At 38.4% G+C, this 113035-nt stretch overlaps 1 protein-coding gene and 1 long non-coding RNA gene across 2 annotated transcripts; both read left to right on the top strand.

The window, feature by feature from the left end:
* The first annotated feature begins 7105 nt into the window (after nt 1–7105).
* Nucleotides 7106–108379, top strand: spegb (striated muscle enriched protein kinase b). The gene is made up of 41 exons (XM_053496561.1): nt 7106–7529; nt 58698–58796; nt 64770–64881; nt 68073–69664; nt 70973–71116; nt 71406–71588; nt 76338–76519; nt 76609–76697; nt 77759–77934; nt 81003–81263; nt 81576–81734; nt 81824–82013; nt 83007–83236; nt 83496–83615; nt 84487–84591; nt 85401–85607; nt 85686–85809; nt 87045–87217; nt 87362–87474; nt 88842–89010; nt 90221–90320; nt 92849–93049; nt 93821–93878; nt 94032–94109; nt 94600–94772; nt 94856–94882; nt 95111–95263; nt 95377–95419; nt 96206–96274; nt 96363–98988; nt 99232–99381; nt 99636–99752; nt 100863–101030; nt 102033–102155; nt 102602–102766; nt 103118–104051; nt 104164–104403; nt 104817–105040; nt 105362–105437; nt 105672–105821; nt 105935–108379. The coding sequence occupies exons 1-41, from the start codon at nt 7106–7108 to the stop codon at nt 106173–106175; spliced, it is 10968 nt and encodes a 3655-aa protein (XP_053352536.1). The 3' UTR covers nt 106176–108379.
* LOC128524164 (uncharacterized) lies at nt 49341–57154 on the top strand. The gene is made up of 3 exons (XR_008360497.1): nt 49341–49717; nt 56549–56591; nt 56963–57154. It is a non-coding gene; the product is annotated as an uncharacterized LOC128524164 (long non-coding RNA).
* Nucleotides 108380–113035: the final 4656 nt, after the last annotated feature.

Here is a 113035-nt window from a genome sequence, read left to right as displayed (position 1 = left end):
TATATTTTTTCCCATACAATTTCCAATTTATTTCCATCATTTTTTTTATTCTGTAAAGCTGCTTTGCAACAATGGCATTTATTAAAAGCACTATGCGAAAATGAAAAAATGCATCTAAATAAATAATCATTACCATTGTGTTATTAGAAAAGGTTCCCAATATTGCAGTGCACGTGATTTATTTTTCCAGCTTAAACCCAAGACCACAGCAGGTCTGAGTTTGTTCTTTATTTACAATATAATGCAAAAAATTGTTGCACATCCACAGATTCCTTGAATCATGCTTGTCACATTGAGATATTTTTAGGGTAAAGAAAATAATTGACCAGCAGAAGACATTTCTCTTCCCTCCCACACGTGTTCAAGCTGCAGCATCCTCGTTCTCGGCCTTTCGATTAAACTTGGCTTTTATCTTGAAATGCCAGTGAAACTTTAAAGATTGTATCAACTTCACAGAAGAAAATCCCTCACCAAGAAACCAGACACACTATTATATAATTTATAACATGTACAGAGTGCAGTTCTTCATCAGGCTTCATCAAGTATGGATAGGTCCTGGCATGCCTGACCCAGGATAAATAATTCATCTGAAACTATTCAGGCCCTTTCCGTGGCCTTAATTAAAACTGAAATTGTCCAGCCATGGATAGGATTTTAATTGAATAACATAGGCTTGGACAGTATATACACTGATCATCCATAACATTAAAACCACCTAGGTTCTCCTTGTGCTACCAAAACACCTTTGAAGTCGGAACATCAATGCTTCTGAACACCTCAAAAGGTGAACCATGGTACAGTATCTGGCACCAAGACATCAGCAGCCATGGGGCATCCATGGATCAGACTTGTTTTTCCAGCACTTCCAGGAGATGTTTAAATCGATAAGGGCAAGTCACCTCTTTGAACTCTTTGTCATGTTCCTCAAACCAAATGCAAGTTTGCAGTCTAGCCGGGATGCATAATCTTGCTGAAAGAGGCTAATACTGTACCAAAAGGGAATACTGTTGCCATGAAGGTGTATACTTGGTCTACAGCAACACTTGGGCAGGTGGTATGTGTCAAAATAACATCCATATATAATAAATGCTAGGACTCCGAGCAGAACATTATCCGGAGCATTGCACTGCCTCCACCACCTTTACTTCTTTCCATAGGGCATCCTGGTGCCATCTCTTCCCCAGGTCCACATGATGTAAAAGAAATTTGGGATTCATCAGACAAAGCAATCTTCTCCAAGTCAGTTCTGATGCTGACCTGCCCACTGTAGGCACTTTTTGCGGTGCACACAGGTCTCCATGTGACTGGTATGCAGCTATTCAGCCCCATCCGCCACAAATTGCACATCCACTGTCTTTTGACATCTTAAACTTTTTTCAGCAATTTGTGCTGCAGTAGTTATTCTGTGGGATCGGACTAGACGATCTCCACATACATCTTGGAGACTTGGCTGTCCATGACCCTGTTTTTCGGTTCACCAATTGTCCTTTCTTGGACCACTTTCAAGAGGTCTTTTTCATCCCAGTTATATATTCATCACAATGTGACAATATATTGTCAAAGTCACATAGATCTTTATGTGATGCATAACCATTTATCCTGTGCCTTTAGAGAACTGAGTGTTCACATGCTGCCTAATGTGTCCCACCCCTTAAGTATTGACTGCTGTAACACTGTAATCAGATAATCAGTAGCATTCAAGTCCCCAATCAGTAGTTTAATGTTATTGCTGTTCCCTGTGTGTCATAAATCTATTAAAAAATATATAAATATAGCCCATAATATTAAAGTTGGAGGAGAAGGAGGATAAAAAATTATTTAAAAATTTTTTTACAAAGATTTCCTGTTGTTGATATTGAACTTTAAGTTACTCTTATTTAAAGAATTCAAATGTAATTTATTCATAGAAAATACAATAATTTTCTAAATAGCTGAATTTGTGGCTTTGAGTTAATTGTTTTATTTTAGTCCCTAAAGAAATATATAATTGGGACTAGACACTCATTCACACACCACAGGCAATTTGAGAAATCCAGATAGCCTAATCTGCATGTCTTTGGACTGTTGGATGAAACCCACCAAGCATTCGAAGAACATGCAAACTCCATGCACACATTCCTGAAGCGGGAAGCCCGATCTTGGAGGTGCAAGCCGACAATGCTAACCACTAAGCCACCTTGCCGCCCCTTTGTTTACTCACTCACTCATCATCTATATTGCTTTATTTTGTGTAAGGGGTCACGGAGCCCTGGCGCTTATGGCAAGAAACTTAGGGCATGAGACAGGCAGGCAGGGTACACTTTGGATGGGGGGGGCAATCCATCGCACACACACCTATTACACTCTACGGGCAATTTGGAAAACCCAATTACCCTATTCTGAATGTCTTTGGACTGTGGGAGGAAACCCACCAACTCAATCAAGAAGTGGGAATCGCCTTCTTTGTTTACTATGTTTTTTACATTTTTAATTCAGATAGTTATGGCTGGCAAAAAGATCTTAATTTAAATTACAGATTATAACTCTATTAGAAGTCTAATCAGACTCATTTTTTTTTTTTGTTTTGTTTTTTGCAATTCTGCGCTGTTATACGAATTACCATAACTTTTGCATTGGATTTTTAGTGTGCAATAGTCTGAGAAATAAGACTAACACACACTGTATATTATAAAGTCCCAGTTTGGTCCACGTGGCTTTAACACTTGCTTTGCTCAAGGAGTATTTGTTGGAGGCGTTTACCCCCTAACCTGATAAGCAAATACTTCATATTCATCAATCATATGTTGCCATGGCTAGTAGTGACTTAGAAAAAGCTGGTCACCCCCCTTACCATGGGTATACTGCATATGGTGATGGCTTTTCAGAGATCCTGGTAATAATCCTGTGGCATATTGTGCTCATTATTGAAAAGGGATATTTCCCAAACACATAGTAGAACTACTTTATAAACATTTTTTAACTTAGCTTAGCTTACAAAAAAAGGAAGAAATGTTCAAGTTGTATTCCTTTCTACTATATTAGAGCATATCCAGAGTTTGAGGATCATGTGTTTGTGTGGGTTTGTAGAGAAGTCGCCTTGTTTGTTTAAAAATAGCCCAATTATTTGAGGCTCTAGTCCAATCTGGCAGCACTGCTGTGACTGCATATAGTTATTACTTGAGAATCCCATCCTATACGTACTGTATAATGTTCATTTCTGCCTGATGCCTTGCGGAACTTGGTCCAGCAGAGGGCAGCATCCTGACATTTTGCACCCGCTGCAGCAGCACCCACTCAGAGCCTTCCTGTGCACCCTAAGACGTAAGTGCGATTGATTACCATCATCGGCGTTGTTTCTCCCATTCTTCTCACGCTTCTTGTTGAGCAACATGTCCATGTTGTCACTTCATCGTTTATTTATTTATTTTATTTTTTTGATGTGTGGGTACTCTTTGTGGCTCGGTGTTTTGATGTTGGATATCTTTCCCACCCTGCATGAGCTGATGTGTTTTGTGAAGTCTTGTAGTTTCTCTCTTGATCTCCTCCTACTCTCTTTCTCTCTATCTCTGTCAGGTCTGAAAGCCATCCTCATATCTTTCATTCTTGGCCTGAGAATAATACTGTTTCTATGACAACAGGCCCTACTTGCATCCCAGCTTGGGTATCAGCAAAAGCTCGGGGGTGGGGGACTCCGAGATGGCATGACATTTGTATTGCAATGCATCCATATCGGATTAAAAGAAAAACGTCTTTGTTTTATTTTCTCAGTTAATCCTATTTCCTTAGCATATGGGCATAGAAAATTAGGAACCTAAGTGCGTTATATGTATGTAGCATATACACTTTCACAGCACTTTATTAGAAGCACCTGTACACCTGCTCATTCCTTCAATTATCTAATCAGCCAATCATGTGGCAGGAGTGTAATGCATGAAATCGTGCAGATGCAGGCCAAGAGCTTTGGGTGATGCCATCCCGGGTAATGCCACATCCCAGGCCCTATCCAGTATTTGTATAGTGGTTGTGAAAATATTTACAGTGAGTGTACATATAAACATGTACTGTAGATACCAATGGAATCAATCCTACCACATCACCTGCTTTATACCCACCTGGGCTTACCATAGGTTATAGTTTCACATGGGTGGGTTTTTTTGTCACCTCTTGATCTGTACAATACAAGGCAGCATCATAACTACAGCAGCTAGGAGGACAGACCTCAGTAGTTTCAGGTGGGGTTTTTTTCGCCTACAGTTGCGAAATTAAATAAGGTGTATATAAACATAATGCGGTGATGATGTGGCAGATATTAGCCTACTGTACATAAAAAAAAACTTCATACATACAAATATTGTATGTGTAATATGCTCATAAAGACAATAAACACTTAAAGCTTGACTTGAAATATTCACCCATTACAAGATACTACGCTAATAGACTTTCATCTCATGGTAAGAAATTAAGACTGCTACATACTTTACATCTAACACAGATATGTTGTTGTAACTAAAATGTTGATCCTGGTTGCAACCCTGAACAGGAATACACCCTGGTTGGGATGACGGTGCATCACATGGCAGAATGCATGCACTTTTAGACTCACTTCGGGGCAGTTTATTTTTAGAGGAGCCACTCTGCTTACCGGCAGGTTATAGTGAGGTGGGAGGAAACCAGAAAATCAAGAGGGCACAGATACCATGTATCACGTACTGTAAATCCCTTAATAAGATCCTGGATTAATAACTTTTGCCACTGAAATACAGGCATCAGGGTTCCTGAACAGAACACAGTTCGAGAATTATACCTCCCTTAATTTCTCTATATAATTTCCTGCTACACTAATGCACTTATCCCAGTGTTTTACTAGTGCTTCTATACCATCAAGGTAGAAAGTTTTATCAGTTCCCCGGAGCCATGATCGGACTGCCTTCTTATTGTCTGAAATGCTGGCCTCCCAGGAACTCCTTTAATAGTCCAAACCTGTGAAAATGTAAATACAGGATATACAGGATTCTTTAAAATGTTATATACTTATATACTTAAATGTTTTACTGCGGTTAAGAGTCTCATCATGGTACTGTGCTTAAAGTCTTCTGTAGATGTCAATCGGTTTTACGCCTTCATTCACAAGTCCTAGTTTGACTTGAATGCAAGATAGTTATAGTAGGATAGCACTTTGTCATGATTGTTAAAAGTGTTTTATTTTAGAAGATTGATCTTTGTATCTCTTAGTTACTTTTTTGGTATGAATCGTTAAGGCACTTGGGTTTTACATGTCTGTATTATTTACCTACTAGATCTGGAAGTACTGCAACTTTACAATTCTTTGTTTTAACACCTTTCTATGATCTAATTGAAACCTTGGGAATGAGCTGAGACATGGCCTTCACTGTGTTAAATGATATAGAAAGCTAAAGTCCATGGTCTTGGTGCTGTGCTATTTGCCTTCAGCATTACACATTATACATTTGTATAGGTTCTTCTAGTATTTTGTACCATCACATGCTTTTGTAAATTGCCCTACATTAAAATCAAATGTGTCAGACGTTATTTCACAGGAGTGTGATTCATCATTTTAGCAAAGATCTAATAACAAGATTACTTTTTTTTCCTACTGTAAAGCCCTGATTTGCCAAAATATAAATGCACTGAAGCATGCTTTATTATGATTATGTGGTTTGATGCATTGTAATGCATTGTATGTGTTAATAGTCCTGAAACATATGGCTCTCTGAGGAAGCAGCTCAAGTGTTTTCTCAGAATATGAGAGGCAGGATTAATGCCGGCATTCTGTGCAGTAGCTGTTCAGCATTTAAGGTCTTGAGCTAGTGATCAGGAGATTGAGTTCAAATCCAAGGATCAGAGGATAACCAGAGCACCACTGTTGGGACTGTTGGAGCAAAGCCCTTAACCCTCATCTGCTCAGTTGTGTGTTGAAACTTGCATTAAGTGGCACAATCCAGCAGATGGCAGTCTGTGTTATGCAAGAACAGGTATATATATATATAGTTATTCTTAGCCATTTTTGTTCCTTTAGTTTCATCCTGTTATGATACCATGGACTAAATTTTGTATCTTGAATTTTAAGCATCACTACAGGCAAGCTTTTTCTTTTCACACAGCCATATAGGTTTGAAAGTTACTTTGCTACCAGTCTTCAATACCACTTACAATACTATTAAAACATTGGGTTGAAGCTATCTTTGACATGAATCAGGACGCTTTCCTTACCCCCTCCTCCTTTTAGGCACTGTGTCACACACTCCGGGATTGCGATTGGCCACTAGTGCCGAAGGACAGCCCAGGTGCAAAAGAAGCTGGGTTGAAATGTCTGGACTGTCTAAAAATTGTAACCTATCAGAGTGCAGCTGTCAGAGGGGCTGCTTTGTCACCCCGGCATGGGGCCTTACTGCTGAGAGGGAGCTCTGCGAGAGAGAGCCTAGCTCCTAGGGTAAAGGAGGGTATAAAGTGGGCTGTGGACTCGGTAGAACTAGCTGCCTTTAGACTGAGAACCCAGAACATCACCAGAAGGCCACTGCAAGGAACCAAGCAACCACTTTCATCGCTATGACCTGAAGGGAGTCCAAACTTCCAAAAAAGTATTCTGGAAACTGCTAAAGCAACGTGATCCTGTTGGACGCTTCTAAAAATACCCACTGTCGGGAACACATGGACTTGGTCTGACTGTCTAATTGGCTAAAGATTAAGCTTTTTTTCTGCTTCTTTAATTGGACTTGTTTAAGGATGCACAAAACATATTCCAGAAGTTGCAATCTGAAGGTAATTCCTGAATTCATTAACTAACCTTCACTTGCCTGAGGGCTTCCTAGAAAATGTTTCTATGTTTAACATGCTTGGCAGTTCCACATGCTGCTCAAGGTTCTTTGAATATCTGAGGAGACATTTTGAGTCTCAGAGTTGCTGTCAACAAGCTGGCATTGGCAAAGCCTTAATTGGACTTCCAGTGATGTCCTTCTGGAATGCATTTTCAAGTTATGAAATGGATGAGTAAAACTTCTCAGGTGGATCAGTCCTAGAAATTGTCAAAACAAACTGTTAATCCAATTAAATCTTATATAAGTAATTTACGAAACCAAACAAAAAATCGGTACCTCTCTGCTGAGTCATGCGAAAGGCCGAGGTGCAAATGACCCTGAAGAAGGGTGCGGAAGCTGGGTCTGGCGGAATTGCACCTCCAAGCCCACGGATACCCTCCAAACGGGCTAAAGTCAACCCTGATCAGTTGGTACCTGACCCAAGCTCCGTCTATCCCACTCCAACACCACCCGTGTTCATCCGAAAAATGAGGAATGCTGCCGTAGGTACGGGTTGTGACATCCGTCTGAAAGTAGCCGTGGCAGGAGATCCACAGCCCTCGCTCTACTGGTACCACAACGATGACCTTCTTAGCATGGATAACCAGGAGTATGGAGGACTATGGATACGTGACTGCAAGCCCACTGATGCGGGCCTTTACACCTGTATTGCTACGAACTACTTGGGAGAAGCCAGGAGCAGTGCCGTCCTTGCCGTCTTGGATCTGGGAGAAGGTAACTACTATAGGAATAAACATCAAGACATACCTGCCAACCTTATAATCTAATACAGATGCAACCTGCATCCCCTGCCAGACATTGTGTATCTCTTAGGCTTGATGGTCATTTCAAAGGTGTAATTAATTTCCCCTCCTTAAGTTCATTCCGCTAATCCAATTTTATTACAGAACCTAATAATCTTGCAAGAAATGTCCCCTGCAGGACGTCTAATGAGCCTGATGCTGTTTAATTGTCACATATTGAGCTGGGTAAGGGGAAGGAGGAAGGTTTGCATTCTCATTACAATAGCCAAATTACTTGTGATTTGTTGCAAATAAGATAATTAGCCTAATGGATGACTAGTCCCCTTACATGTGTCTTTTACAAAATGGTGGATCAACGGTGAAGTAAAATGGAGTATGGTCGGGTTCTGTTCATCATAAGTCTGTAAGCAGTTATCTTCTTTGGGGGTGGTTTGGTGATAGTGTGGGGCAGGGAGAGTGATGGTGGCAGCTGAGGAGGTGACTTAACTGCTCCCTGTCCCAAAGTGGATCTGTGAAATTACAATATGTTACATATTCAAGAGTAGGTCCACTACACATACTGGAAGGTTGAAATAATCAGAGAGATAATGCTGAAAAACACTCATGCATATTTATTGCTGGTCACCATGGATGGGTGAATGCACACAAATGCTGGTTCTACATGTAAATCAATAATCCGTGCTGCAGGGACTCCTAAGCAGATCTAAAGTGCAGGACAATGGGTAACTGTTTCCTAAGGACGTACAGCAGCACGGCTATTAAAGGTCATTGTGTTGTTTAGTTGAAAACAGCTTTCAGCAGCGACTTCCTTATAGTCTCTTGATTATTTATTATTCGTGAATGTTGTTCCGAGCGAATTGCCTCTGTACTTGTTGCTTGTCCTTGTTGGCTGGAGTGCTGTACCTTTGGCTGTTCCACTCCTCGCTGGCAGAGTTACTATATCAGTGTTACTCTTATCTTCACTGTCGAGCTGTCAAAAGAGGAGCCATGATTAACAGCTTGCTTCAGGCTGGGGTTTATCAGTTCCAGTCCCAGACGAGAACATGTCCGTGGTTTGCCTTTAATTTTGCTTTGGGTAAACTTTCCCTTTTTTTTTTTTTTTCCTCGAGTTTATCAAGGATTTTTTTCATTCTATCATTAAAAAACAACTACAAGAGCTTATAAACGCATATTGCTTAAGATACAGTACCAGAAAGGGAGACTAAGCTATCTGTCCCTTTCTGGTATGAAATGCTATTGTAAGGTACGTTTAGAAGAATGTTTTGTAATGTAGGTCATGCTGCACTCTTTTTTTTTTTCCACTTACAAATTAATCTTTCATCTGCAAATAAACACTTTCATTTCTATTCCAAGGCTGTGGCCAATGCTTAGTGAACCAAAAGAATTATTTAGTTTATTCAGTGGCAAGGAAAAACTCCCTGGGATGGTAATAGGAAGAAACCTTGAGAGGAACCAGACTCAACAGGGAACCCATCCTCATCTGGGTGAAACTGAGAGCAGGAATTGATCTGCATTTATACAGTGTGTTAGGTGGCAGGCAGTTCAGTATAACAGTTGATGTTAATTGATGTTAATATGGAGTCCAGGTAGTTATTGGAAACTCGGGTAGACTTGTAGGAAGTTCCAGTCCTGAACTATCGAACTGTCAGGTCCTCAGAGAAACAGCTGCTAACACCAGTCGAGGCCAGAACCATCTTCTAGGTAGAGAGAAACCGTCCCCAGACACCAGACGCATCCCTAAGAGACACACGGGCCATCCAATAAATGACCTTATATTTACAAAAGTTTTATAAATAAAATTGCACCTCTAAGCCCACGGATACCCTCCAAACGGGCTAAAGTCAACCCTAGTGTACCAGGTAAAGTAGCAAACTCTCTCAATAAAAGCTCATTTTAGTTGAATTACAGTTGGGTCTGTAACTCTCACTCTAACTGCCTGATCAAACAGCAGTGCCGATGCATCACTGATGCTGTGGTCTTCCTATTCAGAATAATAAACAGTACATAGCCAACACACACGGGGAAAAAAGATAAAGTCTGGTTGAATGGAGGAAAAGGTTTGTCTCCTGTAATCTCACAGTGTCATGCACAGGACCCGACTATGGTTTAAATGCAAAAGCTTTTCCTCAAAGGGATGTGAATATGCCTGGGACTGATAACAGGGGAAAAAAATCTAAAATATCATGTAGATAACGAAACTGTTATGTCTGTTTATTCCCGATTCTTTTTTTAAACCTAATCTGTGTTTAGTTTATTATCTTATCTGTGTACTTTGCTGTCATGCCTGTGAAAAACATTTAGCACAGTACTAGCACGCCTGGAGCCTGTTCCAGGAGACTTAGGGAATAAGTCGGGGTACTAATCCATTGCAGGGCACATGCACACATACACACACACACACACACACTTATTTAAACACTACGGGCAATTTGGCAATACCAGTTAGACACTGTCCATCCACTATAACAGAGTTTAAAATATGAAACATACAGTACTTACTCATCACCTACTGTTGCTACCAAGAGCAATCTACACTGGGGCCTAGTGGTAGCTCAGTGGTTAAGGTGTTGAACTATTGATCAGGAGGTCCCAGGTTCAAACCCCACCGCCACCAAGTTGCCACCATTGGGCCTTCGAGCAAGGCCCCTAACCCTCAATTGCTTAGATGTATAATAAAGCTTAAAATGCATGCCACTCTAGATAAGGTGTCTGCCAAATATTGTAAATCTTTCACCAGCTTCCCAACAAATCAGGAAGCAAATGAATAGGTTGCTAGTCAATGAAAGGCTAAAAATGACTCCTGTATATTTTCTCTTCTCCATTTGCTGTATCGTTCATGCCTAAATTTGAAGCATTCATATTTGAGACCGGTACTATATGTGTAATCAGGCTGGTTAACCATCTAAGTAACTAACTAAACTGCTAATATTGCAAGCTATAGCTGGGTTAGGTTTATGTCAACATAGTGGCAAAAAACTGACCAAGGACAGAATTTGATGAAGATACAGGAGCAGACGACCCACAACAGACCTTTCCCCATAGCCTGTATAAAAACCTGCTAAATTATAGTTTTTACACACCATCACACTCTTTCCTGATTTTACATTCAGAAATATATCTCGCTTTTAAAATTAAGTGTTTTCTGCAAGTGCATACACATCCAAAGGGTCAGTTATAGTCTGAGATGAAGATTATGGCCAGAAAAGTTTACAGAAAATAGTAGATGCTTCATATCTTATGGGAGGAACCTCTGAAGCTTAAATTTTTTTTTTATCATCTCCTTTGGAACGGTGTACAGACTGGATCAGAAGAATACAACATACACCATATGGATCATAACCATCTTTCTGCCACCCTAGAATACCTCAGTGTTTTCTTCATAGCTGGATGAGATCAGTCGCATTGTTTTGCATTACATTGCTTTGCATTGCACTGTACTGTAGTTCTCTATGGATCAAAGGAAGTCGAATTACAGTATGTGACTGGCCTACTGAGATACAGATGGTCAGGGGGGATTGTTTGAGAGCCTCCTCTGCAGTTTGAGAGTTAGTGCTAAAAGCCAGGGCTACTTGCGTCAGTATTCACCAGCCTCATCATCACACACCTGTTCTGTCACTCACGGTTTTAACTTCTCTCTTTCTCTCTTTCTATATAGTCTTGTCTATTCTTCAGGCATTTATTTCAATATTTCCATATTTTCTTTCCTATTCCCTGTCTCAATATCTCTCACTCTCTCTCTCTGTATCTTTTCATACATTTCATCTTATATTGCACACATCACTCTTTTCGTGCTCCGTTTCCCCCACCGTCTCTGACCCTTCAACAGGTTATTTCTGTCCATGGAATGTGCCAGGTCTCACATTTTCGTGATGTTAATAGGCCACTGACTCTCCAGTTGCACAGAAAGACATCACACCTATATATAGTACTTTGGTGTGGAGGTCTGACAAGACCTTCTCCATGTATGCCCGGTCCAATAAATAGGTGAATAGTGGAAGGATTTGAGTGTGTATCCTGATTAATGTCAATACATGTTATCTGGCATGTTTCGGAATAGAGCTGTTGGAGAAGCTTCGCAGATTTAAGTGTTTATATAAGGTGGATGCATATTGATACTGGATGGGAATTGACTCTTTGGCGTTTCAGAAAAAAACCTCATGGCATTTCAGACTTTTAAAAGTGAACCTTTTTCGGACATGTAAGCTAGCTATGCTTTCCCTGTTTTACTGTATGATGGCAGCACAGGACTTGTGTAGCGATGTCATACACACCGAATGGCAGCCATTTTTCCCCTGTCATACTACAGTGTATTAGTCTTGCAAGGAGTACTTGCTGTGCTGACTTTTTCTTAAGTTAAGTGTAGCTGCACTAATAAATTATTCAACATATGTATTTTCAATCACTATGATTGTACTCTTGTTGGCATATAACTGTGTGTTATGTCATGTTTTATTGTATGCCATGTTTTATGTTTTGTGTTGTGTTTTATGTTGTGTTACCGTATATGTTATGTTGTGTGTTATGTGTTGTTTTATATTGTCTTATATGTTATGTTTTATGTTATGTTAATTTATGTTACTGTATGTTATGCTGTGTTGTGTTATATGTTATGTTATGCTAAGTGTTATATGTTAAGTGTTATGTTGTGTTACTATTATGTTATGTTGTGTTGTGTTATATGTTATGTTGTGTTACAAACTACAGTGCACTTTGTAGCAGAAGTCAACATAAGGCAAAAGGCTAATAAGTGATGGCATTAGATGTGAGGCTAAAATCTAATATCTCAATAGTTTGACTCTAAAATGTTTAGAATTGAATGACACATTTATCAAGAGATCTTATAAGAAGAACGCTGTGTGGTAAACCACTACAGAACTTAAATACAGAACTAAACTTTGTTCTCAGGCAAAATATGGTGTGAACCTATTTGACCTTTGACACACAAGATATAAAGGAGGTGTATTCATGATTTCCTTTATATCTTGTGTGTCAAAGGTCAAATAGGTTCACACCATATTTTGCCTGAGAACAAAGTTTAGTAAACTGAAAACTTAAATGCTTTCATTGACACCAAATGACATTAAACTTACAGTTGTGTGGTTTTAACTCAAGGGGAGTTCATGTCAAACCCGGGACTTTTGATTGTGCAGAATAACAGAATACAGTTATAAGAGAAAAAAAAACCCTTTATTTGTCAGTGCCACCTCAGGCAGGATGGATGTCTGACCTTCTTTAAAATGTTTGCACCATTCTGTGGCTATGAGTCTCATCTCTGTGAAATTGTTTTTATGCCTTTATTCACAAGATATTTCCCGGATTGACTTGTACAAAACAGTCCATGTACAATTCGTGCCTGGTCTGTGTTTAATTTCTCCTCCCAAGCCATTTATTTGGGGAACAAAAAGGACAAAAAACTACAATAGCTAGTTCATGTTCTTTACACTTCTGACTGTATTTCACATGCACAGTGCTCCAGTGTCACCGCCGACATCGTTTGATGGATGTGTCAAATGAGACAAAGACAAAAAAAACAAATGCAGATCAAATCTACGGGGGTGTTTCTCTCGGTGTGATCACTTGCATTTTGTCACTTTGTATTTTTGAGGCTAAAAAATATATATATATATATGTGTATATATATATATATATATATATCAACCATGAGTCACTTCTTCATGACTTTCTGTTGTATGCATTGCTTCTAATCATTTGTGGTGTTGTACTTGCCTCCCTGAAAGCCCAAAATAATCCGGTTGTTAGAATATAATTTGATGTGGATGCCAAAAATGAATACTGATGTTTTTATACGAATGAAATGTGGTTAGCGCTCTTTCGCCCAGTTTAGCTTGGTTTAGCCCTAATGTTTTTTAATACATTTATACCAGACATTCATACAGTACCGTAGCTCACAGTGTCAGTATGAATAAAAGAAGGTTTTTTCTCTACATTGGTCAGAACTCGCTCTTTTAGTTATATCTTTGTAGATTGGAGGACCTGAAATCAGTCTCAGAAAATAATTGGTGTAAGTAACTATTTTATATTTAGAACGATAAACTAGTATTTATATATTTCACCATAAGAAATATAGAACTTATAAAACATCAAGAAAAAAAAGTTTTCTGCTGCTTCAATACAATTCTTTTTAGTCAGATGCCATTCTTATGATAATTCCACTCAATCAGAAGAAAACTGTTTCCATGAAAGCAAAAAGATATCATGTGGAGCCGCGGATGATTGAATTTTTGTTTTGCCTGGTAATTTTAACTCCAGGATATTCTACCTCCATAGCAAGAACTTACAGTACTCACTTTGGCTCTTTGTAAGAGCTACGATTATTGTCTCTACCAAGGAGGATAATAGCAGAATTTTTTGGGGGGGTAAAATATGTATTTTGAGGCATAAAGACATTTCATTGGCAGTAAACAAGACAGTTTGTGTTCTTACAGTATACCTTGTCTTGTCACACTGTTTCTTTCGTTTTTAGACAAACATCTCCTTGTCTGTACTTTGTCTAAATGCCACAGGTCTTTACCAAACACAGGCATTTCTGTTCTTTGTTTATCAGCTCTCTGTTTGATGATATGATATCGGCTCGGCTCACAGCTGTGCCAAAGGAAGGTTTTATAAGGTGATAAGTGTGAATTCCGTATATGTGTTGCTGTTTTTATGGTCCACTTCTAACATTGTTTAAAGATCATGTTAGTTATTTATAATTCTTTCTACATATATTTAAGACTTCTTTACTTTAAGGCCCTTTTCTCTTGGACCCTTTGTATGGGGATAATGTTTACGGAACTACCAGGAGATACTGATTGCCTTTTGTGGGTCAAACACATGGCGTGAGGACTGGAATTGACCCGGGAAAGGATCTAATCTGTTGTGTTTGAATTGTAATCTCTTAGTGAACTGGAATTTCATTTAAAAGATTCCTCTTTGTTCCACTAGGGGTCAGAATAGAGCAGAAATCAGGTACTATAAACATGACTATTGACAAAATGTGCTAATGAAATATAAATTTTGTTTCAAATATGAAGCTATAACCACGTCCTTTGTGCTAAAGAATTGTGATGCTAAAGTCCTGTTCTACGGTTTGTTATGCTATAGATGACATATTTTTTGTTAAAGAAATCTAAGAAAACTGGTATAATATTGCAGATGCAAATCTGTCACTCTGTTCCTTTTCTTATGCATGGGATTGTTTGACAATCACCTGCCAAGAACATCAGCTCAGCAGGGATCACTTAAGGAGAAACATTTGAGATGACATGCCTTTTTCTCTGAATGTAGTCCTTAAATCCCTAAATGTTTAAAAAATTTTTTTTTTTTGCATTAATATATTTTAAAGAATTTATAGAGTGCCATCCTTTATTTTTCAGCACAACCTAGGCAATATGATGAAATAAATTCTATTTCATTTTCATTCATTTTGAGCCATAGACACATACGATCACATGTGTTTTATGCTTGCTGCCAATTGTTTGACCATGACTGAGAAATACATACTGTATATACAGTATAAGCAATTTGAGTGTGTGATAGCGGTACTCATTTTAAAAATTAATGATAAACTTGATTCGGCATTTTTATCAATTGGTTGTTTTTCCATCCGATTGAGTTTAAAGGTTAATAAGACATATAAGTGATGAGAAATGATACAGTATAACTGTAATTAACAAATGCACAAAGTCTATAAGATAATAGCTTCCAAATGTATGTACTGGGCGGCACGGTGGTGTAGTGGTTAGCACTGTCGCCTTGCACCTCCAGGTTCTGGGTTCGATTTTTAGCCAGGCTCGATTCCCGTTTCTGTGTAGATGGTTTGCATGTTCTCCCCGTGCTTGGTGGGTTTCCTCCGGATACTCCAGTTTCCTCCCACAGTCCAAAGATATAAAGGTTAGACTAATTGATGTTCCCAAATTGCCTGTAGTGTGTGAATGGGTGTGTAAGTGTGTGTATGTGTGTGCCCTGCAATGGATTGGCACCCTGTCCAGGGTGTACCCTGCCTCGTGCCCTAAGTCTCCTGGGATAAGCTCCAGGTCTCTGCGACCCTGAAAACAGGATAAAGCGGTATAGAAGATGAGTGAGTGAGTGTATGTACTGTATTGAGGGAGCAGTTCACAATCAGTCATTCTATTAATCAATATTTGACTTCTGCAGATAACTACTATGCTGTTTTACACGTAAAGTTAATTTATACTGCCAGAGTCGCATTTATTTCTTTTTAAGATTTTGTATTGTTGCTGGAAGAGTCAGATCACTGTGTAAGGGCTTCTCAGGCGATTTAGCACAACCCAAAGATTCTCAATGGGGTTAGGGTCTGGACCCTGAACCACTCTTTCACAATTTGAGCCTGCTGAATCTTTATTATCTTGGAATATGCTTGTGCATCAGTGAGGGGAAAAAAAAACAACTATTGTTGGAAAAAGCTGGTCTCTCTTCTTGCCCTGATGCACCCATTGCTCTGGAGCCGGGACAATCTGGACTCATTAGACCACTCGATCTTTTTCCATTGCCTCACAGTCCATTCTTTATGCTCCCTAGCGAATTGAAGTTGTCCTACCATTGCTTTTTCTTTTTTCTTTTTAACAGTTTGATTTCACCAAATGTTAAGTGATCTCCCATCACATTTTTTTTCAAAAACATTTCTTACTCGAAGATAATGGTTCAGCACTATAGTACTTCTTAGTACTTTTAAGTGAAGTAACTTCTCAATTTGAGTAGTCTCAGCAATCTCCCTACTTTTTTTTCCCTTAATGCAGGCCAATAGTTTGATCTTTCTGAAACAGAGTAACATCTTTGCCTCAGTGCAGGATATGTCTTCCGACATGCTTGTTTAAGAAATACAGTAAGAAGCTACTCACTAATTAAATATTTTGGTGCCAGCTGAAAGACATTAATCACAGCAGTAATTATCCAATGGAAGGATCGTAACTATTTGCTTAGTTAAATCCGGGTGGTAACACTCTTTTTTTTTTTTTCTTTTGGGCTGGGCAGTGTAATTAATAATAAAAAGAACTAGTGCTTTAAATTCAAATAAAAGAAATGAAAAAAGAAGTAGAATTTGTTTACATTCTGTACTATTTGATAAGCGATTTGGATGTTTTAGACTCAGCTCTTTGTCGTATTTCCTGTACACCGCTTACGTACTGTACTTTATCACTGTACAATAAATTTTACTTCCTGGAATTGCTTATAGTAGCACTTTAATTATGATTCGCTCAGAGTGTAATTTCCTTAAAAGCAACTTGTTTACTGCATGTTTCAGCTGTGCTCAACTGGCATTTTACATGTGGACCAAACAAGCAATTGATGAGCACTTAACTGTGCTTAACTGAAAGGTGTCTAGGAGTCTAGGAGTCTGGAAGCTCTCTCTCTCTCTCTCTCTCTCTCTCTCTCTCTCTCTCTCTTTAGTTTAGAGAGAGAGATAAAATAACAACTGCATGCTGTTTAGGAGGTGAGGTGATACTTCACCAATTTCCTCCACATTACCAAATTTGTTAAGTGTTGTCCTTGTTAACACATTTCTGTGTCCTGTTTAAAATGCATATAAAATGACACCGAATGAAAGTGACATTTGCAAGATCCTTGCTTCTATGGTTTCTGTGCTAAAACAAAACACAAAATATACTTTAATAAGCAAAATTATATATACAAGGTTTTCCAAAAGAAGTTTGTCCAGAGCATCACACTACAGTACCTCCTCCAGCTTGCCTTATTCCCCTAATACATCCTGGTGCCATGTTTTTCCAGGTAAGCAACTAACACACATCAAGTAGTCCACACGGTGTTCAAAAAACGTGATCCGTCAGAGGATCAGGACATCTTCTTTCATTTGCTCCATGGTCCTGTTCTGGTCTTTTTGTGCGATTGGACCAGACAAGATTGCATTTGCTCCCCAGATGGTCCAGTAAGCAATGGGCATCCATGACCCTGTCACTGGTTTATTGGTTGTTATTCATCATTTGATAGGCGCTTATCACTGTCTACTGGGAATCCCTTTCAACTCCCTTTGGCCGTTGTCAAAAATGGCTCAGATTCTTTTGCTTGGCCATTATTCCTGCTTCCAACACATCAACTTTGATAACTGACTTCACTTTTATAATTTAATTCAAAAGATGAAGCTCTAAGTTCTACATTCATTACATATAAAGTGAAACATTTTAAACATTTTTGTTTTAATTTGGATGATTGACGCTTACATCTTGTGGACAAAAAAATATTGATATATTAGGACATTGTATTTTGAGTTTGAGTAAAAGTCTCTAGTTCAGTACATGCAACCACAATTGTGGATAAGACTGCTGACTTGACAGTTGTCCAAAAGATGATTATTGACACACACCACACAGAGAGGAAACCACAGAAGGTCACAGCTAAAAAAGCTGCATAGAATAGCACATTCATGGGAAGTTGACTCGATGCTGAAGGTGTGGCAGGAAAAGGAGGACAAGAAACAGGTATGAGCACATCCTTAAGAAGATCGTCGAGCAAAGCCGATTTAAGAATTTCAGAGCGCTTCACAAGAAGTGGAATAATGCATCAAGAGCCATCACGTGCAGACATCTTTAGAAAATGTACTACAACCAGTTACAAATTTGTAAATTTTGCATTTTATTTGGAAATCCAAACTCCAAGAGTTTGGAGGAAGAGTGAAGAGGCACAGAATCTAAGTTGCTGGAAGTCTAAAGTTTCCATGATCAGTGAGGGTTTGGATCCACTGCTGGTGTTGGTCCACTGTGTTCCATCAAGTCCGAAGTCAATGCAGCTACCTACCAAGAGATGCACTTCTGTCTGCTGATAAGCTTCTTGGAGATGCTGATGGTTTTCTTTTCCAGCAGGACTTAGCACCTGCCCACCGTTGAGTTCTGGAATATGGCTGTGTAATCAGGGAAGAAAAATGCACTGATGGGATAACCTGGTCATTCAGAAACCCAGATTGTAGCACTGCCTCCAGAGGCTTGTACAGTGGGAACTCTCCATGATGGGTACATCGTTTCATGCACTTTCCTTCCTACCCTAACACGGCCATCACTCTGGAACATAGTCTGTCTGGACCCATCAGACCACATGACCTTTTTCAACTGCTCCAAAGTCTATTCTTTTATTTTTATTTTTTAATGTTTAAGTGATCTATAGTTACTGTCACTGATAAATGCCAATGCCAATAAGTGGTTCAAGAAATGAGAAGCCACTCACTGCATCAGTTAGGATAAGAGATTTGACTCTGTACACCACCACAAGGAGCTGCAAAAAAATGCAGTAACTTTTAGGAATTACAGCCTTTTTAAAAGGAAAAAAAAAAAAACAAAGTTAAAAGTTATTTTTCCTCAAAAGTAAATAGACAACACACTGATAAAAAGTTTGATAACTAGTTATGGCCAGATTCTTCGTTATATTAAGATAAACTGATAAAATAAATAAAAAGTCTGGCATTGATGCAAGTTGCCATGGAATCCAGCTAAAGTGGATGTTCACAGAATTATTTGGTGGGGAAAAACTGCTTCACAATATCTAGCAAAGTCAGGGACACACTGGAGAAGGTACAATAATTATCAAAGTCCACGATCAAGAAACACCTTAAGATGGAAAACCCCTGGAAACACTCAAGAACAAAGGCCAGATTAGATTTTACAATTAACATGTACTAAATGATTGGAAAAGAAGAGTATGGAGAAGGAAAGGAAGGACTCATGTTATAAGCAAACCATGTTGGAGACAGTGGTAAATAGGCAGTTGTAATAAGAATAGTAATAGTAATAGTAATAATAATAATAAAACCTTTAAGCACACTCACCTAAAAGATTATTAGGAACACCATACTAATACAGTGTTTGACCCCCTTAGCCTTCAGAACTGCCTTAATTCCTCGTTGGCATTGATTCAACAAGGTGCTGAAAGCATTCTTTAGACAGTTGGCCTATATTGATAGGATAGCATCTTGCAGTTGATGGAGATTTGTGGGATGCACATCCAGGGCACGAAGCTCCCTTTCCACTACATCCCAAAGATACTCTATTGGGTTGAGATCTGGTGACTGTGGGGGCCATTTTAGTACAGTGAACTCATTGTCATGTTCAAGAAACCAATTTAAAATGATTCGAGCTTTGTGACATGGTGCATTATCCTGCTGGAAGTAGCCATCAGAGGATGAGTACATGGTGGTCATAAAGGGATGGACATGGTCAGAAACAATGCTCAGGTAGCCCGTGGCATTTAAACGATGCCCAATTAGCACTAAGGGGCATAAAGTGTGCCAAGAAAACATCCCCTACACCATTACACCACCACCACCAGTGGTACTGTAACAAGGCATGATGGATCCATGTTCTCATTCTGTTTACGCCAAATTCTGACTCTACCATTTGAATGTCTCAACAGAAATCGAGACTCACCAGTGCAGGCAACATATTACCAGTCTTCAACTGTCCAATTTTGGGGAGCTTGTGCAAATTGTAGCCTCTTTTTCCAATTTGTAGTGGAGATGAGTGGTACCCGGTGGGGTCTTCTGCTGATGTAGCCCATCCGCCTCAAGGTTGTGCGTGTTGTGGCTTTACAAATGCTTTGCTGCATACCTCAGTTGTAACGAGTGGTTATTTCAGTCAAAGTTGCTCTTCTATCAGCTTGAATCAGTCGGCCCATTCTCCTCTGACCTCTAACATCAACAAGGCATTTTCGCCCACAGTCCTGCCGCATACTGGATGTTTTTCCTTTTTCACACCATTCTTTGTAAACCCTAGAAATAGTTGTGCATAAAAATCCCAGTAACTGAACAGATTGTGAAATACTCAGACCGGCCCGTCTGGCACTAATAACCATGCCACGCTCAAAATTGCTTAAATCACCTTTCTTTCCCATTCTGACATTCAGTTTGGAGTTCAGGAGATCAGGACCACACTCCTAAATGCATTGAAGCAACTGCCATGTGATTGGTTGATTAGATAATTGCATTAATGAGAAATTGAACAGGTGTTCCTAATAATCTTTTAGGTGAGTGTATGTCTCTTTGGGTATCCAGCTACGTGAATGATTAGGTAAGATTTATGTATAAAATTTGTAACTGTAATATCAGAGTTATGATGATGGTATTTGATTTATTTCGTATAAACTGAGAAACTTTTGCAAAACATAACGCATTTTATATTATTTATTGCTATTGCTTTGTTCTTTTGTCCTAAGGGTTAGAACACTTAGCAGGCAGCTGTGAAGTTCTCCTAGCATATCATGCACAAACCAATATGATGCAACAAAGAAAAAAAAAATGGCAGCTCAGATTGTCTAAAAGTATTAGTGCCTTGCATAATTACCTAAAACGCTGTAACTCTTTTACGCTAACAAATAAAATAATCCTCTGTGTTGTAATACTGCAGCTCCTGAGCGCTTTAAGGCAAAAATGTGTGCTAGTGTTTCGAGCGTGTATGAACGTGGCCCCAGAAATAGATCATTTGACTCACTTATGTTCTGCTGTGAGATCACGAGAGCGTGGGGGCTTTGGAACTGCAGGAACACTGCCGAGGGACTGAGATGCAAGAAAACCAAGACATAAAGAGATTTTAGGAATTTAAGATTTATTGTTAGCTTATAGTTACATGGCTTAAGAGCAGTGAATGCAGAAGTGTGCTGTGTTCTGCTGTGCTCTGTCCTGAAATCTTAGCTGAAATACAGTAGGAGCTAAATGACGCAAAGAGGCCTTTTAAAGACTTCAGAAGTGATTGTGTGTGTTTTTTTTATCCTATTTTGAACCATGGAAAGGTAGGCCTTGTTCAATATTTACTCTCTCTCTTTCTGAACTCGTCTGTCGTTTCGCTCTAATACTCATTCACACACTTGGGATCTTTGACTCGAATGTCATTAGGCTTCAATAATTGTGATTCTGATTGTGCATGTGCAGTGATGTAGTCAAGGTTAATTTATAGGTTTAGCATGCTTCCTTGTAGATTTTGAATATTGAAAAGCTACCAGAGTCGCATTATTGGAATTATAAAAGTAATATTAATAATTCAGATATTATGCTCATAGACTTGCATTACTTGGAGCAAAATGTAAATATTTGATGTATGGACTGATAATGGGAACATCTGGAACACCTTCGCATACCAAAACCTGAATAATGAGGTGTTTCAAACTTGGGTCCCTGATGAGTCACTAACTAGACTTCTTTTTATTTTTCTTTGATTTTTGTTTTTGTTGTGCTTTTAGTCTTGTGCTTTAAGTAAATTTCAGAGTTTATACGTTTTGACTTTAACTTATATCAAGAATGTGAAGCTATCAATTTTTACCTAAAAGATTTCTTTGGACTAATTCGCTTTTTATTTAAGTAAAAAAAAAAAAAAATAGCACTGCTGAAACTTTGATTTGGAGAATCTCTCTCTCTCTCTCTCTCTCTCTCTATTTCTGAAGCCCTGTTTCTTTTATATACAGTATATAAAGAAACCAGAGCTTTCATATATATATATATATATTTTTTAGAGAGAGAGAGAGAGCAGCAGCTTTAATTTATTTAGTAGTGTATGCACAAATTGTTGCTGTTTGATTCCTCAGCATGGCAGTGAGTGTCGCTTGCATTTCTTCGCCGGGACTTTGAACGTATCTAAAAATCACAAAGTCGCAAACAGCAATTGTCACATTGTCACATCAGCAAGACAACATCATAACTCAAATGTAGAGAGTTTTCAGCTAAAATATAATGTTATATTCAAAGCACTTTCTCAAACTTTTCCCCTTACATCCAGAGACGGCAACTTGTTCAAATATTCACGTCAATTATCCTGTTTGACTGCCATTGTTCGTTCGCTAGTATCATCCGAGTCTTATCTTCTTTCGCGTTTTCAACATTACATATATCTATTTTTATGCTAGCAAGAAACAGATCGCTGTGTGCACAGTAAAATGTGAGGGGTGAAAAGGGAAAGGGTTATAGCATTAAAAATAAGTGAATAGAAAACAAAAAGTCAAGGTTAGGTTTCAGTGGTAGGTTCCAGTAGGAGTAAGATTAAGGAGGGTTAAACAGGGTTCAGACCACATATGTAATAATATACTGCCGTGTTATGCAACAAAGACGACAAAAATAGTGTTTGTCTAAGTTTCAACCATGAATAGCTCTCCAAATTCATGCCCTTTCCATTTATTATTGCCAACATACACTTGCTGAGCTTGTCGGCTATCCCATGATGCAGCGGTCTTGCCTGGACTAAAGCTGTCAGTTTGCTTTCTGTCAGTCAAAGTGTTGTCTCTAAAATGGACAAACTGGATTCGGGTCGGTGGTGTGGCCTAAAATTTTCAAAGAAAAATTTGTATTTATTAAACGTGATACAAATGATCCAGTAAGAATTATTTGTATGAAATTAAAACATTAAACAATTAAACACATTAAAATAAGTGTGTCAATATAACCTTGTGATTCTTCTTGCATTCAGTGTTAAATATAATAAATATTCTATATCTAATAATTTTTTTCTCATTTACTTACTCAGTCACTGTTTATACCACTTTATACCGTATACTGTACATTTTCGCAGGGGGCCCGGAGCCTATTCCCAAGATACTTAGAGTGAAAGGCAGGGCACACCATGGACAGGGTGACAATCGATTGGCGGGCACACACATACACACTCACACAGTCATTCACACACTACGGGCAATTTGGGAACACCACTCAGCCTAATCTGCACGTGTTTGGACTGTGGGAGGAAACCGGCGCACCCAGAGAAAACCTGCCAAGCCCAGGGAGAACACAGAAACTCCATGCACACAGACACGAGGCAGAAATCGAACCTAGAAACTGGCTTCTTATTAAATCTTTAATGAGTTCCTCTGCCAACCTATCATTTGGAGTTTACATAAAGTGATCAAGCTAATGTTCACTTTGGCCACCTCAGTGCGGCCTTCGCGCTTCTCAGGAAAGCTTCTTGCTGAGAATTTGTAAATCTGAAACACTATCAGTACAGCAGGAGTGGATGAGAAGAGGAGGAGGCTGATGTGAGTAATGGCTAATGAATGGATTTAATATAGAGATGGATATGCAAATAGGCTGTAGGTGCTGATACAACATCAAGGCTATATCAATGTCAGATGAGAACCCTGCTCAGGAAATATTGCAACGAGCTGGTTGTGTAGTGACTTATGGTGAAGCTGCCGCATGGCGTGGCTATGATGTCTGTGCAATGGCATCATATCCATCCATCCATCAGACTAGAACTCTCTTGATACAGTCATAGTTTCCATGCACCATTTGAACTGTAAGGATTCATACCATGCCGTATGTGTGTGTGTGTGGGCTGACATGGAGAGCGGGACTTCCCCTAACCAAGCTGCAGTTGCTGCTGCCGTTCAGAGGACGGTAAACAGGCTGTCCAAGGCGATGTGTGTGTGTGTGTGTGTGCACATATGTGCGGGCACAGTGCAGAGATCTGTGAGACACCAATGAAGTCAAGTGCTGCAGATGATTCCTAATTTAAGCTAGTGTGAAGAATACACAACCACACACATGCACACGGTCTGCAAAAGAACCGTCATCCTCCCACATAAAGCTATGTTCATCTGCGAGTGTTTTTACATGATTGCATTTAAATAACATTAAGCTTCTTGATTATTTTTTTTACTTTAGTATTTTATTTTAATATAGACATCTTCTCCATGTGTATGTTTACATTCAACATTTTTAATTCAATTCCATTTTATTTACTAAGCACTTTTAACAATGGTCATTGTTGCAAAGTAGTTTTACAGAATCAAAACATTATGGTAATGAGTTTAGAAAGTGTGAAGACATATGCATAAATTATAATTATCAGTTTGTCCCTGATGAGCAAGCCTGGGGCGATGGTGGCAAGAAAAACTCCCTTAGATGACAAAAGGAAGAAACGTTCAGAGGAAGCGGACTCAACAGGGAACCCATCCTCATTTGGGTGATAGCAGTATAAAGGGCGTGTAAAGTTAAACTGGGACTGACGGTGACATTTCTTGTGAAAGAAAGCATAGAAACCGATTGACTTTTACAGAAGACTTCGAGCTCAGTACGATGGTGAGACTTTTAGCCGCAGTAAAACATTTGAATGGTGCAACTGTTTTACACAAGGCTGTACATCCCTGAATGACAATTCTCAGGGGCATGAACATTCTGCGGGTGGAAGTTTCTGTAGGAAGATGCACGTGTCATACTGGCCACTGCACCACTTGCACAGTACAGAAACTCAGCTCAGAGTTCTTGCCACATTCGTCATTCAGCCCTGACCTCACTCCAAGCCATTTTCACATATTTGGGTTATTAAGGGAGTTCCTGGAAGGCCAGCATTTTAGACATGACGCAGGCAATTTGATCATGGCCAGGAAAAAGTTCCACCTTGGCGGTATCCAAGTACTAATGAAACACTGGCATACGTGCTTTAGTGAAGCAGGGGATTATAGAGGTTTTTACTCTTTTAAGTGTGTTCTGGCATTCTGCACAAGCCAAAGTCCTTGAACACTCCTCGTTCATTATACTTTACCTTGAAGGCAGCACTCGTAAGATCAAAATGTTCATGGTGAATGTTTATTCTTGTTTATGGATTAGTTTAAGTCACACTGTGTCCTAAACTACAGCAGCAAATGTGTGATGACAAGTGGACAACTGAATGTGGTTTGAATTATATAGTGTTGAAAAAGATTTTGTGAGCTCCCTTGTAAAAACATGGAGCTTCTTGCATTTTTACATAGAATTTACATCAGAATAGGTATGAGCTGCTGACGTCTGCCGACTGCGTGAAGATGGATTCCTAATCATGTAAAATGATTTTTGATGGTTTAATGGTAATTAAACCATAATTTGTTGATTTTCACTTGTGCTGTATAATTGTAGAGGAATTCCTTGGAACAAAATGTACCTTTTGAACATAATCAACAAGAATATAACACCCTACATTATTTTGGGGGGTAATCCGGACCCCTAACTTAACAAGCCATCTTTCCATCACTTTTCCTTACAGAAGCATGAAGTCCAAACATGGTACTTCAGAAGGTGCTGATGAATTCCTGGCGTCTCTCCCTCCTAGTTTTGGGGATACATTTGCAGCAATGTGCTATGCTCATTTCAATTTCACCACACTTTGATTGGATCTTACGTTGCTAAGGCAACATACACACACCCACTGTTGGGATTGATCTCCAGGTCATGCTTTTTTAATGAAAAACATTTATCAATGACACTTGCTCTTGGTAACTGAGACAAATATTATAGATTGAAATGTGTTTTTGTTATTTTTATACCTGTACATACACTGGGATCGAAAACATTTGTTTTAACAAAGACTTACATACATTATTATTTTTACCCTCACTGCTCGAGCACACTCTGTGCACTATCTATACCTGTGTTTATGTTTTTCTTATAATTGGTTGCACCTGCTTCTTGTTTCCTACTTTCCATATTTGGTCAAAGCTTCCTGTTTTTGTCCCTTCTGCCTCTTTCTAATGCTTTGTTCTCTCTGTGCACCGTTTAAATATTTTACTGGGGCTGAGACCCATTACAGTACTGTGCTTGAAGTCTTCTTTAAAAGTCAATGAGCTTTACATCTTCATTCATGGGAAATATTATCACAACCTGCTGTTCTATGCTTAAATTGCACCCCATTTTGCTTAACACATGATTCATGGGGCTTGACACAAAATCGCCACCATGCGGCAAAGGGAGTATGGGAATGTGTCATCTACCAGCATGATTAACGGATGCACTCGGAACTTTTGAGGCGCTCATGAAGCACCAAATCACAGTTTGCCAAAACGCAAAATATATATTAGTGCTGTCAATCGATTAAAACATTTATCTAGGTAATCATAATCTGTGCAAATCAAACCCAGGACCTTGAAGTTCAAGGCGACAGTGCTAAGCACTAAGCCACCGTTTCCCCAAACACATACACATGCACAATAGCCAAATGTTTTACTATTTCTGTGAGCAAGCATCAACAGGGTCCGGGTTCAATTCCCATCTCTGTTTGCATAGAGTTTGCATTTTCCTTGTGCTTGGTGGGTTTCCTCCCACAGTCCAAAGACATGCAGATTAGGCTAATTGGCGTTCCCAAATTGCCCATAGTGTGTGAGTGTATGTTCCAGGTCCTCCGCGACCCTAAATACAGGACAATGAGTGAATGAGTATGAGCAAGCAATTAATACAAACCCAAGGTACAAATAAAACTGGGTTTATTATTAAAATCAAAAACACTTTAAAGTTCTATTTGGCTTATCTTTTTTATCCTTAAATATTTTCATACTTACTTGTAATAAGACACATAAAATAGATGTTGCATGACAAACAGCATTTGCACACAATCAGATTTACTGCTGAAGATTATCTTTATGCGTAAAAATCATGTGATTCCCATCTTTTAAACTGTTATCTCTTGAGAACACTACTTTAATTTAAAAAACGTTAGGTGTCATTTTACATCTCTTCTTTGCAGAATCTCTGTGTCTGACTTTTTTTCTCAAATATTATAAAGATCCCTAATCACATGAGTGAGTAAACCTCTTCAAGGGCTCAATTAGAAAATTTGCATATTAAAATTATTTAATTTTTTTATTTTGTAACATTGTTACTTTGAGAGAGTTGTCATGTTACGCAAATAAGCAAATAAAAAAAACTATTACTATTCTAATTATCTTTTAAACATTAAAATGGTTTACTCACTCACTCACTCACTCATCTTATATACCACCTTATCCTGTATTCAGGGTCGCGGGGACCTGGAGCCTATCCCAGGAGACTTAGGGCATGAGGCAGGGTACACCCTGGACAGTGTGCCAAACCATCGCAAGGCACACACACATACACACACTATGGGCAATCTGGGAACGCCAATTAGCCTAATCTGCATATCTTTGGACGATGAGAGGAAACCGGAGAACACGGAGGAAACCCACCAAGCACAGGGAGAACATGCAAACTCCATGCACACAGAGACGAAAATCGAGCCTGGCCATGAAACAAACCCGGACCCTAGAGGTGCAAGGCGATGGGGCTTAAAATGGTTTATACTGATTGAAATATACTGTATGATTCAATAATGATTGATTTAATATTGTAATTCTTTTAGGTAAAATATAAGCCAAATTCATCAAATGAAACAGCTTCAAGTAAATGATATCATGTCTCCTGCTGTTATTGTTAATAATAATGTAGTCTCCTGCTACATTACTTTTGTTAATATTTGTATTATTAGTTAACAAAATAATTCAATGCTATTTTGTATGTGTTATCTGAAAATGAATATTCATTATAAGGGTTTAAATTTGGGAGAGCCGTCTTTAGATTATTTAAACAGGAGCAGGACCGTAAATGTAAGTCACATATGATCCAAAAGGTGATAATAAAAAAGACACAGGTGCAGGTACATACTGCTGATGGATAACTGTTTTATTTTTATATTTTAAAGTATATTACTGCAGTGTAACTAAATTTATATAAATTTTATGATATTTTTAAGGACAAATCCAAAAAGCAAGGCATAATAAATGCTTAATGTCTGAAAATACAAGCACAGTAGTTTATTAAACACCGTGGGATAAAATAAATAAATAAAAATAAAATAATATTTTAATCCCATTTTTTAAAATGGCATATGTTGAATTTTGTTTATACAGTATATTGTTGACTTGTGAAAGTTGTCAGCCATCAATACTGCTGAACTTCATTTAACCACTGTCCATAACACATTGTTGAACAGCAGTGACACTCCTGGACTATTGTCCTAGTATTACATATATATATATATATATATATATATATATATTTATTTATTATTCATGGAACTTATTTAAGAAGAAATAAACATGTCATATCATTTTGAGATATGTGTGCCACAAATCCAGTCACTTTCGCAGTACGTCCTCCCTCAGACGCCTTAAAACCTGGCAGTAGAATTCGCTATGGAGGGGCTGGACCCTAGGGATGAATTCTCTATGCATAACGCCGTGAATGTCTGGAAAGAAAGACGACAAGCATGCACATGGTCGAGCTGCAGCCCTGCCTCGCATTTTTCGCCTGTTGCTAAGGGTCGTACCCTTACAATCAAGTTTCGTCACCGGTAATGATCATCGACATGAAGGACAGGTCACCCACGGCACGCTGATAGAGTTCTTGGCAGACTTCGACGTGATGTTTCTTCCACTTCGGGTCAGCAGCCTCGGGACGAACTTGGCAGCAATACGGCGCAAGCTCTGGTCTCAGCTCATTGAAGGTCTTCCTGATCTCTCGTCGTCTTCCAGTGATGTTCTTCCACTCTTAATGTGCGTGTGCCGCTCAAAACACCTTGAACAACTCATTGCAGCATCGCCATAAGCTTGTTAAACGTCACTGTGGCAGATTTGCCCAGTTTCACAAAGAATTTAACATTTACTCTTGCTGTCCATGATGACATAACAGATGTTATAGCGCATGTGGTCAGAATAGCACCAGTTGTACAGGTCCCAATGTACACAGGATGATGTCTTTTGGCACACTGACTTATGAAGGTCGGTGCTCCCTGTGACTGTGCGGGCAGACTTGTGCTGCCATCTGCTGGTGTGTTACAAAACTAGTCTCAAAATTATTTGATACTACCTGAAACTGCTGTAAAAGTTGATTATTTCATATCAATTTCATATCCATGACTTCCTTCCTACTTTAATCATAGGCAATACACACCCATCGTTTTGTTAGGACATCTAGGGAGACTATCATACACTCCCTCCAAGACGTGACACCAGCGGACTGCAGCTTTTTAAATCGTAGCCAATGCTGAAAAAAAATGGCAAATGCGACAACATAAATAAATCCTGGAGATAGAAAAAATCCCTATGGAGACTGGAAACAGACTATATAGGTCATTATAGAATTATAATCCATATTCATGGTCAGATTATAAACAGACATGAAATTACAGGAAAAACAAAAACCAAAAAAAAAAACCAGGTCACAACTCACCATCTAAGAAGACATCAGTAACAGCTTCTTGAGTAAATTAGAGAAAGAAATTGCTTTATACAGTAGCTCATCTGATTCATAAAGTCAATTCAGTATTTGCACAGACTCTGTTGAGCCTTAATAGGGCAAAAGAAACAGTCCGGATTAAAACAAGAATGACTCAGTGCTAGGACAGCAGACAGTTATGAACCAGACTTTAACATGGCTGTAATCTCTCCACAAAATTTCATTCCCACTACCCTATTTGTCCTCAGGCATGCCAAAGAGCTGACACAATGTGTACCAATTATTCCAACCTTTTGTTGTATTTTTTTAAATAAAGTATTTGATTATATCTTTTGAAGCTATTTTTAGTTTCGCATTGTGGAATGAGCAGAATGGAAGTTATTCCCTGGTGTTATGTACAGTATAGCTAATAGCAGCTATAAACAGGCATTCCCTTACAAGTCCCCTTTCAGACGTGAGAAGAGTAATATTGCTGGCTTCATCAATGCATAAAAGCTATTCTTTTTTCCCTCTTACATTTTTCCCTAATATAGTCATGGCCAGTTCCAACTTATCTCTCTGTTAGGGCACTCTCCCATCAGGGTGACAACTACCAACCAGGGACAGCAAAGACTTTCACATGCCTCCTCTGAGACACGTAACAGCCAAGACAACCACAAGACGTAGGCATCCCCTTTCGCTTGCATGAACTCACAGACACCCATGTTTGACTAGTTTTGCCATAATTGATGAGAGTGTGGGGATACCATACTGTACCTACCCAACTGCTCTCTAGACTGCTGGCTATGGATTGCTGCTTTACATAAATGTTTCACATGGCTTTATTCAGACACACCCAAGAATATGTGGAGAGAGCCACAGTACTGTACAATCTTTGCCATTATCACAAAATTCTACATTACTGTACATATCAAGTGGCGTATGATATAACCAAGGGTTGCCAGATCACCCAGAAAAAATGTGCCTAGGCAGTGCTGAAAATCCACTCACTCCAATAATAGGACCGAAAAATGCAGCTTGCTACAGTATGTTGCTGAGAAACTGTAAAGCACAAAATCCTGTGTCCTTAAAAACTTCCCATCAGGTAAAACTTGGCATGGTTGTTTGTGCCAGATGGGCTGCTTTGAGTATTTCAGAATTTGCTGACCTTTCGGGGGTTTATGCTCAACAGTCTCCAGAGTGTACACTGAATGGTGAGGGAAAAAAAAATTAATAATACAGTGGGTGACAAAACTGTCTTGTTCACAAGAGAGGTCAGATGAGATTGGGCAGCCTTGTGTGAGTTGACTGGAAGCCTGCGGTAACTCAAAGAAACACTCTTCATACAGTAAATGTGGTGAACAGAAAAGCATCTCACATTGTACAAGGTGCTAAGAAATGGGAAATGGAATGCAACAACAGAACCATATCATAAAACAGGCATTATTGATCATTATAGAATCATAGTCTATACAAATGGTCAGTTTACAGACGTTTGCATGGAAATTAATCTATGATTAATTAAAAACACATACAGAGGTCAGAACTCACCGTCTACGCAGTCATCCGTACAAATACTGTAGTTCATCTAAATTCAGTTTCGTAGGCACTATTACGCCTTAAACAGACCTGATTAAAACACGAACGAATGAACGAGACTTCAAAATGGCTGTAATCTCTCTACAAAATTTCATTATCACTACTCTATTTTGTCATCTGGCATGCCAAGGATCTGACACGATGTGCTGTTGAAAGTGTTGAGTTGTGGCTAGCTGCTCTCGCAGCACAGAAGAAGGCTTTTAAAAGCTCACTTACACTGCATTAAGGCGTCACAGAGTCCCAGCCAAGCCCATGCAGTTCTCAGTCGTCATGTTTCACATCAAGGCTGCTGAGAAAGTCATGGAAATGCAAGAACATGCCAACTGAAAAGAACAGAATCGCACTGTTTTCAACAACTTTATATTATTAATTATAGATACTAACTATAACGATAATAACTTTGACCTAACATTTTTTATTTAATTCTGGTTACCATAGATTGTGGAAAAGATGGTTGGTAATAGCAGTATTGTAGTCAAGTACAGCACAATCTAAATGACATTTTATGGCATCTAATTAATTAAATGTATTAGTGTGTATTTAAAGCACTTTCTGCTAGTGTTCGGGTGATCCTGAGGATCTTCCTTTGCACATAAGTTTGATTGTCCACTTGGTGTAAAAAAAAGGACAATTTGAGTTTCCTGGTGCTGAAAGTGTAATTATATTGTCTTGCTATTTAGCATGGGTAGATAATGTCCTTCCAAAGCAGTATCTGTGACAGTTGGCACAGCATTAAACAAATTGTCCCCACTAGGATAGCAGGACTCTGACAGCACAGCCAGACGTGTGTCTCTGTGTTGTGATAGTGGCAAAAAAAAAAAAAACTAAAGGAGAAGATGACTTTTAAATGGTTGAGTATGGATAATAAAAAAAAAGAGCAAAAAGCAATTGAAACCCGTTGAGTAAAAAGGAAAGAAAGAGCAGAAAATAAAAAAAATGGAATGTAAGGAGAGGGTAAGCTCAGTGTGAGACAGGTACGCAGGGAAAAAAGTATGTCTGGATATGAGAAAAAAAAATCTGATGCTTCACACCATGAGTAATAGTTTGATGCTGAATTAAGTACAGTAGGTAGAGGTGCTAACACCTGCAATTTTTCACATTTCTTTCAAGCTAAAGAAATGAAGAAAAACATTATCTAGAGGAAAAACTGTGTGCAGGATGAAAAACATTGGCATTCACACTTGGTAGTGATTTCTTTCATCTCCCTGGTCAACTTTGACCTGTGGATGCACAAACCCCTTGCTGGTGAGCGACTATGAACCAAGAATGCAGTGACTGGGCTTCTCTGGTTAATAAAAAATGCAAGAACTGCTTATTATTATGAGTATCAGTCACACCACACTTTTGCCTTGCTGTTTCGTTGCACATCTGAGAAAATGAGCCAAATCATGCCTTGGCACACACTTGGATTTTCGTCTTTCTTTGGTTTACTTTCTCTGTCGTTTTGTCCCTGGTTAAATGTATTTGTTAGCTATGTTCTTATAGGAAAATTATGAACATTGGATTCTTGGTAAAAATACATTAATATAAACAAACAAACAAACAAACAAACAAACAAATAAATAAATAATAAATAAATAATTTTGTTGTTGGGCGGCACAGTGTCTTAGTGGTTGGCACAGTTGTCTTGCACCTCTGGGGTCCAGGTTCAATAGGTGCTTTGTGGTCTGTGTGCATGCAGTTTTATACATTCTTTCTGTGCTCAGAGTGTTTCCTCCCGTTTCCTCCCCAGTCCAAAGACTTGCAGATTAGGCTAATTGGCATTCCCAAATTGCCCATAGTGTGTGAACACGAGTGTAACAGTGTATGTATGTATGTATGTATGTATGTGTGCGTGCCCTGTGATGGAATGACATCCCATCCAGCATGTACCCGCCTCATGCCCCAAGTCTCCTAGAATACAGTAGGCTCCAGGCTCCCCACAACCCTGCATGCAGGATAAGCAGTATAGATGATGAGTGATGAGTTTGATGTAAATGTAAATCAGTTTTGTTACAAAGCCAAAATCAGGACCTGCTGGGGAAAAGAAAAAAATAAGGTGTTTCAAATTTGTCTAATAGTTTTAACAAAGAATGCTACATACAGAGGATAGTCAAGAGGATAATCATTTCCAATTTAGCTCCAGATCCAGAATTACTTGTGGTGAGTGTGCAATTGCATATATAGACTGAGTCAGAGTCACTTTATGCTTTTCTTTTTATAATTACTACAGTAGTATTCGCACTGTTGTCACTTTAAATACAATTGCACATCCAGTGTTGCACTGCATTTCACTTCATGTCACTTTTGAGTATTAATTATATAGTATGTATATATATATTATAATTATACATATAGATGTATAATTTCCATAAATGATTTATGATCCTTCTCGTCTCTGTGTGCATGGAGTTTGCATGTTCTTCCCGCTCTTGGTGGGTTTCGTCCCACAGTTCAAGGACCTGCCTGTAGTGTGTGAATGAGTGTGTGTGCCCTACGATGGATTGGCATCCTGTCCACCCTGCCTTGTGCCCTAAGTCTCTTGGGATAAGCTCCAGGCCACCCGCGACCCTGAATACAGAAAAAATTGTATAGTACACCAGACTGTTCATATTTATCTCATTTTGGTCTGCCCTGATAAAGAAAAAAGTCAGTGCCATCAAATCGGGTTAACCCAGTGTAAAGTCTGACAAAGTTTAACGTTTAACCTTAAACTGATTGTAGTTAATAGTTTTGTATTTCTATTTAAATGGTGAACTAGTACTATAGCTTTTGGGTTCCCCTTGTGCCACCGGGGCAGTTGGCCCCTTGGGGTGTATCTCTGCAGCACTTATAGGGGTGTGCTGTGGTGTCTACCACTAGAACATTGGCAGCTGATCCTTTGGGTGCTGTGGGTTGGGTGGTGAGGCCAAGTCACATACATCAGACTTGTTTATACAGTGCATTCCATGGCTGATCGATTGGTTTGGGATCTGGGGAATTTGGAGGGCTTGTTTTTGGCCTGGGCTCTTTGCCTTCTGGGCCCAGTGCTCAGCAGGCTGTGGTGTACTGGGTCTGGTGTCTTTCTATCCTGACCACTATTGACTTTTTCAGCCATTCGTGCTGTATTGGCTTTTTTGTTGGATCGGACCAGACTGGCTGGCTTTTGGTCCCTGCAAGCATGGCTGAGCCTTGGGTGCCATGCTTCAGCAACCGTCATCAGTTTGGTGTTGGTGATCAGTGTAGTCCAGTCCACCTGTCAGTGGTCATAATATTATCAAAACCAACAAAAAAATAATATAAACAGCTTTTCTAACAGCCTAACCCCTCTGATGCATAGACCTCAGTAATGAAAAACAATATTCTCCATTAAGCTGGTTCCAACCTTTTCAAATAACAATTGACAGATCAGCTAAGAAAGATGAAGCCTTGACATGGAACAATTGCTTTTCTTTTTATTTCCACAATAAAATTTAAATTGGATTGCGTCTGGGGTTATATTCCATGTCATTGAGTTGATTTGCCCTTCATGTAGAAAATCTTTAACACTCTTTGAAAAATGCATTATCATCCTGAAAAATGGCATCATCACCAAACATATTTCTTATAAATGGATTGAGAAAAGTGTCTAAAATTTTAATGCACTGATTACGGTAATGATTGCCATTTCACACAGTTCTTTTACCTAAAATGCATCTCGTTTTCTTCAGGTAGTTCTCTTTATTTGTTATATTAAAACAAATCCAGACAAAAGCTCTCCTTGGCCAATGAAGAGTTGTGATTCACCACTGAAAATCACTTTCATCTCATCATCCACACTCCATGATTGCTACTCTTATCTCTCTGTATCCTTGTTTTAGGCTTTAGTGCTGTTTATTGTTTGGCGTTTTTATATAAAAGATTTAATTGCAAAATGAGGTCTGTTCTTGCAAAAAGTTTTGAAAAAAGAAGTAAGTATTACACCCTGATAGAGAATATTTTTTGCATGTTTTCTTTGAGTCAGAATTGTGTTAAAAACAAGAAGAGCAAAATATTTTGATGAAATTGTTTGATTATATCAATGTGAGTTTGTATGATTTTGCAAAACACAATAAATCCACCCCACAGTGGGTGAATCAGCCTGCAGTTGTGTTTGTGACAATATAAATATGCAAGTTAGTTTATTGGGTGGATTTACATAAAATATATAGGAAACTCATGCATTGGATTATGTGTTTGTTACGAGTTGTCATGGGCAGCAAATTGGAACAAAGAAAAGAATATTTTTAATGATAAAGAGAAAAAAACACAGTCCAAAAATGTAGATAAACAGCATCATCAGTTTCTTCCTCCACCCATGACTGCTGGGGTAACTTAAATATACGATAAACATCCCTTTTCTTGACAACATTCGCCAAGAGTCCATCCAATGTATTTATTTTATACTTGGCAGCCTCTAATGTGCCCATCCAGTAGTTTCACATCTCTAGTCATGTGACAGAAAGAGAATGTGGATTTTTTGGATCTATGGATGTGTTGCATTTTGCCACGAAATGTGTTTGGTCAGTGTTGTGGCTTGCCAAAAATATGTCCATTTAAAGTTTCTAAAATAAAGGACATTTGAAAAACTTTGTGCAAAAAAATTGTCAGAAAGAGTAAAATATTTTGCAGTAAAGCACTTTACATGTACAGTATATCCCATTTTATTCAGCTGAATTCTCCCAGTTCGGTCGCAAACAGTAACTCTTGTTTCTGTCCATTTGTTTTATATTTGTTTTGTTGTGCATTTTCATTTGTACATCTGGTGATGAGATTCTTAGCCGAAGTAAAATATTTTAAAGGGTGCAAACATTTTAAAGATATATATATGTTTGTAAATTACGATCCCAGCTGATGTGGATTCATTCCCATTAACTTTCAACAAGTGGAACGTATGATCCATGAAAACAGAAGAGATGCTTCTGTCTGTGGGAACTGTACACACAATCATTCAGTAACACCAATTGCGCATTACAGAAACCCGTCTGGGAGTTATTACCTCACTCTTGGTCATTTTCATGTTTGGCCCAATAAAGGAGTTCCTGAGAGGCTAGTGTTTCGGATGTGAAGCAGGTAGTCCGGCATACTGAGAAGATTTGTTTTGTTGTGCATTTTGTACTGTATTTTTACTAACATATTACTTTCCTATGGCACCTTTCTTAGTCTATATGTGCATTTTCTATTTCTATATGTCTTCTAATAGTTCATTAATTTGCATATTACACTTGATGGTATTTGTTCTAGAAGTTTAAATTACATGGTGATTCCATAATTTTGCAAAAATCCTTTAAATGCAGTTTATCCAAAAGTGTTTAAAATCATGGATTTAATTAAAATAGTAATATCTAAACAAATACTAATGTGGTGTGCCTTGTAATTTCTCCTCACTGTTTATTAGCACCTGATAACTATTGAGCTTCTCTTAATTTGAGGACACTGTGAAAGAGGTTAACTATTGGCAGAAGGGAACCTGCTTATTAAGATCAGACAGTTATTGTTAAAATAATAATGTAAATATTCTAATCGTTTCTTTTTTTTAAAAACTTTGATGCCTACCTTTAAAGCAAAACACACACACACACACTGATCTCTGATCCATTAAGTATAGCTTTACTTACTGGTCATATCGACACAGTGCTTTTGCACCATTAGTTCCCAGCCTCTCTTAGTGTAAAGTGTACCAAGCCCTGGTAGGGCCAGGGGTAGCTCAGTGGTTAAGGCATTGGACTACAGTTCGGAAGATCCCAGGTTCAAACCCCACAACCACCAAGTTGCCACTGTTGGGCCCTTGAGCAAGGCCCTTAACCCTTAACTGCTCAGATGTGTAATGAGATAAAAATGTAAGTCGCTCTGGATAAGAGCGTCTGCCAAATGCCTAAATGTAAATGTAAAGAATGATTAAGCAGCACTTTTTTGTGTGTCAGAATATATCTAGTGATAAAGAGGTTAATATGGGATGCATGGCAGAATGCGAGCTGTGTGCTAACAAGAGTGCAGCAGTACAGTCTGGATTGGTATTGGTAGTTCTCCTTGAGAATGTTCGCCCTATTAGTATCAGCATCTACCGACTCACTGGAAGTTCCCTCTGTGCACTTTTAGTTATCTACCTATCTCAAAACTGTGAAAGCAAGGACAGTATGTCAATAAAATATTCCCATTTCAATATTTGAAGGGAAGGTTTTACACAGTGACTTTCTAGTGCATGTTGAGCTATAGCACAAAAATGATGCTAATCAAAATACAAAATGATCCTTACCTTGGCTGGATCCCTATATCCATTTCTCTTCACTGACAAAATCCAGCTAGCTTCTGCTATAACACAGGCCAAGCTGGACAAGCTGGTAAACCATCTGCGCCAGCTGGATATTTTCCAGCTTCCTAATTACTTGTCTAAATTGATCAATACTTTTTTTTTTTTTCAGATTTTTCTAATTGCCTTCCTGTTCTTAAACAAAAACACCTTGTCCATGATGTTACATTAGTAGCAATTATTTAGAAATGCTTCCTATCTACTAGCTTGACTAGCTCAACCTGTGCGTTCGAGCTGGTAGCTAGATTTTTCAGCAAGGCCATGATAAAATAGTAAATGATTTTCTGGAGGTAGTCGGAAGTGGTGGCGATGGCATACCTGTCCATGACCATGCATTTAGTTTTAGAGACCTTATTGTGCACTTTTCACTTTTAAAGCTTCTATGCTGTTTAAAACACTTACATGTGACATTATATTCCCAAGTGCTATGAAACCAAACTAAAGGGCTTTTCTTTCCAATAGGGTTTTAAGTAAAGACTTTTTAAGAATCAAAATGCTGCTTAACTTTCCTTCTTCTTCTATACTATCTTATACTTCTACTGGGAACTTGGAAACCGGTGCAAAAATCACCTTTCATCTTACAGTAAGTGAATATCTTGAATTTGTTTAATTTCATTGATTACCACCAACCAAATATAAAAAAAATAAACCAATTTCAAGTCTTCATTACTCAAATTAAGCTTTACATTTTTTCATTCTATTGGCAGATCATTTTGATTCTTGCCAAAAATAAATGCTTGAAATTAATGAGCTTATTTGCCATAAGATATCTTATACAGGTATATGGTTTATGGTCAATTTATGAGCGTACTAGATTTCTTTGACTATATTTAAGATATTTTCACTTGCAAATATGTATTTTTGTTGCAGTGAATACAGAAAAAGAATACAAAATATCTTAAAAATAGGCAATGAATTTAGGACTAGTAGTCGTAAAAATAAGTGTCAAAGTCAAACCAGGACTTGTGATGAGGTTTCTCATGAATAAAGGAGTAAAACTGATTGACCTTTAGAGAAGGTGTAATGAGAATCTTATCTGAAGTTAAATATTTTAGAAGGTGCAAATATTTTAAAGAAGGCCATATGTTTGTGAATGACAACCCTAAGTGGCTCGGAGCCCCCTGCAGTTGTTCCCACCAACTTTTAACATGTGGAACATGTGATCCTTAAAAAAAGTAAGATGCGTCTGTCTGTGAAAATTGTACACACAAATATTCACAAACACCAGTTGCTCATTAAATAACTCGTCAGGGAGTAATAACCTCATTCCAAGCAACTTCCACATGTTTGGGCCATTAAAGAAGTTCCTGGGAGGCTAGTGTTTTGCATGTGAAGCAGGGGGTCCAGCATACAGATAAGAAGTTCTACCTTGATGGTATCCAAACATTAGTGAAACGCTGGGACAAATGCATTAGTGTAGCAGGGGATTATATAGAGAAATAAAGGAAGATTTTACTCATAACTGTGCTCCTTGAACACCTCTAATCTTAGAAACCCACAGAACATTACTGTTGCTATATAATGCTGAGACTATAAAAGCTAAAAAAAAAAAATCTATTGGCTTTAAACACTTGCCACATTTTTTATGAATGATGTCCTATAATTGGAATGACACATTATACCCACAGGCAGAAACACACTACATGAAATGTGAAATAGTTTACTTGCAATTTACTTACAGTAATTTCTCTTCCAAAGACTTTGTGTAGACCTTGTTCAAGTTTACACATTAATACGACAGAATTTTGAAGATGTGTCAGTGAAACTGAAGCTTACTGTACATAAATTAGCCCCAATGCATGCTACTTTTACTGAGTGTAATCACGTGATATGATTTACAAGTTTACATGGACAATATTTGTTCAATCTGCTAAAAATCATTTTGATTAGAGTTTCCAGCTGCACTGCTTACTTGGGTACATATTTGAAAATATGCATTTACATGCTCAAAGCATTTAATCAAAATATTATTTGACATGCAAATAGTGGTTCTGCCTGCTTGGAAGCATTTATTCTGCCAGAAATATAACAGAAATGTTTTGGTTTTTGAGATTAGGTTAAGCTTCCAATCTTTTCTAACAAATCCTTCTCCTACTTTATTTAACTCAATTAAACTGAGTTTTATTTATATAGCACTTTTAACAATGGCTATTGTCATAAAGCAGCAAATTATGGAAATGAGTTTAAAAAGTTGAAGGAAACGTGTATAAATCATAATTATTACATTGAAGCCAAGGATGATGGTGGCAAGTAAAAAAAAAAACCTGAGAATGACAATAGGAAGGAACCTTTAGGGGAACAAGACTCAACAGGGAACCTATCCTCATTTGGGTGAAAAGGTTATCTATGATTTGTTGGATGCCTTACTATATGAAAAGGCGGGCTAATTAGTTTCCCTTCTTCAGTCACAGACTTAGTGGATGAGTAAATCAAATCAAATTCATTCACACAGTCATACACAGTACGATATACAGTGAAATGCTTTAGACAACTGCCCGTGACCTTAAAATAAAAGACTATAAAATAGAAAAATAAATATGAAAAGGAAAACAGAAGGTAAATTTAATTAAGAAAGAATAAAATTCAATATAAAATTAAAATAAAATAACAACATAACTGTACAGTAATAGATTGAGTATAAATAGAAATGTCACGGATTTAAAGTATTTAAGGACTAATGAATGTGAAGTGAACGTTGCCTAGGGGTCCTACCACAATCATAAAAAATGGAAATAAATACAATGGCTAAAAAGATTCATGGCTAATGTTAGCTACCAATCTAACCAGCTTCTTACACAAGGCTTAACCACAAATCCCTTTCTAACCTCTGTGTCTCTTTAGTTTGTGGAACAAGGGATTCCACATCCAACATAGCACACTAGCTTTCCATTTTAAACTAGTTGGGTTTCAACTCTGAAACTGTTAGCGATCTAAAGTGGAATAAGAGGAAATAAACTCTCTGAGATGACAATAGGAATAAACATTTAGAGGAACCAGATACAACAGGAATCCCATCCTCATTCGGGTGATAATGGAAAAGGATTTACGATTGGTTATAAAATTCAATCTCATCTATGATTTGGTTGGATGCTTTACTATGTGTAACAGCAAGATAATAATCAGTGCACCGTTCTCAGTCAGAGACCCAGTGGATGAAAGTAAGGATAACACAACACAAGGCTAAATCTCAAATCCCTCTCTAACCCCTAAACAAGGGCACTTACAGTATTGTCTCCTTGGTGTGTGGGAAAAAGGGATTCTACATCCAACACTGAACAAAAGAGGTTCTACACCCTACATACTGTAGCACCTTAGCTTTCCATTTTATGCTAGTTGGGATTCAACTCTGGAACAGTTAGCTATGTGAAGTGCAATTTGTAGAGAAATAAGAGAAACGTAGGATATTTACAGGACCGTCCACCACCTCCATGATATATTGTCTTTGCTTTTTGGCTACATAGTACCAGCAAACATTTAAAACTACTTTCACTCCTGCTTATTTATTTCATTTTTTATTATTAAAAGAGAAGGAGAGTTTAGTTTAGCTAGTTGATTTGTGCTTGTACAACACTGACTCAATACTGAGTCACCATGCATAGTCTCTCTCTCTCTCTCACACACACAACACACAATAAGTAGCATTCCCATATACAATATACACTCACCACTAAAGTGCCAGAAATATAATTTATATGTTTTTTGTTCTTGTTAAAAGAAGCTCTTGTGGTGATTACATGGAGCTTTTTAACACAGCAGGTATTTCATTGGATGACTCCCTGGAGTGAATCTACATTATGTGAAGTCACTGAGCCCCAGAATGCCTGTGTGCTAAGCCTGTTGGCGCCACTTGCTCACAACTTGACTCGAGGGCCTGACTCTTCAGCAGTAAATAATGCAACCTTTCTGGCAGTCATGTCAGGATACCAGTAGAGAGTGTACAATGGTCAGCTTGGTTGGTTTACTCAGAAGGAGCATGCAGCATTTAAGACATGAGTCAGCCTCCATACAGTCTGCTCTCAGAAGCAGTCGCATTACAGCTTGGCTTCTCTCTTCTTCCTCCACCATCCATGTCTTTTATTTTCTCTCTGACTTAATCAAAGTGCTCATAAAGCTAGAGCTAGTTAATGCTTTGTAATTTCTACAAGAATGTTTTGTATATTTGTTTGCCATAACCAATTTCCAACGCAGTTTGTTTCTTCACATTTGCGCCACAGCACCACCACGGTAATGAGGTGAAGCCTGCAAACTGTGTTTTAGGTATTTTTAGTTAGGTGCTACACTTGTGTGGGTGTCATTTTACTTTTTCAACTTCTTATTCTAAACTATTTTAAATGTTCGGGATTCATACTGATTCTTTAGTTAAAAAAAAAAAAGAAAGTTATGTAAAAAGTACGAATGTAGATGAGTCAGTGGTGCGTGCATCGGCTCATCAGTACTTCACTCACAATGACAGCGATTGTTAATCTCCTCCCACGCTCTAGAACTAAAGCAATAGGCCTGGCTGGAGTGATCCAGATCAGATGTTTTAGCATTTTTTCGCCTTCTCTTTCTCCCGGGTGCATGTATGTGACAGGTGTAAGCCACATAAACGTGTCATCCCCAGGTGCCTGGCACTTGTTCAGATAGCGTTCAAGCCTGTGATTGTACGTCAGCCAAATCGATATCAGTCAGGAGGAAAACTTCCCCAGCTCCCCAAATTATCGATTTTCTCTCTTTCTCTCTTTTAATTTAAAGTGAATGAGAGGGAATAGGAATAGAGGAATGACAGACAGAGCTCTTTGGGTCAGCAGGAAAGTCATCTGACAGTATAGGAATCCTGTTAGACTCCTGCTAGCTCGCATTTTTCTTTTTAACACTGGTTTCCAATCCACCTAAGATTTATGATCAAGTAATCACTGTTCCCCAGACTTGGCCTTCTCTTTTGTGTTTGAAGCTGGACTAAAATAACCTATGTTCAGCCATGATCTTTTAATCCTCTGACCTCCAGTGCCGTATGATAAACCATCAATGTAAGATTTTAGTTTTGACCAAATAGTATTTGCTTTTGAGAGCTGCAGATCATCTAATCCACACTTTTGTCTTGCCACCATAAGACCCTGTTGATAACGACTGCAAGCTGTATACTGAACAACATTTCAGATTTATAGTTTCTACAACTGCACCACTGCTGGGCATAAGAAAAGAAAACACACTTGATACAGATGATACTAAATATAGTATTAGGAAGAAAGGCTAAGGGCTGATTTCTTTTTAGCCCAGAAATAGCCTTTCTGTGACAGTTGTGTCAGATGACTATACAAAATGAACCACAACACTGGTTTCTATTTGGGCTGATGTTTTTTGTCCCATAGTTGGCACATCTGTAAAACCTCAACAGCATCATAAAAACATTTAGAATTGACAAATTCAGTTCATGCTGTCCAAAAAAAATACAAATTTGTCAAATTGCAGAACCATTTTACCAAGTTTATTTATTTACATTTAGTAGACGCCCTTGTCCAGAGTGACTTACATTTTTATCTCATAACACATCTGAGCAGTTGTGGGTTAAGGGCCTTGCTCAAGGGCCCAACAGCGGCAACTCGGTAGTCGTGGGGTTTGAACCTGGGACCTTCCGAACCGTAGTCCAATGAAAACTTGAAGAAAAAAATCGAAATAAGAAATTCAGCTGCTGACTGGTAGAGCTGGTGACTGACCATTGATTTAATTAACACGGTAAAGGTATTTTTTTATTCTCAATGGTTAGGAGAATAAACTATGGATGTGGTGGACAGTCCAGGGAAAATTTCAAGATTTTCTTTATATGTCCAGTTATTTAACTTTAGAATATTAGCTAACTTTCGGGTTTTTGGGGTTAAATCTTAAATAGCAATAAATGGAAAGTAAGTGCACTAGGAAGTACAATCCTTTAGTGCCCTTGATCAGGGGTTAGAGAGGGGTTTGGGATTCAGCCCAGCCGTGTGTTGGAAGCTAGTTAGCTTTGTAACTCGAGTTAGCTGTGAAGAAAAAAATATAGATAAATCAGATAATTTAGTTTGACTTAGAAGCAGAAGGAGAAAAATGTGTTTGGGAAGACATAACCGTATCAGGTTTTGTATGTGGTATGTGGGGTTTGGCAGGCAGCTGCTCTCCCTTTTTTCCAGTACTGCAGGTCATACTGACCTACTTTCAGCCATGCTGGCAAACGACAGTTAGTGTAATTAATGACTGTTAGAACACCTGTGATGCAGAGTGACAATTCTAGTTAAACATCCCAGTGCTCTATATAACGCCTTGTGGAATCACATAACTCGATGGAAAGTAATTGTTGTATATTTTATATTATATCCCCAATAATATGTATAGTCGTCAGAATACCACACGAAATATACAAAAATGTTTATTTGGAACCATACAGATTTTCCTGGATGTTCACTGTTTTTGTAAGAAAAAAAAAAGGAAATTGCTTAACACTTAATGCTGTTTCCATATTTAAATGTACCTTATGCTTCTTTATTTCTGAGAGGCGTAACACACTATTAAGGTAAAAGGCTTTTCTTTCTTCCACTGCCGGCTATAAGCTGTGTATCTGCTGATTCTGTATCGGATCTGGACTGTTAGCTGCTCAATGATGTGTGGTTTGAGTTTTGACTATGGCATATGGACTCCTTTGTTTGGTTGAGCTTCAATGTTTTGTAATAGAGGGCAAGAATCAATTTGTGGAAAGCTGAAGAGGTGTTTAAAAGAAAATGAAACCACAAAAGGGTTGAATGTAAATAAAAAGGGCCAGGGGCGGTAGGTGAAAAGACGTCCACTTTAATCCAAAAACATGTCCTCTTTAGCAAGCCTACTATCTGGGATTTGTTTTTACTCATTATTTGGACAAACATACATATGCAGAATGAATCTTTTTTTTTATTATGATTTAGCATTAGAACATTTTGTGAACAGTGTTACTCAGTGCTGTGTTTGCTGCAGAGCAGATCCTGTTCATGTTAGTGGTTGGGTGCAGATTAGAATATCTTCCCTGGTAATGTTTCCTTCATGCTCTCAAGATATTTCACAGCCAGAAAGATGGAGCAGAGCCACAGTTAGACTAACAGGTAAATATGTCATGCCCAAACAGACATGAACATTTACAGATAAGTCATGAGAAAATAAACCATATGTTGACAGACATACCCTACACGCTGAAATCACAGAATGAAGTTTAAAGAAAAATTATGAACAATAATAAAAGTTTCTTTAATTTGCGAGGCAAAAACATAACCATATGGTGACACAGCATGGAGTGTTGTTGCCTCACAGCTCCAGGATCTATCTGATCCTGAGCTCCACTTACTGTCAGTGTGGAGTTGTGCATGTTCTCCAAGTGAGTCTCTTGTTCTCTGGTTTTGTCTCACAAAATTGGCTACTATAAATTGTCCCAAGGTGTAACTGAGTGTGTGAAGCGCAGGTCCTTACTAGGGTAAAATTATCATATTTGAAGGTATTAATCAAGTATGCAGACAAGAAATATTCCTTAGGGATTTTGGTCCATATTCCACATTACTTATTATAAGATTATAACTAAAATCAATGATGCCTGACTTTGCAACACTATATATTGTATATATGCTGATTACAAGAATGTTGAACATTTCTAAATGTTTCAGAACTGATGTTGTTACAGTACATGCAGAGATGATCTTGTTTGTATCATCGTATCAGTACAATTGTCTTGGGCTGATGATACTGTAGACTACATACTTAGGCTAATGACTCTTGATAACCCAGAAGGATTAGGCTGAGTGGAATAAGATCTGGATCTATTCTATCTTATGTTTCTCTGCTATCTTGGATCTGAAAGAAAACAGAAAAATAGAGAATTTCATACAAGAAATAATGTGTACTTACTCACTCAATGTCTATACTGCTGTATCCTGTATACAGGGATACACCTGCCAATCCATGGCAGGACACACACAATTTGGGAACGCCAATTAGCTTATTTTGTATGTCATTGGACAATTCAACTATATTTATAAATCATAGTTAGAAGATTGTCCCTGATGAGCAAGCTGGTAGCAAGGAATATGTATCTCAGTAGTCCTGAGATGACAATAGGAAGAAACCTTGAGAGGAACCAGACTCAACAGGAAACCCATTCTCTTTTGGGTAATATCAAATAGTATGGTTACTAATAGTATATCAGTCCCTGGTCTTTCTATCAGCTATAAACCTAAAAGTTCAATAGAATGGAAAAGGTGTTCAATTTAATATAAAGCCCACTTTGGTTAACGGAGACTCAGGTATACGCCTGTTCATGGGAATTGCAGTCCTACACTATTTAGGAGCTTGTCACAAGCCATCATAGCAAAACTGCACGCATCAGCAGAGTCCAAGGTCAACTTCATGGTGATTGAGTGGAACTGTCCTCAGTCACCACACACATCCCAAGCCAAACATATGAGGTCGATGGATCCAGACTTTTTTTTTTAGCCACCCTGTATTTTAACTCGACCGGATGCTCTTCTTATTCATTCAGCTCATGTGTTCACACTCTCTTGCTCTGCTGTAATTTTCTCCTGTGGATTGTCTGTGCAGTTCGTAGATGCACTCAAGCAGGCAGCAGGTGTGCTGGAAACTGAGCATGTATATCCAGGGCATAATTTAACACTGTGGAAGCAGTGTTGCAGGATGAGAATGTAATTTACTGTCAAACCCAACATGCCCTCTTTGTTACACACATGCATCCTGAACAGATCTCTGACCTTCATGAAAAAAAAACGGGGATATGATTTTGGATTATTCAGTTGGGCAATATATATTAGCACTGCCGTGTTTTATTGAGCATGGTATGGTCTGCAGGTATTTAATATACTGATCAGTAATTACACAGTTTAAAACACAAAACAATCCATTGTATTTATACTGTAACACATATTGCCATATGCAGTTGTGCCATGGCAAAAACTGATCTTAGCTTAGTGTTGCGCAACAGAAAAGTATTAAAACCCTGATAATGCCAAAGCCACCTGTGGTCCAGGAGTTTCAAGGGAGTAAAATTGGCTGTTCTCTCTAGGGGAGGGATTGCATACTTGCCCTTCCATATCAATCATGGGCTCCAAGAGTGTTAGGCCGCCCCCTAACATTGCGTGAGCAGCAGTGCAGTCAGCTGGCTTCAAGTACCTTTAGAGGAAGCGCATGATAGCCTTTGGCCTCCCTGGGTGGTAGCCTTCCCTTAAGCCCTAAAATTATGGAGAAATCTAAAAAAAAAAGTAGTACAAAAATATTTAAATTATTATTTTTAAAATTTTTCTATAAAAAGATTACAATAAGAGCGGCACGGTGGCTTAGTGGTTAGTACTGCATCCTGGCTTCTCCAGGGGCCTCGGGTCTGTGTGCATGGAGTTTGCATTTCTCCCCATCTTTGGTGGGTTTCCTCTGTGTACTCTGGTTTCCTCCCACAGTCCAAAGACATGCAGATGCAATTGATCATAGTGTGTAAATGAGCATGTAAGTGTATGTATGTGTGTAGGCCCTGCGATGGATTGGGATTTCTTGATGGTGTACAGTACCCCGCCCCGTAACATCCTGGATGTAAAAAAAAGAACATAAATCATATTTTTGATTTGATGTCACAAAAAGACAATTTCATTTCACATGGCCTTGACAATTTAAAGTTTGATAACAAATGCGAAAGCTCCTCCAAGAACAGGCTCCAGCTAACCCGCTAGCATGAAGCAAAGTGGAGATCATAAGCTGAGGCTGGTGTAACACTGGTGGGAAGTTCATAGAGGAGCAACATGAAGGATATATAGAAGTGTGGGTTGGAGTGGGAGTGTGAGTAAGTAGGATTGAGCTGTAGAGGAGTTACATGTTGATGCTTTTCAAATGAACCTTTCGATGTTTTTGTGTCTCATTTCTGGATTTAAGTGGAACAAAACTCTACACTTTTTGACCAATACTGTATGGTTCCTCAAGGCCTCTTTGGATGATTGTTAAGTTATTTGCTGCCTGTTCTGCTCTGAACATTCCCTGAATAGGAAGCACTCACTTGTAAGGTTGGATGCAATCCTTTATAGGTTTGCCAAAGAAATACAAGCCAAAGAAGCCTTGAGATTTTTACATTTAAGTTTATATAAGAGTGTAGCAATAAATTTCCTGCCAGGGTTTGAGTAATTAGGAATTCTCTGCATCCTGAAGAGGTTCGGCTTTAAGCTCTCTAATAGTCTCTCCTACTTATAGTTCTTCAAAAGAAAAATAATCATATTACATAATACAAAACACAATATACAAAATGTGGCTAAAGTAAAAATAAGCTTTAGACACTGAGGTGACTGAATGGTTCTAAAAGGTTCTTTGGATAGTCAGGGGTTCTATCGTTTTTCACAAAGGGTGTTCAAGTCAAAACAGGACTTTTTATTCCCGGGATCTCCTTTAATGGTCCAAAAACATGTAGAAATCACTTAGGGCCAGTACAGGACTGTACGGGGATGTGCCAGTAATGTGCAAGTGCTGGAGTGGGCTGAATTAAGTTGTGCATTGTCCTGAAAAAACAGAATGTCTTTGGTGATCAAACCAGACTGTTTTTTTTTTTTCTCATTTAAGGAAAGGGCCATTAAAAGAGTTCCTGAGAGGGCAGCATTTCATCAGTGATGAAGACGTGAAGGAGGCACGCGCGTCATAGCTCACATGTACTGAGAAATCTTTCTATCTAGATAGTATCTAAGCACTAGTCAAATGCTGGGATAAACAAATAAGTGTAGCAGTGATTATATAGAGAAATAAAGGGAGTTACTACTCTCATGCCTGAATCAAAAGTCCCAATTTGGCTTGAATGCACCTTGTAGAAAAGTTTATTTAATCTCAATTAAATTTAAACCATATCTGGCAGGGGATAGTTGGTATAGGGATCGAAATAGTAAACTGAACACTTAACCGTTTATTGCATACCTTAGGTCACTAGAGGCTCATGACCTCATTTCCCCCTCTCCACCTTGTATAGTATTCCTTGAGTTATATGCTTAAATTATTTTTTTTTTTTTTTGCACAAAACTGTACAAATTTATTGCTGTTTGTTTGGGGGGGAAATAAACGACAAAACAAAACAAGATTTTAATATTGTTTGTGATCAATATTTGTGGTTATATATTTGATCTATTGTAGGGTTATATGTTACATAAAATCGTTAAAGGGTCAATTGAATGGAACATTTAGTGTTGAGAACCTTTTTTTCTCTATGTGGGCTTATCATAAAGAAATAAGGAAATATGAGAAACCTGACACTTTGGCTAAAAAATTAAAAAAAGTGAATAACTGAATAGATAAATAGATAAATAAAATCTGCTGATTGCCATTGAAACAATAAATGTTTATTGCCCAGAGGCTGCTAGGACGTCATGGGCACTGATCCTGAGCATGTGAACATGGGCTGTGGGTGAGGAGGCTGCGTCTCTCTCTCTCTCGCTCTCTCTCGCTCTCGTTCTCTCCCTCTCGCTCTATTGCTCATACACACACACACACATAAAGAGCCTCACTTGGATACAGAATTGGAGAGGAAGTAGTGGAGAGAAGGAAGGGGGTATAAAGAAGAATAATGAAGATAGAAGAACGAAATGCTTTCCCAGTCTGCATGACGCTCTCCTTAGGGCTGACTCATTCTCTCTCTCTTGCTCTCTGTTTATCTCTCTCTCTCTTTCTCTGTAAAACGGAGTAGGATTGCACGAATGCTATCCCTCCCCCCTCTCATCTCTCTCTTTCTCTCTCTCTCTCTCTCTCTGGTGCTGCTATTGTCTGAGCAGCCTCTTCTGTGTTGATTATACAGCACGTCTCTGTGCTCAGTGTTGATGGGTTTGTTCCAGCTTTGACGCCACTCAGCTTGAGTGGGACTCCTGAACATTAAATCTCTCAGGAGCTTTAGAGAAGAGCAAGCAGTGCTATCCGCCAATGTTTTTATCCTTTTTTTCTATCTTTTTTTTTAAATCATCATTTTTTTTCCCTAGCTGTGATTTTTTTTCTTGTCTGCAGTTTGACTCCCATCCTGAACTGAAAGATGCTCCAGTCTTTTGTGCGATCTCATATTTGAGTTCTAACTAAAGAAGTTCTGAGAAAAGAGCAGCACCACTTTTTTTTTGGTAACGAAATGTTTTCCGCTCAGAACCAAATGACATTTGCTCCAGCCAACTGAGAGCAACTCGTTTTCTCCTGCCAAGTGACACTTCGTCTCAGATCGACACTGGATCCTGGTCATGCTTTTACTGATGCGATCGGGTCAGCTCCAGGTCTAACCGTGAATCCCCAGGTCTCAGAGTGCCTAGGCTCCCCCAAACGCAAGAGAAGAACAGGATTTCTTCAAACCATGAAGAAAATCTGGTCCAAGAAACGCTTCCAGGTCAGTCCTGCATGTCTCTTCCTTAAAACTTCTTCTCTAGAGGTGTTTTGGTGTCACAGCTTTAACCCATATGTGTTACGTTCGGCTTTTGGTGTGTGTAGTCTGTGTAAGCTTTGTCCTAGTTTTAGTTCCCTAAATAGGGATACTACACAATAAGCTGACTGTGACTGATGAGCCCCACCCTTCATCTATAAACAAAGTGACAGTGCTTACATGATCGCACTCCAATGCAAATCCAATTCGTTATTTATCTTTTGCATGATGGACATGGGGATAACGAGAGCTTTTAGCTTTTTATGGGTCTGCTCTGTTTAATGAACCATAAATGGGTTTCCTAGTTTTCTCAAAGGCATGTGTGGCTTGTGCTACAGAGGTACTTATGAGTAATAAAAATGGTTGGTTTCCAAAAGCAAGTGACAAAATAAATAGGTAATTGGATAATTATATGAATTCCCAAACAATTTACAAATTATATAAGCTTTGCATATTTATACTGTAAGGCTTTGTATTTTTTAAGGTCCCCCACGGAAAAGGGGGTAACATATGGTAAATCAGCATGTAGGCTATTACGGGTCGAAGAGTAATAAACCAAAATCGCTTATAACATCAATCCCATTATCTCTTACGGGGAAGATTGGTTTGTTTTGCTTTTTGTTTTTTCTTGTTATTTTCAGTTAAATCAACCAACTAGAATGCACTAGACATTATTTATAAAAATGTATTTATTTATTATTTTTATTTATTTAACAGAGAAAGCACTGATTAATAACACCTAACCTAATTTTAGTGATCAAATGCAACATTTCCCAGCTGTCCCTGGGTCTGGTGCAGCATCAAGGCATTGTCAGTAAATCTTTTGTTCTGTTATCAAAGCATCCATGAAAGCACTCTTCTCCATGCTCTAGTGATAGATCAATATTACAAAGAGAAAGAGGGGAAAAATGTGTCTGTGCCACACTACAAGTCAGAAACCATGCAGAAACAAAGATAGAATAGATAGACAGCAAACCAAGACGTGTTTTCTTCAACATAAACCGAAATTCAGGATTTCTTTCCATACATTCTACACTATGCTTTTTTTTTGGGGAACGTGTCACACCAACATCTCGCAGGTGAGATGTGCGAATGTGACGCGTACCCTTTTTCCTCAGCTCTCGGGGCTAATGGAAATCAGTAGGAAAGCGGGTGTGATGAAAAGAGGAGGGCAGAGGAGGGAAAGGGGGGGGGTAGGTGAAAAAGAGAGATAATTGGATCTTTAGTCTGCAGACGGGGGCAGACAGGTGGAGAAAGGATGAGACAGGGATAGCGAAGACACGACTGTTATTTTCCAGCTTTGTAAAACAGAACAGTAATGGAACCTATTAATGATTCTACTTATTGATTTGTGTTAATAATAACTGGAGCTTTATTAAATCCAGTAGTTTGTGTCACCTATATAGTAGATGTAAAGACATGTAAACAATGTCGAGTTTTTATAGACACACTAATTGTTTTAACATGAAAAATGTTGATTCCATCTTAGTAGTAACTATCAGATTTTGACAGCTGTCACTAGATTGTTTAAAAATAATAGTAGAATATTTTAGATTCAAGTACCATTATTCCAGCTGACCTGAGCTATTAAATGCCATGGAATAACAAAATAACCCAATTATTGATCACATACAGTATGTGATCACCCAGAATGTTCCTATTAGCAGATTATCAGAAAAAAAAAATCCTTGATAATTACTGAGAATATAAACACTTTGAATTATTTGCCCAAATTTGATACTCTACACTAAAACTCTAAGGACCTCACTAATGACCAGCAGTCGATCCCATATCGTTTGCTAATGAAAAGCATTCCAATATCGGTTGAAATGATTTAGGTCAAAAATAAACACGATCGATTTATTTCTCTCTGATTCGACCAAAACAGACATATTTGGCTTGATTAGCTCTTAGTAATCCTCCAGACATAATCAGTCTCAGTAAGAGATCCATAAAGAACAACAGTGTGTGATAACTGTAGGGAGAGGGTGTGATGTAAGTGAGAGTCTGGCTTCCATTGCTAACTTCAGCTGCTGACTCGAGCTCAACCACAATGAGCAAGCACCCTGGGTGACTGTGGGGGACGTGCACTCCAAAGTGTGAAGTGACTCATTTACCACATGGCAACTGTGTGTGTGTGTGTGTGTGTGTGTGTGTGATGAAAGTCGCTTGGACAAGAATGAAATAGCTTTCAGGGCTTACGAACCTCAATTTAAACGAGACATCATGCACCCAATAATTGCGTTAAAGTTATTTATGAGCATGTAATTATATTCTGAACAAGTGATCAGACCATAAGAATTCCATCTCTTGTGTGATGTTTGTGTAGGCAAAACTGCTATAATTTTGGAGCTCTTGATGAAACTGACTGCAAAAACTGATCTTTCCATTACAGTTATCTAGACATCATTACCATGGAACATATCAGTAAATTTAATGTATTGAAATGTAGCGAAGCATACTGTATATACCATCCATACCTATTCTTTGCTACCAATACTGATACCAACATGAGTAATATTGTATGTATTAAGCAATCAGGTATGTCACAGAGCTCTAGAATCTCAATTTATATTACCCAGTTTGCCAAATGGTCATGAAATCCACACACGTCAATACAGATACTATACTAGGTTCATTCTTAACATAGCTAGCTGAGTTAGAATTTATTACATTAGCTACTTACTGTAGCTGGACAGCATGGTTGCAATAGAGACCGAAGTACAAGACCAAAGTACTTTTTATTGCCTTCTATGTATGATAATCAACAGCAACACAGTCTAAAATGGTTCTTTTCACTCAGCTAGCATTATCTGTAGACATTTTCTGCTTGGTTTTGTTTAAGATGTTTTATCAGGTTCCTGTTGTAGGACGATCCTGTAGATCCCCCTTGTAATGTTTCATAGGGAACTGTTCACGTCACTTTAATTGGTGACGTTAATTATGAAATGCATTCTTGTAATTTTGTGCTGTCTCTTCATCAGCATAAAAAAATGTACAAAAACAGTTAATTCTAAGAAATATTTAATTCTAAGTATAAGTAATTGAGCACTGTGACAATCAGATATCCTGTAACAATATAGATATAGATGCATCCCTATTGAGAAACTATCCAGAATGTTAGCTCTAAAGAACAGCTTTATTTATTTCTCTAAATAATTTAAAGAGAATTCCTTTTTTAAAAAAGAAAAAGTAAGTTAAAATGATATAACATCTAGCATAATAAAATGCGGTAGTTAGCCCTTCAATGCTACATTATGTTCTTAAATGAAGACAAGTGTGAATAAAAGCAAAGCTTACAATGATAAGCTGGTGCAATAGTGAAATCTTAACCATACGACAGCATATGCCCTGCAATAGAAAAAGTATTACATTACAAGGACATAATTTAAATTCAAGTTTGATTTGCCTACCATCACATGCTCCACTGATTCTCCAACTAAAACCTCAAGCTAATTTTCCTTTCTTTATTTCTTTAGACCATGGCCTGTTCAAATTTTCCTCCTCATCTTGTTAGCGCCATTCGGGTTTGACTGCCAGCTATGGCAGCTCAATATTTTACAGCATCTTCTGTGCTGTATTAACACAGAGGCCAAACAGTTAGCCAAAAACTGTCCTCTTTGCTGCATTAATTTCCCTAGTGCATCGTAGTACTCAGTGACTGAATGTCAACACTATATACTGGACATGACCTGTTTACTCATATCTGCCCCAGAAAGGCAAGCGTGGCTTGTGTTCTTTATGGCGCAGATGGCGGGCTGGAGATCCTCGCTGGGCGGCCAGCTCTCAGCTTGCTGAGCCTGTCTGTCTTTGGCCGTGTTCACTAGATGGGTGTTAGCTTGGAAAATGTGACAGGATCTAGTTGTTCTCTGTTAACTGGGGATCTTAGAGTGTCGTTAGACAAAGGAACAATTTTAGCGAAACATGAATCAGAGATACAACACTGACGTCAGACAACCCCTCAGTTTCGCACATTACCACCACCACATTATTACACTTATAATTGTTGACTGCAAAGTAAATGAATAACTTGCTTGCTCTGTATATAACATTGATAAATATTAGATTACTTGGACCAATTATGTAAAAGTTTTCCATTTTATTTTAACAACCTCAACAAATTATGATTACTTAAATGATTGGCCATTAATATCACATACAACTTGCATACATTTGAGTTAAAAGAAGTGAGGTTAAATAACAAGTGAAGATGCAAGAAACAGTAAGCCAGCTCTGATCCGTCCTCTTTTGTGCGTATTTCACATTACAATCTGAGCCACCATCATTTTCCATTTGCGCACTACGGTATGTGGCATGTCATTATTTGTTCACAGATTGGACTAATCGAGGCGCCAGAAGAATGCCTCTCGTGTATTATGCATGCTACTTGCTCTCTTGAGTGCTACTTGGCTTTTCACCCTAATAAAAATGCTAAACATGGGAGATAATGAAAAATTACTTCATAACATATCATTTAGAATCCCACTCTGGTCATTCATTTTTCAGCGATTTTAAGGACCCATAAATGTCCATACAAATTGATTGGATGCGCATATCCATATTTATATCAATCCATAACACCAAAGCAAACATTGTAATGTGATCAGAAAACCTTGATAAGCCAAATGGGAGGATGTGAATGTAGTATTCTAAAAATGTCACACTCCAAAAAAAAAAAAAATAGCATGATGCAACCTGTTGCTCCGAACAAACTCTTATTTATGTAGGTTTTTGATGCATGACTCCTGATTTTAAGCTTAGTTTCCTTTCCTTCTTGCCATAATGCCCTCTAGTACTGCTGCTCCATCTATAAGCCTCCGCCACTGTGACAGATACCATCCATAACTAATGTTATTAGTTAACCTTATTCTGGGGAGAAGGGCAAAAATCTCAGATGCCACAGGCATTGCAAGTGCATCTGTTTCACAGCGGCTAATAAATTGGGAGTGACAGGAGGCATGCCGAATCCCAGCCTCTGTATCCCTCTGCCTCAACCACAACCTCCGTATCCACTTATTTATTACCTTAAAATGATATTAGGCAGGAAAATTCAGATGCAGGAAGCAAAATTGCAATTAAATAAGAATGATATGCCACTAACCACATATCTGTCCTGTTCCATGTGGTCTATCTGTAAACCGTTACCATGACTAACTAGGTATGGTTACCAAGGTATCTTAAATCATTTTAAGTATACACTATGCCAAATTTTTTTTTAAATGTACAGAAATCTATTGACATTATTTTTAATAGTGTAAAATCGCCTCCTTTTCCATGCTTTTGAATTGTGATAATTTAACATGTTTTAGTATGTTTAGATCTACAGTAGTCGGAGCAGGATATTTTAAGAAACACTTTAGGTGTACATGGTCCAAATATCAACCCAATTTATGAGCCTCTTGGTCACCAACTGCCCCATTTTCACTTTTAAATCTAGGTCAATAGGACAATGACAAGCCCACAACAAAGTACTGGATAAGCCATGCTCATGTCCTTACCTGTACTGGGGTATATACTGTAGTACCATGCTCATGTCCTTACCTGTACCGGGGTATATACTGTAGAACCATGGTATTCTTGACAGTACCATGGAACTTATTTGCTAATATATTACATGTAGCACACTGTAGTACCTGAATCCCCCGTGATGCATACATTGGTGCAATGGTACATGGTTTTACCATCTACTATAGTATGGTACCATGAAAAATGTACCAGCATACTGTCAAAGATATGTCACACATGTTTATGTAGAATAATACTACTATTTCTGTAGTATAGTAACATTATAACATTAGATACCTGCTGAACATCATATTAGATACCTGCTGAACTTTGATAGTCACTGTGGTACCCAATAAGGGAATAAGTTAATAATTTTGGTATTTACCAAAGTATTGTAGTACACACCATAATACTACTATTGTACCTACTGGTGTGCCAAAATACCAAGCATGGTAGTCACCAAAGGATGGTGGTACTATACATAATATAGTTCTACCCACTGAAGTCTCATAGTACCTACCCTGGTACTCGGTACAGTCCTATGGTGAATATTATGGTATGTCCTATGTACTACAGTGTACCATAGTAAATTTCTTATACTGTAGGTTAACACACACATACACATACATACAGTACACACACACAAACACGGACAAAATTTTCCTGAAATTGATCTCACTGCGGTTATGTATTATGATACACAAAATGCTTAAAAGTAAATTGGGTGGGGGAAAAAAATCAAGCCCACTTGATTGTCCACTTAATTTAAATGTATTTAGAAACTCCCCCAAAATAATAATAAATAAATATCTTGTAATTTCATAATGATTCAACCCTGCTGGTGTGAAACTGCCATCAGAATCCACATAATTAGTTAAATGAAGCAAAATTAAGTTGTAATTAAAATGTCTCATTATCTAAATATAAATACACCTGTTCCAAGAGAACATACCAAAAACAAACAGCATCATGAGGATTATTGAAAATCAGTCGAAGATGTTTATTTTGCATTTTATGGAAAATTTATAAGTTTTTAACTGTGTGATGGTATTTATAAAAAAGAAAAACATTTATTTTAATTCCAAGCTGTAATAATACAAATACAAAAATGTTTGAGGGGGGTGAATACTTCTGAAAGCACTGTTGCTATGTGGACATTTCTTCCATGTACTGTATGTGTGCATGTGCATGTTTTTTTAGTCATCTGATTTGTTATGAATTGCTCAAACATTTTGATATTCCTTGTGTTTTGTGTTTACTTAAATGTTTTTTCCCCCTCTCTTTTTATTTCAGAAAACCGGACACTCAAACCGAACATTTGGCCGGTTTACCCATGGTGTGTTTGGTTTTATAGATAACAGGTTATTACAAAAAGAGATTTTACAATCACATCACATCAAGTCCGTCATTGATCGCAGAGTCTGGTTTGTGCTTAAGATTGAGGATGCGTTTTAACTAGAGGTGATAAATGCAGTCCATAATTACAATAACAACTATTCGAAAGTTGTGTATCACTATATGTTTTTCTGTTAAAAGCTTGATAGAAATTTGAATCATAGATGATTCAAATTGAGTGAAAAAAGCATTTACGTCTGTCTTTCAGGAAGTTATGCATACCATGCTTTTAATAACGTGACAATACATAAAACACATACATCTGAATTGAGCATCAAGCATTTTCCTCTTCTTCTGCTTGTTCTTTATTAGTTGGGGTTTTTACGGTGCGCTGATTTACGAGCACAGACACCCGAGTCTTACTGCTGGAAATCCTCCACTCGACCATATATGATTATGGACTGCTGTGATACAGGTGCATAGCAGATAATGAGATAATGACGAATAATGTATCCTTGTCACCAAAATGAGCTTCGCCATGTTTACAGTTTCTCCAAGAACCATCCTTTATCTTAATGCTGACCATGTTTGTGTTACTATGTGAACTGTCACAGTGTATGACTGATGTTTAATATATATATATATATATATATATATATATATATATATATAAAGAAATAAATCTGTTTTTGGTTGAATTGAATTATCATTTTTCATTTGTGTTGTACTTGAATGTTATGGGGATGGGATTATTATGTTAGTGCCTCTTTCATTGCATTTGTGGTGTGTGCGTGTGTGTTTGTGTGTGTAAGAGAGAGAGAGAGAGAGAGAGAGAGAGAAAGAAAGGGCAGTCATGCAGTAGAGAAAATTCTGGCATCTGTCGGAGAGCGCTCTGATTAAGTGAGAGCTGACAAAACCTCAATTTAGCCGACACATCCGAGACCTAATTAATAATGAATAATGAATCATTTCGCTCAATGACTTGCACTTTTTCTGCTCTTTTAAAGAAAAAACGTGAAATCCAAATCAATACTCTGATTAATACTCAAATTAATTTTATATAATTTTAACATACTTTATAGCGTGTTTAACAGGACGTAACATAAAGTCTTTGGACTTTTTGTCTCTTTACATGCCGTAGTCTTGATAGCATTCTTCTAAAACTTTATAGCGGGCAATAAAAGCACTGTAGCGTTTTATTATTTCATAGATGCTTCCAGTGTAGACAAACAATCCTGCAGGAGAGAACCGAATAAACCCAGTGATCGCTACACTGTCTGAGATCCGTATCATGGTCTTTTCCTGAGAAGAATTTAATCGTGAATTAGACGTTTGAGAGAGGATATGCTATATAGCATCTATCACCTACCAGACAGATGTAGATAAACAGTTGTTGTTTTTTTTTCATGTTTTGTTCCAATTTCTTCTATTTACCCTCCTTTAATCATGGCCTTCAAGGCAAAAATTGCATTAAAATAGAATACCGTTCTGACTCTGGTTATCAGTGACAGTGTTGTTAGAAAATTTATGCATGCTCAGCAATTAAAAAAAAAAAAAAAGATAGAAAAGAAACATGGCTTGAGAGTGTGTGACTGATTCACTGGGGGTGGGACTGGTTTCTATAGTAACAGTGCATTCCTGTTTTCTTCTCCTCTCTGCCGCTATGGAAGCGAAGTATTTCGCTCGTGCAGGAAACAGAGTTATGGTAATGGCCTTTTCTCACTTTTGCATCTTTTTTTTTTTTTTAACCTTCTATCTCATTATAGGTCTTTGTCACCCATTTAAAAATCCATCGTCTGCTTTTATTCCTTAACTCGGTTCGTTGTGAAGTTCTGGGATTCTGTTTTTTGGTTTTCTTACATATCGCTTATTTTAGAAATTTAGAACATCAGATCGGTAAATTGTCCTACTCTGATTCATATTTCTGATTGCAAGACTGGGACAAAGTAAGCTCCTAGACAGAGAAAGCTCACACAGAAAACACAGAGCAGCCTCAGCTGTAGAGTTAATTTTATTAGCTGGATCTATTTTCCTACTTGATTGCACTCATCATTTCAGCCTGCCAGGTTTTAGATTTCAGCGTGATTGGCTTGTTTCTCACCCGCAGACTCTGAAACCACCGAGGACGAAGCAGCCGAGCCTCAGATGGAGACTAAAGACGGAGGCAGAGGCGATCCAGATGAGACCTCCCAGCGGGTCCCTGCAGGTAATTACACTCTTTTCACCAACATCATTGTTACGTTCCACTCTTCACACACAGCCCACCTCACACCGACTCTTCTATTCACAAAGGACACACACATATATTTATTTATTTATTTTATTTTTATTTAACCTTCAATTTAACCTGACAAGTCATTACAAATACAAATTCCTAATTACAATGCACGGCCAGGCAAAAAAAGCAAAGCCGCTTAAACAGGAAAGAAAACCGAAGTAAAAGGGGAAAAAATTTATAACAACAAAAATCGAAGGACAGAGAACAAACAAAAAGAGCAGAGCTGGTCCAATAAGATATTTGTATAAGTACACATTTGGTGGCTCAGACGGCTAAAGCTCTAGGTGGTTGTTCTGAGGATCCGGGTTCGAGCCTCATTATTAGTGGATTGGCACATCCCATACTCCCCAGCCACTGCATGCAGTGAAGGTTCCCAAGTCTGGTTAGAAAAATGGGAGGGTTTCATCAGGAAGGGCATCCAGTGTAAACACCAGTGCCAAGGTGGGTGTGGATCGGATGGTCTGCTATCGCAACACCTTGACAGGAACATCCGAAAAAAAAAAAAATAAACACCTTTCTGTGTTTGTTGTAGGATCCTCATGGTTTATTACAGTTTCACTGAAAGGTGTTTCAATGTCATTTATCTACATTGATCTGCTGTCTGGTCACTTTGCTTTGCCACCTTGTTTACTTCACCCGTTGTTGTTTTTATCTCAGTGCCAAAAATATGACTTTGGTTAGATTGAAAATCCCATAAATTGCTTTCTATTTCCCGCTTGGTTTTAGATGTGCTTGCTGCTATCGATCTTCTCTGCACGCAGGTCTTAGATTAACCCTCAGAATCCTTAAAAGCCTAAAGCAATATAAAATATCCAAGAATGTCTTATCACAGTGTCTCACACATACATCAGAAACCTGAGGTTGAGTTATATGTGCTGCTTGGCTATCGGTCTGTCTGGAGATAAAATCGATACGTTACACCCACATGAAAATAAGTATCAAGGATAAGTAGCATTTTATGTAACATTTTGCTTATAAACTGCAATATACTTTATAGTCAAGAGCATTTAGTGTATTAGACTGCCTGGCCAAAAAAGTTCCACTTTCTAAGATTTCTTTCGATTCCCTGTAGCATTGATTATATCTCTCAGTGTGGTGGCCAATTTGTGTGTGTAAATGATTCCTCCTGTTCCCAGAACCACTATCTGAATATGGCCGTGCTATCAGGGAAGAAAAACACTACTCAAGATAACCTGATCATTCAATACATTCAGGTTATGAGTTGACTTTATTTTGTTGCTGAGTCTAGGCCTGACCAAGCAACCGCAGATCATAACAATGCCTCCAGAGGCTTGTACAATGCACCCATCTATCTGTGTATCAGTATGTGTATAGCCCGGGTTCAATTTCTCCATCAATGCCCAAACCTCAGCCAATGGACGCAGTGCTAGCCCCAAGCCCGGATAAAATGGAAGGGTTGCAACAGGAAACGCATCAGGCATAAAACCTGTGCCAAGTTGCATGCGGATTGGATGGTCCGCTGTGGCGACCCCTCGACGGGAGCAGACAAAAAACTAACAACCGTCGCCACTATGCATGCTGTGTGCATCGCTTCATGCACTTCCCTCCTTGCCCTGGTACCCGCATCGCCATGAAAATGGGTCAATCTGGACCCATCAGCCCACATGACCTTTTCCATTGCTCCAAAGTCTTCAATCAATAGACTTCTCTCTGAAGTCTGTTTTTCTGAATAGCCTCACTAACAAGTGTTTTTATATGGTCATGTAGCTGTTTAGTATATAGAAGTTCAGACAATATAAAATATCTATTCACAGGTTTCTATCAATTCTCACTCAAAAATACTAAAATACAGGGATTTGTATGACAGACACATGACATAATTTAACATAGATTTAACATACAGTTTAGCATTTCTTTTTGTTGGTTTTATAACATGTTGCTATTTAAGAATAAAAATGAATAGACGTTGTGGATCAGATGATGTTATCCGGACATTTATTTAAATGTTTAAATGACAAAATTTAATTTTTTATATATAATAAAATATAATTCAAGAGTAATAAATAAAAAATTAATATATAGGAAATAAAAATATATTAAAGTAATAAAAATGTGTTAATGTTATGTCTGATCGGGATATAGAAGTTCTTTTGATTATACACCTATCAGCCATAACAATAACACAATAACATTAATTTTTAATTATATACTATTAAAATTATGGACACTCAAGGCTCACTCATGCCTGTGGCCACCAAAAGCCAGTCCGTCTGGTCTAATACCAGAAAAACCAAACAATGCAGCACAACTTGCCAAAAAAGTCGATCCTGGTTAAGAGAGAAATGCACCAGAACACCCAGTGCACCACAGCCCACTATGTACTTGGCCCTGTAGCCAAAGAACCTGACTGCCTACCTGTCCTCCATACAAATTCCCCAGACCCCAATCTGATCAAGCACCCATGGAATGTGCCAGACAAACAAGACCGATCCACAAAGTCGGCATGTTGCAGCCCACATCAACAAAAGGGTGTGTGTGTGTGTGTGTGTGTGTGTGTGTGTGTCTACCCGCACATATATATTGGCACATCATCAAATCATCCGCCTCTTAAGTCTCAGCATGTGTGTATTGCACTCAGCTTCTCCACAAACCGCAACATTTTTAAAAACCCTTATATTTGCTGATTCCAACAGTGTTATTCTCAACACAAAAAGGATGCCTACATGTTTAGGACAACAGCAAGAAGCGAGAAGCTTATTCTGCCATTCTGTTCAGTCCCTTTGCAGGATCTTGGCAGTGGCACTTTCTGCTGTCATTATACGTTATGAGAAAAGCTGTCCCAGGCGCCCCTGGGGAGAGGGAGTGGGTGTTCATTTGGGGTGCTTTCAGATAGAGGAAAATGATTTCTTACATTAGCAGAAAGTAGCATTTCTTCAACCAAACTAAAATAGGTCATTGAAATGTACAGTAGATGCAAGCTGGTGGACTGTAGTATTTAATCAGGGATGGGTGTTTTTGGTTTTTTTTTGTAAACAGTCACATTAGACTCCTTTTTTTTTCTCTGGCAAATTGCTTTCCTCCAGTAAGCTCAATAGTGAATGATGGGATGTATTGTCTCCCAACTATCTAACACCAACTGCTATGAAAACCGGCTCTCAAGACTGTCTAGATAATGAACACCCACAATTTACAGCTGAAGAAATATGGAAGGAATAAACGTGTCAAGTGTTGAGATTTCCCGTAGAGTGATGCATATCAGATTGATTCGATGCCTTAGGATGGTGGACCGGTGGGCGGAGACTTTTTCTCTGCAAATCTGAAGGATGTTTGCCCTTTATAGTGGCTTCCCATTTTTTGCTTGCATCAAGCTGCACCTGCCCACAGCATCGAACCAGGCTGTGAAAAACCCGGTCCCTGCTGAGGGCATGCCATCTACCACAGAGCCTGCTGAAAATGTCACGCACCTACTCATCTTATTTTTATGAAGCATTCCTCAAATTGCAAATAATCTGAGCAATCCAGGTTTTGTGAATTCCGACAAAAATGCCAGAGCCTGGCCTAGATTTAATAGTGTTTTCAAAATGGTCCAAGCTTTTTAATGGCATTGTTGTTTTTTAGGTTTTATTAAACTGGACATAAAAGACAAAGGAGTATTCTGCAGGTGCAGTTATGATAAAGCAGAATGATTGTTTAAGTGCGTTTACATTGCTGCCATAGAATACCTTTATACTATATTCTGAGATTTCCATTTTTATGCAAAATAGCACAAACATTTCATCATAAATGAAAGGCTAAAATTATGCTACTGTGTAAAAGACCAATATAATTGTATACTACAGTAATGAAACAAGATTTCTCAGTCAATATTTACATAGCTACTCCATATTTATATCTGGCACAGTCACTTTTTTAATTGGCCTTTTTCAGTTATATAAGGATGCAGGTTCATGCAGTATGTAGGAAACTTCCATACTACACGAGTATGAAAAAAACAAAAACCTATTCTTATGGTATTTAATTATGTAACGGAACAGTACACCCGCCAATCGTCTATACCCCTTATCGTATACACGATCATGGAAAGCGTTTAGGCTATCCCAGGGAACTAAGGGCATGAGGTGGGGTACACCTGCATGAGGTGCCAGTCCAACTTAGAGCACACATTCACCCACACACTACAGGGATATGCCAAGAAGCCACTGTGAAGTATTTGGACTGTGGGAGGAAACCGGAGAACCTAGAGGAAACCAGCCAAGCACAGGGATACCATGCAAACTCTAAAGGTGTGAGGGCTCGACCCCCGCCTCAGGTCTGGGGTTCAAGGCCACAGTGCCAATCACTTCCTCACCATGCTATATAACACTATACAATTACCTTTTTAATTAACATAATGAAATTATATTTATTAATACTGTATTTTAAAATCAATGAATGTACATGAATGCACATTACAATAGTGAAAACCTTATAAAACCTGGCTAGAATCAGCTGTAGCAAGAAAGGACCATTGGGCATCATTACCAAAATTAACTGTACAGTATGGAGCTTTTTCAAATAAGCTTGCTAAAGTTATTGAGCCTTAAAGTTATATGTCAGAAAAGCTAAAGTGTGTAGAATATCTAAAACAGTCTTCTCACTGCAACATTTCTGAAATGTAGGTAGGTATGTAGGTAGGTAAACTGCAAGACTGCCCAAAAATGTCTTAGAATTCTTAGAAGTGTGGGTGAAGTTATTAAACAAGAATAAACAGACCTCTGGGCCTCCGAGTGGCGCAGTGGTAAAGTGCTCGCCCTATCATTCGGAGATCGCAAGTTCGATCCCCGGGTGATGCTGTAACCTCTCGCAGCTGGAGGCCTAGAGAGAGCTGATTGGCCAAGCTCTCTCAGAGGAGAGGGATGAGAGGTACCTCGTGCTCCCACATTAATCACGGCTCTACAGCCAATCAGGGGTGTCTGTGAGCTCATGCAAGCGGAAGGAGCGGATAGCACTGTCCTCCGAGTGTGTTACGCCAACCCTAACGGTGTGTGAGCAAGCAGTTCGAAAAGATGCGGTCGGTGACGTCACGTGGGCCGGAGGAAACACGTGATAGTCTGCGGCCCTTCCGACTGAGCGGTAGTAGAAGGTTAATGTGGGAGCCCCCTGGTGACTGGGAGGAATTGGACACGACTAGAATTTGGGGAGAAAATTGGGGAAAAATCCCCCAAAAAAAGAATAAACAAACCTCTTAATTTTCTACAAAAGCAGTTTTTAAGCTGTGATATCTGCCAAAAGGTGTGTTAATAAGTACTGACGTATTAATTTTTTTATGCTTTATTATGACTTTTTTTCTATTTTTTAAGTGAAATATAAAGTTAATGGTCAATACCTGCAGAAAATTAAATTTTTAACAGTTTACTGCCACAATTATGTTTTTTTTTTTTTTCAAACAATATATGGAATTTGGACGGGGTGCCCAATGAGCTATGATCTCACTAATCTCTATATAGGCCTAGAATTGGAAATGGTATTCTCTCACCAGCCTCTTTTTTTCTTTCTCTTGACGTTAATGAGAACAAAAATTCAGCTTGTCTTATAAACAGGTAAAAAGGGTGAAGAAAACATCATGCAAACTTTTTTTTTTCAACTGGCTGTTACATAATGCTAAATAAACATCTCCTGACAAAGATTTCATGATATTAATGGTTACAGGTTTCACTGGTTTACACAAGTCCCTGTGTAAGTTATCACTACAGAAACTATATTATATTATAATTAGAGCAATATAAACCTTGAATCTCGAATTAATGTCTAATTAGAATCTGATCTTCAGCAGTGCATTGCATTTTCTCAGTTTCTATGATGAGATTGAGCCATAGGGTCTACTGACTATGGTATACCACATTAATTACATGTAGGTTTCTTTCACATCCTCCTACCTCTCTCATTTGATTATTTCTGCAGGTGAGCGGATGATGGATGTGGCATCAGGTGCGAGTGGTCACGGTGAAAACACAGTGGTGGAGAGAGAGATGCAGTCCCTGGGATCAAGAGCAGCGGGGCCACAGGCCGCCAGGCAAGGCACCGGCCGGGAGCCAACGGCCACCCACATCAGGCACCTAGGGGTCGAGCCGCTGATCCGGGCGTCCCGTGCCAATCTGTCCCGGCCAGTGTGGGGGTCCGAGGAAAGTGTGTCATTAGCTAGTGATTACTATGGTAGCACGTTCAGTCTCTACAGAGGAAGGACTTTTTCTATTCCCCTGTAATACAAAGCATTCCCGCGATCGCAAATGATTAAACTATTCATAACTCCAGCAGCCCCACAATATAAACATCGAATAATAATAATACCCTGCAAAACATCCATAAACCGCCAACATTCCCAGTCCACAGGAGGCCTTCGCTGTGACATGGAGCCCTGTGTGTGTGCTGACGGAGGGTTGGTGACTCAGACCAGAGCCCAGGGTGTGACCCCTTAATTTCTTTTCCTGCTCTGTCTGTAGGGAGAGAGAGGCAGACATAGAGAGAGAGAGAAAGAGAGAGAAAGAGAGAGAGAGAGAAGGCTCTCCACTCATTTGGATGAGTTTCAGATCAACCCACTGCAACCTATTACAATTAGATGTGACTCATTCACAGGTGGAGGTTCAGTAAACTGAAACAATGACGATGTTGGAATGAGCAGATATTGCAACGATGCAAGCCAAGTTTTGATTTTCAGCTGCAACTATCACCCTTATGTAATTCCAAAAGTGTTGTTAGGAAAGTGGCAAAGCAGAAATCTTTTCGAGCACAAATCATTCTACATGTGGGTGCTTGATCAGTTTGCAGTTGTTATGTGGTGTGTAGAAGAAAGAGAAAGAAAGACAACATTATCTGATTCCGTCCCTCCTCCTCAGCACCATCCCACAGCCATGTTAGAGCCAGGGCCCCTGATACATACAACAGCACCTAGGACTCCATCTATCCTGCCCCATTCCAAACAAATTTAAACAACATGCCCCAATTAATGGCCAGCAAAATATTTTCAGTAAATACAGTATGTACATTTCATCACAGTACAGACAGTGGTTTAGCAATACTTTCTTATAAGATCTGAGCAATTTAACTCCAGGCTCATGCTCATCTTTTAGTTTCTATTATATACACATATAAGTATATGTCATTCTTCATCATGCCATTCGTTTCATGGAGCATGTCAACTGTTCAAGAAAGTGATGGCAGGTTGGTCATTTTCCTGTCTACTGTCTAAAGCTTACTTGACCTTGGCAGGCACAGAGAAATCACTGTTCATCACCCAGCTACAGACCTGACCTTTAAGCCTTCCAGCCAATAATCCTGTGTCAGATCTGTGCTATGTAATGTGCCAGCTAACATTCTTTAAAGACATGACGTGTCCTTTTCCTGTTGGTCAGTGCACATCTTCTATCACTGTACTGCAAAATATTAGAAATAGTATTATGACCCTTTAAAAATATGGTGCATTTGTTGTTACCTTTTTAAAATTAGGTTGAATTAGTAAAATCCCAGGGATACAGTTATTAGCAATTCCATTTTCATCACATTAGACTGTAACTTAATACAGAAATACATTTGATTAAATTAAATGCCACCTTCCCTTGCCCACAATTATTGCCTTTTCTGTGCCTCATCTAGATTTATTTTCTTTTAGTTCATACTTTCCTTTGACCCCCATTTTCTATGTGCATTTTCTATTTTGCCTATTTTCTATATTTTCTACCTCCACAGCAATAGATGCAAGATAAAACAAACTTGTAGTTGTTGCTCTTATTTGCATCATATTGTTTGTGTGAGGTGCCATCGGCCCTTTTAGGTTCTCTGATTTCTCTGCATGCTTTTTATTAAAGGATTGCTTCAGCTTGACTTTTTGCATGCATTTTATGCTTAAAGTATTATATATAAATATAAAAATATTTACATCTACTGTAATAAAAAAAACATTGATGCAAATGGATATATATTGATCCATTAGCTTATATGGCAATGAATAATTATTAAAATTTTTGATAGATATACCATAAAGCACAAAATAATACAGACATCACCAAACATAGTCATTCTCATCGTAAAAACTGTACATTTGATATCTGAAATAAAATTTTAACTGAAGAACCACATCTTGGTAATTTGCCTATTTTATTTTTCAATAATTATGAATAATGTCATTGGACAATAAATTTTAATAAAAATGTAAAAAAAAATATATATACATATAATGTAAAAACAAAAAAGTGAAAACAGGCCAAATACAGTAGCTAGGGTGCCATTACTAATTGCTGGATTTTTCATATTGCACTAACACAACCCATTCTTTAAGAGCATCCGAGTGTTATTTTTCCAGATTCTTGCACGATCATGTTCCTTTGCATGGTTTTGACACTGCTTGGGTGATGTTCATGCAGTACTTCACACTGGATATCTCATACAGAAGTAAGTCTAAACATCTGCAGGCTGGGAAGGAAGCCTGTAGACTGAAAAAAAAAAAATACAGTAAATATGTTTTTGAACAGTCAGATTACTGTCGGTTGGCACATGCTGTGAATAAGTTTTCATAGCCTCCTAAGTGCAGTCTTAGTTATTTAGTCTATGCTAAAGTTATTCATCTAATGCTGTTCCTGAATAATAATTTGCAACTATTCCTTCTCAGCTATAGCAGTGACATGTGACCTACAGATGTGTATATCCAGTCTTATAAGGTGGTCTAGTCCAGTGTTTTTGGAAGGAATTGGCTAGTAGGCTCCATTGAATCTGACGCTACTATATACACACAGTGAGGTGTATTGTAAATTAAATTGAATTGATTTAATTTGGTTCTACTGTGATGAAAGATAACTTGCTTATTCAGGCAGAGTTAGCCTTGGTCTTGACTGTCACCCCAAGACCAATGTAAAAGGCACTCCTATTTCTTTATATTTATCTTTTTTTTTACTTTCACTCATCAGTTTTACCCAAAAATATTTATATAGAAACAAATTAGAGTATATCTGATTTCTAGGTACTTGATGTAGATAGCATTTTTTTCTTTACACACCTTAAAATTGGGCCATTTTGAAAGTTTAACCCCAATATTGCCACTCAAACACACAGACACTGAAATGGTTAAATCTTCGCAAATTTTTTTCTCACATGCATTGTATTCCCAAGACAAAATGCCTCTCTGGCCCCCTGTCCTCTTCCAAATAGCTGGGCTCCTCCCCTTTATTAACCCAATAGTCTAACAGAACATTTCCCTTAATCGCCTTCTTTCAGGAGCCAATCTGAGGAAGTTTTGAGGGAATCTCCCCCACAAGTTCTCCTTCCCCCTTCCCCTAAAATAATCCGTTCATCCACTTCTCCCATGCTTGGCCGGTCTGGTTCAGGACCCCCCACACCCCTGACCCCACGCAAGAAAGCCGTTGTGCCAAGTGAATACCAGGACACAGTACCAGGAGAGTTCGAGGAGAAGATTAAGCAACCCAAGTCTTCAGCCATGTCCCAGAGCAGTGCACAGGACTCTCGACCCCAGACCCCTGTCAGTGATTATTCCCGGAAGGACTTGACCCCCCGTCCGTCTCCTAAACTAACACGGCCGAGCTCCAAGATCTTTGAAAGAGTGAGAGTTTTTGAGGAGCGCAGAAGAAGCATAGACAATCCTGAGGGGTCAATCTCAGGGCGCTCTTGGGCTGGGTTTAACAGAGCTCCTTCCATTGACTCTGATGATGGAGGAAGTCGTTTAGGAATCTCAAGAGAAAGTTCCAAGGAGGACCTCCATGAAGCTTTAAAGGCAGATGCAGAGCAGAGAAGGTCTGTGTTCAGGCAGAGAGCTGCTTCTTTGGAAGACAGACCTCGGTACTCCCAGAAAGTGCAAGACATTGAGCACAGGTTTACTGAGGAGCTCCAGAGAATCAAGAAGCTTGTGGGGAAGCCACATATGAAAAAGTCCTTCTCTACTGAACAGCTATCCACTTTTCACAGGGGCAGGCAGCCCACAAGAAAACTTGAGCCCATTCCACCCCAGGTGATTCAAAAGCTACAGGACCGGGAGCGTGCTCAGCAGGAACAAGAGAAGAAAACAAAAGAGCAAGCCAAAGACAAATTACCACAGGTGCAAACACGTCTAGTTCAGCAACAGGAGTCAGTGTTACAGGAACATGTTGTGCAAGAGCGGTCACCCATGACAGCTAAAAAAATTAACCAAAAAGGAGAGGAGCCTTCACCTCCAGAAGGTATGTCACCATCTGAGTTACCCGGACAAAGGTCACCAAGGATCATGCGTGGGCCTAGTCCAGTTGCGGAGAAACTTAGGCGATCACCAATTCTGGAAATCTCTTCTAAGACTGATGAGCACCCACGTTCACCTTGCAGAACAAGAGCAGAGTCACCATCCAGAAATGTCCTGGAGATGACATTACGCAAGGTAGAACCAAGACCTGCAAGCCCACTTGTCAAGAGAGTAGGTCATGCCCAGGAAGTTACTCCAGTCCACATAGAGGATGAAACTGTACATAGAAAAACACCCATAGAGATCACTCTGAGAAAGTTGGACAGAAGACCTGAAAGTCCTCTTGTGCAGAGTGAAATCAGTGCAGTACAGGAGTGTTCTGTCCAGGCACCACCTCATAAACCTCCAAGGGTTTCACTCACCTCCACTAAAGAAGAAAAAATGGAGATAGATGTGACTCCTCTAGCACCAGCCCTAAAGCTCAATATCCCACAGATTATTGTTGAAGAAGAGCCAATGGAGACAGAAGCATCTGTACCTGCTCAGATAAAAACAAGCAAAAATACCACTTCCAAAGAGGAGAAACCTCAGCGAGTGAGAGGGAGGGGACGTAAACAAAGACCCATGTCTCCTGAATTAGGTGGGTGTGTTGTGTTTGTTTGTAAATTATTTCTAATTACCCAGACATTTGTGTGCATTTGTATGTAATTTAAAATATTAAATGTCTAAAGGGCATATTCTGACAATTGTGAGATATTGAATTTCTGCCTTGACAAGATTTATTTTTCTGGTTACAGCCCTATTCAGACCGAAAGCAATTTGCTCAAGTCATACTTATTAAGATCCTACACAAGTTCTGGCAATTGGTTAATGTATTATTTTATAGGAACTTTTTAGGACTAGACCAAATTCATGTATTACAGACTCGGGCCAAAATCTAGTGTAAAAAGCCATGTAAAAAACTTCTAAGATGTGTATGATTGGAAGTACCTCCAGCGTTAATAGTGAACATAATAAGTTTTAGCCTAGCATATTTAAAGTGCGTTTAGCAGTGGCTAATGGAAAGTTGTGCTTGGGGCAGTGGTGGGTTAGTGTTCAGGGCTCTGGACTGCTAATGGGAAGGTTATAAATTCAAATCCAACTACTGCCAATCTGCCACTGTTGGCCCTTTTTAAAAAGCCCTTGATTTTCAAGTCAGTTTAGACTAAGTACAGTAACTAATTACATTACAAAATTAATTACAAATTCATTAAAAAGTAATCAGTTACAATACAGAGTTACTTTCTGATAAAAGTAAATAGTTGGAGTACTTTTCCATTGCAGAAAATGAAAACTACTTTGTGATACCTCATGCATGTTGTTTTAGTCAAGACCTTTGTAATTATTCTACCATCATCACTGAGCGAAGTTTGGCCCATAATATGTTAACTACTAATACCACTATATCACCTAGGCGTTAGGTGTGGCCTTAAGTACAGATCATCATAATTAGGGAGCGGGTAGATTTAATGTAGATTATACATGAAAGAAATTGGAACAATTGTTTTACTGTGACAGGTTGCAAAGTGCCTAAAGATACAATTCATACAACCTCAGCAGCAACCTCATTTCCGCTCTCATCTGTTCCAACCACTCAGCATTCAGCATCACCAGTATAAATCATCAGCCTGATCATTTGTCTTAAAAAAACATTCTTCTGAAACTGGTCAGATACAGGGACTGAAAAACGAGAGCCAGAAACTTGTCAAAAATTTAAATCAAAACGTCACTTAGGAAGCCTGGAGAGCTATTCCTCAGGACTACAGTATATTAAAACCAAATTTTTTGAAAAAGCCTGTCCCATTGGAAGCAAAATACAGAGAAATAAGGGGTGGCTCAGTATTGACTTTTGCATAATACTGTATATTGGTGTCGCAGTAACATGATTATGCTTTTGGTATCTTCGCAGAATCTTCTGATGACTCCTACGTGTCAGCAGAAGAAGATCCTCTAGAGGCCCCACTGTTTGAGGTTCCTCTTCAGGACATGGTAGCATCCTCTGGTGCTGAGGTTGTGCTGAAGTGCATCATCACTGGCAATCCTCTCCCTGAAGGCAAGTTCTTCCTTTTAGCCTTTTGATGACCATAAAAAAAAAGTCAAACACACACTTACATGTCTGACATAACTGCAGGCTATTTAACTTTGTTTCTACATTTAGTAGAGTCTAGTGACCACTGATTTTTATTTTTATTTATTTTAATCATGTCAGAGAAAAAAAAATAGTTAGTGCCTTATTCTGACTAAAATTGTATCAGTTACTTAATACAAACATGATTATATAATAAGTTATTATTATTATTATTATTAATATTATTATTATTATTATTGTATGTCATATTTAGTTACATGGATGCAGCACAATGTGGAAATAAAGAACAGTCCCACACACGGGGTGAAGGTGGAGGGAGAGAGGCACTCTCTTCTTATCAAATTGTCAAAGCCAAGTGATGCTGGCACGTATACCATAACAGCTACAAATGAGGTGGGCAAGGCTTCCTGCAGCGCCACCCTGTTTATCAAACCAGGTGAGTGCTTACTTTTAGGTCTGTCATGCATAATGCGTCACTCCTTAAAGTTGTGTTTCTGGTGCAAAGGAAGAGACATTACTCTAGATAAACTACATTCTTTATTCTGGCATGACTTGTCCAGAACATAACGTGATTACAAGCCCCTTTTCTGACACTAGCCTGGAGTCAGAAATCTCATCACTTATATATTTAGAAAGTCTGACACTGAAGTGTATTTAGCACCCCACAGAGAAGCGTGGCATCTTTAATCCTTCTTTCAGGGTTTTCGAGCGGTCTTTGTTAATACATTTTAAAGAATATTCAGCTTTTTCCTTCTACTTTTCTAGCTCTCTCGTTCTTCTCTTTCTTTGGTATTTATGAAATAAAGACTATTTGAAAGGCAGAGAAAGGTGACATACCATTACATCATTGATCCTCAGAGCTTAGTACTTTTTATATTCCCTGCTGAGGGGGAGGCATTTTGGAAAGTGATGTGGGGAATTTTAGCACCTCTGGTTATTTTGGTGGGATTAAAGGACGAAAGAGTGAGTCATTTTTACCAACCTACGTTCCTACAGGTCTGGGTTAGCAGCTCAGTGCTGGTGATAAACTTCTCCCTGGAGGGAGTTAGTTACTAATTTAGATTGAATGCTTTCCTGTTTATCTTTCTACTGACACTTTCCATTTAAGTCAGCTCACTGCTTTCTTTCTCTAGGCTCATATCTGTGTATCTCTTGCATCCTCTCCTTCTCTCCCTTCACTCTCCATCCTTAGCTCCATAGCAATAGTTACCATAGCAACCATAGCAAATAGCAGACTGTTGTTTGAAGATCGCACAGCCACACCCACTAAACCTTTTCTATTTTACTGTTTGTGTTCTTTGTATTTGCTGTTTTGTTAGTGCAGATTTTTATAGAAATGCACACAAGCAGCTGGACAAATTGAAAACACACCAACTTATGCAACACAGCTCTAGAACTCATTTAACCTTGATGTTCAAAAGATTTGTCTGAAGCAGAGAAACCGCCATAGCACCTCGCAGCAGCTCTCATTACAAAGTGTTTGTCTAAATGACATCTGCACTCAATCCTCATTAATTAACTGCAGCAAAGATGCTTCTGTTAAATTCATTATGTAGCTTTTAAAATACATGTTGCAGTGTTTATGAAAAAAAGGTGTCGCATAAAGGTAAACCAATTCATAAATAAAGTAAAATGAGCATGGAAATGGACGTGAAATGGAATAAAATTAAATTGCAAAGCAAATTGTCAGGAAATGCAGTCATGATTATCTGCATAGTGATTCTGCTTGAATGGAGTTAAAATACAATTTGTCCATCTGCCTATTAAAATTCATCTTTCATTTTCTGTTACAGTCTTTTTTTTTTTATATCCATCCCATTTTGAATAATAGCCTGCTGTAACATTTACATAAAATCAGGCGAAATAAGACTAGAATCTCTGGGGCAATGCGTCACTACTGAAGTTCTGTTTGCATTTTACTTTATTGTCTGTATACGTATATTAATCTGGTGATGATCCAATTTTCTTATTAGTAAATTTGACCTCTAAGGCATTTGCAAGTGATATGTCATTACTGTATGTTTTACCTCTGGGTTCAAAATAATTAGAAACAAAATATACTCACGGCCAAAATAGCATATATTTTCTGTCCAATAAATAAGAAACTTTAATTTTTTGTAAAAAAAAAAATCTGCAATCAGCAACAGAAATCTAAAATTCATACAGTGACAATGATATGGCCTTCTTGCACATCCAGCATGATTATCTGCAGCCAATTGAATAGCTCGATGTAATCATGTGTAACGCCGGAATACCAGCAGCAGTGGTGGCAGGATTTATCTGTATGATTTCTCAAATGATGGCATCGAAGTAGTATATCTTGTCTTAGGGTTGTCACTCTTGACCTTCCAGACTATGTGCAATCAGCAGTGGCATCTGTTGTTTGGAATCTGTTCCATAGCCTGGAAAAGGTATTCCTGGCAACTCCAAACAGCCGGCCGATGTATGCTTGCGTTGCATCAAGTTAAATCATTCCAATGACCCTTTCTCTGCTAGTATTGTATTTCTTTCTTCTGTACACTGTAAAACAACACTGAACACTGATATTTCGATGTGTCTATTACCCATGCTTTGTAAAACCTATACAGCAGCTCTAATCTGTGGTGCTGGTTGTTAATTGGGGATTTCTGAGCCTGGTAACTCTAAATGAACTTCTCCTCTGCAGCAGAGGTAAGTTTTTGTCTTGCTTTCCAGGGATGGTCTTCATAAGGTGCTTTGCAAATGCACTTGACAATACTGTTCTTGCAAGAACTATTCCAGAACAGCTGACGTTTGTGTCTCAAAATAACAACTGACTATTGTTTTTGTTGTTGTTGTTACTTAGTTACTTACTATGGCCTAATGCCATATGTGATATTTAATAGTTATTAAAAAAATCTGAATTGTTCTAAAATGTTTATATATATATATATATATATATATATATATATATATAATAGTGCACTGTTTCTTTTGTCCATGACTGTATATTGCCTTCACAGTTAGTATCGATAGTATCAATTTATCTGAAATGGCACCATACTGCCTCTGTTAGGACTGAACAGCATACTGTAATATATAAATAGGATGGTTGCTACGAGAGACATGGTATGGCTGTCTCTTCTACTGAAATAGTCCTTAATGGGAGCCAGGAGGAGCTCTGCATTTATAGTGTGTTTGTGTGTATGCACGGCTGCTTGGAAGGACTTCTCTAAGTATTTTTTTTTTTTAATGTAGGCAGAGACAAAAAGAGATCATTGTTGTAAATAATTTTAAACACAGCTCTGCATTTTTATGGCCACCAGTGGCACAGGTAAGTTTGAGACTATTCTAAAACTAAATATAATAATAAAGAAAGGTATAGTAATTAAACATTTTAGAATAACCAGTTGTTACATTATTGGTTTTTGCTTGTATTTTTTTTTTTTGTGTGTGTTTGTTTATTATTTCTTTATTTTTATGCTTTTTTTGTTGTTTACAAAAAGGTAATATGCTAGTAAGACGTGTTTGGCTGTGTTATGAATGTCCTAGCTTTGGAGTGAAAATCACTTGCTGGTGTCTGTAATATATACTGTTCATCATGGGGTAAGCAGAACCCTGTATGTGCTGTCGTCTATTTATTCCCACTGCAACCTTACAGGATCTTCTCTCCGAACCCAACAACGTGGGCTTTCTGGCAGTAAAACCACTTCACACACTTTTGGCACTGGTTTGCCAATTACATTAATCAAAGTTTTTATCATTCTCATGAACATGATTATTTATAGAGTGTAGGCCAAGAATATAAAAAAAACTATTTGTAAAGATTATAAATATTTACATTTTATATATAGCAGTTTGTTACATTATTATAATTTCTAACATCAATTATTATATAATTATTAATAAACTCCTAATTAAACATATCTGATTAAGTGTTCAATAGCATCTGAATCTGAAAATCAAATTCACATCTATTTAAGTTTGTTTATTTTTAGATTAGAACTAGATAAATGTGTGTTATTACATATTCAGGTAAACCTTTATGTATTATAGTATTAACTATATAACTGCATATTATCTCTTCAAATTATATTTATCTAAAAAACGTTTAGTATAGTTTCACCTTTATGATTTACAGTATTAACTGTCACTGCTTATTATTCCTTAAAATAATATTTAAAAAAAAAACTAAATTGTTAAAACATATCCTTACAATTTTTTTTCTATCTAGTAAATTTATGTTGTTACTTTATTTACAGGGTACCAATAAATATTAGCAATAACTGCAAATGACTGTCATTAAAAAAAAAAATAAAAATAAAAATAAAAATATATATATATATATATATATATAGATAGATATATGGATATAGATATATATATATATAGTATGTTTAAGTATGTTTTAGGAGACCTATCATTTCTATCACTAGTACAAACAACACAGAAATTTAAAAATGACATGGGTTATACAGTGAGTAAAGCAATAAGTCATTATATTCCCAGAGTTCGTTTTTTCCATGTGCAATTCCCATACCAAAGATGGATAATGGTTGATCAAACTACTGAGCTGAATCTTCACATTGTCATACTGAGATTTTGGATTTGGCATTACCTTATACATTCTCTTATCAGCCATTCACACTGCAGATGGACCTCTTTTTATTTAACCTTTTCATCTTTAGGCTCCTGCTGTTTCAATTCTCTCCTCTCTTCAAAATCAGATTTGAAATCTTGCTTGGCAGAGACAGGATACAATCTGGCACAATCTGTGCTAGTTTGTGTGAATTTTACCCTTCAGGTTTTTTTTTTTGGTTTTTTTTGCCTGGCACTGGTGGGGGAATAGTAGTGAAATTATTAGTGGAAGGTCACTGAAGATTATCTGACATCCTGTATGAATATTAAGCCAATATTTATAAAGCAATTCACAAATGTACTATGTAGCCCATGTGATGTGTCATGTTTAACCAACTGCAGTTTTTATTTAATCCAAATTCTAAACTGTAATTGATGCTTTAGGGTTTTAGGTTACTGTATCCAATGCTTATGAACTACAGAGTTATTATTTTTAACAGCACATTCACGAAAATTGCTTTTTATCATCACCACAACACTGACTGCCTCTTACCCTGACATTGAAAAGATTTTGTAACCGAGTTTCTTGCTTTGATAAACTTTCCACTAAGATTACTCTCATTCTGTCTTTTTGGTGTCTTTCTCTCAGAGCCTAGCCAAGATGTGAGAGGCAACCTTGGTGTTCCCATGGACATCAGTAGCCCCATCACCTCTGATGAAGAGTACCTCAGCCCCCTGGAGGAGGCTGTGGATTTCCTGGGATCATCATACCATGGTCCTGAGTCGCGAAAGATCATAGACACTCGTTTTAAAGAGCCCCCTGCTTTTCAGGTGAATGAATGCTAATATTAAATTTGAACAGTTAAATGATATGCCTTTGAAAAACAGCCATATAAAGTGTGTATTTATTATATTTTCAGGCTACATTAGGAGATCAGACAGTCATAGAAGGACAAGAAGTGATCATGTCTGTCCGAATGACTGGCCAGCCCAAACCAATGCTCTATTGGTAGGTTCTGTCATTCAAACACTTTAAGAAGTATTATTTTTACAGGAACTATTACTACAATACTCTTTTTACAGTGTCACCATGAAAAGGGTTGGATATGTTAGACAGCACGTGAGATTTTTTTTATTACTGTAAGTCGATGTGTTGGAAGAAAAAAAAAGTGGGCATGCCTAAGGAATTGAGTGACTTTGACAAGGGCCAAATTGTGACGAGTAGACAACTGGGTTGACTGGACAACTCCAAAACTTCAGCTCTTGTAGGATGTTCCCAGTCTGCAGTTGTCAGGACATACCAAAGGAAGGAAGGAAGACCGGTGAACCGGCAACAGGGTCATGGGTGGCCAAGGTTCACTAATAAACCAGGAGACTGAAGGCTGGCCCATGTAGTCTGATGCAATAGAAGTGCTACTGTAGCTCATCAAGCTGAAAAGATTAACGCTGGTTCCAGTATAAAGGTGTCAGAAAACCCGAACAGAGTGCCAAACATGAACCTAAATATACTGCTCAAAACTTTTGGATCACTTTCTTCCCCCAAGCTCCTGATTTGTATTTCTTTCTACATTGTAAATCAATGCTGAAGGCATTCAAAATATGCAATAATCTCCCTTGAACAGTTCAGGTGGAGATGTATCTGCTACTTATGTTCTGTAAAGCCTTCATAAAGGCTCTAATCTGAGGTGCTGTTTATTAATTGATGATTGTTGAGGCTGGTGACTCTAAATGTACCCCTCCTCTACAGCAGAGGTAAGTTTTGGTCTTGCTTTCCTGGGATGGTCTTTATGAGTGACAAGGTTCATCATGGTACTTGATGGGTTTAGCAAATGCACTTGACACAATGCTGTTCTTGCAAAAACTATTTCATGTCTTAAAATAACAACGGACTGTTTATATATATATATATATATATAGATAGATAGATAGATAGATAGATAGATAGATAGATAGATATGTTATTAATATGTTATTGATAAGTACTATATGGGTCTATTTTGCAACTCTTTAATACAACACAATAGCATAAACTAACATGCACATGTTGTTTTTTTCCCCTTTCATATCTAGGCTGAGGGACAGAGTTACAATAAAAACAGGTCCTCGACACAATGTCCGCGAGACAGAGGATGGCAGCTGCGAGATGATAATAAAGTCAGCTGTGAAGTCTGACGCTGGTGTGTACACCTGCAAGATCATCAACGAGTACGGCACCAAACAGTGTGAGGGCAAATTAGAGGTGAAAGGTGAGGTCCTTATCTTATCATTTAAACCTAGGAACCTAAAAAACACAGAATTATCATCTTTCATATATAATTACAGAAGCCTTTCTGGTCAGTTATGAAGATATGGATATGTTCTTTCTAAAATAATCACCTGCAGGTTGAAAAAGCATACCTACCCATCACACTGAGCCACAATCCCATTACGTTTGCAAAAAAATTGGGTGAACACAGCAATAACTTGTACAACTTGGCAGGAACGCAGCAGAAACTGGTGGAGTATTATCTCCCTTGCCGTGGAGCTGTCATGCTTTTTTTGGCATGTTCAAAAAAAGCCTGGTGAGGACGTGATCGAAGCAAGATGCAGGAGGAATCTAATAAGGATGTATTAATGACGATGTCGACCAGTCGACTGTGTCATTAGCTCCTCTGAGGGACTTCACTTACGTACTACAAGCATGGTGCATACAGGAAAGATCGGATGGCCTTCTGAATGAGTTGTCATTGGTTCGTCACTGCGTTGCTGCTACGTCAATGGAGTTCTCACAATGACACCTTCAGGACTGTGCTATGACCATGGTACAGTAGGTCCATGCCATGTTGTCAAGGGCCACATTAAATTCATATTATGTTGTTCTAGTGCTTACAAAGTTTATGGCAGACATGCAGCAGGTTATCAGCATGTCTATTTATTATATATTATTTTTAGTATACTGGATCCAATTCCTCACACTGTCCCCTTGTGATGAAAAGCACAGCATGTGTTGCGGTATTTACACCAACTCGTCGGACACAGCACTGCATACTAGGCCTGTGATAAGCGCGTGGTGCAATCCTATCAGACATAGTAATAACTCAGTTTGATCTCATAGGATGTGGTGATCATGTCTTTGATTGAAATTGATGAGCACATTGAGAACCTCATGTGGCTAGGAAGTAGTATGGATAAAAAAAAAATTCCTGTTTCGATCCCATTCCCACTGTGCTTTCGATATTTTTAGGACACTGTGGGAACTTCATGGTCCTTCTTAGTGTGTGATGGGGCCCATACACAAGGTCTCAAAAGGTTTAAGTTTAATATTAATAATAGCACATGTTCATACCTGTGGAGTTGCACCATAAGGTTGGCCATTTTTTGAGTTCTGTGTGGAAGACCTACTTCTCACTGTGTCTGCTTTAATCACTAGGATCTAGTAATTCTAGAATCTGATTCAGTAAGGGCAAGAGCCTCTTGTCTTTCTAAACACACATTACACATCAAAATTTGGGGATTTTTGAGAGGACTTTTTCTTTCACAGTACAGATAGCACCAAAAAAAGCAAGTGATAATAACCCATTACTCCCATTATAACTACTGTATCAGCAAGTTACTAGAACTTCATTGTGGGTAATAACGTTATAAGTTACCTTCAGGGTTGAGGGTTCGATTCCTGCCTCGTGCGTGTGGAATTTGCTTAATGGGTTTCCTCGTGCAAGGCGGCAAGGTGGTGTAGTGGTTAGCCCTGTTGCCTTGCACCTCCAGGGTTTAAGTTCGATTCCCACCCAGGTGTGCATGAAGTTTTCATGTTCTCCCCGTGCTTGGTGGGTTTCCTCCGGGTACTCTGGTTTCCTCCCACAGCCCAAAGACCTGCAGATTAGGCTAGCTGGCGTTCCCAAATTGCCTGTAGTGTGTGTATGTATGTCTGTGTGCCCTGTAATGAATTGGCATTACAGGGCACAGGACCTGGACCCAGTCCAGGCTGTACCCCGCCTTGTGCCCAAAATATCCTGGGATAGGCTCCAGGCTCTCCCGACCCTGTACAGAATAAGTGATATAGACGATGGATGGATGGATGAATAATTAATAACCCCGTCACAGAATTCCATTACAAAATAAATATCAGATCCCACTAAAGATCACATTGTGAAGGACATTAAGATTAACATGCAATAAGGTTTAATTACTTTAATTATTTAGTCATTGTATTGCATTTGTCCACAATCATCTCTAGTTGTGTAAGCTGTTGCACACATACAGTATTATGGGGTTAAGACAAAGAATCAGATTTGTCTTTGTATATGTCTATGTTTCAGTGTGTGTGTATCTGTGTTTTTTCATTCCTGGCTGGACAACTGTGTATCACCTTCTGCCAAAATAAATATTTAAACATTGGAAGCTCTCTCTGCTAGAAATATAAGATTGCCTGCAACTCACAGAAGTGATGTGTTCTTTGTTCTTGCCTTCAGATAACTACTGCCGTGTTAGTGGCACATAGATGAACATTTAGCAACTATTCAGGACTGGACTTTAAATCGTATACTACACGTATACATTCTGTTCAGTGTGATAGTTTTAAAAAAAAGCACAAGTATTCCAATTTAGTGGAATAAAATATCAACGTGGTGGTGCAATCGTTTGATTTGGCTCCACAAACATCTGCAGTTCAATCCTGAGCAGGGGCGTTGTCTGTGTACAGTTTTGTATGTTCTACCACGTCTGTATGGGGTTCTTTTGGGTTTTCATTCCACCTCCCAAAAACATGCTGTTACATACGTTGATTTTAAATTGTGACTAGCTATGAGTGTGTGTAGTCTCCAGCTAAATCACAACGAGGCTGGATATCACTTCTGTCGCTTGCCAGTTATGTTAATGGAAGTAGGCAGACTTTCGTCCTTCAGTAGCTAGGGTTAGGGTATGATGCTGTATGACACGTCTGTGATTATGTATAATATTTAGACGAAAAAGAAAAGAAGGTTTTACTTTTTTAAGAAACCTCAATACAATGTATTCCAAAATGTGGTGCTCTTTTCCTCAAAATCAGATACAATTCACAGAAATACATTAAGCTCAAAGCAAGGTCCTTAACACGGGCTATTAGCAGACCAGATCTACTTTGCCTCCTGGGTTTAGTTGACAGATTTCAGGCTCTTAGCCAAAGGTCCATTTTCTCTGACAAGGACAATTATTCATGATAGACACATTATCCATGGACGTGCAAAGCCCATGTATTCTGGTAGGTTGGATTCTGGGCTTTCTCAGTCAACGTAAACGACTGGAACTAAACCACCGACTTTAACTTCTGCTTTCTTTATCTTCTCTGCTCATCTTCCAGCCACTCCTGTAGAAACCGGTCTGGCCATAGTGCGGCCTCTCAGGGATGTGACGGTGAAGGCAGGAGAGTCAGTGCTGTTTGAATGCCATGTGATCGGACCACAGGATGTGGACGTAGACTGGCTGTCAGATGGGAAGCTCATCCAGCCAGCGCTTCTTAACTGTAAGATGCACTTTGACGGAAAGAGGTGCAAACTGCTGCTCAACTCAGTGCATGAGGACGACAGCGGCACATACACCTGTAAACTGAGCACAGCCAAAGGTGAGCGTCTCCAGACATGACGTCATGGTCCATGCAGTAAGTAGGGCATACAGGCTTTGAACCACTGTTTATCATGTTATCAGGTTTTATAACAGAGTGCTTAGTACTGATTAGATAATTAAATGTTTTGCATTTCAACTTTTGCTCTCTGAATTGGATATTTATTTAATTTAGTTAAATCAGAGCCCTAATCAATTTGCAGTGCCATGATTTTCCCGGAACTAAAATGGCTACGATTAGTACTTAAACACTGCCTTTGATTATAGAATTGCTCTCATTATCATACTGATTGCCATTGCTTGTCTTTTGCAGAGGAACTCACCTCATGCGCTCAGCTGAAGGTCATGGCCTCCGTTGAGCCACTGTTTACCCGAAAGCTGGATGTTTTGGAGGTGATTGAGGGTCGAAATGCACGATTTGATTGCAAGGTCAGCGGAACGCCACCACCTAGGATCACCTGGACTCACTTCGGTATGAGACTTTTTTCCACAAGAAATTGTTATCCATCAGTCAAGCATCTGACTAAACCATAGCTATCTGTGTGCGTTTTCTTCTCCTAGACAATCCATTGGTAGAAAGCGAAGACATTCGCATCCTAAAGGAAGGTGGCCGACACTCATTGGTTATCTCCCATGTGAGCAGTGACGACGAGGGGTTCTACACCGTGGTGGCCAAGAACACACATGGAGAAGCCGAGTGTTCAGCAGAGCTCTATGTACAGGAACCCCGGCCCGCCATGTCATCGCAGATGTAAACTTGTTTAACTTCATTATATGTATATACAGTACTTTAATTGGGAATAAGGGGGTGGGATATTTTAGTAAATAATATAGTAAATAGTTTATCAAAATCAAGTTTAAAAAAATGTATATTCTACAAGAGAACCTGAGTTTGTGCAAATTGATATTTAAGGAGACTGAGATGAACCTTTACTGCAGTGGTTGAGCTGAAGTACTGGAAGATTTACTGCACACGGGACTTTGGGGGCACTCTTTCACTATTCAGTTCTTGTTTTCTTGTTTTCAGCCTTAGCTTCATCACTATATCAGCCGTCCTGTGACTGTGAGTGATTACGATTTATCATGAGGGAGGGTTTAGAGCAGAAGTATTTCTCAGTGTCTCAGTCTTCTTTGTCTTGTTAACTTCAATTGATAGAAACCTGCTAAAAGTGCTAAAACACTAAGTTTTTTCACATGACTTTCTCAATATCACATGCTTAGCTACAGTAGAAACTGGTGCTGGCAAATTTTGGCGTATATCAGGAATAAATCCATTTTAAACGTGCTGTTATTAGAAAAAGAATAATTAAATAGTTTAAATTGATTTCATGACAAGAGTGTTATAAGCAATTCCATCAAATTACAGTACTGGTGTTCAGCAACTCTTGCAATTCACATACATCAAAGCTGAAAGAGCTCCACTTAATCACAACCCTTTATAGCATTAACACTTGGTTTATATCTCTGTCAAGCATTCATTAACTAAGAGTATTCTCTTTTACAGTCTGCTACACTTTATGCAAATTAATGTTTGATTTTCATTGCTTGTATTTGTGATGTAGGCCAAACACCACACATACACTGTATATTATATATATATATATATATATATATATATATATATATATATATATATATATATATATATATATATATTATTTATTTTTTTTATATTTACAATTTATTTATCATGTGTTTTCTCTTATGTTCTTCTTGACTCTATCTTTAACTCTGCCATTATTAGGGCAAAGTTAGAGAAGATGCCATCCATTCCTGAGGAACCAGAGGTCCCTGAGAGCGAGGTGGAGCGTTTTACGATGCCCGACTTTGTGAAGCCACTGTACGACCTGGATGTTGTCGAGGGTAAAGAGGCCGTGCTGAAGTGCAAAGTAGCCGGCCTGCCCTACCCCACCATTTCTTGGTTCCACAATGGCAAGAAGATTGAAAGCACAGAGGACAGGAAGATGACGCAGTGTGAGCCATTGTAACATTTCTCACTATTCAGTATGGAGGTTAGAGCGTCAGTCAAACACTGAGACTGCAGTCTCAGTTAAAATGAGAGTGTCAGGAGCTGAGATATATACAGAATGTGAAATATACAGAATGGCCTAAATGTTCTTCTTTTACCCTTCTTTGGCTTTTTCCTCCCTTTAAAACTGCTTCAACTTTATCACTTGTAATCACTCTTAATCTCTGTTAAGCACTTCTAATTCTGTTTTCTCCTCATCTGCAGTCAGAGATATCCACAGTCTTGTCATTCGCTCTGTCTGTCATGCCCACGGCGGTGTCTACAAGAGCGTTATTTCCAACAAGGTGGGCAAGGCCACATGCTATGCCCATCTGTATGTAACAGGTAAGAAAAATTCCATAACTTATTCAATAGTATATGCCTGGTATGCCTCATATTCACTCAGTTTGTATATCTAATTTAGTAGGAGTCTGGTTGGGTTGGAGTATGGCAGAGAATATTGATCAGCAGAAGAAGAAAAAAAGGATTTAGAGAGAAGGTGTTAACCCTTACCTACTTTCATAGGAAGGCATTACCCTGAACATCAAAACCATTAACATTAAAACAACATAGATTTTAGGTCCCCCTTTTACTAATTGGGGAGGCATGGCTCTGCAGGGCCTCTGGGGGACACTAGGACATTGGCAGCGGATCCTTTGGGTGCTGTGGGTCCCAGGATGGGGACTCAATGGAAGACTGGAAGACGTATTTATCCGATGCATCCTATGAGTGCCCGATTGGATTGGGATCTGGGAGATTGGAAGCCAGGGGATGGCCTTGGTCCTTTTCACTGCATTGATGTTTTTCAGTAATTTGTGCTTCAGCGATTTGTGTTTTATTATTGTTATTAACCCTAGCCATGACCTCTACTATTGTAATTATTATTCTTTTTTTATGATTTTATTTCCTTAAGCCTTTAAATGATCCCTCAATCTATCTCATCAAGTTACACATACTGTAAGTTCAACTTTAGCCTGGATTTTTTTTTTTATTCTTTCTTTTGATGAACACCTCTGAAATAGAAAGTGGACTTTCAAAAGTCAATCCAAAAGTCACATTTTTTGATGAGACAAAACCCCAAAATCCACACCCAATCCTCTCTGCATGCTCTCTCTAAAAGATACAGTAAGACTTGTCAGTTCATTTGAGGGATAAAACACAGGTTTGGGTTTGTGTGTTACCTATCCAGGATTTATCTTCCCCATCTCTTTTGTAGACGTTCTTCCCGATCCTCCAGATGGAGCACCAGTAATTGAGTCCATTACTGGCAAGACTGTCACTCTTAGCTGGAAGAAACCCAAACGGCTGGACCCATCAATTGGTACTCACTCTAAATCATCTACACTCACATGGATGTACACTACTAATTTGTTTTGCTGTCACTCCTTCATGAATATAGGCAACACACACAGCTCCATCTTTGGATGATTTTGGGTAGAGCAATTCACCGTCTTCAATATTCATATTCCTTTAAAAGATTAGCTGTCAATCTTTCTAGGCTCTATGTTGCCCCAATGTTTACTACTGTGTTTTTTCTTGCACGGATTCAAAATTCTTCTATTTTTAATTTCTAGAATCACTTTGCCGCCTGGGCGAGATATGTTATGTGATGTAGTACAGGAGCATACAGTGAGAGGATAGTTAGAGAATTACAGTGACCTTAATAATACTTAATTGGACACTAAATACATTTACATTTTAAGATACATTTACAGTACATAAAACATAATGTATCTTCGCAGCATCTACTTCTTTGATATTGTCCTTTTATACACAAGAAAAATTTGTAAAACTTCAGTTAAATGAAATAAATTCATTGTTTACTTGGGACAGAATAAACAAGACGGTACATTGACATAGAGAAAAAAGAAATGCATGCTATTTTTTTAAGCCATATTATCAGTTTAATGAGCAGACATGTGATGGTAAATAAAATTCAAAAGAAAATCCATAAACATTTGCAAAACTAATCTATCTAATTTAATGTTATATGTGATTTAAACTACTTAAAAAATCTCACATTCACATCTAGAACATGGTCTTCTAGTTGAGTATCCCTGATATACAGGACAGAATGGTCTGACCATGAAAAGCCTGAACATGTTGTTTTTATTAATTTCATTGTTCCAGATCCCAGCACTTTGATGTACGCTGTTCAGCAGCAGGCCTTGGGCTCTATCCAATGGACTATTATAGCTTCTAGCCTGAAGCAGACCTCCTACACTGTCACCTCACTTTCCAAGGGTATCCGCTATGCCTTTAGGATTCTATCAATCACTAGCAAAGCCTTCAGCAAACCATCTCCGGCTACAGACCCAGTACAGCTCATAGACAGAGGTAAGCACACATACACAAACATATTAATTAGCTTTAGTTGTTTCATTATAGTTATAATTGTATTATCTTTCCCTGCAGGTCCATACCTCAAGGAGGCCCCAGTTATTATTGATAAGTCAGACATAGTATATGTGGTGGAGAATCAGTCAGTCAGCATTACAGTCACGCTTAACCATGTCAATGCGGCTGTCACCTGGAAGATGTGAGTTATCTGTTCAATTATACAAATATACTTTGGGTCTAAAAAACTACTTCTGAAGATCTTCCTAATAAGTAATTTCAGTTCTAATCCAAATGAAAGATAAATTAGTTTTAGTGAAAAGCTTGACTAAGAGGAACTCTGCAGGATCATTTCTATTACTCATTCAATTTTTTTTTCTCCAAAATTTTAACAAGTTGGAATATAGGTTGTGTTGGCTTTAATCCTTTCAAGCATACCATTTTAAACCATTCCACTTTCTATCTGCCTTTTGGTTTTACATGGTCATGGTGTCATCTTTGATAAATGCATCATGTATTACTTTATAAACGCTATTGTTCTCACAACCCCAACTGTCACCTCTTTTTTTTTTTTGCACACAAATCAAGCCTCAAATTTTATATCGTTTTGCACTTAGAAGAAAAAATATAATATTTGGACATGTGATTTAAGTGCTATCATTTGGTGAATATATTGTCTTGCTTTAGTTAGAGCACCAAATACATTTACATTAAACATTTCTCCTCGGCATCTACTCTTTAATATTGTTCTCTTATATACCTGTACAAGAGGTGTTCAAGTCAAACCGGGACATTTATTTCTCTATATAATCTCCTGCCACACTAATGCACTTATCCCAGCGGTTGACTAGTGCTTGAACCCCATCAAGGTAGAAAGTTATCTTAATATGCTGGAGCCATGATAAGACTGTCTGCTTTTCTATTTAAGCTGCTGACCTCCCAGGAACCCCCTTAATGGTCTAAACATGTGGAAATTGCTTGGAGGTCAGGACAGTATGGGGATGTGGCAATAACTACCAGCCAAGTTCCTGTAAATGAGAAGGAGTGTTTGTGAATGATCGTGTGTACAGATGTGTCTCTTCCGTAAATTGGTGAAAAGTTATCCATTGATTTCCAAGAATGCATCATTTAAAAGTTTTACAGTGGCTAAGTGTCTTATTATCATCATCATCATCATCATCATCATCATCATACTGTGGTTGTTAGTTTTTACACCTTCTTTACACACAAGTTTAATCACAAATCCAGGTTTGACTTGAACATCCCCGTGTAAATATCATTCACAAATTATGTATATATTTTTTTACCTGAAGTATGATTTTTTTTTTTTTGTTTCTCAAAAGTAAAATCATTGTGCAATACATGAGAATGTCCTGTACACTGCTGTAAAAAAAGAGCTATGGTAAAACTGCTTCCATTTTTTTTTTTTTTTATCAGGAGAGGAGCGACCTTGTCAAACAGAGCCGGGCTGTTTGAAATGAGCATGCCTGATGATGACCAACACACACTAAAGCTCTGTAAGGTAAAGAGCAGTGATGTGGGAACACTTTGCTTCACTGCTAGCAATCCACATGGGACAGATTCCTGCCTCCTCACCCTAGAGATGGCAGGTAGGCAGAACAGTACACAGTATCTACTCATAATGGGCATGTTTTGACATTTAATTATGCTGTAACTGTGTTCTGTTCTTCAACCTTTGACAGTGACCTTTTTCCTGTCCTAAATCTTGCTTCTACGTGTCTCTCTTTTCCCAGTGGCCCCAACTTTTGAGTCTATTATGGAGGATTTGGATGTAAATGTTGGGGAGACACCTCGCTTTGCTGTGGTCGTTGAAGGGAAGCCTATTCCAGACATCCTCTGGTACAAGGTAGGGTTCCCTATGATAATTCCTTATTTCCCAGAAAATTTCCATTTTGAGAGGCTGGCTTGCTGATTTTATGAGAATGTAATTATGATATTATATTCAAAGCACTTGAAAAACATTTCAACTATTCGAACCATGCTCTATAAAACGTGTTTGCTCATATTTAAAAATTCTAATTAAAATTTTTATTCACCTCATTAACACACACACCTTACATTCCTTACACATCAGGGTCTTGATGGAGCACATTCCTAGATACATTGCACATTTGCACACTGCACATATATACAGTATGTTCCACATTTCATGTTGCTTATTTACACAGAAAATGAGGCCTAACTTGCACTTTGGAAACTGGACAATAACGCTGCTGCTGACACACACATATCATTTCATTTTATGCCTCATGTTTCAAACATACTGCTGCTGTCATGTCTACACACCATATTTTTATCCTTGTATATTTTTATCCCTCTCAGTTTACAATTACACTTTGCACATTCTGTAAATCATGTGTAATTTATATATTGTTTATATATTATTTTTATTTTATTTTATTTTGTTACTTTTGTCAATGTGGAAATGTTACAGTACATATTCCAAACTATTTTTTTTAAACATTTGTATTTTTTATTGGTAATATAAAATATTTAGTTTAATTGTATTCTGTTCTGCATTCTTTAATTATATTAAAATCTTTATATTCCGTTCTATATTTCCATTTATTTTGGTCAAAGACAGTCGTATACAAATTTCACTGCATACTGTATCAAAATGTGTATGGTTAAGTACATGACGAATAAAATTACAATTTAAATTTGAACCTTCCTGCTTATATATTTACCCACACTATATATTTAGATATAGTGCAGTAAACACACTATATATTTCTATATAGTGTGGGCTAAGATTTTTTTTCCATTTCTCCTCGAGCTCTAAAGTCTCGTATCTTTTGTCTTTCGGTGATCTTACTAAACCTCTCTACTTTCTTGCCTCTTTCTTATACTGACTGATCTCCCTTCCACCCACTTCACTTCCCATGGAGAATCCCCACGGTCTCTTAAGCATGCTAATTTATGCTATTAAATATATCACTGGATGTTTCAGCTTGTGGCTCAGGGCTACAATATGACTCATTGTATTTAACACCCGAACTCTGCATAAGTGGAACATGGAAAATCTGGGGAATTTCAATGGGGAATTAAAAATAAAGAAGAATCTAACCATTTTGTTTACAGCCTACAGACGCAATATGGTGAAGCTAATGGAGCACATTATGATGCACAGAAGGACAGATTAGTGTTTGAAAGTTGAAGCATTCCCTGACTAGGTGTTTGACTCACTGTTTATGTGTTACTGTTGTTTTTCAGAATGACACCCTTCTATCAGAGAGTAGCCATTATACCTTTGTGTATGATGATAATGAGTGCTCTCTGGTTGTGGTCAATACCCAGCCAGAAGATTCTGGGGTTTACACTTGCACTGCCAAGAACATCGCTGGATCTGTTTTCTGCAAGGCTGAGCTCACTGTCCATGCCAGTATGAATTTTAAAATTCACTTTTCTGATTTCAGTGCTAGAGTCTAAAGTGGTACTGTTACATCTTTGCCCATGGTTGAGAGGTTGTCTCTTTTCAAACAAACTGAATAGTGCACACCTGAAAACACATAGCTGATCCATATGACGATAGATCAGAGGTCATAACAAGGAGTAATAATAAAATAATATATATATTTTCTAAAGTACTAGTAAAGTTAGCATTATACTTTATAATTTATCTACTTAAATAAAAGTAGCTCATTAAAAATTACTCAGAGTAACAGTTTTTTTTTTTTTTAAACAGCAGGGGTGGGATGGGGTATTCTATAGTTCAAAAAGACAAGGGAATATAAATCTCAAACTAGATGCTTTTAATTGAAGATTTATTTTACCTTTGCATAATAAAGCTGGTAAGCTGCTTAAATATGGCCAGGGGTTTGCTTCATTTCATTCAATTTGATGGCATTTCGCTTTCAGCTGGGTCTGCATCACTGGCACCTGTTTTGTCCGTCTCATCGTTTAGCCTGTTTGTTCTTCCCGCCCATCAATCAATCAGTGCAGTGGATTTCCAGTGTGCAATATTTTCCTTCCCTGTTTTTACTCAGTAACAAGTAAGATTTAAAATGCAGCGAAGTGGAATACTTTAAACAACATACTTAAGTTAAAGTAAAATTACAGATTTTAAAAACTACTAGTCGAAGTACTCAAAAGACTACTCAATTACAGTAACGTGAGTAAATGTAATTCGGTACTTTACACCTCTGCGATTGATAATATCATTCCATAATTGGAATGCCTTTAAAAAAAAAATAACATTACATTTACAAATACGAGTCAAAACACTACCAGTCGAAAGTTGGAAATCCCTTTTTGTATCTTCGTACTAAATCTTTTTAACAATCTGTTTTTAGATTTAATATTTTGCCAATAGATTAAAGCTATTTTATATAGAGTTTAATGTATTGATGTAGTGGTTATGTCTATTTCTATGGAAGCTTTTCTGTATCAGATTACAATCATGAATTATTACATCTAATTAATCTTCCTGATCATGTTTAATTAAGTCTTAAATTAGTTTAAAATCTAAACCCAGATTGATAATATAAAAAATAAAAATATATATATTTGCTATTTATTTTTCTCTGTGTATATATTGTACATGTCAATTTTTTTAAATGCGTACCTAGATTTATGTCTGCATATGTTTGTAGCTAAACAGGAAAAGGATGATCCAATGGAGGATGAGGAGTCTATCCTGAGGAGGATGAGACGTCTGACTGATTACTATGACGTGCACAAAGAGATCGGGAGGTGAGTCATCCACCTGCAGCTACGCTTGGACACGCACCATTTCTCCATAATGATTATAGACGCCAGACCTCAGCCAGGGAGAATCAACTCCGTCAGCTCTTACTGACATTCTAAATCCTTCTGAATCATCAGGCGTGATTTAACATTCAAGAAAGCTTTGGCATCAAAAGGCTGAGAATGTTTGGGTGCGTGGTCTTATTTAATTTCCGTGTGAAGAAAGTGAAGAAAGGAAATTTATGCTGATCTTTGGCATGACTTTTCTTTCCGAGGATTAGGATGTTTGATATTGACAAAACCGTACTGAAGTGTAGAAATGTTTCTTATCTTTTAGCAACCTCTGAACAGAAATGCATAAAAGAAGAGATGTTCAATTTTATTACTTTAGAATATGTGGTCTTCTGATTTGGTAGCAAAGTAGGTCAGAAAACAGGTCTTAAACAAGCATAACATTTGTTTTTAAAGAAGTGAGTGCCAAAATGAGATAATAGCAGTTGGTCATATTTCTGCTCAGCACTCTGTCCTTCGTCAAAGCCTTTGTGTTTATAATGATAATTCCTTTGACTGGCTTCGGGAAGTGCATTCAGAAACATGTATACACACTCGCATATATACTGTACAAACACAAGATACAAGACACCTGCTATTGCTGCTACACCATAAAACATTAAAGCAGACTCAATCACTCACTCACTCATCGTCTATACCATGTAACGGGGGTCCTGGAGCCTATCCCAGGGGACTTGCACAAGGCACAAGGCGGGCTAACCCTAACCCTAACCCTAATCCATCGCAGGGCACACATGCACACACACACAGGCTATGGGCAATTTGGGAACACCAATTAGCCTAATTTGGATGTCTTTGTACTGTGAGAGGAAACCGGAATACCTGTCTTACTTTTCTATGAAATCTTTCTTATAAACTACAATCATAAACCTTTAGCTAGGCCACTGGGCATGTGAAAACTCCAGTGTGCTTCCCTGTCCAGTCTTTTGAAAAGGAACCTGACACAATAGCAAACTTAGCGTATACTAGCTAGCATTGATACAGACTAAGTAAAACAACACAGACATACTGTATGGTCATAAGGCACATTACATTTGTAGCTTTGACAAAAATAGATATTTAAGCCTAACTAGCATCTTTATTTTTACAATAACCACAAGGTTAATGTAGCATGTTGTGCTAGCAGGGGACATTAGTCCAGACGTTGTTCAACACATTTTTGCACAGTGAAATTCTTTTTTCTTCGCATATCCCAGCTTCTTGTTAGTGGGCTTGAGTCAGGGTATGTGTATATTGTATACTGTATATACATACTGTGTATACACATAAACATCATTTCACAGTCAGCTACATGCAGGATATGGGTTAAGAATACACCCATGCTTCCTTTTGCAGTATCATATTTAGGTTTGTAAACTGTTAGAAGCTTCGGAAATTATTCCCGAAAAATCCCATCCTGACCTAATCTAGATCTCTCTTTAGTAATTTTTTGTCAGACTCTATCCACTATTCTTCTTTGTCTTTTGGCTGTTCCCTTTCAGGGGTCGCCACAGCGAATCATCTGCCTCCATCTAACCCTATCCTCTGCATCCTCTTCTCTCACACCAACTAACTTCATGTCCTCTCTCACTGCATCCATAAATCTCCTCTTTGGTCTTCCTCTAGACCTCCTGACTGGCAGTTCCAACCCCAGCATCCTTCTACCGATATATTCACCATCTTTTCTCTGAACATGTCCAAACCACCTCAATCTGGCCTTTCTGACTTTATCTCCAAAACATCTAACATGGGTTGTCCCTTTGATGAACTCATTCTTGATCCTATCCATCCTTGTCACTCCCAAAGAAAACCTCAACATCTTCAGCTCTGCTACCTCCAACTCCAAAGCTTAAACTAAATTATTTTAATATGATGGGAAATAAACTGAGAATAAGTGCTGATGTCAGCTGCAGTGTATTTCATTGAAATGTTCATATTAAATGGACACAATGAAACGAGTGTAGAGCACAAGTTATGTGAAGTTCAAGCTTGGCGAAGTGGTGAGCACTGATTTGCAAAAGTCAATACCAGCCTACGTCTGTGACAGAAGCAATTTACATATTCATCCTGCTGTCTGGCAACATTAAGATGGTCACTTTATAGATTGTTAGTTTAAAAAAAGTCATCATCTTTTCCCTTCCTTTGCCTGGATGAATTTTCTCTTCTGCTGTGCATTTCCCCAAAGGGACCTTCTCCGCTCTAAGACATCACAGACCATTTGCAGGTTAAAATTGAATGATTTTTACTTCAGTCCTTCCACAGCACCTCTTTATCATCCCTGACATTTCCTTTCACCTGCTCGAAACTCACAACACACTTTCTACCTCTAGTAAGTGAAAGCCACAGGCAACATTCCACCTGCTGCTGAGATTCTGGTTTCGCTTCCCACCATTTCATAGGCCAGCGAATATCCTACAAAGTTTTTCTCAAAACTCTTAAACTTGACTTTATTTTATTTCATTGAAATCGTGCCTTTTTTTCAGAGGAGCCTTCTCGTATGTGAAGCGTGTGACACACAAGGCAGGAAAAAGGGAGTATGCAGCCAAGTTCATCTCAGCTCGAGCCAAGAGAAAAGCTTCAGCCCTAAGGGAGATGAACATCTTGTCTCACCTTGATCACGAAAGGATCATCTACTTCCATGATGCCTTTGAGAAGAAGAATGCTGTCATCATCGTTACTGAGTTGTATCCTTTGGGTTATTTTGTACAGAGAGAATTTTTTCTAGTGTGCATACTTGTTTCAAATCTCTGCTACAAACCTGTAAGAACTGTGAATGTATTCTGTTTTAAAGGATCATGCTTCATCATACAGTGGGGAAAATAATTATTTGTTTACCCACTTACAAAGAGATGAAGGGTCTATAATTTTTATTATACGGTTATTGTAAAAGATAGAGACAGAAAAGCAATCATATATCCTAAAAATCCATCCTTATGCCTGGAAATTATGTATATACTGTATATAAGGATGCCAGGAAGATGTTACATAAATTACTTTTATGTAACATGAGCTTAGGTAGTAATTCTGGCTGTAAGACTTTACTTACTGTAGTAGTATACAAACATTTTGCAATGCCTCATTCATTAATCAATAAAAGATTTGTTTGGATTCATTGTAATAAAACACTTTAGCATGTAATGTAATTGATAAATTATAACTTTACTTTGTTAATCTGATTGATTTTAAAGACATTGAAATGTTATATAATGTTGTAAGAACTGATTATAAGACATTGTAGCAAGGTGAGATATAAGCCTAAAATATATGAGATGGGGGGGAAAAAAAGCTAAATATTTTACAACGAAGCTTTTTATGGGTTACAACTTGTCTTAATGAATCTGGCCTGGCACCAGACTGCAGCGGCTGTGTGCAATGTACAGTAAATCTGGTTAGCTATTTGTTGCTTGGCTAGCAAACACAAACACATGAACACTAACCTTAACCGTTACCTGAAGATGTCATGAGGAGCTTCTGGATAGGGTAACAAAAAAATCAACAGTGATGGAGGCAGAGGTGAGTGACACCTTTCTGTCCCACTGAGTACTCCCAAATAAATGACGAATTGTGACACACAGGCTGACTGCACGTGGTCTTTTTTAACTTCTGTTAAATGATACATAAAGTGCACCATGTGTGTATTTGGTGATTTTTTTTTTTTTCACACAGATTCGCTCCAGCATAAGACAAGTGTTGGATGGACTAAACTATCTTCATCAAAATGACATTCTGCATTTGGACATTAAGGTGAGTCTGTTGTTTTATATACTATTTAACAATCCTTCACACCATTGCTGATGGCTCCAAACGTTGTTGGTTTAGTGTTTAGCTATCTTTTGATTTCATAAACCATGTATTACATCTGTCTAAGCTTTTCTTCGGTTGTTATGGCAGGTATATAACTTTTTTTTACAGCATAGCGTATTTATAGACACAATTTTATTACAGCTGGGATATAAATTATTTTGTACCACACTACCACAGAGATACATTCTTGGTTCCTGATTTTTTTTCCTGTTTTATTTGTGCAATTCATTTCCTACCATGGGTTAACCTGTTACACTTATTTTTATAGTTAGATTTATATTATTATTAAATAGGCCTATATAATCTCATATTTCCTTATGTGTTAAATGATTTTGTTTTTGCAAGTTAGAATTAAACATGCAACACATTTATTCTACTACTTCTTCTTCTTCTTCTTTTTAACCCTGGCCTCTTGTATTTTGACTCATAGCCTGACAACATCCTCATGGCTGACCCTTCCAGTGATCAGATCCGCATTTGTGATTTTGGAAATGCAGTAAAGTTTACACCTGGTGAAGCACAATATTGCAAATATGGTACTCCAGAATTCATTGCCCCAGAGATTGTTAACCAGACACCAGTCTCCAAGGCAACTGACATCTGGTAAAACATCTGGAGCCTACATCTTAAAATAAAGTGTACAGACATGAACGCCATGAATATTCTAACAATTTTTTTTCCCTCAGGCCGGTTGGTGTCTTAACCTATCTGTGGTAGGTTCAATTCTATTCAACTTAATGTGTATACTGCTTTTAACAATAGAAATTGTCGCAAAGCAGCTTTACAAAAAGAAAAATTCTGAAGATACTGTATAGTATTCTACATATAAATTAGGATATACGTTGAATTTTGTGAAACAAGAATGTGATTTATTTTTAAGAATAATTGTAATGTATCTTGTTGGTATGTAATATTTTAATAAAGTTTCCTCTTTATTATAGTCTAACTGGCGTGTCCCCATTTGCTGGAGAAAATGACCGAACCTCCGTCCTTAACATCAGGAATTACAACGTGGCTTTCGAGGAGAGCATGTTTGCTGATCTCTGCCATGAAGCAAAAGGATTTGTCATCAAGTTACTTGTGGCTAACAGACTGTAAGTGAAAGCGCTGTTCAATCTATGTGAACACGTCATTGGTAAACTGTCTCCAAATTACTCACTGAACATTTAGCATTTTAATGTCATCATGTTCCTTTTTTTCTCCACAGGAGGCCAGATGCTTGTGAATGTCTTCGTCATCCTTGGTTCAAGGTAGGAGGGAGATGAATACCAGCAAGAAAAATTTTAAAAGAGTGAATATTGAATATTGCCTCAACTTATAGCTTGCACTTTCAATATTTTAAGTTCCCCAGAATTTATTTTATTTTGTTTTAGATATGTCAAACATGAAAGCACAAAACACATAGAGGAAATACTATATATTCTATAAAAATATTACTAAAGTATACTACTCTATACCATAAATCTCAATTTAAATACAGTATTTGGGGCAAAAGTCTTGAGTCATAGACATTGTTGTATTTTAATGCAGTATTGAGGAATAGTTCTCAAGGCTCCTTGAAGAGCTTTTTCAGGGCTTGTTTTTGGCAAGGCTTTATCCCTCAGCTTCAATCCAGTCCCTGTACCTGACCAATTTCAGAGGAATATTTTAGTTTCTTAAGCCACACAGTGACCTGTGAATCATCCAAGCATAAAAAAAAATCCCACTTAAGGCATGAGCCAGTGAGAAACAGGTGCAGATGATGACGGACAAGAGGAAAAATGAAGTTCTTGCAGAGGTTGTTACATAAAATGCTAATTTAAAAATTTTATTTTTAGGCACTTTACAGCCCCTCACATATTCCCATTTCTTTTATTTATTCTACATAATTACATTTCATTTTATATAAAGAAATGAGGGTTGTCACAATATTTTTCTGTAAACTCTGTATATTTAAATCTTTATTATCATTAATTATTATTATTATTTTATTAGTACATGGTAAATTCATTTTAAGTTAGCAAACATTTTAACGAGTATTTATTCTTTTTTTTCAGATACTGAATAAAGGAAAAAGCATAAGCACAGACTCCCTCAAAAAATTCTTGTTGAGAAGAAAATGGCAGGTTAGAAAAAAAAAACACATTCTTTATTTACATCTGTCTATATTTTATTGATACATATTTATAGTAACACATATTAAACCATTTACAGAAGTCTCTTATTAGCTACAAGTCCAAAATGGTCATGAGGTCAATACCTGCATTGCTGGATGACTCTTCAAGCCATATTTCCATAGCTGTTCCACGGCATTTAAAGGAAGGTTCACCACCACCATCCTCTTCATCAGACTCTGATGAAGACATAGATGAGCTGCCATTTATACCCATGCCACTGAATATGGAGTTCTCCGGCTCCAGAATGTCACTGAATGAGATTGTTGGGGATGATGAGATAATAACCAAGACGAATAGCAATCTTGATAGGTCTGGACCAGTTGCTCAAAAGCCAGAGCCCATGGAGTGTGAGCAATTAGATGAAGCTGGTGATACTGATGTGCGAGGTAGAGCAAGGAAGAGGGCAACACTTGATGATGAAAAAGGTTCCTCTGGCGAAGAACAAGGGGAATTGTCTGAGAGGGCAGAGCAACCCAAAAGACCCCTTAGACGAGGGTCTAGCATGGAATCTGACACTTCTGAGGGAGTTCGTCGCAGAGGTGAACTGCGTAGAGGAAGCTCTGCAGATAGTGCACTACAACTCCATATCAAGCCAGAAGAGGGTACTGAGGAGAGTCCCACAGAAGGTAGAAGAATCCTTAAAAAGTCTGTTTCTATGGAACTGCCACGAAGAAGCCCAAGCCCAGGAGCGGCAAAGCTGAGTCAAGAGGATTATGCTCTGAAACTGGAGTTGATGAGACAAAGGCTTCTCAGAGGAGGCTCTGTGGACAACAAGATGAGTGGCCTTCGTGGCCCCCTGCTGGAGACATTGGGCATGGGCAATGAAAAATGCTTTTTACGAGGGCCTCATCTAGGTAACCCTCCGTTAGTTCGAGCAGCATCCAGTGACTCTCCTCGAGATGACATTCCAAAGACCAAAGTGCTCAGAAAGAGTTCTTCCTTCAGCCAGGGTGATGCTGAGCCTATGCCCTTACATCGGAGGATCGGTGCACCCCTAGAGATTCCTTTAGCCCAGGTTGAAGAACGGCGTCTGCAGGAAGCTGTGTCCATGTCTGTTCTTGCGGAGCCAGCAAAGCCAGATTCACGCCCCATTACTCCAAAAGCAGTCACTCCTGAACCAAGAAAACATGAGACAAATCTAATGGAAGAAGACAAGGAACCATCACCTGTCAGGGAAGTTAAGCATGACGAAATTCCTATTAAGCAAACAAACATTGCTACTGTAGTCAAAGGTGATGATCAGACATGCAGTGATCGTGCAGATCAAAAGAATGATTTCAGGATGTTAGAGGAATCTGTTCTAGAACTTAAGAAAGTGCCGCAAAGTAGGTCAACACCTGTTATGGTGCCAAGAGTTTTAGTAGAGAAGATTGAAGAAGAAGAGGAAGGAGAGGAAAAGGAACTAATAGAATCTGTAAAAGAAGGGGAACCTTCTGTTACTAAGATGGAAGTTGAAGAAATTAAGGAAGAAATAACACCAATTACACCCTCAGAGATCATAACACCCACTAGTACAATTGAGGATTCTCCAGCTGTGGCCCCTCAGAGTGTTGTATCACAATATGTGACACCCAGTCCCCCAGTACTAACTGTACTTCCAGATGGCAGGACTTCTGCATATGCAAGTATTATGCAGGCCATCATAGTCCCATCACTTCAACCACCCAGCCAACCCACAATCATCCCTACATCTACAACACCAACTTCTCCAACAGGACCTGTTCCTACAACCATGTCCAAGCATGTTGCAGAGCCAATTGTTGTGTCAACAACACCATCATCCAAGTCAGACACTCAGCAAACCACTGAACATCCTGCAGTTTTCTCCCGAGTTGCATCAGTAGAACAACCAACAAAGGAACCAAGTCCACCCAAGACTCCCACACTTGCTTCCTCAAAGAGGGAGTCCTCTCCTGGAGGTCAAATTCAGGATCTTACCTCTGAAGAGGTCTTTGAATCTCGGTTCAAGAAACGCGAGTCATCCCTCACTCGTGGGTTGAAACTTCTTTCATGGCAAAAGACAGAAGAAAAACCTACCACAGTTGCTCCTGAGGTTACTGAAGAGATGTATCGTCCAGGACCAGCTGGTGCGCCATTAGAATTTGTACACAGAAAACTGGAAGAGAAATCCAAATCTGTTCAGGATCTGCGTGAAGCAGAAAAAGATCCAGGTTTTATGAGAAGACTGTCCATGCGCCTAAAGAGGTCTCCTTCAACTGAGAGGAATGAGGAAAAGCCAAAAGAAGAAGATACCAATGCCCCAAGGCGTCGTTTATCATGGGCTTTGGGTAGGAGAGGGTCACAGGACAAAAAGGAAGTGGAGATGATGAGACTGGATGGAGGACCAGAGGAACCTCCAGAGCCAGAGTCCAAAAAGCCAAGTGAGTCTCCTGTGCTAGCCATGCGCAGAAAGATCAGCAACACAGTGGCTGGCATATCCATGAAGATCAGGAGTCATTCTGAGGAAAGGAAAGATGAAAAAGAGAAGACAGAAACCAAAAAGACTCCTTTGTTGTCTATATTGCGCCGTTCTACCTCAGAGGGAGGCAGTCTGAAGAGGATGGGTATCCCACAGAATCAGCTAGCTTCCCAGTCTGGTAATGGGGCCTCCTCTGAGTCTTTGGATTCCATGTCCAGCATACAGTCAGAGTCAGCTGCCAAAAGTATGTTACACAATTTATTCAAGACATACTGTAAGATTTATTGTTAAGTTGATTGTGAACTAGCTTTGATTGACATTATGACATGTCTTTTTGCTTAATAATCATACATCATAAATCAATAAAGATTAATTTTAAAGAAAGTGACATGCCATGATTACTTCCAAGAAAAGCTCGGTATTATACAAGCGGTGTATGGATGCTAATGTGAGATTGAGTGCAAGAGTTATGTTAATTTCCTACAAGGTGCAGAGACTGAGAGGAGGTCACGATGGGATCGATGGGGCCTAACCAGAGGAAGAAGAGATAAGACCATATCCCAGCCAGACATACCCACTGCTATAGCCAGAGAGAACGGCTCGCTCCGCTCTCGCCAGTATTCCCGGACAGCCTCAGGTTTGTCTTTTTGTTCATTGGATGATCACTCAAATATAGTCGTGCAATATTTCCTCTTAATATTGCATAAGTACCAGAAAGCTCATCTTTAATGCCTTGTCCAGATTTGTTGATCACTTTTTTATTCTTATTTTTTAAAGGTTCGGATCATAGTTATTATTTTACTCTAATCGTTATGAAATATGTATGCAAAAATCTTTTTAAATTATCAAGGGAATACTGATTATTTATGCACCATTTACAACTTCCCATAGACTTCCCTCCAGTATTCCATATCAAACTGAGGGACCATGTTTTGCTCGAAGGAGATCCAGTTACTCTCAGCTGCTTGCCTGCTGGTAGTCCTCACCCACGTATCACATGGATGAAAGGTAGGAAGGCAAACAAATGTTGCATATTAGCATTTGATGATGAATTTGCTCATAAAAATCTCTCCGGAACAAAATGTTTATTGAACTAATAAGGAGTAATCATCACAGTTTTAGTCTAATTTTACAAAGTATTCACAAACTGAGGAAATTACATTTTTCTGGTTTAAAATTGTTTGCTCTGAAATTGCTGGTATTATATAGAGACTGTAACTTGACATACAGTATATCATGTCATATACTGGCTGTCATATTATCATCAGCTTCATGAAAAAATAGTATACAGGTATGAACCGTTACACAGTATTATCATTACAACTATACATTATATGATCATAACTATACAGTATAATATTATAACCTAGAATTTTTTTTCTTACATTTTGTACAACATTTTCATTTATTTACTTTATATCCATTATGTCATTTCATTACATTATGCATTATCTATTTTAATTGATGTTTATGTGATCTGTTTAGATAGTCTGGGAATTGTGTCTGCAATGAAACTAAACAGGGAAAATTCAGATATAATTTTCTCTATACTGAATTACTTATCAGATTCAATAGCTTTACTGCTCTTTAAGATAAAGATTTAAAGATGCTTATAGTGGCGACAAAAAAAAAAAAAAGAAAAACATTTGCTAGTTTCAAAACATTACATTAAGTCACTTTCAATTGTTACTATATTGTTAATGCTTATTTAGGTCTGCCAAACCATCCTGGTATACCAAATAGCTCCTCAGGATTACAGTAACACACTGTGGCACTTGAACTAAATTATTACACTTTTTTATTTTTACCAGCCAAATCTGTAACACTGAATCCAGCTCTTTAAGAGTTGTTGCTTTATTATGTTGCTAGGCTAAATCATGGGGCCTATAAATAGATTTTGGGATGACACTGTCACAAGCATTTGAGATATTTATAGACCACTGTCTAAGGCTGAAGTCATATTTTACTCCATTAGCCATAAAATCCAATAATATAACAATGGGGTAATTTAGGATGTATTTTGAAATGAGTAAAGTCAATGTGATTTTGAAGAGGAATGAAGAAAAAAACATTACATAAATTTACTGTGAGTTTGTGGATTCTTTTGTGCCTGGTCAGATAAAAAGCAACTGGAGATTGACCCAAGAATGAATGTGATCTCCTGCCCCGATGGAAGACAGCTGCTGATGATTATGAAGACCACTAAGAAAGACGCAGGCCTTTATGAATGTGTGGCCACAAATTCATTAGCCTCTGTTACTAGTTCCTGTAAACTCTCTCTCGCCCGTGAGTACATGCAAAGACAAACATACTGCATGTGCATACAATATATACAGTACATGGTGGAACAACCAAGGAAGCTAGCCTGAGGTCAGGTTTAATGGGGGCTTTGGAGTGTTGAGTATTTTGCTATGGGTCTACTGTATGTATCACTTGCAACTCATCAGATAAGTTCATATTTTTCCTATTTAGTAAAATGCTTCCACCGACATTTTCTCATATTTTAATAACACCCTCTCTGATTATTACTTTTTATCATGCAAGTTTGTTGCATAAATTCACACACAAAAAAGCGTAAATTCACACACAAAAAAGCGTAAAAAACAGGTTAACTCAATTTACTGTATAGTTCTTAAAGCAGTTATTAAATATTACATTAGAATAAGTTATGGTTTGGGTATCTATTACAGTGGATTATATGTCATAGATTGTGTGTATGTGTGTGCGAGTGTGGGTGTGTTTCCTTTGGCTCCATTTTTAAACAATCTGTCCCAGGCCTGGGCACTTTGCACAATGGACCTGTACATACCCATATATGTAGAGAATGTGGAAGGAGTGTGTACGTATGTTTACACACACAGCTTGGGGTTGGTATTTGGACTCAGTACAGTCACAGCAGCTGTCTTACTGCCTGTGTCATAATAGACCCCCATGCCTCTAATTCCAATTTTTAATTAGATAAAGAGGATAATATGGTTCTTATCAATGCACAAAGCAATTTGCTCACAGGTCAAAGGGCCATATGATTTTCTATGCAAAGTTTGCCTTAAAACCAATTAACTGGCCAAAGTCATTTACAAGTAGGAATATTGTATTAACAGTGTTTTGTTCCTACTCGACACATTTCTGTTAATGTAGGAACATTAGATACTGGTAACCCTTTAAAAGTATGTTATATAAGAGTACAATAATGATTAGTCTTACATTAAACATGAAGGAAATGCATTTTTACAACTTTAAAATCATTGAAAAAATTCAGTATTAATTACATTGTTAATGCTTCTTTAGGACTACCAAACCAGCCCGGTACACCTGAAGTTCCTCAAAAGTATCACAACACAGCATTGGTGGTGTGGCGTCCATCAGACACCATGGCCCCTTGTACTTATTGCCTGGAGCGGAGGACAGAAGGTAAGCAACACTTGCATGGATTGTTTATTGAGCAATTGATGTAATATTATTGGTCAATCATCATGTACCTTAATACATCATCTCAAAATATACCTGAATCTTTTACACATCTACAGGAAATTCAATGAGGAGTATGTATTTTTTGGAGTAATGTACATTTTTGAGCTAACAGGTAATCTCTGTAAAATTGCAAGTAGATCTTTACTGCCCCCTTCAGTACAGAATGGGTATTGCAGCGGATTCCTTCCTTTTTCCTCAGGTTTAGGGATTATCTCTATAAACTCAATTTTTTTTAAAGAGTAAAACTGCTTTCAACTTTTTCAAGACCATCAAATACCTTACCTATTATATCTATTTTGGCTTTAATATTATTAATTTCTATTTTAGGTTATGGTTTGCATTAAAAAAAAGGTTATAATATTTGATCAGCCTATTATTTTCCCTAGGTGAAAGTAACTGGCTGATTGTAGCCACTGGTGTGGCTGACTGCTACTACAATGTCACAGACCTTCCATTTGGCGCCACCTACAGGTTCAGAGTGGCTTGTGTTAATAAAGCTGGCCAGGGACCTTACAGTAATCTGTCTGAAAAAGTCACCTTAGATGCAGCAGGTAAACTTCATTCAGCTTTACTATGTTTTTTATTTGTTAATGTATATTTTTGTTCATTTATTTAGTTAAAAATTTGTATTGAAAATGATGACTTTAAAACAGTCTTCCAGAATTGAAGCACTAAATGATAAGGATCAAACATGATATATATTGTTTTATATTGAGCATAAAAAAGTTAATAAAATAGTAAGTGCTTGCTTTTTTTTAGAGTTAAAAGCTGTTTTCAAACAGTTTATCGATGCTAACATTTTTTTTAGAATCTTTGCTCTAACCTAACCCAAATGAGGAAACTCCACTATTCAATTCTCCAATATCGTTGTTTTCATTCGTTGTTGTGTTTTCCCCTGATAGCACCTCAAAAATCTACTGGAACAGTCATCGTCAAGACTCTTCCATCAACATCAGGTCCTGCTGTGGTAACCTCCACCATGACTGTACCTCCTATAAAGTTGACTGGTAGTAAATCTGCCCAAACTGCTTCTAAAACTCCAGCTGAGCCTCCTGCTCCACCTTCTCTCAAACCTGCTCCACCTTCTGCCAGACCTGCTCCACCCTCTGCTAGACCTGCTCCACCTTCTTCCAGACCTGCTCCACCTTCTCCCAGACCTGCCCCACCTTCTTCAAGACCTGACCCATCTTCTGCCAAACCTGCTCAGACAACCCCCACTCCTGCTACAACATCTGTGTCAGCCTCCCCCCATTCTAATGAACCTAAGGTACCTCAGGTCCAGCCTCCCACCCCCAGCAAATCTGCTCCCAGCACATCTGCTCCCAGCACATCCACCCTGGCCAAAGCCAAGACGACCCTCAATATCACAGTGTCCAAACCTACTACTTCTCCATCTGCTCCCGTCATCCCTATGCCATCCAAACCCTCAGCTCCCATTGTTCTCCCTAAACCACGGACTCCTATCAATGTGGTTCCACCTATGGCACAGACTCCTCCAGTATCCCCACCCCCATTAGTTTCTCCTCCACCCAGCGTTGGTAAACCCATTTCCTCAGTACCCATGTACGTCCCTGCAACCACAACAGCACCTGTGACTCCAGTTACCGCCAATACTCCCTCTCCGGCCCTGTCTCCACCTATGGTGTTGGTTACTAGCCTCACTCCTGTCGCTGAGGGAAGTGGTGCTCCAGGCAGGGTCACTCCTAGTGGGAGGGTCACTCCATCAGGACGTGTTACTCCCACAGGGCGGAAAACTCCACTAAACAAACCAGGAGAGTCTGCCTTACGGCAGGGTGTGCCCCAGAAACCCTATACCTTCATGGAGGAGAAGGCCAGGTAATGTATACTATATAAATACAAATTACATTTTAAGGTTTTTGTTGATTTTTTTTTTTTTCAGGAATAAAGGGACAAATTAAAAATTGTTTCTTAATTTCTTTTTCTTTAGAGGCCGCTTTGGTGTTATCCGAGAGTGCAGAGAAAATGCCACAGGCAACCTCTTTATGGCAAAAATTGTTCCATATGAGCCTGAAAGCAAAAATAATGTTCTGCAGGAGTATGAAATCCTCAAGGCCTTGCATCATGACAAGATTATGACCCTCCATGAGGCCTATGTAACACCACGCTACCTCGTGCTCATCTCTGAGTGTTGCACAGGCAAAGAGCTCCTCCATAGCCTAATTGATAGGTCAGAAACCATCTATCTTTCAGAATTACACTGCCTTTTTTATTTATTATATTTGCCTTCATGATGCCTATATATTACACAAAACAAGTGCCTGTTGTGTCTTCATTTGATTCAGTGGTGTTCTTGATCATAAAAGATATAATTTTGTCCTCGATTTACAGGTAGTTCATAAAATTAAGCCTTTGTTTTTCTTCTTGCCATTAGCTCTTGTTGAATCCTGTCTTCTTGTAATGTTAAGATGTATTTTAGTCAGGAGCTACTATTTAGACATAGACATGCAGTTGCATTAAAGCAATAAACTGTGATGAAACAGTTATCAATAATCATATATTCCAGAGAGAAGAAAGTACATACACACTTACTGTATATACACAAGGCTCCAGCTTTTAATACCGAATGCACAACCTTTTCAGGTTCCGTTATTCTGAAGACGACGTGGTGTCCTATGTTGTACAAATCCTGCATGGTCTGGACTACCTGCATAACAGGAGAATCCTGCATCTAGACATCAAGCCTGACAACGTTATAGTCACCTACACAAATATGGTCAAGATTATTGACTTCGGCAGTGCTCAAACTTTCAACCCACTCTTTCTGAAGCAGTTCAGCCCTCCTATAGGAACGCTGGATTACATGTGTAAGTAAAGAATAGCGCGGTCACTTCTACCGTAGAAAGGAATTCAACCACAAACCACTCAAAGTTATTCTTTTTTTTTCCCAGGAAGCATGTCTGTTTAATTATGTGTCTATTTTTCTAAGATATGAATCTTCACATCCAACAATGTAACACAATCTAGGAGTGTCTTCTTTCTATTTATGCGCTTGCAATGGATCACACTAACCTTGTGCCCTTAACCATTTCAGCACGGTTTCTTTTGCTCTTTTTTTGGAAGTAATTGAGCACATCTTTGTGCTCTGTAATTTGTGTGTCTTTTGATTCCCTGCTGGTTGTTCAAAGCTCCCGAGATGTTGAAAGGAGACGTTGTGGGTCCTCCAGCTGACATCTGGAGTGTTGGTGTACTGACATACATCATGTGAGTAATGACCGCTGCAAGGCAGCAACGCTTTTTATTTATATTGTAGAAAATAATATATTGTTGTTGTCATTGTGTTAGTTAATGTCGGTACTGTATTTCAATGTACAAATTGTGTTTTGTACAAAATTTTGAGCAAGATGGCTTGATATGGGTAAACATTAGTTTTTCTTTAAAATGCAGAACAAAATAACATGGATTTCTTTTTGGTGTTATGGATCTCATAATGTTCAGGCTTAGTGGACGTTTGCCATTCACGGAGAACACGCCATCAGAGACAGAGGCCAGAATCCAGGCGGCCAAGTTTGACCTCAGCAAGCTATACCAAAATGTATCCCAAAGTGCCTCTCTGTTCCTTAAGAAGATTCTGTGCAGCTACCCTTGGTGTGTACAAAATCGTTTCTTTTCTCCAAAGATTACCTATGTGTCTTTCACCTTAAAAGAAATTGTAACGACTGATTTGCATTTGTGTGCATGTGTGTGTTGTTATATTCCAGGGCACGTCCCTCCATCAAAGACTGCTTCAGCAACTCTTGGTTGCAGGATGCCTATTTGATGCGGCTCCGGCGGCAGACACTCACCTTCACCACCACGCGTCTCAAGGAGTTTGTTAGCCAGCAGCAGCAGATCAGGGCTCAGATGGCTACCAAGCACAAAGTACTCCTGCGCTCCTATTCTGCCCAAACTCCCACCACACCCACCACGCCCACCACACCCACCACTCCTGTCACTCAGTGAGCTCGCCTTGTTTTTCTATGAAGCAATGTTACCCAAGGGAAGAGGATCTCAGAACGAAAGGACAGAGAGGCACGGGCCCGTGATGGACTGAGACCATGTTGAGCCCTGGCTAGATCACATGAATGTGTGTGCATTTGTGTGAACACATAAGGCCCAGCCACAGTAACACTTTTCAGAAAACGAATCAAACACTGTCACCCACTGTCTAATCTGGGATAAGAAACTCAAGCACATACCGTACAGATTAATACTAGCACACACAATAGATTCTAATGCATTAAGCTCTTTCCGCTATGGCCAGCATGCTCAGCACTGTTGTGTTCATTGTCCTGCACCTAGCTCCACCCACAAACAACCGTGCCATACCCATGTGCTACCTTGCTCTGACCTATGTTCCTTTTTTTAGTGTTTGAGTAAGATAAGATAACATGAACGTGTACAACATCATTTGCTAAACATATTGTAAATGTAAAGTTTTGTGGTGTTTCCATATAATAATTCTGGGGCCTTGACAATTGTGGAAATAAATAAAAAAAAAACAATCTGGTATTTCAGAGTTTTCTGCTAGTTTTTATGAGATTGTCAATTTTATTACAGGTAGTTGTTATACTGTATTTATCATTATTAATGTAAAGTAGACACAAAGGACAATTCCAAAGTTTTTCCTAAAGACAGAAAGAAAGACAAAGACATTTCTGTATATTGTACAGTGTTTTAAAAACAATTTGGCTGTTTATCTTGAGAAAGAATTTTATGTAAGAAGTGGCACAAAAATACCTACCATAGGCTTCCACAGGGTATAAATGAATATAGTCATCAATATATTTTGTACGACCATATAATATTGTGAATAAGATATTTATGATTAATATTTAAAAATGTAGGTTTATGCAATACATGTGATAGCTAGTATAGTGGCTGTACAAAAAGAGACAAATGTAATGAGAAAAAATGTCACATTTCTAAGTAACAGAGTGTAACAACTTGAATTCTGAGTGCTGACACTGGAGACTCATTCCAAATAATGTTAATTTGACCTGATATAAATCTTTTCTTTTTGCAGATGGATCTACACCATTTATGTTTGTACAGCAATTGACCAAAAAGTTTCAAAGTTATAAGGATAGAAATGATATTTTATAAGAACAATACACTTCTTTTTGACAACTATTGTCAAACCTGTTCTAATAGACATTAGAACATTAATCAATTTACCTTCTGACCAATCAGAGCTTAACATAAAGTTATGATACAAATCAGGTGCATCTGCAAAAAAAAATGATTTATTATATGTTAATGTTAGCATTTTTGGAATGAGTCTCCAGAGTCAGCTCTTTTTTTGATACATTAATTGTTTCTATACTAGGACATGACATTTTTTCTTAACCACATTGTCTGCATATCCTTGTACAACCCACATGTGAGGACTGTCAGGTAGAATTCTTTTGCCAGTTGTCTTCTTGTTTGAAGACATTAATTATGTGTTTAGTTATCGGGTGCTATTAAAGAGAAATAGTGAAAAGGAAGATGAAATTTACACAACTCAAGGTCTCAGGAAGTTTAGATGGATATAATAGATGGATTTATGTATAACATATAGACGACATCTCCTTGCATTAGTTCTATGTTGAAGTTTCCCTCTCTCGCTCTCTTTCACTTTATATGCCTTGTGGAAATCTATGAAGTCATTTTTGAAAATTTTCAGACTTCCAAAATGATTTTAAAACATTGTAAAAGAACTGTGTGTGTGTTAGTGTTTTTTTTTTTTTTTTTTTGAAAATCACTGGAGTTTTCATTTAAGTACCAGTGGGCACTCAGTCCTTTCTTACTGTAGTGCCACTTGATGATGTTTTACAACTAATACAGCCTTGATTTGGGTCCTAAGCAGACTGTGACGTCAGATAAGTGTTTTTTTTTTTTCCTTTACTTTTTAAGAAGGACAAGTAATGTTAGAACTGTTTGCAAAAAAAATTCCCAGGATTTGGAAGTTACGTATTTATTTATTTATTTTTTAATGTATTGAAAGATGCATTGGATTCAAAGTCTAGAATGTGTTGAACATCACAGATTTTTTAGCTAGTTTTGTGTATTAACTTTTTTTTTAATGCACTTTCTTTTTAATCTGTACACTGGTGGAGTGTAAGCATGTGATCAATTTCTTTCATAGAATAAGTAGAATAAAAATTCACTACCTGTGGCAGCAAGATGAGGTATTGTGGCATTATTCTTTAGTAAGGTTTTATTTTTGTTATTTAAGGGTAATTTTATCAGATTAGTAACAAAGATTTTTAAGCTCGTACACAGTTCATCGGAACTCGACCTATATTAAAAAACAACACTTTTTTTTTTTTTACCTGTTTTACAGGAACATCACTAGCATGGTGTCCACTTGTGAATGGCAGTGTTACTTTTCTAAATATGAAATAATAATAAAAATATATTTTTTAAAGTATGGTCAAGACAGCGACTGAATGATACATTAAAGAAATTTCTTAATGTGAAATAGGACTATTTCTTAATAGTAAATTATGTTGTTTAGTGAAATATTTCTCCTCAACTTCTGTCATATAAAATTCACTTCATATTCACAGGAGTATACTGTTCATTTATTTTGCACAGTAATAATGGGGTTTTATGATGGTTTTCACATGTAGCATGTACAAGTGAATGATGATGCTCATCATCTTAATCATGATATGTAGGTTTTTTAAATAAATGGTTAAAATAAACTATTAGATTATAGTGGATATTGCTAATATTAATAAATGATTAACATGAGTTTGGAAAAGAATAATTTTATGTGCCTAGTCCAAAAAACAATTATGATCATGTTTTAGGTCATTTTAATTATGAGGCTCATACAGAATTCACCCTGACTGTGTATGGTTGAGTGTGAAATCAAAAGTATTTGTAAATACATTTTTTAAAATACAGAACTTATTTAATAACACATCAAAAACACCCTAACCCTAAAAACACCCTAACTATGTATTTTTAAACCTAAAGTCTAGGTTTAAAAGTACATAGTTAAAAAAATGAATACATCATTATGTGCACATCTAACAAACATTCAACTTCCAGAAACGCAGCGGCAATTTTTGTAGAAGATTTATTTCCTTGTCATATGAGTGAGAAATGCAAATGGTATTATAATGCAGTTTTGTTTTTTTGTTTTTTTACAGCAGCAGTAATTTTAGACAGTATCGCATGATGGACAATTACTATCTGTGCTGCCATCTTTTTGGTTTTTGTTTTAACTACCACATTTTTTGTTTAGGGACAAAAATAAATCCAGGATGCTGTTACATGTTGCAGTGAGTAGTTTTGCTGCTTTTGCTATACACAGAACTATGCTGGTTTATTTTCATTTGCATAAAATACAAAGCTCATCTGTAGTCATGGGTCCCTTTTGTATTTCTTGACACATTTATAATTAATGTTTAGTATTTGTTTTTCATTTTTTTCAATATTTTTTTTTCCATTTTCATATTTTGTAGCTGTAATTTCATTAAAATAATGATAATGTGGATTTAAAATCCCCCTGTTCAATAATTCTTTAATATAACACACAGAATTACAGTGAAGTTAAAAGGATATATGGCTACAAACAAAAGCTATTTGGTAGTTTTAGTTGATGTGTGAATGTTGGATTTTTTTTCCCTTTATTTTACTAATAGAAACCCTTTAATGTGAAACCAGACTTGGAATGCATTGCGTTGCACTAAAAACACTGACAGACTTGGACACTTTCTGAATGCTTTACAGGTTGTATGAAATAAGTGTTTATGTGAAAATAAAGCATTTACTGAAATAAAGTCACATATAAAGTTTACTATATTTGTCAATTTTATCAACAAAGTTCATCTTAGGTGTCCCAAGGTGCAATAGTTGAGTTCATAATTAGACTACAGTGGTTATGCTGGCATGGAATTCAAAGCACTAGCTTAAATCCAATCTGCATAAGATTAAGTGCTGTATATCAGCACGACTGTCATGCAGTCAAAGGCACGAGGGTGCATCCTGTCAACAGTGCGACCTTGAGTGTGATATTGCTTTTATACTACAGTTCTACAAAGGCCATTTATTATTAACAGATTATGATTTGTTTGTTTTTATAACTAGTTATTTTGATCCGCACACATATAACCTTTCGCAAACTAGCGAAACTAGCATAAAGTTTGCAACTGATGGTTAGTGACCGATAGTTGAAATTAACCTAACATTAATTGTAAATAACGTAACTTTCTCCTTGTATTTCCACTTATTTGGCTTTATAATATAACTGACTAACTTCCAGGGTTCTAGTGTTGAACCCCAAATAGCGTAAAATGGAAAGCTACTGCACTACAGTATGTATGGTTCAAAGTTCAAATCCACACACTAAGTAGTTGCCTTGGTCATGGGTTAAAGAAGGATTTGACACTCAGCCTTGTTTTAGGAGCTAGTTAGCTTTGTAGCTTGTGTTAGCTGTAAACTGAACAACGTGTGAGATTTAGCGGCAATTCAGAATGATTAACAATCAATTACTAAGCAGAAAAAGTGTTGTTTAGGATGACTGAGGGTTATCAGATGTGTTTTCTTGTTGAAGGTGCTAACAAGACTGGTTTTGAATGTGGCTTTGGGCAGGCAGCTGCTCTACCCTCTTTCCCACTAGCAACCAACAGGTAGTGTAATTAATGATTGTTAGTACACCTGCGATGCAACATGATGCTATAGTTAAACACTCCAGTTGTCATGCTCTCAGCGCTCCGCGCTGATCTAAGACTGCTCTTGTCAGTTGACATTTCCTTTCCCACGCTGTCAAGCTCCTCATCACGCGCCCTTGTTTTCCCACGCTGTCATGTCACTTCCACGCCCCCGCTCCGCCCCGCCTGCACACCGGTTCTCATTCAGCGCTGATTTCTCTGTGCTTATAAGGAAGCGCAGCGCACTGGATCTGAGCCATGTCGCTTCCTCCTCATCGCCCGTACGACTGCCCCATCGACCTTCTCCCTGGCACCTCTCCGCCCAAAGGCCGACTGTACTCCTTGTCTCGCCAAGAGAGAGAATCTATGAACACCTACATCACAGAGGTCCTCGCTGCCGGAATCATCTGCCCATCCTCCTGGGCTGTCTGTCCTCCTGCGGGGGCAGACTTTTTCTTTGTAAAAAAAAAGACGGGTCCCTTCGTCCATGCATACAGGGGCCTCAACGAAATTACCGTCAGGAACCGCTATCCACTTCCACTCATGGCGACCGCCTTCGAACTGCTCCAGGGGGCCGACACGTTTACGAAACTTGACCTACGAAATGCTTACCACCTTGTCCGTATCCGTGAGGGAGATGAGTGAAAGACAGCCTTTAACACCCTTACAGGACATTATGAATATCTGGTGGTCCCCTTCGGCCTCACTAACGCTCCCGCCGTCTTCCAATCTCTCATTAATGATGTTCTCCGCGACTTCCTCAACTCCTTTGTATTTGTTTACCTGGATGACATTTTAATTTTCTCCCAAGGATTGGAGAAACATCGTCACCACGTTCGCCAGGTCCTCCAGAGACTCTTAGAGAACAACCTCTATGTCAAAGCAGAGAAGTGTGAGTTCCACACATCCTCCACCACCTTCCTGGGGTTTGTCATCTCCCCGTCCATGTTGGAGATGGAGCCAGCCAAGGTCCAGGCTGTCACTAGCTGGCCCACACCAACCTCACGGCGAGACCTCCTACGGTTCCTGGGGTTTGCCAACTTCTACCGCTGCTTCATACGAGGTTTCAGCACCATCGCCGCTCCCCTGACCTCGCTAACCTCCACAAAGACCCGGTTCCGCTGGGATAAGGAAGCTGATCAAGCCTTTGCTAGGCTTAAACAAAGATTCACCTCTGCTCCCATCCTCACTATCCCTGACCCATCTCTTCAGTTTGTGGTGGAGGTTAACGCCTCCAATACTGGGGTTGGTGGGATCCTCTCCCAAAGGTCCACTCAAGATAACAAGATGCACCCATGTGCATTCTACTCCCGTCGGCTAACCCCAGCTGAGAGGAACTATGACGTGGGAGACCGAGAACTCTTGGCCATCAAGCTAGCCCTGGAGGAGTGGAGACACTGGCTAGAGGGGACTGAGCTCCCATTTCTAGTGTGGACCGACCATAAAAACCTGGAGTATCTACGCACAGCCAAGAGACTCAATGCACGCCAAGCCAGATGGTCACTATTTTTCTCCAGGTTTAATTTCACCCTGTCCTACCGGCCAGGCTCAAGGAATTCCAAGCCAGATGCCCTCTCACGCCAGTTTTCACCCTCCCAGGAACCCACGTCGGAGGATACTATCCTCCCGTCCCACTGCCTCGTCGCCGCCATGGAACTGGACATAGAGAGCAAGGTTCGGCAGGCCCTGACCCAGGAGCCCGGACCTAGTGATGTCCCACCCAACCGTCTCTTCGTTCCCCCTCGCCTGCGCTCACAAGTTCTGGAGTGGGCCCATGGATCCAAGCTATCGTGTCACCCAGGCGCTGCTCGAACTCTCTACATCGTCCAGCAACGATTCTGGTGGTCCACGTTAAGGAGGGACGTGCCCAGATTCGTGGCAGCCTGTGACATCTGCGCCCGCTGTAAGAAGGGTAACCGTCCGACTGCTGGCCTTCTCAGACCTCTACCGGCTCCCCGACGCCTTTGGTCCCACATTGCGGTGGACTTTGTCACCGGCCTACCCTCTTCCGACGGGCACAACTGTATCATGACCATCGTGGACCGCTTCTCCAAATCGGTGCACCTCGTGCCCCTTCCGAAGTTGCCATCCGCCAAGGAGACCGCAGAACTACTCGTCCTCCATGTATTTCGGCTTCATGGTCTTCCCACAGACATCGTGTCAGATCGGGGCCCT

This window comes from Clarias gariepinus, chromosome 5 (genome assembly GCF_024256425.1).
Source record: "Clarias gariepinus isolate MV-2021 ecotype Netherlands chromosome 5, CGAR_prim_01v2, whole genome shotgun sequence".
Lineage (NCBI taxonomy): Eukaryota > Metazoa > Chordata > Actinopteri > Siluriformes > Clariidae > Clarias > Clarias gariepinus.
Note: the sequence above shows the minus strand (reverse complement) of the source record. Positions and strands in the feature narration are given on the sequence as shown.

Coding starts and splice junctions, on each gene's coding strand:
- spegb (XM_053496561.1), top strand. CDS start 7,106: ATGCGAAAGGCCGAGGTGCAAATGACCCTGAAGAAGGGTGCGGAAGCT. Junction 94,110..94,599: donor TTCTGCATTTGGACATTAAG/GTGAGTCTGTTG, acceptor TTTGACTCATAG/CCTGACAACATCCTCATGGC. Junction 102,767..103,117: donor AGTCACCTTAGATGCAGCAG/GTAAACTTCATT, acceptor TTCCCCTGATAG/CACCTCAAAAATCTACTGGA.